Here is a 144,179-nt window from a genome sequence, read left to right as displayed (position 1 = left end):
CTCCATCTTTTCTCCGCTGGTCCAGTCTCTTCCCACCTACATCCGTGACTCTTCTGACGCCCTACGTCATTTTGACAATTTCCAGTTTCCTGGTCCCAACCGCCTCCTCTTCACTATGGACGTCCAATCGCTCTACACCTCCATCCCCCACCAGGATGGTTTGAGGGCTCTCCGCTTCTTCCTGGAACAGAGGCCCAACCAGTCCCCATCCACCAACACCCTCCTCCGCCTGGCTGAACTTGTTCTCACATTGAACAACTTCTCCTTCAACTCCATGCATTTCCTTCAAGTAAAAGGTGTCGCTATGGGTACCCGCATGGGTCCTAGTTATGCCTGTCTTTTTGTGGGATATGTCGAGCATTCTTTGTTCCAGTCCTACTCAGGCCCCCTCCCCCAACTCTTTTTCCAGTACATTGATGACTGTATCGGTGCCGTTTCCTGCTCCTGCCCCGAACTAGAAAACTTTATCAACTTTGCTTCCAATTTCCACCCTTCGCTCACCTTTACATGGTCCATCTCTGACACTTCCCTTCCCTTCCTCGACTTCTCTGTCTCCATCTCTGGGGATAGGTTGTCTACCAATATCCATTATAAGCCCACTGACTCCCACAGCTACCTCGACTACACTTCTTCACACCCTACCTCCTGTAAGGACTCCATTCCATTCTCCCAGTTTCTCCGTCTCCGACGCATCTGCTCTGATGATGCTACCTTCCATGACGGTGCTTCTGATATGACCTCCTTTTTCCTCAACCGAGGATTTCCCCCCACTGTGGTTGACAGGGCCCTCAACCGTGTCCGACCCATTCCCCGCACCTCTACCCTCACCCCTTCCCCTCCCTCCCAGAACCGTGACAGGGTTCCCCTTGTCCTCACTTTTCATCCCACCAGCCTCCATATCCAAAGGATCATCCTCCGCCATTTTCGCCACCTCCAGCGTGATGCCACGACCAGTCGCACCTTCCCCTCCCTTCCCCTGTCAGCATTCCGAAGAGATCGTTCCCTCCGCGACACCCTGGTCCACTCCTCCATTACCCCCACCACCTCGTCCCCGTCCCAGGGCACCTTCCCTTGCAATCGCAGGAGGTGTAATACCTGCCCATTTACCTCCTCTCTCCTCACTATCCCAGGCCCCAAACACTCCTTTCAGGTGAAGCAGCGATTTACTTGTACTTCTTTCAATGTAGTATACTGTATTCGCTGCTCACAGTGTGGTCTCCTCTACATTGGGGAGACCAAACACAGACTGGGTGACCGCTTTGCGGAACATCTCCACTCAGTCCGCAAGCAGGACCCTGAGCTTCCGGTTGCTTGCCATTTCAACACTCCCCCCTGCTCTCATGCTCACATCTCTGTCCTGGGATTGCTGCAGTGTTCCAGTGAACATCAACGCAAGCTCGAGGAACAGCATCTCATCTACCGATTAGGCACACTACAGCCTGCCGGACTGAACATTGAGTTCAATAATTTCAGAGCATGACAGCCCCCCATTTTACTTTCATTTTTAGTCATTTTTAGTTATTTTTTCTTCCTTTTTTTTTGCATTCCTTTTTACATTTTTTACAATCTTTTTTTGCATTTATTTCATTTCATCTTAGTTTGCTTACCCACTGTTTTTTTCAGGTTGTTTTTCTTCAGGTTTGCACTTGCTGCTGTTCAATATTCAGTATATTCACACCTAATCTGTACTAATGCTTTGTCTTTCAACATACCATTAACATATTGTTTGCCTTTTCTCCGTGACCTTTTGGTCAGCTATGCGGCCTGGTCCAATCTGCACCTTCTCCTTTGTTATCTCTTGCCCCACCCCCACCTCACTTGTTTATAATCTGTGACTTTTCTAATATTTGTCAGTTCCGAAGAAGGGTCACTGACCCGAAACGTTAACTCTGCTTCTCTTTCCACAGATGCTGCCAGACCTGCTGAGTGGTTCCAGCATTTCTTGTTTTTGCACCCAAGTACTGTCTCTCTGAGAGGACATGAACTGCTCTGTAATTGTGAGCTCAGTTTGCTTGAGCAGCTTTATTAGGGGGAAGGGTTTGGGCCCGAAGTCGGGGGATTTTAAGGATTGATAAATCGGGAGGATGCCAATCAGTTGAGCAGGACTGTAGCTGGTCGAGGGGTTAATGTCACTGGAGCATTGACCATCCTGTTGTAATCCACAGGTGACCGTCTTTAGCGTTGACCTGAACAGCACGGTGCCTGACTATCCCAAGAGGATTGTGGACGTGTTCCCGCCCGTTGTCAGGGGCAACCACCCACTGGGGAACCTGGACGTGGTTTATTACTCCTACACCCATGCAGCCGTGTTCGTCTTCAAGGATACTGTGTACTGGAGGGTCGTCAATGAACGGGATCGTGAGGGAAATGCCTCATTGCCTCTCAATGGCCTTCTGCCCCAGGGTCGCGTTGCTGAGCACTGGTATGACATCTGTGAGGTGGATGGTTCCAGAATACCGGGACGCCAGTAGGGCAGGGAAAGAGGGGACACTGCTCTCTGAAAGGGCCCACCGAATTTTACTAACTCCATTCCGCTTGTCAGCGACAAAGCAGATTGCCGTACAGAGTCTCAGCAAAATGATCAGACGGTGGAGACCTCAGACATTTCACTTCTGCTCGACCCACTTCAAATCGTTCTGTTTTATATTTTGCAGTTGTAGTTTTCTGCCACACAGTCTGTCCAACATCAGGCCAGGGACCTGCGGTGAGCTCAACATTACTGCCTGTTAGTCCTCTGTCAAAGTTCACCGAACACACCTATTTCACAGGGTTAGAGTGCAGCAGCTCAAGCATCAGTTAACAACGGGAATTACAAGGGAACTTCACTGTCATTCATTTTGAATATGAGCACCTCTATATTGGGAGCTTCACTCTGTATCTAACCCCATACCGTACCTGTCCTGGTAGTGTTTGATGGGGACAGTGTAGAGGGAGCTTTACTCTGTATCTAACCCCGTTTTTTTTTTTACAGTGTAGAGGGAGCTTTACTCTGTATCTAACCCCGTTTTTTTTTACAGCGTAGAGGGAACTTTACTCTGTATCTAACCCCTTTTTTTTTTACAGCGTAGAGGGAGCTTTACTCTGTATCTAACCCCGTACTGTACCTGCCCTGGTAGTGTTTCATGTGGACAGTGTAAAGGGAGCTTTACTCTGTATCTAACCCCGTACCGTACCTGTCCTGGTAGTGTTTCATGTGGACAGTGTAAAGGGAGCTTTACTCTGTATCTAACCCCGTTTTTTTTTACAGTGTAGAGGGAGCTTTACTCTGTATCTAACCCTTTTTTTTTACAGTGTAGAGGGAGCTTTACTCTGTATCTAACCCCGTTTTTTTTTACAGTGTAGAGGGAGCTTTACTCTGTATCTAACCCTTTTTTTCTTTACAGTGTAGAGGGAGCTTTACTCTGTATCTAACCCCGTTTTTTTTTACAGTGTAGAGGGAGCTTTACTCTGTATCTAACCCTTTTTTTTTTACAGTGTAGAGGGAGCTTTACTCTGTATCTAACCCCGTTTTTTTTTTACAGTGTAGAGGGAGCTTTACTCTGTATCTAACCCTTTTTTTTTTACAGTGTAGAGGGAGCTTTACTCTGTATCTAACCCCGTTTTTTTTTTACAGTGTAGAGGGAGCTTTACTCTGTATCTAACCCTTTTTTTTTTACAGTGTAGAGGGAGCTTTACTCTGTATCTAACCCCGTGCTGTACCTGTCCTGGGAGCGTTTGATGGGGACAGTGTAGAGGGAGCTTTACTCTGTATCTAACCAAAACTATTTTCGAAGTGAAGTGTGATGGTGATGAATTTTAAATTGTTTTTAATATTTGGGAGATCTGCTCCACGATTCTGATCAGTGATTAATTGTCAGGAGAGATGGAATGTGGTTGATGAGGAGTTCCTGTGTGTTGAGGATGGGTTGGATTTGATAAACTGTCCCAACAATTGTATCTCATTGATACCTGATTACTCCTGTATCCTATCCAGGTCTCAAATGTACGTGTAAAATTCTGCTGCACAAAGACTTTATATATTTGACAGTGGTTAGGTTTGGTGGTTTGGAAATTGTATATAATAAAACTTGGCAAATACTGCACAGGGCAATGGTGTAGTCTTGGTGAAGAGCTGGTGACTGTTCAATGGGTGCCAGAGTGCGGTCTCATGGCTGTAATGTTAGGTGTTGCAACTGGCGTTTCTCCGACTTGTCACCTGCGTCCTGTATTTCCAGAATGTTCCACAAAACCTTTAGATCTGCCAGGTGAATAGTACAGATATATTTGAGGAGAAGCGACACAAGATTATGAGGGAGAAGGGAATAGAAGGATCCGATGATAGATTTCGGGGAGGAAGGATAGAAGGAGGCTCGAGTGGAGTATAAACTCCGGAATGAATTGGTTGGGCCGAATGGCCTATTTCTGTTCTGTGTATCCGATGTAATTCTATTCACTTCAAACACTGCCTATGGTAGTGAGTCCCACATTCTCATCACTCTCTGGATAAAGAAGTTTCTTCCGAATTCCCGATTGGATTTATGGCCTCTAGTTCTGGTCTCACCTTCAAGTGGAAGCATCTTCTCTACATTTACCCTGTGTTACAACTGAGGCAGGAGGACTGCACTGTCATTTCGAGTTCCATTTCTCTACAGCTCACAACATATATTTAAATGTTTACCCAGTTACCAATTCGGTCAATCATAGAGTCTACTCTTTATCCCGGAATAAAATACACCAACCAGGTTTCTTTAATAAACAACAAAATTATTAGTTTATTATCAAAACAAGACTTATCTAGTAACAAAGCAAAGCATTAACACAGATTGAAATATGAAAGTTCCCTTTTTAAATTAGCCCCTCACACACTCACTCTGAAAAAAAATACAGAAATTCTCTCTGCAGAGGCTTGTGACAAAAGAAACAAAATGAAGAATACTTTGGCCAAATACTTTCTAATTCTTGAAGAAAAAAAGACAAAATATGGAAAGATGTCAGTTATCCTTTTTTGTTTGGCGTCCCAATTACGAGTAAACAGCTATCACTGGGATCTTCCTAGAACAGTTAGTTTCAGGGGACGTTGAGGATCAATTTTGTTTTATTCATTCATGCAATGTGGTGTCACTGGCCAGGCCAGCATTTATTGTCCATCCCTAATTGCCCTTGAGAAGGTGGTGGTGAGCTGCCTTCTTGAACCACTGCAGTCCATGTGGGGTAGGTACACCCACAGTGCTGTTAGGGAGGGAGTTCCAGGATTGTGACCCAGCGACAGTGAAGGAACGGCGATATAGTTCCAAGTCAGGATGGTGTGTGACTTGGAGAGGAACTTGCAGGTGGTGGTGTTCCCATGCATTAGCTGCCCTTGTCCTTCTAGTTGGTAGAGATCATGGGTTTGGAAGGTGCTGTCTAAGGAGCCTTGGTGCATTGCTGCAGTGCATCTTGTAGATGGTACACACTGCTGCCACTCTGCATTGGTGGTGGAGGGAGTGAATGTTTGTGGATGGGGTGCCAATCAAGCGGGCTGCTTTGTCCTGGATGGTGTCGAGCTTCTTGAGTGTTGTTGGAGCTGCACCCATCCAGACAAGTGGAGAGTATTCCATCACACTCCTGACTTGTGCCTTGTAAATGATGGACAGGCTTTGGGGAGTTAGGTGGTGAGTTACTCGCCTCAGGATTCCTATCCTCTGACCTGCTCTTGTAGCCACAGTATTTATATGGCTACTCCAGTTCAGTTTCTGGTGAATGGTAATCTCTGTTGATAGTGGGGGATTCAGCGATAGTAATGCCATTGAATGTCAAGGGGAGATGGTTAGATTCTCTCTTGTTGAAGATGATCATTGCCTGGCACTTGTGTGGCACGAATGTTACTTGCCACATATCTGCCCAAGCCTGGATATTGTCCAAGTCTTGTTGTATTTCTACACGGACTGCTTCAGTATCTGAGGAGGTGCAAATGGTGCTGAACATTGTGCAATCATCAGTGAACATCCTCACTTTTGACCTTATGATGGAGGGAAGGTAATTGATGAAGCAGCTGAAGATGGTTGGGCCGAGGACACTACCCTGAGGAACTCCTGCAGTGATGTCCTGGAACTGAGATTGACCTCCAACACCCACAACCATCTTCCTTTGCGCCAAGTACGGCTCCAACCAGCGGAGAGTTTTCCCCCGATTCTCATTGACTTCAGTTTTGCTAGGACTCCTTGATACCATACATGGTCAAATGCTGCCATGGTGTCAAGGGCAGTCACTCTCACCTCACCTCTTTGGTAGGCCTTTCAAGAGAAATGTGGCAACAGTTTCAGTCTCTTTCTTACACTTGCTTCTCAGGGCTTCTTAGAGATGGATAAGCTGGCCGGCTTTTCACAGAGATGGAACAAGTTGACTTGGGGTTTGCTCCCTTGGCAAGTTTTCTTCAACTGTGTTTTTTTAAAACTGCCCATATCACTGACTCTATCTAAAGTGAAACCAAAAACACTCTCTCCAAAAGCAAAATTCCAAACAGCAGGTCAAAAACCACCTGAGCCTCATAAATCTTGCCTTGTCACTTTTCTGTTAGACATCTCCCGAGTCCAAGATTTCTGTTGTTTATTTATCTTGAATCACATGATTTCCAGCAAAAGATTGTTTTCAATAACAACATCTCAAGTGACCCCTCGGTGAACTTTAAAAAAAACAGAAATAAAAACAGAAAGTCTTGGCTGGAGATACTCAGCAGGTCTGGCAGCATCCGTGGAGAGAGAAACAGGGTTAACGTTTCAGGTCAGTGACCCTTCTTCGGAACTCATAGGGTCTTGAGTTACAGTTACCAGATGAACCACCATCATCACCACAGAGATCTGGGGTTGAGGGACCCAGGAGTTGCCGTGATTATCAAACAGGATCCTTGTGGACAAGATCCAAACTACAATAACTTACATTTATATAGCACTTTTAACAGAGTAAAACATTCCGAGGTGCTTCACAGGAATGATTATCAAACAGCATTTGACACAAGCCACAGGAGATGTTAGTGCAGAGCTTGGTGAAAGAGGTAAGTTTTAAGGAGTGTCTTAAAAGGAGGAAAGCGAGGTGGAGAGGCAGAGAGGTGTAGGGAGGGAATTCCAGAACTTGGGGCCGAGGCAACTGAAGGCACGGCCACCAATGGTGGAGCGATTAAAATCCGGGATGTACAAGAGGTCACAATTACAGGGGCGCAGATGTCTCGGAGGGTTGTGGGGCTGGAGGAGATTACAGAGATAGGGAGGGGCGAGGCCATGGAGGGATTTGAAAACAAGGATGAGAAATGTCAAATGGAGGTGTTGTCAGACTGGGAGCCAATGTGGGACAACGAGCACAGGTTGATGGGTGAACAGGACTTGGTGCGAGTTAGGACACGAGCAGCAGAGTTTTGGATGAACTCAAGTTTACCGAGGGTGGAAGGGGGGAGATTGGCCAGGAGTTTTTTGGAATTGCAGTTAAATAGAGATGGGCAGGCCAGCTCCTGATGCTGTCAATAGACTGGCTCAGATTCAGAGAGAGTGTCTCATATCACAGTGGCCAACTCCTCCCTGCAGAAACCACTGAGTGACTGCTTATATTTTTCTTCTTTTATCATTTAGGGGATGTGGGCATCACTGGCCAAGCCAGCATTTGTTGCCCATCCTTAATTGCCCTTGAGAAGGTGGTGGTGAGCTGCCGTCTTGAACCGCTGCAGTCCATGTGCTGTTGATGGTGGACAGGCTTTGGGGAGTCAGGAGGTGAGTTACTCACCACAGGATTCCTAGCCTCTGACCTGCTCTTGTAGCCACGGTATTTATATGGCTGGTCCAGTTCAGTTTGAGGTCAATGTTGATAGTGAGGGATTCAGCGATGGTAATGCCATTGAACATCAAGGGGAGATGAGGGAGATGCTCTAGAGAAGTATATTCAAATCCCACTAACAACACTCAAGAAGCTTGACATCCAGGACAAAGCAGCCCACTTGATTTGCACCCCATCTACAAACATTCACTCCCTCCACCACCGACGCACAGTGGCAGCAGTGTGTACCATCTACAAGATGCACTGCAGGAACCCACCAAGGCTCCTCAGACAGCACCTTCCAAACCCATGACCTGTACCAACTAGAAGGACAAAGGTAGCAAATACATGGGAAAACCACCACCTACAAGTTCCCCTCCAAGTCACACACCATCCTGACTTGGAACTATACTGCCGTTCCTTCACTGTCAAAATCCTGGAACTCCCTTCCTAACAGCACTGTGGGTGTACCTACCCCAAATGGACTGCAGCGGTTCAAGAAGGCAGCTCATCACCACCTTCTCAAGGGCAATTAGGGATGGGCAATAAATGCTGGCCTGGCCAGTGACGCCCACATCCCATGAATGAATTTTAAAAAAAACCATGGCAATTGGTATTTTAAATTGATTAAATAAATCTGCAATAAGAAGCTAGTAATAGTAATGGTGACCATGAAACTACTGGATTGTTATAAAAACCCGTCTGGTTCACTAATGTCCTTTCGGGAAGGAAATCTGCTGTCCTTACCTGGTCTGGCCTACATGTGACTCCAGACCCACAGCAATGTGATCGATTCTTAATTGCCCTCTGACATGGCCCAGCAAGACACACAGTTGTAACAAACTGCTACAGAAAAGTCAAATAAGATTAATGTTGGATGGAGCAGTCGCAATGACCCAGAAACTAGACATGAGAGAGAGGCCTTTGCTGTCACTGGGTCAAAATCCTGGAACTCCCTTCCTAACAGCCGTTACAGCGGTTCAAGAAGGCAGCTCACCACCACCTGCTCAAGGGAATTAGGGATGGGCGATAAATACAGGCCTTTCCCAGCGATACCCACATTGCATGAACGAATAAATAGAAATGTGATGCTCGTACACCCACAATGCTGTTGGGAAGGGAGTTCCAGGATTCCAACCAGCAGGGAGGCACTGCTAGACCTGGTTCTTGGGAATGAGGTGGGCCAACTGGACCATGTATCAGTAGGAGAGCATTTAGGGGTCAGTGATCATTGGACCAGAAGGTTTAGGCTGACTATGGAAAAGGACAAAGAACAATCCAGGGTAAGAATAATTAACTGGGGAAGGCCAACTTCAATGGGGTAAGAATGGAGCTGAGGTGAATAAATTGGAGGCAAAGGTTGGCAGGAAAAACAGTAGCTGAACAAAGGGCTACCTTCAAAGAAGAGATAGTTCGGGCACAGTCAAGATATATTCCCTCAAAGGGGAAAGGTAGGGTAAACAAATCCCTGGATGACCAAAGAGGTAGAGATAGAGATGAAGGAGAAAAAGTGTGCTTAAAACAGATGCCAGGTAGAAAATACTGTTGAGAACCAGGCTGTATATAGGAGGTCCAGAGGGGAAGTGAAAAAACAAATAAGAGAAGCAAAGAGAGAGTGTGAAAAGAGACTGGCAGCTAACATTAAAGAAAATCCCAAAGTTTTCTATAGACATATAAATAGTAAAATGGTGGTAAAAGGAGCGGAGCCGATTAGGGACCAGAAAGGGGATTTATACATGGTGGCAGAGGGCATAGCTGATGTATTAAATGAATACTTTGCATCTGTATTTACCAAGGAAGAAGGTGCAACCCAGACAATGGTGAAAGAGAAGGTAATTCAGACACTAGAAGGGTTTAAAATTGATAAAGAGGAAGTATCAGGTAGACTGTACTTAAAGTGGATAAAACCCCAGGACCGGATAAGATGCATCCAAGGATACTGAGGGAAGAGAGAGTGGAAATCATGGAGGCACTGGCCATAATTTTCCAGTCTTCCTTAGACTCTGGGGTGGTGCCAGAGAACTGGAGAATTGCAAATGTTATACCCTTGTTCAAAAAAGGGTGTAAAGATAAGCCCAGCAACTGTAGGCCAGTCAGTTTAACTTCGGTGGTGGAGAAATTTTAGGAAACAATAATTCAGGACAAAATTAACAGGCACATGGACAATGTGGGTTAATTAAGGAAAGCCAGCATAGATTTGTTAAGGGAAAATCATGTTTAACTAACTTGCTGGAGTTTTTTGATGAGGTAACAGAGAGGATTGATGAGGACAATGATGGGCAGTTGATGTGATGTACATGGACTTTCAAAAGGTGTTTGATACAATGCCACACAACAGACATGTGCGCAAACTTGTAGCTCATGGAATAAGAGGGACGGTGGCAACATGGATACGAAACATGGCTGAGTGACAGGAAATAAAGAGTAGTGGTTAATGGATGTTTTTTGGGCTGGAGGAAGGTTTGTAGTGGAGTTCCCCAGGGATCAGTGTTGGACCCTTGCTTTTCCTGATCTATATTAATGACCTAGACCATGGTGTACAGGGCACAATTTCAACATTTGCAAATGATACAAAACTTGGAAGCATTGCGAACTGTGAGGAGGATAGTGTAGAACTTCAAAAGGACATAGACAAGTAGGTGGAATGGGCAGACAGGTGGCAGATGAAGTTCAATGCAGAGAAATGTGAAGTGATTCATTTTGGTAGGAAGGATATGGAGAGACAATATAGAATAAAGGGTACAATTCTAAAGGGGGTGCAGGAGCAGAGGGATCTAGGTGTAAATGTGCATAAATCATTGAAGGTGGCAGGACAGGTTGAGAGCGCGGTTAATAAAGCATACAGTATCCTGGGCTGTATTAATAGGGGCATAGAGTACAAGAGCGAGGAAGTTATGTTGAACTTGTATAAGACACTAGTTCAGCCTCAGCTGGAGTATTGCATCCAGTTCTGGGCACCGCACTTTAGGAAAGACTTGAGGGCATCGGAGAGATTGCAGAAAAGATACATGAGAATGGTTCCAGGGATGAGGAATTTCAGTTATGAAGATAGATTGGAGAGGTTAGGACGGTTTTCCTTGGAGAAGAGAAGGCTGAGAGGTGATTTGATAGAGGTATTCAAAATCATGAGGGGTCTGGACAGAGTAGATAGAGAGAAACTGTTCCCACTCACGAAAGGATCGAGAATGAGAGGGCACAGATTTAAAGTGATTGGCAAAAGAAGCAAAAGTGACACGAGGAAACACTTTTTCACGCAGCGAGTGGTTAAGATCTGGAATGCACTGCCTGAGAGTGTGGTGGAGGCAGGTTCAATTGTAGCATTCAAAAGGGAATTAGACAGTTATTGGCGGGTGGTGGTGTTCCCATGCATCTGCTGCCCTTGTCCTTCTGAGTGGGAGAGGTCGCAGGTTTGGAAGGTGCTGTCTAAGGAGCCCTGGTGAGTTGCTGCAGTGCATATTGTAGATGGTACACACTGCTGCCACTGTGCGGCGATGGAGGGAGTGAATGTTTGATGAGCAAATGACTCTTTGGATACTGGTTAGGTGCTGCAAGAGCACCTGTCCCAGAGATTGCAATATCGATCTGTCTCACACCCCCTCGCATCCTTTCTCCACTCCCTGGGTCTAGTTCTGCACATTAGTGTCTTGTCTCTGTGTACCAGGATTGCAATGAATTTTAAATTCACTGAGCAACATGCCAGCAACTGGATTGATCTCGATTCCCCTCCAAGCCATACACCAAACTGTATAAAGGTGACTGATCAATTCACCATTTAACCTTTGTTAAACTTCAGACATTGCTTTGTCCAACTGGACTTTTCATTTCAGGTGACGTTCCTGCGTCTGAATTTGCAGGTTTTAAAACAAAAAGTAGCAATAAAAGAGCTGCTTGGGAAGCTGCACATCAGAAACAGACAATTCTTGACACTGCAGCTGAATCGGAATCACAGAATCACAGAATAATACAGTGTAGAAGAGGCCCTTTGCCCCATCGAATCTGTACCGATGCATTAAAACACCTGACCTGTCTACCTAATCCCATTTGCCAGCACTTGGCCCATAGCCTTGAATGTTATGACGTGCCAAGTGCTCATCCAGGTACTTTTTAAAGGATGTGAGGCAACCCGCCTCGACCACCCTCCCAGGCAGTGCATTCCAGACCGTCACCACCCTCTGGGTAAAAAAGTTCTTCCTCAAATCCCCCTTAAACCTCCCGCCCCTCACCTTAAACTTGTGTCTCCTCGTAACTGACCCTTCAACTAAGGGGAACAGCTGCTCTCTATCCACCCTGTCCATGCCCCTCATAATCTTGTACACCTCGATCAGGTCACCCCTCAGTCTTCTCTGCTCCAGCGAAAACAAGCCAAGCCGATCCAACCTCTCTTCATAGCTTAAATGTTCCATCCCAGGCAACATCCTGGTGAATCGTCTCTGCACCCCCTCCAATGCAATCACATCCTTCCTATAATGTGGCGACCAGAATTGCACACAGTACTCCAGCTGTGGCCTTACCAAAGTTCTGTACAACTCCAACATGACCTCCCTGTTTTTGTAATCTATACCTCGATTGCAAGTGTCCCATATGCCTTTTTCACCACCCTATTAACCTGCCCTTCTGCCTTCAGAGATCTATGGACAAACACGCACGGTCCCTTTGTTCCTCGGAATTTCCCAGTGTCAGGCCATTCATTGAATACTTCCGTGTCACATTACTCCTTCCAAAGTGTATCACCTCACACTTTTCAGGGTTAAATTCCATCTGCCACTTTTCTGCCCATTTGACCATCCCGTCTATATCTTCCTGTAACCTAAGACACGCCACCTCGCTGTTAACCACTTGGCCAATCTTTGTGTCATCTGCAAACTTACTGGTCCTACCCCCCACATAGTCATCTATGTCGTTTATATAAATGACAAACAATAGGGGACCCAGCACAGATCCCTGTGGTACGCCACTGGACACTGGCTTCCAGTCACTAAAACAGCCGTTTGTCATCACTCTCTGTCTCCTACAGCTAAGCCAATTTTGAATCCACCTTATCAAGTTACCTGATCTCCCAGGTGCATTTGCTTTCTTGATAAGTCTCCCATGTGGGACCTTGTCAAAGGCTTTGCTGAAATCCATGTAAACTACATCAACTGCACTACCCTCATCTACACACCTGGTCACATGCTCAAAAAATTCAATCAAATATGTTAGGCATGACCTCCCTCTGACAAAGCCATGCTGACTATTCCTAATCAAATTTTGCCTCCAAGTGGAGATAGATTCTCTCATTCAGAATTTTCTCCAATAGTTTCCCTACCACTGATCTGTAGTTCCCTGGCTTATCTTTACAACCTTTCTTTAATAGTGGGACCACATTAGCTGTTCTCCAGTCCTCTGGCACCTTATCCATGGCCAGAGAGGAATTAAAAGTTAGGGTCAGAGCCCCTGCAATCTCCACCCTCGCCTCCCACAGCATCCTGGGACACAAATCGTCCGGACCTGGAGATTTATCCACTTTTAAGCCTGCCAAAACCTCCAATACCTTCTCACTCCCTATGACAATTTGCTCAAGCACCTCACAGTCTCTGTCTCTAAGTTCCATATCTACATCCTCATTCTCTTGGGTGAAGACAGATGTGAAGTATTCATTCAACACCCTACCAATGTCCTCTGTCTCCACCCACAAATTTCTCCCTTGGCCCCTAATGTGTCCTACGCTTTCCCTGGTTATCCTCTTCCCATTGATATACTTATAGAATATCTTGAGATTTTCCCTACTTTTACCAGCTAGAGCTTTCTCATATCCCCTCTTTGCTCTCCAAATTGCTTTCTTAAGCTCCATCCTACACTTTCTGTACTCCACTAATGCTTCCATTGATTTGCTCTCCTTGTATTTGCTAAAAGCCTCTCTTTTCCTTCTCATCGTACCCTGAATGTTTCTGGTCATCCATGGTTCTCTGGGCTTGTTGCTCCTACCTATTACCCTAGAGGGAACATGTTGGGCCTGTACCCACCCCATTTCCTTTTTGAATGCCCCCCCACTGCTCTTCTGTAGATTTCCCGACAAGTAACTCTTTCCAGTCTACCATCACCAGATCCTGCATTATTTTACTAAAATTCGCTCTCCCCCAATCCAAAACCTTTTTTTTTGCAACTTGTCTATTTCTTTCTCCATAACAAGCTTAAATTGTACCATAATAAAAGCAAAATACTGCGGATGCTGGAAATCTGAAATAAAAACAAGAAATGCTGGAACCACTCAGCAGGTCTGGCAGCATCTGTGGAAAGAGAAGCAGAGTTAACGTTTCGGGTCAGTGACCCTTCTTCAGAACTGACAAATATGAGAAAAGTCACAGGTTATAAGCAAGTGAGGTGGGGGTGGGGCAAGAGATAACAAAGGAGAAGGTGCAGATTGGACCAGGCCACATAGCTGACCAAAAGGTCACGGAGCAAAGGCAAACAATATGTTAATGGTGTGTTGAAAGACAAAGCATGAGTACAGATTAGCTGTTAATACACTGAATATTGAACAGCAGCAAGTGCAAACCTGAAAAAAAACAGTGGGTAAGCAAACTGAACAAACTAAGATGAAATGAAATAAATGCAAAAAAAAGATTGTAAAAAATGAATGTAAAAAAAAAAAGGAAGAAAAAATAACTAAAAATGAAAGTAAAATGGGGGGCTGACATGCTCTGAAATTATTGAACTCAATGTTCAGTCCAGCAGGCTGTAGTGTGCCCAATTGGTTGATCATCTCTCCTTACTGCAGTAACTGATTCCTTAACTAATATTGCAATGCCCCCTCCTCTTTTACCCCCTCCTCTGTCTCGCCTGAAGATTCTATATCCCAGGATATTGAGCTGCCAATCCTGCCCCTCCCTCAACCATGTCTCCGTGATGGCTACTATATCACAATTCCACGTGTCAATCCTTGCCCTTAACTCATCCGTTTTACCTGTAATACTCCTGGCATTAAAGTAGAAGCCGTCCATCCTGGTCTTACTCCCTTGAAACGTACTTCTGTATTCCCTCAGACTTGTTCACTTTCCTGTGTTTAGCTGTGTTCCTATATTCCAGGAGTCTGTGTCCCCTCCCCCTGCCGAATTAGTTTAAACTCTTCCCAACAGCACTAGCAAACCCACCAGCAAGGATGTTAGTCCCCCTCTGGTTCAGATGTAGACCGTCCCGCTTGAACAGGTCCCACCTTCCCCAAAAACGGTCCCAGTGATCCAGGAATCTAAAACCCTCCCTCCTACACAAACTCTTAAGCCACACATTCATCTGTGCTATTCTCCTATTTCTATACTCGCTAGCACGTGGCACTGGGAGTAATCCAGAGATTACAACCCGAGAGGTCCTGCTTTTTAGTCTACTGCCGAACTCCCTGAATTCTTGATGCAAGACCTCATCCCTCTTTCTACTTATGTCATTGATACCAACATGTACCATGACCTCTGCCTTATCACCCTCCCCCTTCAGGATGCCCTGCAGCAGTTCAGTGACATCCCGGACCCTGGCACCAGGGAGGCAACACATCATCCTGGAGTCACGTTGATGGTCACAGTAGTGCCTATCTGTTCCCCTGACTATAGAATCCCCTATTACTATTGCTCTTCCTCTCTTTCCCCCTTCCTGTGCAGACAGGCTGATTGTGGTGCCAGAAGTTTGGCTCTGTCCACACTCCCTGGAGGAACCAGCCTCATCAGCCTCCAAAATGGAACACCAATTTGCAAGCGGGACCCCAGGGGACTCCTGACCTACCTGCTTGTTTCTCTTGGACTGCCTGGTGGTCACCCATTCCCTTCCTTCCTCAAGTCCCTTCAGCTGCAGTGTGACTAGCTCTCTATACATGCTATCCACAATACTCTCAGACTCGTGGATGCTCCACAGTGTTTCCGTTGCAGCTCTGAAACCCGAGCTTCCAGGAGCTGCAGCTGGACACACTTCCTGCACACATGCAGGGGACTGGAAATGTTCCCGGATTCCCACATGCAGCAAGGGGACTGGAAATGTTCCCGGATTCCCACATGCAGCAAGAGGAGCAAACCACGGTTTTAAGCTCTCCTGCCATGACTAAGCCCTTTAAATTTAAAACTTTAGAAGACTATTATAATTTTTAAAAATCAACTAAGTCTTGCTAAAACAATGACTTGCAATTCAATCCAGTTTGAAAAATACCCACCAGGACTGACTCACCAGTCAGCTGTGCTCTGTGGAAACTCTCAGCTCCCCTCACGCTCTTTGAGGACAGGTAGGAAATGAAAGGAACTCCTCGCTCCCTCCTCACAGAACTTCCTCAGTCACAAAACTTCCACTTTAGCACTCTAATGCAACCCAAGTCAGCACTCGAGTGCAAACAAGGTCAGCAGTGTAAGATGGCCTACTTTTATACTGTCTGACTCTAGCTCCTGAAAACTGGTTTAAGCCAATTCTCTAATTAACAAGGTGCAGCTGCAAGCAGAGCCTGAGTGAACCCTGTTTAAAGCTGGTCTAAAACTCACCTTCCCCAATCCTAACAGAAACTGTTAAGTTAATCTGCTAAATAAAAGACAGACTAGACTTAAGATAAAATTAACCCTTAATTAACCATGGAGAGGCAAGGTGAGAATTTCCCAAAGGTCTAGCTGCTGATTCCACCATGGTGCAGCACTGAGGGAGTGCTATAGCGTCGGAGGAGCCGTCTTTCAGATGAGGTGAGACCACGTCTGCCCTGTCGGGAGGACATAAAACTATGTCCCACAACTACCATTTCAAAGAGCAGGGGAGTTCTCTCCAGTGTCCTGGGACAATGTGTATCCCTCAACCAACACCTTAAAGAAACACAGATGATCTGGTCATTATCACATTGCTGTTTGTGGGAGCTTACTGTGCACATACTGGCTGCTGCGTTTCCAACATTACAGCAGTGACTACACTTCAAAATGTACTTCATTGGCTGCAAAAGCGCTTTGGGGCGTCCTGACGTCATGAAAGGTACTATAGAAATGCAAGTCTTTCTTTCCTCAACAATTATCTTGTTGCAGTAAGAATTAGAGCCACCAGATGGTGGTGTTGCCCTGCAGTTCCCTGGCACCAGACGTCCTGGGTTATTTACACTCAACTCCCATTGTGCACCTCAGCCAGTTTCTTAGACCAAATCCTTCTTAATGCCAACATACTGATTTCTGACTGTGAGCAATAGTCGGTAACAGAGATCCTCTGAGATTCCTTCCTTATTCCAACAAACAAGCCCCAAGAATTCCAACCATGTCTTCAGAACCTGACTCTCCAACTGCTGGCCCCGTCCTATTAATCCTCACTGCCCCCTCTTCCTGGCTCCAAATGGGAGTTTCCTGTTTAGGGCCCAGTGGAGCCCTCGTGCATCGACAGAAATCCAGCACCTCTAGTATTCCTGCACCTCCAGAACGCTGACATCTCCAGAACTCTGACATCTCCAGAACTCTGACATCTCCAGAATTCCTGCACCTCCAGAATTCCTGCACCTCCAGAACTCTGACATCTCCAGAACTCTGACATCTCCAGAACTCTGACATCTCCAGAATTCCTGCACCTCCAGAATTCCTGCACCTCCAGAACTCTGACATCTCCAGAACTCTGACATCTCCAGAATTCTGACATCTCCAGAATTCCTGCACCTCCAGAATTCCTGCACCTCCAGAACTCTGACATCTCCAGAACTCTGACATCTCCAGAATTCTGACATCTCCAGAATTCCTGCACCTCCAGAATTCTTGCACCTCCAGAATTCCTGCACCTCCAGAACTCTGACATCTCCAGAACTCTGACATCTCCAGAACTCTGACATCTCCAGAATTCTGACATCTCCAGAATTCTGACATCTCCAGAATTCCTGCACCTCCAGAACTCTGACATCTCCAGAATTCTGACATCTCCAGAATTCTGACATCTCCAGAATTCCTGCACCTCCAGAATTCCTGCACCTCCAGAACTCTGACATCTCCAGAACTCTGACATCTCCAGAACTCTGACATCTCCAGAATTCCTGCACCTCCAGAACTCTGAGATCTCCAGAACTCTGACATCTCCAGAACTCTGACATCTCCAGAACTCTGACATCTCCAGAATTCCTGCACCTCCAGAACTCTGACATCTCCAGAACTCTGACATCTCCAGAACTCTGACATCTCCAGAATTCTGACATCTCCAGAATTCCTGCACCTCCAGTATTCCTGCACCACCAGAACTCTGACATCTCCAGAACTCTGACATCTCCAGAACTCTGACATCTCCAGAATTCCTGCATCTCCAGAACTCTGAGATCTCCAGAATTCTGACATCTCCAGAATTCCTGCATCTCCAGAATTCTGACATCTCCAGAATTCCTGCATCTCCAGAATTCTGACATCTCCAGAATTCTGACAACTCCAGAATTCCTGCACCTCCAGAACTCTGACATCTCCAGAATTCCTGCACCTCCAGAACTCTGACATCTCCAGAATTCCTGCACCTCCAGAACTCTGACATCTCCAGAATTCCTGCACCTCCAGAATGCTGATGTCTCCAGCATTCCTGCATCTCCAGAATTCCTGCACTTCCAGAACTCTGACATCTCCAGAATTCCTGCACCTCCAGAACTCTGACATCTCCAGAACTCTGACATCTCCAGAATTCCTGCACCTCCAGAACTCTGACATCCCCAGAATTCCTGCACCTCCAGAACTCTGACATCTCCAGAATTCCTGCATCTCCAGAACTCTGACATCTCCAGAACTCTGACATCTCCAGAACTCTGACGTCTCCAGAATTCCTGCACCTCCAGAACTCTGACATCTCCAGAATTCTTGCACCTCCAGAATTCCTGCACTTCCAGGACTCTGACATTTCCAGAATTCCTGCATCTCTGGAATTCCTGCACCTCCAGCACTCTGACATCTCCAGAATTCCTGCATCTCTGACATTTCCAGAATTCCTGCATCTCCAGAATTCCTGCACTTCCAGGACTCTGACATTTCCAGAATTCCTGCATCTCCAGAATTCCTGCACCTCCAGCACTCTGACATCTCCAGAATTCCTGCATCTCTGACATTTCCAGAATTCCTGCACTTCCAGGACTCTGACATTTCAAGAATTCCTGCATCTCAAGAATTCCTGCACCTCCAGCACTCTGACATCTCCAGAATTCCTGCATCTCTGACATCTCCAGCACTCCGGCATCTCCAGAATTCCAGCACATCCGAAACTCTGGCACATCCAGAATTCCTGCATCTCCAGGACCCACGTTAACTAACAACACCTCTCTGCTCCTCTTCCCAGTCAGTTTGCTTGGCGGGGAATGCCAAAGGGATCGGAGACCACTCGGGTCCTGATGACATTGTCAGAGTTCTTTCTGTATATTGAAAGGGCCTCACTTGCACCCACTCACTGGCTGAAAGGGCCTGGTTATTACTGAGACCCAGGGGAAGACTGGATACATCAGAGGAGGGGTGTTAGACTTGTAAATGTTGTAATCCTCATCTCTGTAATCTCCTGCAGCTCCACGACCCTCCAACATCTCTGCGCTCCTCCAATTCTGGCCTCTTGCACATTCCTAATTTTAATCACTCCACCACTGGTGGCTGTGTCTTCAGCTGCCTGGGATCTAAGCTCTGGAATTCCCTCCCTAAACCCCTCTGCCTCTCCGCCTCACTTCCCTCCTTTAAAGGCACGCATTAATACCTCCCTCTTTGACCACGCTCTATGTTACATGTTTGAATATCCCCTGTTGTGAGGTGCTGTCTAATTATATTGTCCAATTACGCTCTTGTGATGCACCTGTGTTAAAGCTGCAAATGATTGTTATTATAAGTCAAAGATGAAATTTTAGACATGGAATCAAACACTTGCTGTTTATTAAAGGTTAAATGTTCCATTTACTGACTTCCAACACCGAGATGGCAAAGAACTCTGTGCAGCAAGAGAGGGATTTTAACATTACAGCTCAAACCCACCAAAAGTCTCCCTCCTCCATCTCCCCACTGCATATTACAAAGGAATTGTTTTTAAACTCAGCTAAAAGGCTGTTTTATCTGCTCCTCCATGACCTTCACTCTTGCTTTTATATTTGGGTATCGTTAGCTCAACATTTGGAAGATTCATAAAGACTCCACAGTGCGTGGTTCTTAGGGCAAAACATAATCTGCCTTATCTCTTTAGTTATACAGAAAAGGATAAAGATAAAAATGTTAATTGAGGTGTACAAAATTATGAGGGGCCTTGATAGAGCAGGCAGGAAGGACAATGGTTTCATGGCCATGGTTGGACTGGCTTTTTAATTCCAGATTAATTATTCAAATTCAAATTTCACCATCTGCTGTGGTGAGATTTGAACCCATGCCCCCAGAGTACAAAGAACAAAGAACAGTACAGCACAGGAACAGGCCATTTGGCCCTCCAAGCCTGCGCCAATCTTGAAGCCTGCCGAAACTAAAACCTTCTGCACTTCCGGGGCCCATATCCCTCTATTCACACCCTATTCGTATATTTGCAAAGATGTCTCTTAAACGTCATTATCATATCTGCTTCCACCACCTCCCCCGGCAGCAAGTTCCAGGCACTCACCACCCTCTGTGTAAAGAACTTGCCTCGCACATCCCCTCTAAACTTTGCCCCTCGCAACTTTAACCTATGTCCCCTAGTAACTGACTCTTCCACCCTGGGAAAAAGCTTCTGACTATCCACTCTGTCCATAACTTTGTAAACCTCTATCATGTCGCCCCTCCACCTCCGTCATTCCAGTGAAAACAATCCGGGTTTATCCAACCTCTCCTCATAGCTAATGCCCTCCAGAGTAGGCAACATCCTGGTAAACCTCCTCTGTACCCTCTCCAAAGCCTCCACGTCCTTCTGGTAGTGTGGCGACCAGAATTGCATGCAATATTCCAAGTGGGGCCTAATCAAAGTTCTGTACAGCTGCAGCATGACTTGCCAATTGTTATACCCTGTGCCCCGACCGATGAAGGCAAGCATGCCGTATGCCTTCTTGACTACCTTATCCACCTGCGTTGCCACTTTCAGTGACCTGTGGACCTGTACGCCAAGATCTCTCTGCCTGTCAATACTCCTAAGGGTTCTGCCATTTACTGTATACTTCCCACCTGCATTAGACCTTCCAAAATGCATTACCTCACATTTGTCCGGATTAAACTCCATCTGCCATTTCTCCGCCCAAGTCTCCAACCGATCTATATCCTGCTGTATCCTCTGACAATCCTCATCACTATCCGCAACTCCACCAACCTTTGTGTCGTCCACAAACTTACTAATCAGACCAGCTACATTTTCCTCCAAATCATTTATATATACGACAAACAGCAAAGGTTCCAGCACTGATCCCTGCGGAACACCACTAGTCACATCCCTCCATTCAGAAAAGCACCCTTCCACTGCTACCCTCTGTCTTCTATGACTGAGCCAGTTCTGTATCCATCTTGCCAGCTCACCTCTGATCCTATGTGACTTCACCTTTTGTACCAGTCTGCCATGAGGGATCTTGTCAAAGGCTTTACTGAAGTCCATATAGATAACAACCACTGCCCTTCCTTCATCAATCATCTTCGTCACTTCCTCAAAAAACTCAATCAAGTTAGTGAGACACGACCTCCCCTTCACAAAACCATGCTGCCTCTCGCTAATAAGTTCATTTGTTTCCAAATGGGAGTAAATCCTGTCCCGAAGAATCCTCTCTAATAATTTCCCTACCAATGACGTAAGGCTCACCGGTCTATAATTTCCTGGATTATCCTTGCCACCCTTCTTAAACAAAGGAACAACATTGGCTATTCTCCAGTCCTCTGGGACCTCACCTGTAACCAATGAGGATACAAAGATTTCTGTCAAGGCCCCAGCAATTTCTTCCCTTGCCTCCCTCAGTATTCTGGGGTAGATCCCATCAGGCCCTGTTGACTTATCTACCTTAATGCTTTGCAAGACGCCCAACACCTCCTCCTTTTTGATATCGACATGACCCAGACTATCCACACTCCCTTCCCTAGATTCATCATCCACCAAGTCCTTCTCTTGGGTGAATACTGATGCAAAGTACTCATTTAGTACTTCACCCATTTCCTCTGGCTCCACGCATAGATTCCCTCCTCTGTCCTTGAGTGGGCCAACCCTTTCCCTGGTTACTCTCTTGCTCTTTATATACATATAAAAAGCCTTGGGATTATCCTTAATCCTGTTTGCCAATGACTTTTCATGACCCTTTTTAGCCCTCCTGACTCTTTGCTTAAGTCCCTTTCTACTTTCTTTATATTCCTCAAGGGTCTGTTCCTAGCCTTCTAGCCCTTACGAATGCTTCCTTTTTCTTTTTGACTAGGCTCACAATATCCCTCATTATCCAAGGTTCCCGAAACCTGCCAAACTTGTCTTTCTTCCTTACAGGAACATGCCAGTCCTGGCTTCTAATCAACTGACGTTTGAAAGACTCCCACATGTCAGATGTTGATTTACCCTCAAACAGCCGCCCCCAATCTAAATTCTTCAGTTCCTGCCTAATATTGTTATAATTAGCCTTCCCCCAATTTAGCACCTTCACCCGAGGACTACTCTTATCCTTATCCACAAGTACCTTAAAACTTATGGAATTATGGTCACTGTTCCCGAAATGCTCCCCTACTGAAACTTTGACCACCTGGCCAGGCTCATTTTCCAATGCCAGGTCTATTGCAGCCCCTTCCCTAGTTGGACTATCTACATATTGTTTCAAGAAGCCCTCCTGGATGCACCTTACAAATTCTGCCCCATCCAAGCCCCTAGCACTAAGTGAGTCTCAGTCAATATAGAGGAAGTTAAAATCACCCACCACTACAACCCTGTTACCTTTACATCTTTCCAAAATCTGTCTACATATCTGCTCCTCTACCTCCCGCTGGCTGTTGGGAGGCCTGTAGTAAACCCCCAACATCATGACTGCACCCTTCCTATTCCTGAGCTCCACCCATATTGCCTCGCTGCATGATCTCTCCGAGGTGTCCTCTCGCAGTACAGCTGTGATATTCTCCTGAACCAGTAATGCAACTCCCCCACCCCTTTTACATCCCCCTCTATCCCGCCTGAAGCTTCTAAATCCTGGAACATTTAACTGCCAATCCTGCCCTTCCCTCAACCAAGTCTCTGTAATAGCAACAACACCATATTTCCAAGTACTAATCCAAGCTCTAAGTTCATCTGCCTTACCTGTTATACTTCTCGCATTGAAACAAATGCACTTCAGACCACCAGTCCCGCTGTGCTCAGCAACATCTCCCTGCCTGCTCTTCCTCTTAGTCCTACTGGCCTTATTTACTATGTCCTCCTCATTTATTTCACTAGCTGTCCTACTGCTCTGGTTCCCACTCCCCTGCCACACTAGTTTAAACCTTCCCGAGTGACGCTAGCAAGCCTCGCAGCCAGGATATTTGTGCCCCTCCAGTTTAGATGCAACCCGTCCTTCTTGTACAGGTCCCACCTGTCCCAGCAGAGATTCCAATAGTCCAGATATCTGAAATCCTCCCTCCTACACCAGCTGTTTAGCCACATGTTTAGCTGCACTATCTTCCTATTTCTAGCCTCACTGGCACGTGGCACAGGGAGTAATCCCGAGATTACAACCCTAGAGGTCCTGTATTTTAACTTTCTACCTAACTCCCTGAACTCCCCCTGCAGGACCACGTCACTCTTCCTGCCTATGTCATTGGTACCAATGTGTACCACAACCTCTGGCTGTTCACCCTCCCCCTTCAGAATGCCCCCTGCCCATTCAGAGACATCCTTGACCCTGGCACCAGGGAGGCAACATACCATCCTGGAGTCTCTTTCATGTCCACAGAAGCACCTATCTGTGCCCCTGACTATAGAGTCTCCTATAACTATTGCTCTTCTGCGCTTTGTCCCTCCCTGCTGAACAACAGTGCCAGCCGTGGTGCCACTGCTCTGGCTGCTGCTGTTTTCCCCTGATAGGCCATCCCCCCAAACAGTATCCAAAACGGTATACTTGTTAGAGAGGGGGATAGCCACAGGGGATTCCTGCACTGACTGCCTGCCGCTTGTAGCGGTCACCGATCTATCTGCCTGCACCTTGGGTGTAACCACGTCTCTAAAACTCCTGTCTATGACGCTTTCTGCCACCTGCATGCTCCTAAGTGCATCCAGTTGCCGCTCCAACCGATCCATGCGGTCTGTGAGGAGCTGCAACTGGGTACACTTCCTGCAGATGTAGTCGTCCGGAACGCTGGAAGCGTCACGGACCTCCCACATCTCACAGGTGAAGCACTTTACCCCTCTAACTGACATTTCTATCACTGATTAGTTAATTAATTTAAAATAAATATATACTTATTAAATCCTTACTAAATTATGTTACAGTTAACTATATGGCTGTACTGGACCTGGACTGGGAGATTACTAATCTAGTGGCATTACCACTTTGCCATTGCCTCCCCTAAGGACCAGTTAATAGGCAGAAAACAGAGAGTAGGAATAAACGGGTTATTCTCAGGTTGGCAGGCTGTGACTAGTGAGGTACCGCAGTGATCAGTGCTTGGGCCCCAGCTGTTCACAATATATATCAATGATTTGGATGTGGGGACCAAATATAATATTTCCAAGTTCGCGGATGACACAAAATCAGGTGGGAATGTGTGTTGTGAGGAAGATGCAAAGCAGCTTCAAGGGGATTTAGACAGACTTAGTGAGTGGGCAAGAACGTGGCAGATGGAATATAATGTGGAAAATGTCAGGTTATCCACTTTGGTAGGAGGAATAGATGTGCAGAGTATTTCTTAAATGATAAGAGATTAGAAAGTGTAGATGTACAAAGGGACCTGGGTGTCCTCGTCAATAAGTCACTGAAAGCTAACATGCAGGTGCACCAAGTAATTAGGAAGTCTAATGGTATGTTAGCCTTTATCGCAAGAGGATTTGAGTACAGGAGTAGTGAAGTCTTGCTTCAATTGTATAGAACCTTGGTTACACTGCACCTGGAGTACTGTGTGCAGTTTTGGTCCCCTTATCTTAGGAAGGATATTATTGCCATAGAGGGAGTGCAACGAAGGTTCACCAGACTTGTTCCCGGGATGGCAGGACTGCCCTATGAAGAGAGATTGGGGAAACTGGGCCTGTATTCTCTAGCGTTTTGAAGAATGAGAGGTGATCTCACTGAAACCTACAAAATACTTAAAGGAATTAAAAGCAAAATACTGCGGATGCTGGAAATCTGAAATAAAAACAAGAAATGCTGGAACCACTCAGCAGGTCTGGCAGCATCTGTGAAAAGAGAAGCAGAGTTAACGTTTCGGGTCAGTGACCCTTCTTCGGAACTGACAAATACTTAAAGGGATAGACAGGGTAGATGCAGGTAAGATGTTTCCCCTAGTTGTGGAGTCTAGAACCAGGGGACACAATTTCAAACTAAGGGGGAAGCCACTTATGACAGAGATGAGGAGGAATTTCTTTACTCAGAGGGTTGTGAATCTTTGGAATTCTCTACCCCAGAGGGCTGTGGAAGCTCAGTCATTGAGTTTGTTGAAAGCAGAGATTGACAGATTTCTAAATACAAATGACATTAAGCGATATGGGGATAGTGTGGGAAAAAGGCATTGAAGTGGATGATCAGCCATGATCGTATTGACTGGTGGGTTAGCCTCGATGGGCTGAATGGCCTACTCCTGCTCCTATGTTCCTAGGACAGGCTTTGGGGAGACAGGAATGGAGATACTGCAGAATTCCCATCCTCGGACCTGCTCTTGTAGCCATGGCATTTATGTAGTTGGTCCAGTTCAGTTTCTGGTCAATGGTGATCCCCAGGTTGTTGATAGTGGGGGATTCAGCGATAGTAATGCCATTGAACATTAGGGAGCGATGGTTAGATTCTCTCTTGTTGGAGATGGTCATTGCCTGGCACTTGTGTGGCACGGATGTTACCTGCCACTTATCAGCCCAAGCTTGGATATTGTCCAGGTCTTGCTGTATATGGACACGGACTGTTTCAGTACCTGAGGAGTCATGAACATTATGCAATCATCAGCGAACATCCCCACTTCTGTCCTTATGATTGAAGGAAGGTCATTGATGAAGCAGCTGAAGATGGTTGGGCCTAGGACACTACCCTGAGGAACTGCAGTGATGTCCTGGGACTGAGATGATTGACCTCCAACAACCACAACCATCTTCCTTTGTGAAAGATATGACTCCAACCAGCAGAGAGCTTTCCCCGTGATTCCCATTGACTTCAATTTGTCTAGGGCTCCTTGATGTCATACTCGGTCAAATGCTGCCTTGCACACAAGAGATAGGAACCGAAGTAGACCAGATGGCCCATTAAGCCTGCTATGCCATTCAAAATGATCGTGGCTGATGCTAGGATTCAACTCCACCTTCCCACCCACTCGCCATATCCCTTGATCCCCTGAAAGCCCAAAGATCTATCTATCCCAGTCTTAAATGTATTCAACGACAAAGCATCCCCAACCCTCTGGGTAGAGAATTCCAAAGATTCACAACCCTTTGAGTGAAGTAACTTCTCCTCATCTCAGTCCTGAATGATTGGCCCCTTATCCTGAGACTGTGTCCCCGTGTTCTAGATTCCCTGACAAACGGAAATAATAACCAGCCGCTTTAGAATCTTGTTTCAATGAGATCCCCTCTCATTCTTCTAAACTCCAGAGAATATAGACCCAATTTACTCAGCCTCTCATCATAGGACAACCCCCTCATCCCAGGGACCAATTTAGTAAATCTTCACTGCACTGCCTCCTGTGCAAGTATATCCTTCCTTCAATATGGAGACCAAAACTGTACACAGTATTCCAGATGTGGTCTCACCAAAACCCTGTACAATTGTATCAATACTTCCCTATTCCTGTACTCCAATCCCCTTGCAGTAAAGGCCAACATGCCGTTTGTCTTCCTAATTGCTTGTTGTACCTGCATGTTAACTTTCTGCATTCCTGTACAAACACACACAAGTCTCTTTGAACATCAACACTTACAGGTTTCACACCTTTTAAAAAATATTATTCTATTCTTACGACCAAAGTGAATAACTTCACATTTCCCCACATTATACCCCATCTGCCATCTTGTTGCCCACTCACTAAACCTGTCTGTATCTCTGCAGCCTCTCTGTGTCCTCCCCACAGTTTACCTTTCACCCATCTGTGTACCATCAGCAAACTTAGATACATTACTCTCTGTCTCTTCATCTAAATTATTAATAGAGATTGTAAATAGCTGAGGCCCCAGCACTGAAGTGCAGAGAGTCAGAGGGACCTTGGTGTACTTGTCCATAGATCACTGAAGGCAGCAGCACAGGTAGATAAGGTGGTTAGGAAGGCATATGGGATACTTGCCTTTATTAGCCGAGGCATAGAATATAAGAGCAGGGAGGTTATGATGGAGCTGTATAAAACACTAGTTAGGCCACAGCTGGAGTACTGTGTACAGTTCTGGGCACCACACCATAGGAAGGATGTGATTGCACTGGAGAGGGTACAGAGGAGATTCACCAGGATGTTGCCTGGGCTGGAGCATTTCAGTTATGAAGAGAGACTGAAAAGGCTGGGGTTGTTTTCCTTAGAGCACAGAAGGCTGAGGAGGGGACATGTTTGAGGTATACAAAATTATGAGGGGCATAAGTAGGATAGATAGGAAGAAACATTTTCCCTTAGTGGAGGGGTCAATAACCAGGGGGCATAGATTTAAGGTAAGGGGCAGGAGGTTTAGAGGGGATTTGAGGAAAACATTTTTCACCCAGAGGGTGGTTGGAATCTGGAACACACTGCCTGAAGAGGTGGTAGAGGCAGGAACCCTCACAATATTTAAGGAGTATTTAGATGAGCACTCGAAACGCCATAGCATACAAGGCTACGGGCCAAGTGCTGGAAAATGGGATTAGAATAGTTAGGTGCTTGATGGCCGGCACAGACCCGATGATGGGCCGAAGGGCCTGTTTCTGTGTTGTATAGCTCTATGATCCTATGACTGATCACTATTTACTGCCTGCCAACCTGAAAATGCCCTATTTATGCTCACTCTCTGCTTCCTGTCTGTTAACCAATCCTCTATCCATACTAATATATTACCCCCAACACCATGAGCCCTTATCTTGCCTATTAATCTTTTGTATGGCACCTTATCAAATGCCTTTTGGAAATCCAGGTATACTACATCTACTGGTTCCCCTTTATCTACCCTCCTAGTTAGATCCTCAAAAATCTTGAATAAATTTGTCAAACAGGATTTCCCTTTGGTAAAACCATGTTGACTTGCAATAATCATACTTTGCTTTTCTAAGTGCATTGTTAAGATTTCCTTCATAACAGATTCCAGCATTTTCCCAACAACTGATGTTAGGCTAACTGGCTGGTCTTTCCCTCTTTTCTCTCTCCCTCCTTTCTTGAAAAGCGGTGTAACATTTGCCAACTTCCAATCTGATGGGATCATTCCCGAATCGAAGGAATTTTGGAAAATCATAGCTAACGCATCCACTATCTCTGCAGCTATCTCTGTTAGATCCCTCGGACATTGGCCATCTGGTCCTGGAGATTTGTCAGATTTTAGACCCTTAAGTTTCTCTAATACTTTTTCTCTGCTGATATCAATCTCCTTCATTTCCTCACTCTTTTTAGCCCCTAGGTCACTCCCTATTTCTGACACGGGACTTGTGTTTTCTACTGTGAAGACAGACGCAAAATATTTGTTCAATACCTCTGCTATTTCCTCATTTCCCATGATATTTTCTCTTGTCTCTGCTTCTAAGGGACCAACGTTTACTTTAGCTACTCTCTTCCTTTTTATATACCTATAAAAGCTCTGATAATCTGTTTTTATATTGCTGGCTAGTTTACTCTGATTCTATTTTTTCCTTTTTTAATCAACTTTTTGGTGGCCCTTTACTGATTTCTAAAACATTCCCAACCCTCAGGCTTGCTACTATTTTTTGCAATATTGTAAGCCTTTTCTTTTAATTTGATACTATCCTTAACTTCCTGAGTGAGCCATGGATGGATCTTTCTGGCTGAGTTTTTGTTTTTTCAAAGGAATGTATTTTTGTTGAACATTTTGAATTGTTTCTTTAAAGATTATTTACCATCATACTTTTTAGTCTGCTTACCCAATTTACCTTAGCTTTGTTGGCTTTGTTTAAGTTTAAGATTCTTGTTTGTGATTGGAGCAAGTCACTTGCAAACTCAACATGGAATTCAATGGTATTATGATCACTCTTTCCCACTGTTTTCAAGTCACTCTCACCTCACCTCTTGAGTTCACTTCTTTTGTTTATGTTTGGACCAAGGCTGTAATGAGGTCAGGAGTTGAGTGGCCCTGACAGCACCCAAATAAGCATCAGCAAGTAGGTTATTAGTGATGATAGCACTGTCGACAACCCCTTCCATCATTTTGCTGATGATCGAAAGGAGGCTGATGGGGCCTGAATTGGCCAGATTGAATTTTTCCTGCTCTTTGTGGACAGGGCAATTTTCCACATTGCAGGGTAGATGCCAGTGTTGTAGCTATACTGGAACAGCTTGGCTAGGGGCACGGCAAGTTCTGGAGCACAGGTCTTCAGTACTATTGCTGGAATATTGTCAGGGCCCACAGCCTTTGCAGTATCCAGTGCCTTCAGTCGTTTCTTGATATCACGTGGAGTGAATCGAATTGGCTGAAGTCTGGCATCTGTGATGCTGGGAAATTCAGGAGGAGGCCGAGATGGATCATCAACTCGGCACTTCTGGCTGAAGATTGTTGCAAATGCTTCAGCCTTATCTTTCACACTGATGTGCTGGGCTCCCCCATCATTGAGGATGGGGATATTTGTGGAGCCACCTCCTCCAGTTAGTTGTTTAATTGTCCACCACCATTCACGATTTGATGTGACAGGACTGCAGAGCTTGGATCTGATCCGTTGGTTGTGGAATGGCTCAGCTCTGTCTATCGCATGCTGCTTCCGCTGTTTGGCAGTCCTGGGTTGTAGCTTCTCCAGGTTGACACCTCATTTTGGGGTATGCCTGGTTCTGCGCCTGGCATGCCCGCCTGCACTCTTCATTGAACCAGGGTTGATCAGTATCTCTCGTGAACCTTTTATTTTTGTTTGATTTGCAAGCCGACAATTTGGGGTGGGTTTAGCTCTTGGACCCATGGAAAGCCCATCATCACCGGCAGGGCCCTCTATTACCTATGCAGCTGCAGCCTCTGTGGCCGTCCCTGTGCTCACCTTTTAAATTAATAACATACAGCCATGGGGTGAGGAGCAATCCCCAGGCCAACATGTCCATTGAGGCCTGCGTAAAGGCAATGGCCGGGGTCAGCGGCCCCTCGGCCATTGTTGCAGTCTCAAAAATGTATGGCAAGGCTGTATTTCTCCTGAAGACCGAGCCGACCGTGTCCCAGGCCCTGATTAAGGGGCTCACTGTGTGGGGGGAACCTTCCTGCTGGTGGACCCTCTGGGGGCCACTGCACAGCGGATAATGTTATCAAACGTCCCGGTCTTAATTCCCACTGAACTCCTCCTCTCCCACCTGCACCATCTGGGGGAGGTGAGATCAGGGACCACCCCAATCCCATTCGGTCTTCGGGAGAACAGCCTTTGGCATGTCTACTCCTTCCGCCGCCAGTTACTTGTGCAGCTGGCGTGGAAGAAGGTCACGGGGGGCCACTTCAATGTGTCGTCCCAGGGGGCGGGCTACCGCATCTTCTGGACCTTGGACGGGGCACGGTACCATGCCTACAAGGGCTGGGGCATATTCGTGAGAACTGCTCCAACCTCCCGGCCGCCAACTCCACCTCAGCAGCCCAGGGTGGTGCCACTGCACCTCCTCCCACACCCCCTACACCTGCAGCAGGCGATTCCAGAGGCTGTGGTGTTTACGTCCTCTGGTGGGGAGGGGGAGACCCGTCCGGGTGGAAGGAAGGCATGGCACAAAACAAAACACCTGAAGACATGGCCCCCGGGTACGATAGAATGCCCTGAGCCTGAGCTCAGCCTTAGGCTTCATCCAGGGGAGACAGCTGCCCCGCGGTTGGGCTCAGCCCCAAACAATCTGGGCAGGAGGGTGCGGAGGTAGAAGCAGAAACCGCTACTGAGATGGAGGTCTCTGAACCTCTGCGCCCCTCCCAGAATAAGAGCAGGAGGCGCCCCTCCTCTGAAGAGGGCCAGGAGTTGCGGAGTCCATCTCCTGGCATGGGTGCTCAGGCTCCCACCACCACCGGCAGCATCAGGACCTCTATGTGGGTCCTCGGGCACGCCCCCCCTCCCCCCCCCCCCACTACCACCGGCACCATCAGGACCTCTAATTGGCAGCTCTCTGTCCCTCAGGATGGAGTGGGGAAAGAAACCCCTGTTAATTTAGCAACCCCCGATGAGGAGGGAGAGGGCCCACCTGTAGTGGGGGTGCCCACGGGAGAGGTCTCTCCTTTGGTCAATGGGTCGGGTGTCCTGGGTGGGGTCGAGACCTGTGAGGGTCAATCCTCCCAGCAGCCTGATGCTGCCATCCAGGATGTGCCCAACCCAGAGGCCAATTTGCATAATTCCCCGTCTGCTGGGCCTGTGGGCACTGGCGGAGCAGGAGATGGCCTCCTCTCTCCGCCTCTGGTCCCGGCTCCAGCTAGATTTCTGGAGTCGGGAACTACCATCTCCCCTCGACCATTCATTGGCCTGGTGACGGTGGTGGAGGGGGGTCCTGAACCACTGGCGCCCATAGGCTCCAGTTCCCTAGAGGAACGCAGAGAGGACTCCTCTGCCATCGATCCTGGGGGTGGGATCGTGACGGAGGCGGGACCAGCTGGCACGTCCGGGACGTCCACCCCACAGTGTGTGGTGGGTGTGTCAGCTGCTGGCGGTGACGACCCGGAAGCGGATGGGGACTCGATGTGGAGCACAGAGGACAACCTTGATTCCATCGCCAGTGAGGTGGAGGAGTCCCTCGTGCCTCCCGCCGAGTCTCCTCTTGTCCCCACCGCGGAACTCCAGGATTTCCTCACGGCATGCAGGGGTTGCTGCAATAAAGTTCAGCTGGCCCTCGGCCGGTGGTCAGGTTTTGTGCTGATCATCCGGTCCGTCCGCGGTGCACTCCGGAAAGGGGGTGGGGGAGGGGCACGGGTCTGAAACTGGTTGCGAGGGACCGGTTTAAGGCGTTTTCTTTTTTAGAGACACAGCACTGAAACAGGCCCTTCGGCCCACCGAGTCTGTACCGACCATCAACCACCCATTTATACTAATCCTACACTAATCCCATATTCCTACCACATCCTCACCTGTCCCTATATTTCCCTACCACCTACCTCTACGAGGGGCAATTTATAATGGCCAATTTACCTATCAACTGCAAGTCTTTTGGTGGTGGGAGGAAACCGGAGCACCCGGAGGAAACCCACGCAGACACAGGGAGAACTTGCAAACTCCACACAGGCAGGACCCAGAACCAAACCCGGGTCGCTGGGGCTGTGAGGCTGCGGTGCTAACCACTGCGCCACTGTGCCGCCCAATGGGTTGCTGGGGGAGTGGAAGGCGAGGTGCACTTCTGCTCCCTCCTCACAGTGAGGTGTTGGTGACGGGTTTTAAGTACCTTTGACATGAAGATAACCATAGCCAGCCTCAACATCAACAGCAGCAGGGGGTCTCACCGCAGATTTCACAATCTCTCAGTCCTCAGGGAAGGGAGATACGCGGTGAGCTTTCTGCAGGACCCACACCGTTCCGGGGGACAAAGCCACCTGGCTCCTGGAGTGGCAGGGCGGGGTCCACACGAGTCACCTCACCCTATTTCTAGTGGGGTGGCTATCTTGTTGGCCCTGACTTTTCAGCTGGAGATCTTGGGGGTCAAGGAGCTCGTGCCAGGCCACTTGCTCCACCTCGTCATTCGCCTGGGTAGCGTGCCACTCCACTTTGTGAACATGTATGCACTCAGGCCCGGCGCATTGAAAGTGCACTTCTTTGAAGAAGTTTAGTTTAGTTTAGAGATACAGCACTGAAACAGGCCCTTCGGCCCACCGAGTCTGTGCCGACCATCAACCAACAATTTATACTAATCCTACACGAATCCCATATTCCAATAACATCCCCACCGGTCCCTATATATTTCCCGACCATCTACCTATACTAGGGGCAATTTATAATGACCAATTAACCTACCAACCTGCAAGTCTTTGGCACGTGGGAGGAAACCGGAGCACCCGGAGGAAACCCACGCAGACACAGGGAGAACTTGCAAACTCCGCACAGGCAGTACCCAGAATCGAACCCAGGTCCCTGGAGCTGTGAGGCTGCAGTGCTAACCACTGTGCCACTGTGCCGCCTATCGAAACATGACGCCTATTTTCTAAGGGTCTGTATCTCTTTGCTTCCTGCCCATTCATGTATCTGTCTAGATACATCTTAAAAGACGCTATCGTGTTCGCGTCTACCACCTCCGCTGGCAACACGTTCCAGGCACCCACCACCCTCTGCGTAAAGAACTTTCCACGCATATCCCCCCTAAACTTTTCCCCTTTCACTTTGAACTCGTGACCCCTAGTAATTGAATCCCCCACTCTGGGAAAAAGCTTCTTGCTATCCAACCTGTCTATACCTCTCATGATTTTGTACACCTCAATCAGGTCCCCCCTCAACCTCCGTCTTTCTAATGAAAATAATCCTAATCTACTCAACCTCTCTTCATAGCTAGCGCCCTCCATACCAGGCAACATCCTGGTGAACCTCCTCTGCACCCTCTCCAAAGCATCGACATCCTTTTGGTAATGTGGCGACCAGAACGGCACGCAGTATTCCAAATGTGGCCGAACCAAAATCCTATACAACTGTAACATGACCTGCCAACTCTTGTACTCAATACCCCGTCCGATGAAGGAAAGCATGCTGTATGCCTTCTTGACCACTCTATTGACCTGCGTTGCCACCTTCAGGGAACAATGGACCTGAACACCCAAATCTCTCTGGACATCAATTTTCCCCAGGACTTTTCCATTTACTGTATAGTTCACTCTTGAATTGGATCTTCCAAAATGCATCACCTCGCATTTGCCCTGATTAAACTCCATCTGCCATTTCTCTGCCCAACTCTCCAGTCTATCTATATTCTGCTGTATTCTCTGACAGTCCCCTTCACTATCTGCTACTCCACCAATCTTAGTGTCGTCTGCAAACTTGCTAATCAGTCCGCCTATACTTTCCTCCAAATCATTTATGTATATCACAAACAACAGTGGTCCCAGCACGGATCCCTGTGGAACACCACTGGTCACACGTCTCCATTTTGAGAAACTCCCTTCCACTGCTACTCTCTGTCTCCTGTTGCCCAGCCAGTTCTTTATCCATCTAGCTAGTACACCTTGGACCCCATGTGCCTTCACTTTCTCCATCAGCCTACCATGTGGAACCTTATCAAACGCCTTACTGAAGTCCATGTATATGACATCTACAGCCCTTCCCTCATCAATCAACTTTGTCACTTCCTCAAAGAATTCTATTAAGTTGGTAAGACATGACCTTCCCTGCACAAAACCATGTTGCCTATCACTGATAAGCCCATTTTCTTCCAAATGGGAATAGATCCTATCCCTCAGTATCTTCTCCAGCAGCTTCCCTACCACTGACGTCAGGCTCACCGGTCTATAATTACCTGGATTATCCCTGCTACCCTTCTTAAACAAGGGGACAACATTAGCAATTCTCCAGTCCTCCGGGACCTCACCCGTGTTTAAGGATGCTGCAAAGATATCTGTTAAGGCCCCAGCTATTTCCTCTCTCGCTTCCCACAGTAACCTGGGATAGATCCCATCCAGACCTGGGGACTTGTCCACCTTAATGCCTTTTAGAATACCCAACACTTCCTCCCTCCTTATGCCGACTTGACCTAGAGTAATCAAACATCTATCCCTAACCTCAACATCCGTCATGTCCCTCTCCTCGGTGAATACCGATGCAAAGTACTCGTTTAGAATCTCACCCATTTTCTCTGACTCCACGCATAACTTTCCTCCTTTGTCCTTGAGTGGGCCAATCCTTTCTCTAGTTACCTTCTTGCTCTTTATATATAAATAAAAGGCTTTGGGATTTTCTTTAACCCTGTTTGCTAAAGATATTTCATGACCCCTTTTAGCCCTCTTAATTCCTCGTTTCAGATTGATCCTACATTCCCGATATTCTTTCAAAGCTTCGTCTTTCTTCAGCCTCCTAGACCTTATGTATGCTTCCTTTTTCCTCTTAGCTAGTCTCACAATTTCACCTGTCATCCATGGTTCCCTAATATTGCCATTTCTATCCCTCATTTTCACAGGAACATGTCTCTCCTGCACGCTAATCAACCTCTCTTTAAAAGCCTCCCACATATCAAATGTGGATTTACCTTCAAACAGCTGCTCCCAATCTACATTCCGTCGATTCTGGGCCGATTGGAGAAGGAAGCAAGGGGGCTTCCCCTCCTTGAGGCTATAGTGGGCTGTGGGCAAGACTCACATCCGTGTCTTCTGTCAGGAGTATGGGAAGCCGAGATCAGGCGCCTAGAGAGGGAGATGCTCGATTTAGAGTCCCGCCTCGGTCATGCCGTCGCGGACCTGTGCCTCCGGCAGGCGTACAAAGAGAAGAAGGGAGTGCTGAGGAACCTGCAGCTGATAGGGTCCCGAGGCGCGTAAGTGAGGTCGCGAATCCAGATCCTGGAAGATTTGGACCGTGCCTCACCCTTCTTCTACTCGCTGGAAAAATGGCGGGGAGTCCGTGAGCAGCTCATTGAGCTGCTGGCCGGCGACGGATCCTCCAGCATGGATCCAGAGGGAATGGGCCTCCTGGTCTGTACCTATTACAGTGCGTTGTTCTCTCCGGATCCGTCCAGGGTGGATGCCCACAAAGTTTTGTGGGAGGACCTGCCACAGGTCAGCCCGGAGGGCACCAAGGAACTGGAGGCTCTGCTCACGTTGGCAGAGCTGACCAGTACTCAAGGGGTAAATCCCCGGGGCTGGACGTGCTGACCATGGAATTCCTCAGGGCGTTCTGGGACGTCCTGGGGGACGATTACGCGCGGGTCCTGGGGGAAAGCCTGGCGACCGGGGAGATGCCCCTCTCGTGGCGCAGGGCAGTCATCGTCCTGCTGCCGAAGGGGGTCGATCTCCGCCTGCTTAAGAACTGACGTCCTGTCTCCCTCCTCAGCACGGATTATAAGATCGTTGCCCGGGCTATGTCTACCCGCCTGGGCTCCGTGCTGGCCCACATGATCCACCCCGACCAGTCCTACACGGTCCCGGGCCGGTCCATCCAGGACAACATCCACCTGGTCCAGAACCTGATCCATCTTTCCCAGAGGACTGGTCTGTCGGTTGACTTTGTCTCCCTCGATCAGGAGAAGGCGTTCGACAGGGTGGATCATGAATATCTTTCGGGACTCTGCGCACATTTGGACTTGGGCCACATTTTGTAGCCCGAGTCCAGCTTTTATACGCTACCGCAGAGTGTCTGGTCAAAGTGAAGGGGTGCTTGATGGCACCCCTTCACTTTGGGAGAGCAGTAATTCAGGGATGCCCCACATCCGGCCAGTTATATACCAACTGCTTTGCAGGAGGTTGGCAGGTTTGGCTCCTCGCGGGTCGGGCATGTGGGTTGTCCACTCGGCTTAGGCCAATGACATGCTCCTCACGGTCACAGATCCCGTTGATTTACGGAGGATGCACGAGTGCCAACGGATCTTTTCTGCCGCTTCCTCTGCGTCGGTCAATTGGGAGAAATGTTCCGGACTCCTGGTGGGTCAGAGGCGGGTGGACTCCCTGCCGGAGGAGTTAGTGCCTTTTGTGTGGAGCACCATGCACCTCCTCTATCTGGGAGTCCACCTGAGCCCTCTGAGCAAGCCTGGCTGGTAGTGTCCTAGGCCCAACCATCTTCAGCTGCTTCATCAATGACCTTCCTTCAATCATAAGGTCAGAAGTGGGGATGTTCGCTGATGATTGCACAATGTTCAGCACCATTCGTGACTCCTCAGATACTGAAGCAGTCCGTGTAGAAATACAGCAAGACCTGGACAATATCCAGGCTTGGGCTGATAAGTAGCAAGTAACATTCGTACCACACAAGTGCCAGGCAATGACCATCTTCAACAAGAGAGAAACTAACCATCTCCCCTTGACATTCAATGGCATTACGATCACTGAATCCCCCACTATCAACATACTGGGGGTTACCATTGACCAGAAACTGAACTGGAGTAGTCATATAAATACCATGGCTACAGGAGCATGTCACAGGCTAGGAATCCTGCAGTGTGTAATTCACCCAAGAAGCTCGACATCATCCAGGCCAAAGTAGATGCTTAATTTGCACCCCATCCACAAACATTCACTCCCTCCACCACTGACGCACAGTAGCAGCAGTGTGTACCATCTACAAGATGCACTGCAGCAACGCACCCAAGGCTCCTTCGACAGCACCTTCCAAACCTGCGACCTCTACCGACTAGATGGACAAGGGCAGCAGATGCATGGGAACACCACCACCTCAAGTTCCACTCCAAGTCACACACCATCCTGACTTGGAACTATATCACCGTTCCTTCACTGTCGCTGGGTCAAAATCCTGGAACTCCCTTCCTAACAGCACTGTGGGTGTACCTACCTCACATGGACTGCAGCGGTTCAAGAAGGCAGCTCACCACCACCTTCTCAAGGGCAATTAGGGATGGGCAATAAATGCTGGCTCAGCCAGCGATGTCCACATCCCATGAACGAATAAAAAAAACTGACAGGAGTTGGAGGTGAAAGTCACCACTCGGCTGGGGCGCTGGACAGGACTGCTCCAAGTGCTTTCCTATAGGGGCTGAGCACTGGTCATAAACCAACTGGTGGCCTCGATGCTGTGGTACCGGTTGGTCACTTTGGTCCCACCCCCTGCATTCGCCACCAAGATCCAGAAGAAGCTCGTCGATTTCTTCTGGGGCAAGAGGAAACACTGGGTCTCTGCGGCGGTACTGTGTCTCCCGATTGAGGAGGACGGCCAGTCGCTGGTGTGCGTCCGCACACTCTCTCCACACCCACTCTCCGCCTTCGGACACTGCAGAGATACCTGTACGTCAAGCGTGCTCACAGACGGTGTGCACTGGCTACGTATTTTTTCTGCCAGGGCGCTGTCTTCAAGATGACACGCAGCTCCCGGCGGAGAATGCTAGCTGCGCCTCGCTGAGGGAGTTGGCTGTCTTTTACCGGGATCTATTCCGAGTCTGGAACATGCTCGCTTCCAGTCAGGGCGCTCCCCTGCCGGCGGAGGAGAGCGCCTTGGCTGTCTGGGCAGCCGGCACTGGGGACGGTCTGACGGGCGGAGGAGTAGCCGAAGCCCCCGGTACACCCCACACTGCGGGTGGCGAGGGAGCTCGGGAGTGCAGAGCGCTCCCGGCCGAGCTGACCCCTGCTCGGACGGAACTGCTCATCGGACCCAAACCCCGAAACCCTCTTTGGGAGCTGGTCCCGAACAACTGGAGCTGCCTCTCAGAAATGCCCTCCATTCCACACTGTGCGGAGGGGTTTCCTGTGCAGGCTGCTCCTGCACTCTCCACTTCCTCGCCCTCGTCAGCCATCCGGACACGCCCTGGCGGTCCGTGTTGCCATCTGGCAGTGAGGGGAATCCCCGGTGGAGGTCTCTCTAGTGGGAGTCCTCTCCCTTTACATCGGGGCCCTGGGGTGGAGGGTGTTGCACAGGGTAGTCCCGTGCAATTTCTGCGGCCTGGACGAGTCCGTGTTCTGCGTATATACGGAGTATGCGAAGTTGCAGCCCCCGTTTGAGTATTTGAAGGGGCTGCTCCTCAAGTCGTGATTGCACTTCAGTCCCACGCTCCTGATCTTTGGGCACCCGGTGAGGAGGGGCGTGGGCCGGGAGGAGGATCTCCTCGTGAGTCTGGCATTTCAGAGGTCCAGGCTGCGGGCCGTCGGAGGGTCCGTCCGCCCCGATTGCCTGCCCCTCTTCCGCGGTTACGTTCACGCTCGGGTGTCCCTGGAGAAGGAGCATGCGGTGTCCGCCAATTCGCTTGGGCCTTCCGCGACCGGTGGGCACCGCAGGGACTGGAGTGCATCGTCGAAGGCAAAAATGGTATTTTGATATGAGTTTTTATTTCATTTATCTGTTTTTAATAAAGTTATTTATTGAATATACATATAAAGGGGGCCTGAAGAATAAAGGACCCCCTTGACAAAAAAAGAGTTAAATCCAATGTAAAGCTCTGTTCATTCTGTGATGTGTCTCTATTCCCTGGGGTTGTGTTCCTCTCTCCTCACTGTCAGCTGCCCCCATGGTGTCTGTGCTGTGCTGTGCTGCAGGAACACAGACCTCCTGCTCTCTGCTGATTCCAATCAGCAGAATAAGACCAGCAAAAGGGAGGGTTTTTTTTTGTAATAATTTTATTGGTTGAGTATTATCCATTCAGTTCATGTAAATGATGTGACAGACTGACAGCAGAACGCGAGTTACACTAATTCTGCGTTTATCTGTTAATTTCTTATCAAACCGCACCCCCTCCCGCACAAAGCACAATGCCTGGAAGCACTGCGATGATCCCACACACACAGACACCCTGGTGGATTCATCAGTAACAACTGTACGATCGGTCGCCGAATCCACTGTGACCTACAGACAATACCCGGAACAGACAGTCACTCCCCCAACACAGACAATACCCAGTACAGACAGTCACTCCCCCCAAACAGACAATACCCAGTACAGACAGTCACTCCCCCAACACAGACAATACCCAGTACAGACAGTCACTCCCCCCAACACAGACAATACCCAGTACAGACCGTCACTCCCCCAACACAGACAATACCCAGTACAGACAGTCACTCCCACAAAAACAGACAATACCCAGTACAGACAGTCACTCCCCCAAAAACAGACAATACCCAGTACAGACAGTCACTCCCCCCAACACAGACAATACCCAGTACAGACCGTCACTCCCCCAACACAGACAATACCCAGTACAGACAGTCACTCCCCCAAAAACAGACAATACCCGGTACAGACAGTCACTCCCCCCAAACAGACAATACCCAGTACAGACAGTCACTCCCCCAAAAACAGACAATACCCAGTACAGACAGTCACTCCCCCCAAACAGACAATACCCAGTACAGACAGTCACTCCCCCCAAACAGACAATACCCGGAACAGACAGTCACTCCCCCAACACAGACAATACCCAGTACAGACAGTCACTCCCCCCAAACAGACAATTCCCAGTACAGACAGTCACTCCCCCCAAACAGACAATTCCCAGTACAGACAGTCACTCCCCCCAAACAGACAATACCCGGAACAGACAGTCACTCCCCCAACACAGACAATACCCAGTACAGACAGTCACTCCCCCCAAACAGACAATTCCCAGTACAGACAGTCACTCCCCCCAAACAGACAATTCCCAGTACAGACAGTCACTCCCCCAACACAGACAATTCCCAGTACAGTCACTCCCCCCAAACAGACAATTCCCAGTACAGACAGTCACTCCCCCCAAACAGACAGATTCCCAGTACAGACAGTCACTCCCCCAACACAGACAATACCCAGTACAGACAGTCACTCCCCCAACACAGACAATACCCGGAATAGACAGTCACTCCCCCCAACACAGACAATACCCGGAACAGACAGTCACTCCCCCAACACAGACAATACCCAGTACAGACAGTCACTCCCCCAACACAGACAATACCCGGTACAGACAGTCACTCCCCCCAAACAGACAATACCCGGTACAGACAGTCACTCCCCCCAAACAGACAATACCCAGTACAGACAGTCACTCCCCCAACACAGACAATACCCAGTACAGACAGTCACTCCCCCAACACAGACAATACCCAGTACAGACAGTCACTCCCCCAACACAGACAATACCCGGTACAGACAGTCACTCCCCCAACACAGACAATACCCAGTGCAGACAGTCACTCCCCCAACACAGACAATACCCGGTACAGACAGTCACTCCCCCCACACAGACAATACCCAGTACAGACAGTCACTCCCCCAACACAGACAATTCCCAGTACAGACAGTCACTCCCCCAACACAGACAATACCCAGTCCAGACAGTCACTCCCCCAACACAGACAATACCCGGTACAGACAGTCACTCCCCCAACACAGACAATACCCAGTACAGACAGTCACTCCCCCAACACAGACAATACCCGGTACAGACAGTCACTCCCCCCAAACAGACAATACCCAGTACAGACAGTCACTCCCCCCAAACAGACAATACCCAGTACAGACAGTCACTCCCCCAACACAGACAATACCCAGTACAGACAGTCACTCCCCCAACACAGACAATACCCAGTCCAGACAGTCACTCCCCCAACACAGACAATACCCGGTACAGACAGTCACTCCCCCACACACGGACAATACCCGGTACAGACAGTCACTCCCCCAACACAGACAATACCCAGTACAGAGAGTCACTCCCCCCCCACACAGACAATACCCAGTACAGACAGTCACTCCCCCAACACAGACAATACCCAGTACAGACAGTCACTCCCCCCACACAGACAATACCCAGTACAGAGAGTCACTCCCCCCCCACACAGACAATACCCGGTACAGACAGTCACTCCCCCCAAACAGACAATACCCGGAACAGACAGTCACTCCCCCAACACAGACAATACCCAGTACAGACAGTCACTCCCCCAACACAGACAATACCCAGTACAGACAGTCACTCCCCCAACACAGACAATACCCAGTACAGACAGTCACTCCCCCCACACAGACAATACCCAGTACAGAGAGTCACTCCCCCCCCACACAGACAATACCCAGTACAGACAGTCACTCCCCTAACACAGACAATACCCAGTACAGACAGTCACTCCCCCCACACAGACAATACCCAGTACAGAGAGTCACTCCCCCCCCACACAGACAATACCCGGTACAGACAGTCACTCCCCCAACACAGACAATTCCCGGTACAGACAGTCACTCCCCCCAAATAGACAAATTGATGTTTATGGCGAGGAGTGATTGAGGGATATGGTGAGGGGTATTTTGAGGGAGTACGGTGAGGGGGACTGAGGGATATGGTGACAAGGAGTGAGGAATATGGTGAGAAGGGAATAGGGGTTATGGTTGGGAGGGAGTGAGGAATATATTGAGGAGGGAGCGAGGATTAAAGTGAGGATGTAGTGAGGGTTAAAGTGAGGAAGTAGTGAGGGTTAAGGTGAGGAGGGAGTGGAGGGATATATTGAGGAGGGAGTGAGGGTTAAGGTGAGGAGGGAGTGAGGGATATATTGAGGAGGGAGTGAGGGTTAAGCTGAGGAGGGAATGGGGGATATATTGAGGAGGGAGTGAGGGTTAAGGTGAGGAGGGAGTGGGGGATATATTGAGGAGGGAGTGAGGGTTAAGCTGAGGAGGGAGTGGGGGATATATTGAGGAGGGAGTGAGGGTTAAGCTGAGGAGGGAGTGGGGGATATATTGAGGTGGGAGTGAGGGTTAAGGTGAGGAGGGAGTGAGGGATATATTGAGGAGGGAGTGAGGGTTAAGCTGAGGAGGGAGTGGGGGATATATTGAGGAGGGAGTGAGGGTTAAGGTGAGGAGGGAGTGAGTACTATGGTGAGGAAGTATTGCATTGTTCTGTGCCTGTTCTGAAATCACTCCATGTCCTCACAGTTTGTCCAAATCCTGATCTAGATTCCCAGCAGATATCAGTTCATTTTAGAGATGACAGTGACATTAGATCAGACTGATGAAGAGTGGAGTTCTGGAAGGTGGGGGGGGTGGAGGAGGGGGAGGGGGGTGGGGGAGGGGGAGGGGGTTTGAGGAGGGTAGGCGAGGTGGGTCTGTGTGTTGAAGCTGAGGGGGTCTCTGAGCTGGGTGTTTGTGTTAACCTGAAATATTAGGGATCGTCTCGGAATCCACACGGGCAGTGCCCTGGCGATAGTCCCATTAATGGGGTGAGCACTACTGACTGATAGTGCTCAGTTAGCACAGTGTGTATGAGTGCCCCGAAGGCAGCTGTTCACCTGGGAGAGGCTGCACACGGACATCCAAAGCTGAAGAGGGTGAGCCTGATGCTGTGGGAGGGATATATAATTAAACATTAAAGCTACCTGAAATCTCACCGGATGCTTTGAAATCTGAGAGGAAAGCTTCACCCGTCACTGGACCCTCTGCTCACAGGAGTCTTGTGTCTCTGATCCTTGTTTGTTCTCAGACTGACTGCATTTGTCTCAAACTCTATCTCCAGACTCCCAAATCACACACACATATCATGAACTCCTCACCATTGTGTTAGTGACTTCTGTACCTGTCTGAGTCTATGTCTCTGTTATCTCTACCTGTGGCCGCCTGTCTCTGTGTGTAAATGTACATCTCTGTGTCTGTCTGAGCCTGTATGTATCTCTTAAGTCTCTCTCAGTCTCTGGTGTTTTTATCTTCGTGGGTCTCTCCCATTCTGTGTGTTTGTCTGCCTCTTTCTCCTTGCATCTCTCAATCTATCTCTGTATCTGTCTCTCTCTCTGTCACCCTCTCACTATGACCCGGTGTCTGGAGTCTCCCTATGTCTCTCAGTCTGTCTTTGTGACAGTATCTGTCTCTGTGTCACTCTGCGTACCTCTCTGACTCTGTCTGTCACTCTCTGTTGTCCTGTGTCTCTTCATTTGTATCTGAGCACTGTATCTGTCTCACTATCTCTGTTTGTCACCCATCATGTCTCTCCCTGTCTTTGTCACTCTCCCTATCTCTTTCTGTCTGTTTGTGACTCTCTGTATCTTTCTCTTTGTTTGTCACTCTCTGTTTGTGTTACCCAGTCTCTCTATCTGTGTCTGTGTACTCTATCTGTCTCAATCTCTATCTCTGTTTGTCAATTTTGGTGTACTCCCTGTCTCTGTCACTCTCTGTATCTCTTTCTATCTGTTTGTTACTCTCTGTATCTCTCTCGCTGTCACTCTCTGTGTGTGTCTCTCTCTCTCTCTGTCTCTCTCTCTCTCTCTGTATGTCTCCTGTATCTGTCACTCTGTCTCTCTCTATGTATCTCTATCTCTGTTTGTCACTCTCTGTGTCTCTGTCTCTATATCTCCCTCTCTGTCCATGTTACTCTGTGTCTCTACCTGTCCCACACTTTGCCACTTTGTCTCTGCTTGTCACTCTCTGTATCTCTCTGCTGTCTGTGTCTCTGTGTCTATCGCTCTCTGTTACTCTCTGTCTGTGTTTGTCACTCTCCGTATCCCTCTGTTACTCTGTGTCTATCACTCTTTGTTACTCTCTCTCTGTGTCTTTGTTTGTCACTCTCTGTATCTCTCTGTCACTCCCTGTGTCTCTGTTTGTCTGTCACATTATGTCTCTCTCTGTGTCTATCACTCTGTCTGTTTGACACTCTATCTCTTTTACTCTCTGTGTCTCTCTTTGTCTCTGTCACATTATGTCTCTCCCTCTCTGTCTATCACTCTGTCTGTCTCTGTCGCTGTTTGTCACTCTATCTCTCTCTTTTACTCTCTGTGTCTCTTGTTTGTCGCTCTGTATCTCTTTCTGTCACTCTCTGTGTCTCTATTTGTCACTCTGTCTCTGTTTGTCACTCTCTATGTGTCTCTCTTTGTCTCTATCACTGTATATCTCTCTTTCTGTCACTCTGTGCATCTCTCTCTCTATCTCTGTGTCTCCCTCTGTCTCTATCTGTTTGTCACTCGCTGTGTCTCTTTCTCTGTCTCTCTAGCTCTGTCTCTGTCATTCTCAGTGTGTGTCTCTCTGTCACTCACTGTATCTCTATCTCTGTGTATCACCTTGTTTGTGTGTGTCTCTGTCTCTATCACTCTCTGTGTGTCTCTCTCTCTGTCTCTATCTCTATCACTCTTTCTCTCGCTCTCTGTCACTCTCTCTCTCTCTGTCTCTGTCACTCTTTGTCTCTCTGTCACTCTTTCTCTCTCTGTCACTCTTTCTCTCTCTCTGTCTCACTCTCTCTCTCTCTGTCTCACTCTCTCTCTCTCTGTCTCACTCTCTCTCTGTGTGTGTGTCTCTCTCTCTCTCACCTTGTGTCTCTCTGGTCTTTTCCAGTCTCTGACTCTGAGGCTCCAGTACACCATGGCACTGAACCCTCCTGTGAGCCTTTGGTCCCAGCTCCTTGCTGCAAGATCCCAGTCTCTGACCCCGAGGCCCACTTGTGCTCAGTTTCAACACCCCCTGCTCCACCTGCACCCGAGGTGCTTCAGCAGCATCAAAAACTCAACTCCCGCTTGATGTGAGGCATCACCAAGTGGTTCTGACCTCAAACACCTAAGGTCCTGTCAGAGAGAAGGCAAAGCAAGAACCCGATTACCTGGAGATCACAAGTCTCCAAGCAGTTGTCCCTGAGGGCACTTGAGAAAGGGATAGTTAAAGGGATAGAGACACAGGAGCCTGGAACAACACTTTCAGGGTATGAGAGGGCATGGGGACAGGAGGAAGGGGCACAGGGTCAGGGTGCGAAGGGGCATAGGGTCAGGGTGCGAAGGGGCAAAGAGTCAGGGTGCGAAGGGGCACAAGGTCAGGGTGCAAAGGGGCGCAGGGTCAGGTGCAAAGGGGCACAGGGTCAGGGTGCATTGGACACAGGGTCAGGGTGTGCAGGGACACAGGGTCAGGGTGCAAAGGGGCACAGGGTCAGGGTGTGCAGGGACACAGGGTCAGGGTGTGCAGGGACAAAGGGTCAGGGTGCAAAGGGGCACAGGATCAGGGTGCAAAGGGGCACAGGATCAGGGTGCAAAGGGGCACAGGGTCAGGGTGCAAAGGGGCACAGGGTCAGGGTGTGCAGGGACACAGGATCAGGGTGTGCAGGGACACAGGGTCAGGGTGCAAAGGGGCACAGGATCAGGGTGCAAAGGGGCACAGGATCAGGGTGCAAAGGGGCACAGGGTCAGGGTGCAAAGGGGCACGGGGTCAGGGTGCGAAGAGGCACAGGGTCAGGGTGTGCAGGGACACAGGGTCAGGGTGCAATGGACGAAGGGTCAGGGTGTGCAGGGACACAGGGTCAGGGTGTGCAGGGACACAGGGTCAGGGTGCAATGGACGAAGGGTCAGGGTGCATTGGACACAAGGTCAGGGTGCAAAGGGGCACAGGGTTAGGGTGCAATGGACACAGGGTCAGGGTGTGCAGGGACACAGGATCAGGGTGTAAAGGGGCACAGGATCAGGGTGCAAAGGGGCACAGGATCAGGGTGCAAAGGGGCACAGGATCAGGGTGCAAAGGGGCACGGGGCCAGGGTGCAAAGGGGCACGGGGTCAGGGTGCGAAGAGGCACAGGGTCAGGGTGCGAAGAGACACAGGGTCAGGGTGCAATGGACGAACGGTCAGGGTGTGCAGGGACACAGGGTCAGGGTGTGCAGGGACAAAGGGTCAGGGTGTGCAGGGACACAGGGTCAGGGTGTGCAGGGACACAGGGTCAGGATGCGAAGAGGCACAGGGTCAGGGTGCAATGGACACAGGGTCAGGGTGTGCAGGGACACAGGGTCAGGGTGCAAAGGGGCACAGGGTCAGGATGCGAAGGGACACAGGGTCAGGGTGCAAAGGGGCACAGGGTCAGGGTGCAAAGGGGCACAGGGTCAAGGTGTGCAGGGACACAGGGTCAGGGTGTGCAGGGACACAGGGTCAGGATGCGAAGAGGCACAGGGTCAGGGTGCATTGGACACAGGGTCAGGGTGTGCAGGGACACAGGGTCAGGGTGCGAAGAGGCACAGGGTCAGGGTGCATTGGACACAGGGTCAGGGTGTGCAGGGACACAGGGTCAGGATGCGAAGGGACACAAGGTCAGGATGCGAAGGGACATAGGGTCAGGATGCGAAGGGACACAGGGTCAGGATGCAAAGGGGCACAGGGTCAGGGTGCAAAGGGGCACAGGGTCAGGGTGCAAAGGGGTACAGGGTCAAGGTGTGCAGGGACACAGGGTCAGGGTGTGCAGGGACACAGGGTCAGGGTGTGCAGGGACACAGTGTCAGGATGCGAAGAGGCACAGGGTCAGGGTGCAATGGACACAGGGTCAGGGTGTGCAGGGACACAGGGTCAGGGTGCATTGGACACAGGGTCAGGGTGTGCAGGGACAAAGGGTCAGGGTGTGCAGGGACAAAGGGTCAGGGTGTGCAGGGACACAGGGTCAGGGTGTGCAGGGACACAGGGTCAGGATGCGAAGAGGCACAGGGTCAGGGTGCAATGGACACAGGGTCAGGGTGTGCATGGACACAGGGTCAGGGTGCAAAGGGGCACAGGGTCAGGGTGCAAAGGGACACAGGGTCAGGGTGTGCAGGGACACAGGGTCAGGATGCGAAGAGGCACAGGGTCAGGGTGCAATGGACACAGGGTCAGGGTGTGCAGGGACACAGGGTCAGGGTGCAAAGGGGCACAGGGTCAGGGTGCATTGGACACAGGGTCAGGGTGTGCAGGGACACAGGGTCAGGGTGCGAAGAGGCACAGGGTCAGGATGCGAAGGGACACAGGGTCAGGATGCGAAGGGACACAGGGTCAGGGTGCAAAGGGGCACAGTGTCAGGGTGCAAAGGGGCACAGGGTCAAGGTGTGCAGGGACACAGGGTCAGGGTGCAAAGGGGCACAGGGTCAGGGTGCAAAGGGGCACAGGATCAGGGTGCAAAGGGGCGCAGGGTCAGGGTGCAAAGGGGCGCAGGGTCAGGGTGCAAAGGGACACAGGGTCAGGGTGAAAAGGGGCACAGGGTCAAGGTGCAATGGACACAGGGTCAGGGTGTGCAGGGACACAGGGTCAGGGTGCGAAGGGACACAGGGTCAGGGTGCGAAGAGGCACAGGGTCAGGATGCGAAGAGGCACAGGGTCAGGGTGTGCAGGGACACAGGGTCAGGGTGCGAAGAGGCACAGGATCAGGATGCGAAGGGGTGCAGGGTCAGGGTGCAAAGGGGCACAGGGTCAGGATGCAAAGGAGCACAGGGTCAGGGTGTGAAGGGACACAGGGTCAGGGTGCGAAGAGGCACAGGGTCAGGATGCGAAGGGGCACAGGGTCAGGGTCAGGGTGCAATTGACACAGGGTCAGGGTGCAAGGGTAAGTGTAGGACACAGAGCAAGAAGGCTTTCTTCACACAGCTGGAACTGTGCACACCAGGAATGGGTAAGATCATCACCTGGACCAATATTGGCATCTAATTACATTTCGAGCTCTCACATCTGAATTGGAATTTTCTGTATCGTCCATGCATATATGTATGATTATGTATGCATGTTCACACATGTTTACATGTGTTCATGTGTAGTGGGTGTTTATACATGGGTGTGTGTCTGTACACGTGTGTTGACATGTATACATATTGTACTTTTGTTTACAGGAGGGGGTGCAGATAGTTTTACATAGCTGTACCTCAGTGTGCACATGTTTAAATGTGTGTGCACACGGATGCATTAACACTTATGTTCATATGTGTAAAGGCCTGAATGGTTTGATTTTATGAGGGTCAGTGTGTCCTTGAGCGTGGGCCATTGGTCAGGTGACTGACCATTCAGTGTTTCTCAGTAACTGTAGCTGTGTGTGGTCACTATGGAGATGGAGAGGGTTTGCAGAGGACTGGAGAGCAGCTACAGGCAATGAATTAATGGCTAGTGACTGCACTGTGTTGCTATGGAAATTACATCTTAAATCTTCAGCGAAGGGATGGTTTAACTGTAGGGTTGCAGCGAGGAGAAGCTCAGTCTAAATTCTTCACCCTCCAGAAGTTTCCTAAATAGGAGACAGAAAGAAATATGGTGGAAAAGTTAAATCGAGCACAGACAATATTCTTTCTCCATCTCTCGCATTCTCTCTCTCCCACTCACACTCTCTCTCTCTCTCAACCTCTTCTCGCACTCTCTCATCCCTTCTCACTCCCTCTCCCTCTCACACTCTCTCTCTCTCACTCTTTCTCTCCTCCTCACAATCTCACACTCTCCCCTTTTTGCACTCTCTCCTTGTCTCACTCTCTCTCTGCCTTGCTCACATTTTCTCTCTCTCCCTCACTCTCCTTTTCTCACACACCCTCTCTCCAACTCTCTCACTCTCTCCCTATCTTGCACTCTCATTTGCATTCTCACATTCTCTTTCTCGTAAAAATTGGAATTGTTTTAAACTTGTGTAAAATCTTTTGTTGTTTTAAATTATCTTATCATTCTCAATGTGGGGTTAATAGAACTAGCAAGAGAAGAATTATCTACAAAGCCAATTAGAGAGAGAGTTATGTTGCACAGGATCCCTGTTTATACATTTGAGTAGTCTAGCAGCTAAATAAATATTGTATAGAATTACTGAGCATTTCCAGCACTGAAACAGGCCATTCAGCCCAACAGACCCTTGCTGGTGTTTATGCTCCACAAGAGCCTCTTCCCACCTCTCTTCACCTAAACCCTATCACCATATCCTTCTATTCCTTTCCTCCTCATGAGTTTATCCAGCTTCCCCTTAAATGGGCAGCACAGTGGCACAGTGGTTAGCACCGCAGCCTCACAGCTCCAGTGACCCGGGTTCAATTCTGGGTACTGCCTGTGTGGAGTTTGCAAGTTCTCCCTGTGACCACGTGGGTTTTCGCCGGGTGTTCCGGTTTCCTCCCACCGTCAAAGACTTGTAGGTGATAGGTAAATTGGCCATTGTAAATTGCCCCTAGTGTAGGTACAAAGAACAAAGAACAAAGAAAATTACAGCACAGGAACAGGCCCTTCGGCCCTCCAAGCCTACGCCGATCCAAATCCTCTATCTAAACCTGTCGCCTATTTTCTAAGGGTCTGTATCTCTTTGCTTCCTGCCCATTCATGTATCTGTCTAGATACATCTTAAAAGATGCTATCGTGCCCGCGTCTACCACCTCCGCTGGCAATGCGTTCCAGGCACCCACCACCCTCTGCGTAAAGAACTTTCCACGCATATCCCCCCTAAACATTTCCCCTTTCACTTTGAACTCGTGTCCCCTTGTAATTGAATCCCCCACTCTGGGGAAAAGGTAGGTGGTAGGAATATGGGATTAGTGTAGGATTAGTATAAATGGGTGGTTCTCGGTCAGCACAGACTCGGTGGGCCGAAGGGCCTGTTTCAGTGCAGGATCTCTAAATAAAAATAAACCTAAAATGTACATGTGCTATTCACCTCAACCACATTCTCAAGTTCCACATCCTCACCTCTCTCTGGGGAAAGAAGTTTCTCCTGAATTCCCGAGTGGATTTATTAGTGACTCTTTTATATTTATGACTCTCTGGTTCTGGTCTCGCAAAAAGTGAAAACATCTTCTCTACGCCTGCCCTATCAAACCCTTACATAATTTGAAAGACCTCCATCAGGTCCCCCCTCAGTCTTCTATAGTTGTAGCCTCTCTATTCTGGGTTGTTTTGCACCTTCTCCAGTGTATATCTTTTATAATGTGGAGACCAGAACTGATCACAGTGCTCCAAAAGTGGTCTAACCCAAGTTGACGTAACTACTCTGCTTAAAGAGTCATAGAAATATAGAACTAGAGACAGACAATAGATAGAAACAGAGAGAGTGATATAGAGAGAGATTAATAGAGAAACAGAGAGAGATAAGTAGATGCAGATAGATTATACAGAGAAATTAATAGACAGTGTGGTGGAGGCAGGTTCAATTGAAGCATTCAAAAGGGAATTAGACTGTTATCTGAAAAGGAAGAATGTGCAGGGTTATGGGGAGAAGGCGAGGGAATAGCATTAGGTGAATTGTTCATTCGGAGAGCCAGTGCTGACACAATGGGCTGAATGGCCTCCTTCTGTAGTGTAACAATTCTGTGATTCTGTGATCCAGAGAAAGAGAGAAATAGAGAGTGAGCGAGTGAGTGAGAAAAATAGACAGAAGGAGAAAGAGAGACAGGGAGAAACAAAGAGAGAAACTAAGAAATGAGAGGGAAACTGAGAAAGATAAAGAGAGAGACAGAGAAAGATAGAGAGAGGGAGAAAGAGAGAAATAGATCGAGACAGATGACCATATTGAAACTGCTGGTCCCTTTAATGAACCAGGACTTCAGAGATAACAGAGAGCAAGTGATGCTCATTGCAATTTGTATTTAAGGGCTGGGTTTTCCCCAAGTCAGGAGAGTTACTTCTGGGCAGGGAGTCAGTGCAGAAGGAAAGAGTGGAAACTGGGATCTGATCTGATCTGATCTGAGGTTTGAGAATAAAACAGTTGTGGATCACAGACTGTCTCCTGCTTCCTGAATTGGTGAATGGACATCTGCTAATTGAACAGCATAGAGACAGAGAGATGGAGGAACAGCAAGAGAGAGAAAGCGATAGAGAAAGATAGGACTGTATCTGACTGTGGTGCACCCCACATTGGAATATAATTTTGGCACTCAGGACCTGGGCCCACACAGGGGTCGGCAAAGTGTCTGTAAAAATTTTGGCAGCTAGATTATTTTCAAGCACAAGTTTAAAGGCATGGAGCAAGACATTTAAAATGACCAGGAGCGAAAGTAGTTAGAAAGGATTGGGATCATCGAGCTCGATCCTAGCACACTGACAGGAAAAGCTATAGTGGGAAGTTTCCCTGAACGTCCTTCTCCAGTTTCTCCACGCTAGAAATCAATTAAACAATCAGCATTTTAAATGAATTCCGCTATCACTTTAGGTGAAAGTGCCTCGTCCCCTCTAGTGAGAGGTGATAAACAAAATCATTCCAGCACAAGTCCTGTGATCACACTACCCAGGACAACAGTTCGAGAACAATAAACCGTCAAATAAAAACACCACATTATGTATTTGAGTTTTTAAATCAACATAAACTGAAATCTTTAGATCTCTGCCTGAATACAATTGACTGTGGGGTGGGAACAGGATGGATGTGTGTGTGTGTGTGTGTTGTGCTATTTCAGAAAGGTCACAAAAATTGAAGAGAGAGAGAGGAAGGGTTCTTAAAATAGGCAGGGGAAAAAAGAGAGGGGGACGACACTTAGCAAATTGAGAAGAAGCAGCAGTCTGTAGAAATGCAAGGAAGGGTTTTGTCCAGGAGAGTTGCAGCCAGCCACAGATAGAGGGGAGACAGATTAATTTTGTCAGATGTGTATGGTGCAGCATGTTGGTGCCTATTCACCTGGCCCACATAGTGAATGAGATACTGACTAACACCCATTGCCTTGGCTCTGTTCTCCAGCTCGATCCAATTCCCTGCAGAGGGGAGGGGCAGCTGACTTACCTGTAAGCCGCAATCTCGATATCCAGAGCCATCTTGACATTCAGCAGGTCTTGATATTCCCGCAGGTAACGGGCCATCTCCTGCTTGGCATCATTGATGTCTTTCTCCAGCTCGCTGATCCTTTCCTGCATCCAAACACAGAGCGAGAGAGAGAGAGAGAGAGAGACAGTCACCCAGTGAAACCAGAATCACATACTTCCCAGCTCATTCCCTCCTCCCAGTGTTCACTCTCCTATCCCATTAACTGTGCCTTCTATCTTTCACTGTCTCCCTCTCACATTTTCATTTCTCTCCGCCTTCCCACTCCCATCTTGTGCTCTCTCCACTTCTCTCTCATTCACTCTTTATACTTTGTATTACCATACACTCTCCCTGTCTTTGTGTCTCTCTCTTTGTCTCTATATCTCTCTCTGTCCCTCTTTCTCTGTCCCTTTCTCTGTATCCCTCTGTCTCTCTCTCTGTCCACATGTCTCTTTCTCCCTCTGTCCCTCTGTCTCTCTCTAATCTCCATCTCTCTCTCTCTGTCACTCTGTTTGTCCCTTCCTCTTTGGATGACCCTGTCTGTCCCTCTCTCTTTTCTTTGTCCTGGCTCTCTCTATCCCCCTCTCTCCTCTGTCTGTCTCTTTTCTGTGTCTGGCTCTCTCTTTACCTGTTCCTCTCTCGCTCTGTCCCACTCTCTCTATCCCTCTCTCTTCTCTGTCTTACTCTTTGTTCCTCTCTCGCTCTGTCCCATTCTCTCTATCCTGCTCTCTCTGTGATATCTCTGTGTGCATTTGTCACTGGGACACTCAGATACACAAAGATACAAACTCAGTCATTTATAAAAGAAGTTGTATTGTAAACTGTTTCTAATCTATTCCTAGAAACAATTTAAACAGACCATACATTTGACCTGAATTTAATTGTTAACCTGCCCCTCCCCCACTCCTCCCCATCCCTTCCCCTCACCCTCCCCCTGCACTGACTATTTTGAAAAATTTACTGCAGTGCGTTAGCAGCAGGGGAGTGAATACACATCAATAATTCTCTTCCATCTTTGTTTTACCTTTTCCCTCCACACTCTGCCTTTTTATTTGCTTGTCTCTCTGTCTCACCTCTCATTCCACCTCTCTGTCTTTCCGTTCTCACACTCTTTCCTTCTGTCTTTCTATCCCTCTGTCTCTGTCCCTCTGTCTCTGTCCTTTCTGTCTCTGTCCTTATCTTTCTCTGTATGTGTCTCTCTATCTCTGCCCTTCTCTCTCTTTGTCTCTGTTTCTCTGCCTGAGTCCTTTTCTCTCTGTCCCTCCCTCTCTCTCTACTGCATCAAACACAGACCAAATCAGTTACATTACTGAACAAAGCAAATGGTGAAAGCAGCAGTTTAATGTCCAATAACTGTATTGAATTTAAGAACAAGCCTCTCCTGTAAATATTTTTTTAAAAGAAATAAAATTAAAAATATTGGTAAAAATTTTACCAATCACAATCTTGTTTCCCATCCCTGCCCTCTCCTTACTGTGCCTTCCTGTTGTGAAATCAAATGCAGGAATTCGGTTTTGACAATAACTTTGAGCTTTCGACAAGAGGCAGATACAGTGACCTTGTCCCAGACACGGAGCGACAATCTTGCGCACAATCACAGAATGATGCAGTACAGAAGGACGCCATTTGGCCCATCCTGCCAATGCTGGCTCTTCAGTCGTGCTATTCAATTAAAACCCTGCTCTTTGCCCTGCAAATATTTTAATTATCCCAGTATTTGCCCAATTCCCTTTTGGAAGTTACTATTGAATCTCCTTCCACTGCTCATTCAGACAGTGCATTCCAGATCACAATAACTCACTGCGTAAAAAGATTCCCCTCATCGCCCCCTTTGGATCTTTTGTCAGTTATATATCTGTGTCCCTCTGGTAACTGACCTTCCTGACAAACAGTTTATCTTTATTTACTCTATCAAAACCCCTCATGATTTTGAACATCTCTATTAAATCTCCCCTTAACCTTTTCTGCTTTAAGGAGAACAATCCCAGCTTTTCCAGTCTCTCTTCATAACTGAAGTCCCTCACCCCTGGTACCTTTCTAGCAAATCCCCTGTGCACCCTCTCTGCGACACTGACATCTTTCCTAAAGGGTGGTGCTCTGAAGTGACCACAATACTGCAGCTGAGGCCTGACCAGCTCAAGCTTCTCTCGTCCATCCCCCTGCTCACCTGGTACTTGCGAACCTCCTTGGACTGCCTGTCCTCCAGGTTCTCCAGCTGCTTCTGCAGGGAGTCAATGACACTCTTGAGGCCTTCGATCTCTGAGCCCCGGGATTGGAGGAGCCTGTGGTACTCGGCCGTCTCCTCGCGGATGGACCTGACCGCCTGGCTGTTCTTGCTGGCCATCTCACTGACGGTGGCGAACTTGGTGCGATACCAGTCCTCGGCGGCCTGCATGTTCTTGTTGGCCAGCTTCTCATACTGGCACCGGATCTCCTTCAGGGCTACCGAGAGGTCGGGCTTGGTCACCTCCACCTCGACGGTGAGGTGGGCAGCCTGGATCTGGGCAGCAAGTTCAGCATTCTCCTCGCCGTACACCTTCTTCAGGAAGGAGATCTCCTCCACCAGGGAGCTGATGTTGCCCTCGATGTCACTGTTGGCCAGCATTGCCTTGTCCGCCCCCTCCCTCACCTTCTGAAGGTTATCCTCGGCCTCCATGCGCAGACGGACCTCCTCCTCGTACTTGTCCTTCACCTGGGAGTACACCTCCCTCAGGTGGTCCCGGTCAGCCTCCATCCTCATCTTCTCATTGGTCTCCGAGTCCAGAAGGGCCCTCAAGCCCCGGATCTCTTGCTCATAGATGAGGTGAAGCCTGGAAGGGTCAGACTGCTTCTGCCTCAGGGCCTCCAGTTCCACCAGCAACACCTTGTTCTGCTGCTCCAGGTAATGGACCTTCTCGATGTAGGTGGCAAAACGGTCGTTGAGGTCCATCAGCTGCTCCCGCTCCTGGGCCCTCAGGGTCAGCAGTTCAGCATTCAGTGTGCTGACCTGGGAGAGGTCCACTCTCTCGGCATAGTCAGGCAGTGAAGAGACTGAGCTGGTCCTCACAGACCTCTTCGGGGCAGAGGTACGGTGGACCGAGTAGAGAGTGGAGGAGATGCTGGACTTGGTGGGACGGACACACCTGTAGTCATCCCAAGGCTTCCGCAAGGGGTTGAAGGGGTCGTAAGCACTCATCTCGAAGGCTGGTCCTCTCTCCCTCCGTCTCCTGTTCCGCCAACAGCTACTGCAGCAAACCTCCCTCCGCAATACAGTAATTCTGACTGGGCTCCAATTTATATCAGGAGCCCAGGCCCAGCCCCTTCCGCCTTTCCTCAGGGAGGGAGGATAGACTCCTTATTGATCCAGCAGTAAACCAATCAGATAAAACACCGCAATCTGAGGGAGCAGTTTCTTTGATCTTTAGGTTTCCCGATTCCATCCTTTAGAGATAAACTGCGAAGGAGGGTGTTTAAAAAACTGAAAATCAGGCCTCCTCATGTTCCTGTATAACAGGCTCGAGGGACAGGAAGAGGCTATTCAGCCCCTCCAGCCTGTTCCATTATCAGCTAAATGGTGACTAGCCTATACCACAGTTCCATTTATTCTGCTCCACATCCCTGGCTGCCCTGACTTTTACAGGCACTGGCGAGGAGGGGGGGGGGGTGGGTGGAGGGGGGAGTGGGGATGGGCTGTAAGTTGGGTTGGGGGATGTGACATGTGACAGCGATGGTATCTGGTGCATTGCACCCCTGAAGCTCTCGGGTCAATGACAGGCCGGAGGTCAAAGGGTAATGGATCACCCAGAAATCTGAGGCAATCGAGGGATGTACGTTCAGCCGGCCTGTAGCTGTTTCCCACTGGCGACTGCCCGGAATTCTCCAGAGCCTCCTAGTCTCAGGGGAGCAATTAAGAGGAAGCTAGATAATCACACAAGGATGAAAGGGATAGAAGGATATGCTGATAGGGTGACATGAAGAGGGGTGGGAGGAGCATATACACCAGCATAGACCAGTTGGGCCGAATGGTCTGTTTCTGTGCTGTAGACACTACGGACTGAATTTTCCCGGCCCTTTGGAGACAGGCTGGGAGGCAGGCGGATTGACAATATGGTGGGGAGGCATTGATGAAGGGAGGCTGATGTCTTCCTGCTGTCACGGCATATTGCCAGCAGCAGGAATGTGGCACAGCAGCCACCCACCGGGAGGCCTCGTGAGTGACCAATTCAGGGGCACTGCCTGCCTCTGCTGGCATTTAGCCCATGCCAGGAGGTCCCGCTACTGCAGGTGAACTCTGGCAACCTCCCAGTGGGTCCTTGATGGGGTTCCCCTGGTGGCAATGACACCCCTGTGGCAATGACATCACAGTGCACCATGATCCCTGCCCCCACCAATCACTGGGGGCTGTCTGCCTGGCCCCGGCTTTCCCCAACCTTCTCTTCAAGGGCGCCCTGCCATTGAGGTGCCCTCTCCCTTGTGATGTAGCATCACTAGCGGTGACGCTGCTGAGGCTGCTCAGCTGCCTCTGATTGGGCCGGCAGCTCTTTGGGGCGAGTCGCTTTCCTCAATTGGACGGAGGCCCCGGCAGCGGCCTCTTAATTGGCCGCTAGCAATATGCCGCCCCCAGGGGTCCCACCACCCACCGGAGCGGGGTCAGCTCCCGCTTTCAGCCCTGGTGGTGAAACATCACCATCATCGAGAAAATTCAGCCCTGTATATTTCTGTGTAATTCGGTGTGCTGATTATTCCGTCAGTCTCTACACAGCTGAGATTCCAAGCAGAGCGGGAGGGAGCTGAGAAGCAAAGTATCTTTGCTCCATTGCACACTCCTCTCCAATGCTGCATAGAGCCCTACCCCACCTCCTCCCTCTTCCTCAACTCAAACAAAAATGCTGATTCTCCCTCTTCACACTTGCTGTGCTGATCAATCCCGTTTTCCCCCTCTGTGCTATTCATTAGTAAAATGCATCATGTGCAGCAGCGTGTGCTGTCTGTCCCTCTCACTGTCCGTGCTGTTTGTAACTGCACCCCTTCAGTATTTACTGCTCACCTCACTGTATCTCTCTCTCTCTCTGTCACTGATTATCTATCAGTGCTTCACCCAGCAGAATTTCCACTTTCATTTCATCTCTTGCTATTAATCCATCTATTGTCCTCTCCTCTATTTGTCCATTTATTTAATTCCATTTCAGTTTCCAGCTTTTTATTTATCCACCCAGTTGTCAATTTCATTCATCTATCTTTCTATTCACAATCTCTCCACCCACATTCCATTGATCTCTGCACCTCTTTCCATTTGTTCCTTTGTCTATTTTTCTCGGTCATTCCTCTTTCACTCTCTATATTTCTGTCTCTCTCTTTCTCACTAGTTCATTGCCTTCATTCTCTACAGCCAGTCAGTTCAATTTTGCACTCAGATGAACAGACTGACACAGAGATCTGGATGTTGTGCAGACGCCAATCAAAAGGGAGCCATTTCCTCCCGATGTGATTTTACTAATTCATTGAGGGTCAATGGGAACAAACTGCTCTGCAGTCTTAACGGGTTGTACTTCCCACAGTTTGTGTCCATCACACATTCACATACACCATATTTATAACATCAGACTGCTCACACAGACAACAAAACATGGACACAAGCTTTATTGGCGGGAAGCAAGGCTGCTCTGGGACTGAGTCTCATAGACAGAAGGTTCCGGCATTCAGCCCTGCTCGGATGCTGACCTCTGCTGCAATCGAAGGTGATGCTGATGAGCTTAGCTAAAGAGGGGTGGGGGAGGGGTGACAAAGCTCATGTGGACCAAATTCGATGTAAGGTGGCAGGACAGGTTGAGAGAGCGGTTAATAAAGCGTACAGTATCCTGGACTTTATTAATAGGGGCACAGAGTACAAGAGCAAGGAGGTTATGTTGAACTTATAAGACACTAGTTCAGCCTCAGCTGGAGTTTTGCATCAAATTCTGGGCGCCGCACTTGAGGAAAGACGTGAGGGCATTGGAGAGAGTACAGAAAAGATTCACGAGAATGATTCCAGGGATGAGGAATTCGGTTATGAAGATAGATTGGAGAAGTTAGGACTGTTTTCCTTGGAGAAGAGAAGGCTGAGAGGAGATTTGATAGAGGTATTCAAAATCATGACGGGTCTGGACAGAGTAGATAGAGAGAAACTGTTCCCATTCATGAAAGGACCGAGAACGAGAGGGCACAGATTTAACGTATTTGGTAAGAGAAGCAAAAGTGACATGAGGAAAAACTTTTTCACGCAGCGAGTGGCTAAGGTCCGGAATGCGCTGCCTGAGAACGTGGTGGAGGCAGGTTCAGTTGAAGCATTCGAAAGGGAATTAGACAGTTATATGAAGAGGAAGAATGTGCAGGGTTACGGGGAGAAGGCAGGGGAATGGAACTGAGGGAGTTGCTCTTTCAGAGAGCCAGTGCGGACACGATGGGCCGAATGGCCTCCTTCTGCACTGTAACAATTCTGTGATTCTGTAATTGGCTGCAACATCCTGAGACAAGGGAGCCAGAACCAGCAGCGGAAGCTTCCCCAATCACACAAAAAAGGGAGATTGGGATAAAGAAAATGTCCAGGAGTGTTTGATGGGACAGTGTAGAGGGAGCTTTACTCTGTATCTAACCCCATACTGTACCTGTCCTGGGAGTGTTTGATGGGGGACAGTGTAGAGGGAGCTTTACTCTGGATCTAACCCCATACTGTACCTGTCCTGGGAGTGTTTGATGGGGGACAGTGTAGAGGGAGCTTTACTCTGGATCTAACCCCGTTTTTTTTTTTTCTTTTTTTTTTCACTCTGTATCTAACCCCCCCGTTTTTTTTCTTGTTTTTTTAAAGGTGACCTTTATACCCCAGGCCCCTTTTATATTTTCATGTTGAGGGGGCCTTTATTCCTCAGGCCCCCTTTATATGCATATTTACATTTTTTTAAAAAATAACTTTATTTAAGACCAGATAAATCAACAAAAACTCAAACTAAAATGCCATTTTCGGCGTCAATGATGCACTCCAGTCCCTGCGGTGCCCACCGATCGCGGAAGGCCTCAAGCTTACCGGCGGACACCGCATGCTCCTTCTCCAGGGACACCCGGGCGCGAACGTAACCGCGGAAGAGGGGCAGGCAATCGGGGAGGACGGAACCCCCAACGGCCCGCAACCTGGACCTGTGAATTGCCACCTTGGCCAGGCCCAGGAGCAGACCGACGAGGAGATCCTCCTCCCTGCCCAAGCCCCTCCGCACCGGGTGCCCAAAGATCAGGAGCGTGGGACTGAAGTGCAGCCAGAATTTGAGGAGCAGCCCCTTCAGATACTCAAAGAGGGGCTGCAACCTCGCACACTCCATATAAACGTGGAACACGGACTCGTCCAGGCCGCAGAAAGTACAGGCGGCCTGGGAGTCCGTGAACCTACTTAAAAGTCTATTGCACGGGACTGCTCTGTGCAGCACCCTCCACCCCAGGTCCCCGATGTAAAGGGGGAAGACTCCCGCGTAGAGAGACCTCCATCGGGGTTTCCCCTCGCTGCCAGATGGCAACGCGGACCGCCAGGGCGTGTCCGGCCGGCTGACAAGGGCGAGGAAGTGGAGAGTGTGCAGGAGCAGCCCGAACAGGAAACCCCTCCGCGCCGATTGGAATGGCACGGAGGGCATTTCCGAGAGGCGGCTCGGGTTGTGCAGGACCGGCTCCCGAGGAGGACTTCGGGGCCTGGGTCCAATGAGCAGTTCCGGCCGAGCGGGGGTCAGCTCCGCCGGGATCGCTCCGCACTCCCGAGCCCCCTCGCCACCCACAGTGAGGGGCATCCCGGGGGTTTCGGCAACTGCTCCGTCCGCCGGACCGTCCCCGGAGTCGGCCGCCCGGACAGCCGAGGGGGAGCGCCCTGACTGGAGGCGACCATGTTCCAGACTCGGAATAGATCCCGGTAAAAGACAGGCAACTCCCTCAGAGAGGCGCGGCTAACGGACTCCACCGGGAGCTGCGTGTCGTCTTGAAGGCAGTGACACTGGCGGAAAAAATACGTCGCCAGAGCACACCATCTGGGAGGACGCTCGACGTACAGGTATCTCTGCAGGGTCCGAAGGCGGAGAGTCGCAGCCTGGGTGTGGACGCACACCAGCGACTGGCCTCCCTCCTCGATCGGGAGACTCAGGACCGCAGCAGAGACCCAGTGTTTCCTCTTGCCCCAGAAGAAATCGACGAGTTTTTTCTGGATCTTGTTGGCAAATACAGGGGGCAGGGCCAAAGTGACCAACCGGTACCACAGCATGGAGGCCACCAGTTGGTTTATGACCAGCGCTCGAACCCTGTAGGAAAGCACTCGGAGCAGTCCTGTCCAGCGCCCCAGCCGAGCGGTGACTTTCGCCTCCAACTCCTGCCAGTTTGCCGGCCAGGCTTCCTCAGCGGGGCTAAGGTGGACTCCCAGATAGAGGAGCTGCGTGGTGCTCCATGCAAAAGGTGTCATCTCCTCCGGCAGGGAGTCCACCCGCCACTGACCAACCAGGAGTCCGGAACATTTCTCCCAATTGATCCTCGCGGAGGACGCGGCAGAAAAGGTCTGCTGGCAGTCGCGCATCCTCCGCAAGTCAACGGGATCTGTGATTGCGAGGAGCATGTCGTCGGCGTAAGCCGAGAGGACGGCCCGCATGGCCGGCTCGCGCAGAGCCAATCCCGTCAACCTCCTGCGAAGCAGGCACAGGAAGGGCTCCACGCAGATGGTATACAATTGGCCGGACATGGGGCAACCCTGACGCACTCCTCTCCCAAAGCGAAGGGGCGCCGTCAAGGACCCATTAACTTTGACTAGACACTCTGCGGCGGCGTATAAAAGTCGGACCCGGGCCACGAAATGCGGCCCGAGTCCGAAAGCGCGCAGAGTCCCGAAAAGGTAATCGTGATCCACCCTGTCGAACGCCTTCTCCTGATCGAGGGAGAGAAAGGCGACCGACTGACCAGTCCTCTGGGAAAGATGGATCCCAGACCAGGTGGATGTTGTCCTGGATGGACCGGCCCGGGACCGTGTAGGACTGGTCGGGGTGGATCATGTGGGCCAGCAAGGAGCCCAGGCGGGTAGACATAGCCCGGGCAAAGATCTTATAATCCGTGCTGAGGAGGGAGACCGGACGCCAGTTTTTAAGCAGGCGGAGATCGCCCCTCTTCGGCAGCAGGACGATGACCGCCCTGCGCCACGAGAGGGGCATCTCCCCGGTCGCCAGGCTTTCCCCCAGGACCCGCGCGTAATCGTCCCCCAGGACGTCCCAGAACGCCCTGAGGAACTCCACGGTCAACCCATCCAGCCCTGGGGATTTGCCCCTCGAGAGCTGGTGGAGGGCGCCAGTCAGCTCTGCCAATGTGAACGGAGCCTCCAATCCTTCTGCGCCCTCCGGGCTGACCTGCAGCAGGTCCTCCCACAAAGCTCCGCGCGCATCCTCGCTGGACGGATCCGGAGAGAACAACGCACTGTAATAAGTACAGACCAGGAGGCCCATTCCCTCCGGATCCGTGATGGAGGATCCGTCGTCGGCCAGCAGCTCGACGAGCTGCTGACGGACCCCCCGCCATTTTTCCAGCGAGTAGAAGAAGGGTGAGGCGCGGTCCAAATCTTCCAGGATCTGGATCCGCGACCTCACGTACGCGCCTCGGGACCCTATGAGCTGCAGGTCCCTCAGCGCGCCCTTCTTCTCTTTGTACGCCTGCCACAGGGCCGGGTCCACGACAGCATGACCGAGGCGGGACTCCAAGTCGAGCACCTCCCTCTCAAGGCGCCCGATCTCGGCTTCCCGCCTCTTGGTCGACCCCTTCGCGTACTCCTGACAGAAGACGCGGATGTGAGTCTTGCCCACATCCCACCATAGCCTCAAGGAGGGGAAGCCCCCCTGCTTCCTTCTCCAGTCGGCCCAGAATCGACAGAACGAGTCCCGAAATCGCTCATCCTCCAGCAGCCGGTTGTTAAAGTACCAGTACGCGGACCCCGCCCGCGTGCGTAGCGGAGTGAACTCCGCCCACACCAGGCGGTGGTCCGAGCACGGCACCAGCCGCATGGAGGCCACCGAGACGCGGGAGACGTACGCCTGCGAAAAGTAGAGGCGGTCGATTTGCGACCCTCCTCCTCCAGACCTCCACGTGAAGGCGCTGGAGTCAGGATGGAGATTCCGCCAGACGTCCACCAAGTTAAGGGAGCTGATCAGTCCCCTCAACTTCTCCACCGACGCTTGGCCGCGCTGGGGACCGCAGCGATCCCCCACCTCGAGGGTGCAGTTAAAATCCCCCCCGAGGATGATGCACTCGCCGCTATCGATGGAGCTCAAGAGAGCGGACACTTCTTCAAAGAAGCGGGCTTGCAACGCGCCGGGCCTGGGCGCGTACACGTTCACAAAGTGGAGCAGCACGCTACCCAGGCGAACGGCGAGGTGGAGCAAGCGGCCCGGCACTAGCTCCTTGACCCCCAAGATCTCCGGCTGAAAAGTCGGGGCCAACAAGATAGCCACCCCACTAGAAATAGGGGTGAGGTGACTCATGTAGACCCCACCCTGCCACTCCAGGAGCCAGGTGGCTTCGTCTCCCGGAACGGTGTGGGTTTCCTGCAGAAAGCTCACCACGTATCTCCCTTCCCTAAGGACTGAGAGATTGTGAAATCTGCGGTGAGACCCCCTGCTGCCGTTGATGTTGAGGCTGGCTATGGTTATCTTCATGTCAAAGGTACTTAAAACCCGTCACAAACACCTCACTGTGAGGAGGGAGTGGAAGTGCACCTGGCCTTCCACTCCCCCAGCAACCCATTGAGGAACACATTAAAACGGCGCCTCTCAACCAGTTTCACGCCTGCGTGCTTGCCCGTTATCTTAAGGGCGGCACGGACGGACTGTATGATCAGCGCCAGATTCGACCAACGGTCGAGAGCCAGCTGAACTTTATTGCGGCAACCCCTGCAAGCCGCGAGGAAATCCCGGAGTTCCGCCGTGGGGATGAGAGCAGATTAGGTGGGAGGCACGAGGGACTTCACCACCTCACTGGCGATGGAATCAAGATCATCCTCCGTGCCCTGCACCGAATCCCCATCCTCCTCCGGGTCATCACCGCCAGCGGCCGATACATCCACCACACACTGTGGGGCGGACGTCCCGGCCGCGCCAGCTGGTCCTGCCTCCGTCACGATCCCACTCCCAGGATCGATGGCGGAGGAGTCCTCTCTGGGTTCTATTGTGAAACTAGAGCCTGTAGGCACCAGCAGTTCAGGACCCCCCTCCACCTCCGTCCCCAGGCCAATGAGTGGTCCAGGGGAGACAGAAGTTCCGGACTCCGGGAAACCAGCCAGAGCCGAGATTGGAGGCGGAGGGAGGAGGCTATCTCCCGCTCCACCAGCACACACAGGCCCAGCAGATGGGGCAGCATTCTCAGTTATAACTGGGTCGGGTGTCTCCTGGTTGGTGGTGGACTCCGGCTGGGATGCCCGACCCTCTGGGGCCTCGCCCTCCCCTTCATTCAGGGCACCCGACCCAGTAGCTGTGGCAGAATGGGCGGCGTCCCCAGGCTCCCCCACCACAAGCAGGGCCCCACTTACTCCTTCAGGAGGGGCCTCAAGTACCGGGGCCTTCCCCTCCCCTCCATCCTGAGGAATAGAGTGCTCCTGCCCGGACTTTGCAGCCTTGGTGGTGGCGGTAGGGGAAACCTGGGAACCCGAAACAGGAGACAGCTCCCCTCCAACAGATGGGCCCTGCGCCTCAGGGCCCCTTGTTACCTCTGTGGAGGGGTGCCTTCTCCTCTTTTTCCCAGTTGTGTGCGGAGGCTCAGAGACCTCCATATCATGAGGCCTCCACCTCCACACTCTCCTTTTTTTTATTCACCCTGGGCCTGAGCCCAGCCCTGGGGCAAGTTGACTTCCCGAGATCGGGCCTTGGGCTGAGCTCAGACTCGGGTAGTGTCACGGTGTCCAGGGGACGCGCCTCTCGATGTTTATTTCTCCTCCGTGCCTTCCTTCCACTCGGACGGTCACCCCCCTCCCTGCCGGAGGCCGTGAAAACCACAGCCTCCGCTACCGACTGAATGGTATCTGGTGGAGGTGTAGGGGGGGTGGGAGGAGGTGCAGCGTCGCCACCCTGGGCCGCCGAGTTGGGGTTGGCAGCCGGGAGGTTGGGGCAGTTCTTACGAACATGCCCCACCCCCTTACAGACATGGCACCGCACCCCGTCCAAGGTCCAGAAGACGCGGTAGGCCGTCCCCTGGAATTCTACATTAAAGTGGCCCTCTGTCACCTCCTCCCGCGCCAGCTGCATGAATAACTGGCGGCGGAAGGAGTACACGTGTCGGAGGCTGTTCTCCAGAAGACCGAGCGGGACTGGGGTGAGCCCCGTCTTTACCTCCCCCAGATGGTGCAGGTGGGGAAGGAGGAGCTCACCAGGAATGAAGGGCGGGACATTGGACAGAATGAGCCTTTGCGCAGTGGCCTCCAGGGGGTCCACTGGCAGAAAGGTCCCGCCCACGGTGAGCCCCTTGCTCAGAGCCAGGGACACCGCCCGCTCGGTCCTCAGGAACAGCCTTGCCTTCCCATACATTTTAGAGGCTGCAACAATGGCCGAAGGGCCGACAACCTCGGCCATTGCTTTCACACATGCCTCGATAGTCATGTTCGGGTGGACGTAGCTCTTGACCCCATGCTTCGATGTTAATAAAGCAAACGGTGACGGGGCAACAGGTGCAGCTGCAGCAGCCGCAGCAGCATATGAACGGGAAGGCCCCGCCACCGGCGAAGAGGGGCTTGCCATGGGGTCGCAGAGCTACGCCCACCCCCAAGAAACAAAGCACACGACAGTTTTCTTTAACACAAACAATATGATGGGGGAGGTGGGGATGGGGGTAGAGGAGGATAGGGTTGAAAAGGACAAGGAGAGAGGATAGGTGGCCGAGTGATGGAAGAGAGAGAACAGCTGCGAGGATGTTACAGTTCACTTGGTGGTTGGAGCACCTTCCTGCAGAGTCTACAGTTCAATCTTCCAGTTAGGGGAGGGCTCTTCGCCCGGGTCGGCTAGAGCCGCCCGGTTCTCTCCCTTTTCTGTTGTTGTATAAAGCTAGTCTTCAGCCGGGCAGCTCCAGCCATCCCGAGCCACACAGTTGGGGGTGGGGAGGGAGCCCCTTCTGTGCAGGATGGCAGATAAACACAAGACCAAATACAAGGGCTCCCTATAGAATTTGGCAGCCCCACCCCTGGATCTTCTGGTGCCTCCTCCCTCCCCCAACAGTCCAAACAACCAACAGTTCTCTGGTGCTCCAACACCCACCTCTCCAAAATGAATTGCAGGTCTTCTTAATCGTTGAAAAGGTGCAACCGTTCCTCAGTAAATGCAGCTGTCTCCACTCTATAGTCACCTCTTTGCAGTTATTCCACTCTCCTCTCCCCAGTTGCTGCAGTCTCCACTCTGCAATTGCTGCAACACAGGTGCAGCTGCTCCCCCTGATTGCTGGCAGGAAGTGCTCCAAATTGACCAGCCAATCCCAGTGCTGTACCTGTCCTGGGAGTGTTTGATGGGACAGTGCAGAGGGAGCTTTACTCTGTATCTAACCATGTGCTGTACCTGTCCTGGGACTGTTTGATGGGACAGTGCAGAGGGAGCTTTACTCTGTATCTAACCATGTGCTGTATCTGTCCTGGGACTGTTTGATGGGACAGTGTAGAGGGAGCTTTACTCTGTATTTAACCTGTTTCCCTTGTCCTTCTAGGTGGTAGAGGTCATGGGTTTGGAAGGTGCTGTCGAAGGAGCCTTGGTGCATTGCTGCAGTGCATTTTGCAGATGGTACACACTGCTGCTACTGTGCGCATTGGTGAAGGGAGTAAATATTGAAGTTGGGGGATCAAGCAGGCTGCTTTGTCTTGGATGGTGTTGAGCTCCTTGAGTGTTGCTGGAGCTGCACTCATAGGAACATAGGAACAGGAGTAGGCCATTCAGCCCATCGAGCCTGCTCCACCATTCAATATGATCTGAGTAAAATTATTTCTCCTCATCTCTGTCCTAAGTGGCTTCCCCATTATTTTGAAATTGTGTCCCCTGGTTCTTGACACCCCAACCAGGGGAAACATCTTATCTGCATCTACCCTGTCTATTTTAAGAATTTTATACCTCTCATTCTTCAAAACTCTGGAGAGTACAGGCCCAGTTTCCCCAATTTCTCTTCATAGGACAGTCCCACCATCCCAGGAAAAAGTCTGATGAACTTTTGTTGCACTCCCTCTATGGTAATAATATCCTTCCTAAGGGAAGGGGACCAAAACTGCACACGGTATTCCAGTTGCAGTCTAATCAAGGTGCCAGGGCGCATAATTTTAAGGTGATTGGAGGAAGGTTTCGGGGAGATGTCAGAGGTAGGTTCTTTACACAGAGAGTGGTGGGTGCGTGGAATGCGCTGCCAGCGGTGGTAGTAGAAGCAGATACATTAGGGACATTTAAGCGACTCTTGGATAGGTACATGAATGATAGTAGAATGAAGGGCAGGTAGTTAGTTTGATCTTAGAGTAGGTTAAAGGTTCGGCACAACATCGTGGGCCGAAGTGCCTGTACTGTGCTGTACTGTTCTATGTTCTATGTTGAAGCAAGACTTCACTACTCCTGTACTCAAATCCTATTGCGATAAAGGCTAACATACAATTAGCCTTCTTAATTGCTTGCTGCACCTGCATGTCAGCTTTCAGTGACTTATTGACGAGGACACCCAGGTCCCTTTGTACATCTACACTTTCTAATCTCTTACCATTTAAGAAATACTCTGCACATCTATTCCTCATCCAGGCAAGTGGAGAGTATTCCATCACACTCCAGGTCTGTGCCTTGTAGATGGTGGACAGGCTTTGGGGAGTCAGGAGGTGAGTTACTCGCCCCAGAACTCCCAGCCTCTGACCTGCTCTGGTATTTATATGGCTGGTCCATTTATGTTTCTGGTCAATGATAACCTCAAGGATGTTGATAGTGGGGGATTCAGTGATGGTAATGCCATTGAATATCAAGGGGAGATGGTTAGATTCTCTCTTGTTGGAGATGGTCATTGCCTGGCACTTGTGTGGCACGAATGTTACTTGCAACTTATCAGCCTGGATATTGTCCAAGTCTTGCTCCATTTCTACACAGACTGCTTCAGTATCTGAGGAGTCGCAAATGGTGCTGAACATTGTGCAATCATCAGTGAACATCCCCACTTCTGACCTTATGTTTGATGAAGGAGCTGAAGATGAGCCTATTGACTCCAGTTTTGCTGGGGCTCCTTGTTGCCATACTCGGTCAAATGCTGCCTTGATGTCAAGGGCAGTCACTCTCACCTCACCTCTGGAGTTCAGCTTTTTTGTCCATATTTGGACCAAGGCTGTAATGAGGTCAGGAGCTGAGTGGCCCTGGCAGGCAGTGTGAACTGATTCTTGTCTTTGAGTGGAATGAAACAACAGTGGGGAGATACTGAGGCCCCCTCCCCTCTTGTCCTTGGAGTGATGAGGATTGACTCACTATCCCGAGCCTGTTAGTACTAACACTATTCTTGTACACAGGGCCCGTGCGCAATTTTGGAACCTGACTGTGCTCACTTCGCCCAGCATCAGCTGCAGGCTGTAAGTCTGCACTGAAAGCAGGAGTGGGGCACGGGTGGAGGTCTCTGCTCAGTACTCTGCTCTGTCACCACTAACATGGATAGGAGGTGGGGTGGGGGTGGGGCTATGTACTGGGGAAGGGGGGGGTGCGGTGAGAGAGAGTGAAGAGTGAGGCTGGGCTCAGTGAGGACACTGGCTGCTGGAGAGGTCAGTGAGGACTCTGGGTGCTGGGGAGGGGTCAGTGTGGACACTGGGTGCTGGGGAGGGGTCAGTGAGGACACTGGGTGTTGGAGGAGGGGTCAGTGAGAACACTGGGTGCTGAGGGGCTCAGTGAGGACTCTGGGTGATGGGGGAGGGGTCAGTGAGAACACTGGGTGCTGGGGGAGGGGTCAGTGAAGACACTGGGTGCTGGGGGAGGGGTCAGTGAAGACACTGGATGCTGGGGGAGGGGTCAGTGAGAACACTGGGTGCTGGGGGAGGGGTCAGTGAAGACACTGGGTGATGGGGGAGGGGTCAGTGAAGACACTGGGTGCTGGGGGAGGGGTCAGTGAGGACACTGGGTGCTGGGGGAGGGGTCAGCGAAGACACTGGTTCCAGGGGACTCAGTGAGGACTCTGGGTGCTGGGGGAGGGGTCAGTGAGAACACTGGGTGGTGAGGGGCTCAGTGAGGACTGGGTTCTGGGGGAGGGGTCAGTGAGGACACTGGGTGCTGAGGGACTCAGTGAGGACTCTGGGTGCTGGGGGAGGGGTCAGTGAGAACACTGGGTGGTGAGGGGCTCAGTGAGGACTGGGTTCTGGGGGAGGGGTCAGTGAGGACACTGGGTGCTGGGGAGCTCAGTGAAGACACTGGGTGTTGAGGGAGGGGTCAGTGAGAACATTGGGTGCTGAGGGGCTCAGTGAGGACTCTGGGTGCTGGGAGAGGGATCAGTGAGGACACTGGGTGCTGGGGAGCTCAGTGAAGACACTGGGTGCTGGGGGAGCAGTCAGTGAAGACACTGGATGCTGAGGAAGGGGTCAGTGAGGACACTGGGTGCTGAGGAAGGGGTCAGTGAGGACACTGGGTGCCGGGGGAGTCAGTGAGGATACTGGGTGCTGGGCGGGGGGGGGGGGGTCAGTGAGGACACAGAGTGCTGGAAGGGCCAGTGAGGACACTGGATGTTGGCGGGGGTTAGTGAGGGCATGGGGTGCTGGGGGATGGGAGAGAGATGGAGGACTGGGTGCAGTGAGAACACTGAGTGTTGGGGGAGGGGTCAGTGAGGACACTGGGGGTTTGGAGAGAGATGGGGAACTGGGTGCAGTGAGGACACTGGGTGCTGGGGGAGGGGTCAGTGAGGACATTGGGTGCTGGAGGTGTGGGAGAGAGATGGGGGACTGGGTGCAGTGAGGATACTGGGTGAGGTCAGTGAGGGAAGGTGAGAGCATGTATAAGTGTGGGCACTGGCGCTGGGATGATTTGGGAGTGTGAAGGAGGGCTAAGAGAGTTGGACAATGTCTGTGGACCTTAGTCCCAGGGTCAGCACCTTCAGGAGAGGAGGAGGTCATTTAGTAACTCGTGGGGGTCCCTTCCCTCGGTTACTCATAACCTGCTGACCCCTGACCCTATGGACCCTTGGAGATTACCATCTCCTGTCTCGGCTCTCAAAGATCTCTGTCTCTAATCCCTGACCCTCTGATATAAGAAACAGGAGCTGTGTGAGGTCACTGGTGCGTGTGGAGTCTGGGACAACACAGCATATGGTTTTTTTTACATGATCAAGCTCTGAAAATAAAGCACATGCATTTATATAGTGCCTTCCACATCCTTAAGACCCTGGAAAAAAAAGCACGGTGAGAGGTTAGGCATCAAGGCTGTGGGGAGCGGATCTGAGCAGAGGGTAGATTCTACCCTCCAAAACTGAAATTCTGTCCCGTCAGATATGAATCCTTTTAACTTGGAGGGTAGATTCACTGCTCAGCCTGGTATTGAATTATATCAGGTCTACAGCACACCAACAGGCTATTCAGCCCTGCTGCTGCAAGCCCACTGTTAATGCTCCACAGAGCCACTGCCTCCCCTTTTCATCTAACCACATCTAGTCTTGTCTTCCTAATGTACTTATCTAGCGTCCCATTCAGCTTCCCTATGGGACTGAGCCATACAGAGCAAGAAGCCCCTAACTGGGGTGGGAGTTCAAGGGATTTAGCCTCCGTTTCCCATGGTAACAGAGGAGAAAGCTCCAGAGGTGAGGTGAGAGTGACTTCCCTTGACATCAAGGCAGCATTTGACTGAGTATGGCATCAAGGAGCCCGAGCAAAACTGGAGTCAGTGGAAATCAGGGGGAAAGCACTCCACTGGTTGGAGTCATACCTAGCGCAAAGGAAGATGGTTGTGGTTGTTAGAGATCAATCATCTCAGTCCTAGGACATCACTGCAGGAGTTCCTCAGGGTAGTGTCCTAGGCCCAACCATCTTCAGCTCCTTCATCAATGACCTTCCTTCAATCATAAGGTCAGAAGTGGGGATGTTCGTTGATGATTGCACAATGTTCAGCACCATTCACAACTCCTCAGAAATTGAAGTAGCCCATGTCCAGATGCAGCAAGACCTGGACAACGTTCAGGCTTGGGCTGATAAGTGGCAAGTAACATTCGTGCCATACAAGTGCCAGTCAATGACCATCTCCAACAAGAGAGAATCTAACCACCTCCCCTTGACGTTCAATGGCATTACCATCGCCGAATCCCCCACTATCAACATCCTGAGGGTTACCAATGACCAGAAACTGAACTGCAGTAGCCACATAAATACCGTGGCTACAAGAGCAGGTCAGAAGCTGGGAATTCTACAGTGAGTAACTCACCTCCTGACTCCCCAAAGCCTGTCCACCATCTACAAGGCACAAGTCAGGAGTGTGATGGAATACCCTCCACTTGCCTGGATGTGTGCAGCTCCAACAACACTCAAGAAGCTCAACACCATCCAGGGCAAAGCAGCCCACTTGATTGGTACCCCATCTACAAACATTCACTCCCTCCACCACTGACTCACAGTGGCAGCAGTGTGTACCATCTACAAGATGCACTGCAGCAACGCACCAAGGCTCCTTAGACAGCACCTTTAAAACCTGTGACCTCAACCAACTAGAAGGACAAGGGCAGCAAATACATGGGAACACCACTACCTGCAAATTCTCCTCCAAGTCACACACCATCCTGACTTGGAACGATATCGCCGTTCCTTCACTGTCGCTGGGTCAACATCCTGGAACTCCCTTCCTAACAGCACTGTGGGTGTACTTACCTCACATGGACTGCAGCGGTTCAAGAAGGCAGCTCACCACCACCTTCTCAAGGGCAATTGGGGATGGGCAATAAATGCTGGCCTGGCCAGCGATGCCCACATCCCATGAAAGAATTTTTAAAAAGATCAGGACATGCCACATTTTTGACTTAGCTTTCATTCTTGACAGGTTGAGGACGTTTCCGTCTGATTATGTATGAAGGAGATACACTCTTTCCATGTCGTCTGGGAAAGCATCAGTCAAGAGGACAGAGAAAAATATACAAAACAGAGGAGGGGTGAAGAGGCAGCCTTGTTTCACCCTAAACTGATAGATCTCCCTCACCATAACTCCTGATCCTGTAGATCACTCTCTGACCACAACCCCTTATCCAATAGCTCTCTGCCTGACCCTAACTCCTGATCCTATAGATCACTCTGAGCATAACCCCTGATCCTACAGATCTGTCCTTGCCCGTAACCCCTGATCCTATAGATCTCTCCCTGCCCGTACCCCTGATCCTACAGATCTCTCCTGCCCGCAACCCCTGATCCTATAGATCTCGCCCTGCCCGTACCCCTGATCCTACAGATCTCTCCTGCCCGCAACCCCTGATCCTATAGATCTCTCTCTGACCCTAACACCTGATCCTATAGATCTTTCTGACCATAACTCCTGATCCAATAGATCACTCTGACCATATCCCGATCCTATAGATCTCTCCCTGCCCGTAACCCCCGATCCTATAGATCTCCCCCTGCCCATAACTCCTGATCCTATGGATCTCTCTCTGACACTAACTCCTGATCCGACAGATCTCTCTCTGACACTAACTCCTGATCCTATAGATCTGTCCCTGCCCGTAACCCCTGATCCTATAGATCTCCCCCTGCCTGTAACTCCTGATCCTACAGATCTCTCCCTAACACTAACCCCTGATCCTACAGATCTCTCTCTGACACTAACACCTGATCCTATAGATCTCTCCCTGACCCTTACTCCTGATCCTATAGATCTCTCTCTGACACGAACCCCTGATCCTACAGATCGCTCTCTGACACTAATCCCTGATCCTATAGATCTCTCTCTGACACGAACACCTGATCCTACAGATCTCTCTCTGACCCTAACTCCTGATCCTATAGATCTCTCTCTGACACTAATTCCTGATCCTATAGTTCTCTCCCTGACCCTAACTTCTGATCCTATAGATCTCTCCCTGACCCTAACTCCTGATCTAATAGATCTCTCTCTGACACAAACCCCTGGTCATATAGATCTCTCTCTGACCCTAACTCCTAATCTTATAGATCACGCTGACCATAACTCCTGATCCTATAGATCTCTCCATGACCCTAAATCCTGATCCAATAGATCTCTCTCTGATCTTAACCCCTAATCCGACAGATCTCTCTCTGACACTAACTCCTGATCCTACAGATCGCTCTCTGACGCTAACCCTGATCCTACAGATCTCTCCCTGCCCATAAGCCCCGATCCTACAGATCGCTCCCTGCCCGTAACCCCTGATCCTACAGATTTCTCTCTGACACTAACTCCTGATCCTATTGATCTCTCCCTGCCCGTAACCCCTGATCCTACAGATTTCTCTCTGATGCTAATCCTGATCCTACAGATCTGCCCTGCCCGTAACTCCTGATCCTATAGATCTCTCTCTGACACTAATTCCTGATCCTATAGATCTCTCCCTGACCCTAACTTCTGATCCTATAGATCTCTCCCTGACCCTAACTCCTGATCTAATAGATCTCTCTCTGACACAAACCCCTGGTCATATAGATCTCTCTCTGACCCTAACTCCTGATCTTATAGATCATGCTGACCATAACTCCTGATCTTATAGATCTCTCCATGACCCTAAATCCTGATCCAATAGATCTCTCTCTGATCTTAACCCCTAATCCGACAGATCTCTCCCTGCCCGTAACCCCTGATCTAATAGATCTCTCTCTGACACAAACCCCTGGTCATATAGATCTCTCTCTGACCCTAACTCCTGATCTTATAGATCACGCTGACCATAACTCCTGATCCAATAGATCTCTCCATGACCCTAAATCCTGATCCAATAGATCTCTCTCTGATCTTAACCCCTAATCCGACAGATCTCTCTCTGACACTAACTCCTGATCCTACAGATCGCTCTCTGACGCTAACCCTGATCCTACAGATCTCTCCCTGCCCATAAGCCCCGATCCTACAGATCGCTCCCTGCCCGTAACCCCTGATCCTACAGATTTCTCTCTGACACTAACTCCTGATCCTATAGATCTCTCCCTGCCCGTAACCCCTGATTCTACAGATTTCTCTCTGACACTAACCCCTGATCCAACAGATCTCTCTCTGATGCTAATCCTGATCCTACAGATCTGCCCTGCCCGTAACTCCTGATCCTATAGATCTCTCTCTGACACTAACCCCTGATCCTACAGATCACTCCCTGACGCTAACCCCTGATCCTATAGATCTCTCCCTAACACTAACCCCTGATCCTACAGATCTCTCTCTGACACTAACTCCTGATCCTATAGATCTCTCTCTGACACTAATTCCTGATCCTATAGTTCTCTCCCTGACCCTAACTTCTGATCCTATAGATCTCTCCCTGACCCTAACTCCTGATCTAATAGATCTCTCTCTGACACAAACCCCTGGTCATATAGATCTCTCTCTGACCCTAACTCCTAATCTTATAGATCACGCTGACCATAACTCCTGATCCTATAGATCTCTCCATGACCCTAAATCCTGATCCAATAGATCTCTCTCTGATCTTAACCCCTAATCCGACAGATCTCTCTCTGACACTAACTCCTGATCCTACAGATCGCTCTCTGACGCTAACCCTGATCCTACAGATCTCTCCCTGCCCATAAGCCCCGATCCTACAGATCGCTCCCTGCCCGTAACCCCTGATCCTACAGATTTCTCTCTGACACTAACTCCTGATCCTATAGATCTCTCCCTGCCCGTAACCCCTGATCCTACAGATTTCTCTCTGACACTAACCCCTGATCCAACAGATCTCTCTCTGATGCTAATCCTGATCCTACAGATCTGCCCTGCCCGTAACTCCTGATCCTATAGATCTCTCTCTGACACTAACCCCTGATCCTACAGATCACTCCCTGACGCTAACCCCTGATCCTATAGATCTCTCCCTAACACTAACCCCTGATCCTACAGATCTCTCTCTGACACTAACACCTGATCCTATAGATCTCTCCCTGACCCTTACTCCTGATCTTATAGATCTCTCCATGACCCTAAATCCTGATCCAATAGATCTCTCTCTGATCTTAACCCCTAATCCGACAGATCTCTCCCTGCCCGTAACCCCTGATCTAATAGATCTCTCTCTGACACAAACCCCTGGTCATATAGATCGCTCTCTGACACTAATCCCTGATCCTACAGATCTCTCTCTGACCCTAACTCCTGATCCTATAGATCTCTCTCTGACACCAGTTCCTGATCCTATAGTTCTCTCCCTGACCCTAACTTCTGATCCTATAGATCTCTCCCTGACCCTAACTCCTGATCTAATAGATCTCTCTCTGACACAAACCCCTGGTCATATAGATCGCTCTCTGACACTAATCCCTGATCCTACAGATCTCTCTCTGACCCTAACTCCTGATCCTATAGATCTCTCTCTGACACCAGTTCCTGATCCTATAGATCTCTCCATGACCCTAAATCCTGATCCAATAGATCTCTCTCTGATCTTAACCCCTAATCCGACAGATCTCTCTCCGACACTAACTCCTGATCCTACAGATCGCTCTCTGACGCTAACCCTGATCCTACAGATCTCTCCCTGCCCATAAGCCCCGATCCTACAGATCGCTCCCTGCCCGTAACCCCTGATCCTACAGATTTCTCTCTGACACTAACTCCTGATCCTATTGATCTCTCCCTGACCGTAACCCCTGATCCTACAGATTTCTCTCTGATGCTAATCCTGATCCTACAGATCTGCCCTGCCCGTAACTCCTGATCCTATAGATCTCTCTCTGACACTAATTCCTGATCCTATAGATCTCTCCCTGACCCTAACTTCTGATCCTATAGATCTCTCCCTGACCCTAACTCCTGATCTAATAGATCTCTCTCTGACACAAACCCCTGGTCATATAGATCTCTCTCTGACCCTAACTCCTGATCTTATAGATCATGCTGACCATAACTCCTGATCTTATAGATCTCTCCATGACCCTAAATCCTGATCCAATAGATCTCTCTCTGATCTTAACCCCTAATCCGACAGATCTCTCCCTGCCCGTAACCCCTGATCTAATAGATCTCTCTCTGACACAAACCCCTGGTCATATAGATCTCTCTCTCTGACCCTAACTCCTGATCTTATAGATCACGCTGACCATAACTCCTGATCCTATAGATCTCTCCATGACCCTAAATCCTGATCCAATAGATCTCTCTCTGATCTTAACCCCTAATCCGACAGATCTCTCTCTGACACTAACTCCTGATCCTACAGATCTCTCCCTGCCCATAAGCCCCGATCCTACAGATCGCTCCCTGCCCGTAACCCCTGATCCTACAGATTTCTCTCTGACACTAACTCCTGATCCTATAGATCTCTCCCTGCCCGTAACCCCTGATCCTACAGATTTCTCTCTGACACTAACCCCTGATCCAACAGATCTCTCTCTGATGCTAATCCTGATCCTACAGATCTGCCCTGCCCGTAACTCCTGATCCTATAGATCTCTCTCTGACACTAACCCCTGATCCTACAGATCACTCCCTGACGCTAACCCCTGATCCTATAGATCTCTCCCTAACACTAACCCCTGATCCTACAGATCTCTCTCTGACACTAACACCTGATCCTATAGATCTCTCCCTGACCCTTACTCCTGATCCTATAGATCTCTCTCTGACACGAACCCCTGATCCTACAGATCGCTCTCTGACACTAATCCCTGATCCTACAGATCTCTCCCTAACACTAACCCCTGATCCTACAGATCTCTCTCTGACACTAACACCTGATCCTATAGATCTCTCCCTGACCCTTACTCCTGATCCTATAGATCTCTCTCTGACACGAACCCCTGATCCTACAGATCGCTCTCTGACACTAATCCCTGATCCTATAGATCTCTCTCTGACACGAACACCTGATCCTACAGATCTCTCTCTGACCCTAACTCCTGATCCTATAGATCTCTCTCTGACACGAATTCCTGATCCTATAGTTCTCTCCCTGACCCTAACTTCTGATCCTATAGATCTCTCCCTGACCCTAACTCCTGATCTAATAGATCTCTCTCTGACACAAACCCCTGGTCATATAGATCTCTCTCTGACCCTAACTCCTAATCTTATAGATCACGCTGACCATAACTCCTGATCCTATAGATCTCTCCATGACCCTAAATCCTGATCCAATAGATCTCTCTCTGATCTTAACCCCTAATCCGACAGATCTCTCTCTGACACTAACTCCTGATCCTACAGATCGCTCTCTGACGCTAACCCTGATCCTACAGATCTCTCCCTGCCCATAAGCCCCGATCCTACAGATCGCTCCCTGCCCGTAACCCCTGATCCTACAGATTTCTCTCTGACACTAACTCCTGATCCTATAGATCTCTCCCTGCCCGTAACCCCTGATCCTACAGATTTCTCTCTGACACTAACCCCTGATCCAACAGATCTCTCTCTGATGCTAATCCTGATCCTACAGATCTGCCCTGCCCGTAACTCCTGATCCTATAGATCTCTCTCTGACACTAACCCCTGATCCTACAGATCACTCCCTGACGCTAACCCCTGATCCTATAGATCTCTCCCTAACACTAACCCCTGATCCTACAGATCTCTCTCTGACACTAACACCTGATCCTATAGATCTCTCCCTGACCCTTACTCCTGATCTTATAGATCTCTCCATGACCCTAAATCCTGATCCAATAGATCTCTCTCTGATCTTAACCCCTAATCCGACAGATCTCTCCCTGCCCGTAACCCCTGATCTAATAGATCTCTCTCTGACACAAACCCCTGGTCATATAGATCGCTCTCTGACACTAATCCCTGATCCTACAGATCTCTCTCTGACCCTAACTCCTGATCCTATAGATCTCTCTCTGACACCAGTTCCTGATCCTATAGTTCTCTCCCTGACCCTAACTTCTGATCCTATAGATCTCTCCCTGACCCTAACTCCTGATCTAATAGATCTCTCTCTGACACAAACCCCTGGTCATATAGATCTCTCTCTGACCCTAACTCCTAATCTTATAGATCACGCTGACCATAACTCCTGATCCTATAGATCTCTCCATGACCCTAAATCCTGATCCAATAGATCTCTCTCTGATCTTAACCCCTAATCCGACAGATCTCTCTCTGACACTAACTCCTGATCCTACAGATCGCTCTCTGACGCTAACCCTGATCCTACAGATCTCTCCCTGCCCATAAGCCCCGATCCTACAGATCGCTCCCTGCCCGTAACCCCTGATCCTACAGATTTCTCTCTGACACTAACTCCTGATCCTATTGATCTCTCCCTGCCCGTAACCCCTGATCCTACAGATTTCTCTCTGATGCTAATCCTGATCCTACAGATCTGCCCTGCCCGTAACTCCTGATCCTATAGATCTCTCTCTGACACTAATTCCTGATCCTATAGATCTCTCCCTGACCCTAACTTCTGATCCTATAGATCTCTCCCTGACCCTAACTCCTGATCTAATAGATCTCTCTCTGACACAAACCCCTGGTCATATAGATCTCTCTCTGACCCTAACTCCTGATCTTATAGATCATGCTGACCATAACTCCTGATCTTATAGATCTCTCCATGACCCTAAATCCTGATCCAATAGATCTCTCTCTGATCTTAACCCCTAATCCGACAGATCTCTCCCTGCCCGTAACCCCTGATCTAATAGATCTCTCTCTGACACAAACCCCTGGTCATATAGATCTCTCTCTCTGACCCTAACTCCTGATCTTATAGATCACGCTGACCATAACTCCTGATCCTATAGATCTCTCCATGACCCTAAATCCTGATCCAATAGATCTCTCTCTGATCTTAACCCCTAATCCGACAGATCTCTCTCTGACGCTAACCCTGATCCTAAAGATCTCTCCCTGCCCATAAGCCCCGATCCTACAGATCGCTCCCTGCCCGTAACCCCTGATCCTACAGATTTCTCTCTGACACTAACTCCTGATCCTATAGATCTCTGTCTGACACTAACCCCTGATCCTATAGATCTCTCTCTGATCCTAACCCCTGATCCAATAGATCTCTGTCTGACACTAACCCCTGATCCTATAGATCTCTCTCTGACCATAACCCCTGATCCTATAGATCTCTCTCTGACACTAACTCCTGATCCAATAGATCTCTCTCTGGCCCTAACTCCTGATCCTATAGATCGCTCGCTGATCTTAAGCCCGATCCTATAGATCTCTGTCTGACACTAAACCCTGATCCTATAGATCTCTCCCTGACCCTAACCCCTGATCCTGCAGATCTCTCTCTGACCCTAACTCCTGATCCTATAGATCTCTCTCTGACCCTAACTCCTGATCCTATAGATCTCACTCTCATCCTATGACCATATGCGATAGGAGCAGAAGTAGGCCATTCAGTCCCTCGTACCTGCTCTGCCATTCTATAAGATCATGGCTGATCTGTTTGTGTCCTGGATTCCACACTCCCATTTACTCCTGATAATCTTTGATTCCCTTGCCTATCAAAAATCTATTTACCTCCGCCTTAAAAATATTCAATGATCCCGCCTCCACCACCTTCTGAGGCAGAGAGTTCCAAAGTCACACAACCCTCTGAGAGAAAAAAATTTCTACTCATCTCTGTCCTAAAAAGGCAACCCTAATTTTAAAACAGTGCCCCCTAGTTCTGAACTCACCCACAAGAGGAAACATCCTTTCCACAACCACCTTGTCAAGACTGTGCAGGATCTTATATACTTCAATCAAGTTTCCCCTCATTCTTCTAAACTCCAATGAAAATATATGAACATATGAATTAGGAGTAGGAGTAGACCACACGGCCCTTAGAGCCTGCTAAGCCATTCAATAAGTTCATGGCTGAACTGATTTCTCCACATTTCCACCTACTCCCAATAACCTTTCACCCCCTGCTTATCATGAATCTATCTACCTCTGCCTTAAAAATATTCAAAGAATCTGCTTCCACCACCTTTTGAGGAAGAGAATTCCAAAGACTCACAACCCTCAGAGAAAAAAAATTTCTCCTCATCTCTGTCTTGAATGGGCGACCCCTTATTTTTAAACAGTGACCCCTAGTTCGAGATTCTCCCACAAGGGGAAACATCCTTTCCACATCCACCCTGTCAAGACCCCTCAGGATCTTATATGTTTCAATCAAGTTGCCTCTTACTCCTCTAAATACCAGCGCATACAAGGCTAGCTTGTCCAATCTTTCCTCGTAAGACATCCCACCCATTCCAGTATTAATCTAGTAAACCTTCTCTGTACTGCCGCCAATGCATTTGCATCCTTCCTTAATAAGGAGACCAGTACTGTACACAGTACTCTAGATGTGGTCTCACCAATGCCCTGTAAAGCTGAATCATAACCTCCCTACTTTTGTATTCCATTCACCACACGATACACGTTAGCATTCTATTAGCTTTCCAAATAACGTGCCGTACCTGCATACGAACATTTTGCGATTCATGCACTCGGACACCCAGACCCCTCTGTATCTCAGAGCTCTGCAATCTCTCACCATTTAGATGATGTGCTTCTTGTTTATCCTGCCAAAATGGACAATTTCACACTTTTCCACATTATACTCCATTTACCAGGTCTTTGCCCACTCACTTAACCTATCTATATCCCTTTGTAGCCTCCTTATGTCCTCATCACAAGTTACTTTCCTACCTATCTTAGTGTCATCAGAAAAGTTAGCAACCATACCTTCAATCCCTTCATCCAAGTCATTTATATAAATTGTAAAAAGTTGAGGCTGTGAGAATAAGAAATACTGAAATGTTGTTTCTACAGCTTGTGGAAAATTACCGAGAAGTCATTTCTACACAACATAATGAAATCACTGAACAAGGGAACTGATAAGGGTATGTAAGTAAAGACCTTGAGACAGTACAGCAGTTAAAAATTGTGCTTAGGCAGAGAAAAGAAAAACAGCAAGAGTTAGAACAAAGGATGTAGTGAATAAGAAACTGCCCCACTAAGATAAAGGCTGACAGCTGCAAGTTAAAACACACAATGGAGAGCCAAATAAGGTAAAACAAAAACAAGAGTCAGGGGCTAGAAAGTTAGAGTAGGGGGAGAAGTAAACAGAGGAGGAGACTGTAGCAACTATAGGATAGGTTAGTGTCATAATATGTTATAACCAATAATGTAAACTAAAGGCGTGGACAAATGGATTTGTATTGTATAAACATGAACTGAATATGTTGATCGGTGTGCCTGCTTGTAGGACACCCGATCTTGCAAGAACGTTAAATAAACTTACTTCTCCAGAGTTTGACTTGGTGTAAATTATTTTTAAGTGGGCTACGTTTCTCAGAAGGCCCCAGCACGGATCACTGTGGCACACCACTCATTACATCTTGCCAACCAGAAAATGATTCATTTATGCCGACTCTCTGTTTCCTTTTCTGTAACCAATCTTTTATCCATGCCAATATGTTACCCCCTACACCATGAACTTTTATTTTCTGCAATAACCTTTGATGTGGCACCTTATCAAATGCCTTCTGGAAATCTAAGTACAGTACATCCACCGGTTCCCCTTTATCCACAGCACATGGTACTCCCTCAAAGAACTCCAATAAATTGCTTAAACATGATTTCCCTTTCACAAAGCCATGGTGACTCTGCCAGTTTACCTCTCTCTGACCTCAGTGACCTTGACGTCTCTGAGAACCTCCCTCTGACCCTTGACCCTGTCCATTAAAGTCAATGTTGATAAAGTTTCTTCTTGTTTTCAAAATGGCGGCGCCCATTGCTCGCGGCCTTTGGCGGCTCCGGGCCCAAGGACTGGCCCAGGCCGGGCTCCGGGCGCTGGCAGGCGGTGGACAGACCGGGCTCCGAGCCCTCAGCAGCAGTTCGGGCCCCGGCACCAGGGGACAGGACGGGGAGGAGGCGCCGCCCGGGCCCTATGTGCTGGGGCTCGGCCTGGGCCTGGGCTCGGCGGTGGCGCTGCTGCTATGGCGGGTCTGGCAAGAACAGAAGGCGGCGCCGGGCGACCGCACCCCTGAGACACCCTCAGGCCTCCAGATCTCCGCCCTCATCCCCCAGGTCCAGGCCGCCCGGCCCATCCGGCCCGACAGTCCCCGCTTCAGGTTCAACTTCATCGCGGATGTGGTGGAGAAAACGGGGCCGGCGGTGGTTTACATCGAAATCCTGGGGAGGTAAATAGAGGGAGGGAAGAAAGGCATGAGGGAGGGAGAGGCTGAGGGAGGGAAGGGGGGAGGGAGACACTGAATGAGGGAGAATGAGGGAGGGAGAGGCTGAGGGAGGGAAGGGGGGAGGGAGAGACTGAATGAGGGAGAATGAGGGAGGGAAGAAAGGCATGAGGGAGGGAAGAGAGACGTGATTGGAAATTAAAACGGAGGAGGAATTAACTGTCAGACAGTAAAGGACAGTATCTGCAGTGAGTGACAGGGGATTAACTGTCAGACAGTAAAGGACAGTATCTGCAGTGAGTGACAGGGGATTAACTGTCAGACAGTAAAGGACAGTATCTGCAGTGAGTGACAGGGGATTAACTGTCAGACAGTAAAGGACAGTATCTGCAGTGAGTGACAGGGGATTAACTGTCAGACAGTAAAGGACAGTATCTGCAGTGAGTGACCAGGGGATTAACTGTCAGACAGTAAAGGACAGTATCTGCAGTGAGTGACAGGGGATTAACTGTCAGACAGTAAAGGACAGTATCTGCAGTGAGTGACAGGGGATTAACTGTCAGACAGTAAAGGACAGTATCTGCAGTGAGTGACCAGGGGATTAACTGTCAGACAGTAAAGGACAGTATCTGCAGTGAGTGACCAGGGGATTAACTGTCAGACAGTAAAGGACAGTATCTGCAGTGAGTGACAGGGGATTAACTGTCAGACAGTAAAGGACAGTATCTGCAGTGAGTGACAGGGGATTAACTGTCAGACAGTAAAGGACAGTATCCGCAGTGAGTGACAGGGGATTAACTGTCAGACAGTAAAGGACAGTATCTGCAGTGAGTGACAGGGGATTAACTGTCAGACAGTAAAGGACAGTATCTGCAGTGAGTGACCAGGGGATTAACTGTCAGACAGTAAAGGACAGTATCTGCAGTGAGTGACAGGGGATTAACTGTCAGACAGTAAAGGACAGTATCTGCAGTGAGTGACAGGGGATTAACTGTCAGACAGTAAAGGACAGTATCTGCAGTGAGTGACCAGGGGATTAACTGTCAGACAGTAAAGGACAGTATCTGCAGTGAGTGACCAGGGGATTAACTGTCAGACAGTAAAGGACAGTATCTGCAGTGAGTGACAGGGTATTAACTGTCAGACAGTAAAGGACAGTATCTGCAGTGAGTGACCAGGGGATTAACTGTCAGACAGTAAAGGACAGTATCTGCAGTGAGTGACCAGGGGATTAACTGTCAGACAGTAAAGGACAGTATCTGCAGTGAGTGACAGGGTATTAACTGTCAGACAGTAAAGGACAGTATCTGCAGTGAGTGACCAGGGGATTAACTGTCAGACAGTAAAGGACAGTATCTGCAGTGAGTGACAGGGGATTAACTGTCAGACAGTAAAGGACAGTATCTGCAGTGAGTGACAGGGGATTAACTGTCAGACAGTAAAGGACAGTATCTGCAGTGAGTGACCAGGGGATTAACTGTCAGACAGTAAAGGACAGTATCTGCAGTGAGTGACCAGGGGATTAACTGTCAGACAGTAAAGGACAGTATCTGCAGTGAGTGACCAGGGGATTAACTGTCAGACAGTAAAGGACAGTATCTGCAGTGAGTGACAGGGTATTAACTGTCAGACAGTAAAGGACAGTATCTGCAGTGAGTGACCAGGGGATTAACTGTCAGACAGTAAAGGACAGTATCTGCAGTGAGTGACCAGGGGATTAACTGTCAGACAGTAAAGGACAGTATCTGCAGTGAGTGACAGGGTATTAACTGTCAGACAGTAAAGGACAGTATCTGCAGTGAGTGACCAGGGGATTAACTGTCAGACAGTAAAGGACAGTATCCGCAGTGAGTGACAGGGGATTAACTGTCAGACAGTAAAGGACAGTATCCACAGTGAGTGACAGGGCATTAACTGTCAGACGGTAACAGACAGTTTCCACAGTGAGTGAACGGGTCATTAACTGTCAGACAGTAACAGACAGTATCCACAGTGAGTGACCGGGGCATTAACTGTCAGACAGTAACAGACAGTATCCACAGTGAGTGACCGGGGCATTAACTGTCAGACAGTAACAGACAGTATCCACAGTGAGTGACCGGGGCATTAACTGTCAGACAGTAACAGACAGTATCCACAGTGAGTGACAGGGCATTAACTGTCAGACAGTAACAGACAGTTTCCACAGTGAGTGACCGGGGCATTAACTGTCAGACAGTAACAGACAGTATCCACAGTGAGTGACCGGGGCATTAACTGTCAGACAGTAACAGACAGTATCCACAGTGAGTGACCGGGGCATTAACTGTCAGACAGTAACAGACAGTTTCCACAGTGAGTGACAGGGCATTAACTGTCAGACAGTAACAGACAGTATCCACAGTGAGTGACCGGGGCATTAACTGTCAGACAGTAGCAGACAGTATCCACAGTGAGTGACCGGGGCATTAACTGTCAGACAGTAACAGACAGTATCTGCAGTGAGTGACAGGGGATTAACTGTCAGACAGTAAAGGACAGTATCTGCAGTGAGTGACCAGGGGATTAACTGTCAGACAGTAAAGGACAGTATCTGCAGTGAGTGACCAGGGGATTAACTGTCAGACAGTAAAGGACAGTATCTGCAGTGAGTGACCAGGGGATTAACTGTCAGACAGTAACAGACAGTTTCCACAGTGAGTGACCGGGGCATTAACTGTCAGACAGTAACAGACAGTATCCACAGTGAGTGACCGGGGCATTAACTGTCAGACAGTAACAGACAGTTTCCACAGTGAGTGACCGGGGCATTAACTGTCAGACAGTAACAGACAGTATCCACAGTGAGTGACCGGGGCATTAACTGTCAGACAGTAACAGACAGTTTCCACAGTGAGTGACCGGGGCATTAACTGTCAGACAGTAACAGACAGTATCCACAGTGAGTGACCGGGGCATTAACTGTCAGACAGTAACAGACAGTTTCCACAGTGAGTGACCGGGGCATTAACTGTCAGACAGTAACAGACAGTATCCACTGTTGGTGACCGGGGCATTAACTGTCAGACAGTAACGGACAGTATCCACAGTGACTAACCAGCTGTGTTCCATGACTTGGTTCCCCCAGCAGTGTCACCCTGAGTGAGTAGCTCTTTCATCTCTGAATCACAAGGTTCAGGGTTCGAGCCCCACTCCTGTGACCTGAGCCCTGAAATCAAAGCTGGTTCTGCAATGCGGTACTGAGGGGAAGCTGCACTGTTGAAGGTGGCACCTTTCAGATCAGGCGCTAAACATCCCCATCTGCCTGCTTGGGTGGTTGTAAATAATCCCATGGTAATATTTCAAAGAGCAGGGGAGTTCTCCTCAGTGTCCCGGCCAATATTTCTCCCTCAATCAATGTCACAAAAATACCGATTATCTGGTCGTTATCACAGTGCTGTTTGTGGGATCTTGCTGTGTGAGAATTCGCTGCCACGTTTCCTACATTGCCTACAAAGCGCTTTGAGACTTCCAGTGGTTGTGAAAGGCGCTATACAAATGCAAGTCTTTCTTTCCTTCAGGCATCCGTTCAGTGGCCGGGAAATGCCGATCTCCAATGGCTCAGGATTTGCAGTCACCCAGGATGGGCTGATTGTCACCAATGCCCATGTTGTGGCCAATAAGAGGCGTGTGCGGGTGAAGCTGGCGAGTGGGGAGATGTACGAGGCATCGGTTCAGGCAATCGATCAGGTGGCTGATATCGCCACCATCAAAATCAACCCCAAGGTATGAGCGGGAACAGCTGGGAAAGGGTGGGGAGTCCTGGGGAGAGGAATGACAGGGGGTGGGGACTCGTGCAGGAGGGGACGGTGGGGGGGGGGATTCGGGAGAGGAATGATGGGGTGGGAACTCCAGGGCTGGGGGTGGAGACTCGAGGGGAGAGAAATTTAAAAAGTTGGAACCTACCGGAAAACCCCAAATCTATCCAAAGTACAGAATCCGCTGTTCCCAACGTCTGCAACTGTCAGCTGTGAAACTGCGGATTTTTAAAAAATGCCAGTCTGAAAGAAGAAGACAATGGAAAATTTATCATTTCTGAAATACATCGGCAGGCCGGATGGAAATCTTTGGCGGGCCAGATTTGGAAAACCCTGCTCGACACCTCAGTATCCTCCCATTTATTTGGTATTCCTTTGCCTTGTTTGACCTCCCCAAATGCATCACCTCACACTTCTCCAGGTTGAATTCCATTTGCCACTTTTTTGCCCACTTGACCAGACCATTGATATCTTCCTGCAGCCAACAGCGATCCTCCTCACTATCAACCACACGGCCAATTTTTGTGTCGTCTGCCAACTTCTTGATCATGCTCCCCACATTTACATCCAAATGGTTAATATATACCTCAAAAAGCAGGGGACCCAGTACTGAACCCTGCGGAATGCCACTGGAAACTGAAATAGCTAAAACACCCGCCAATAATCACCCTTCGTTTCCTGCCACTGAGCCAATTTTGTATCCAGCTTTATGCATTTCCCTGGATCCCATGGGCTTTTTTTTTAACCAGTCTGCCATATGGGACCTCGTCAAAAGCAGGGTGATATTCCTAGTGATCTCACGGTGATGTTCCCTGTGATCTGAGGCTGATATTCCCTGTGATCTGAGGCTGATATTCCCTGTGATCTGAGGCTGATATTCCCTGTGATGTCGGGCTGATATTCCCTGTGATGTCGGGCTGATATTCCCTGTGATGTCGGGCTGATATTCCCTGTGATGTCGGCGTCATATTCCCTGTGATGTCGGCGTCATATTCCCTGTGATGTCGGCGTCATATTCCCTGTGATGTCGGCGTCATATTCCCTGTGATCTCGGCATCATATTCCCTGTGATCTCGGGGTGATATTCCCTGTGATCTCGGGGTGATATTCCCTGTGATCTCGGGGTGATATTCCCTGTGATCTCGGGGTGATATTCCCTGTGATCTCGGGGTGATATTCCCTGTGATCTCGGGGTGATATTCCCTGTGATCTCGGGGTGATATTCCCTGTGATCTCGGGGTGATATTCCCTGTGATCTCGGGGTGATATTCCCTGTGATCTCGGGGTGATATTCCCTGTGATCTCGGGGTGATATTCCCTGTGATCTCGGGGTGATATTCCCTGTGATCTCTCGGGGTGATATTCCCTGTGCTCTCGGGGTGATATTCCCTGTGCTCTCGGGGTGATATTCCCTGTGCTCTCGGGGTGATATTCCCTGTGCTCTCGGGGTGATATTCCCTGTGCTCTCGGGGTGATATTCCCTGTGCTCTCGGGGTGATATTCCCTGTGCTCTCGGGGTGATATTCCCTGTGACCTGAGGGTGATATTCCCTGTGCTTGCTGGCTGATATTACCTATAATCTCACGGTGATATTCCTTGTGATCTCACGGTGATATTCCTTGAGATCTCGGGGTAATATTCCCTTTGATCTCGGGGTGATATTCCCTGTGCTCTCGGGGTGATATTCCCTGTGCTCTCGGGGTGATATTCCCTGTGCTCTCGGGGTGATATTCCCTGTGCTCTCGGGGTGATATTCCCTGTGCTCTCGGGGTGATATTCCCTGTGCTCTCGGGGTGATATTCCCTGTGCTCTCGGGGTGATATTCCCTGTGCTCTCGGGGTGATATTCCCTGTGCTCTCGGGGTGATATTCCCTGTGCTCTCGGGGTGATATTCCCTGTGCTCTCGGGGTGATATTCCCTGTGCTCTCGGGGTGATATTCCCTGTGCTCTCGGGGTGATATTCCCTGTGCTCTCGGGGTGATATTCCCTGTGCTCTCGGGGTGATATTCCCTGTGCTCTCGGGGTGATATTCCCTGTGCTCTCGGGGTGATATTCCCTGTGCTCTCGGGGTGATATTCCCTGTGCTCTCGGGGTGATATTCCCTGTGCTCTCGGGGTGATATTCCCTGTGCTCTCGGGGTGATATTCCCTGTGATCTCGGGTGATATTCCCTGTGACCTGAGGGTGATATTCCCTGTGCTTGCTGGCTGATATTCCCTATGATCTCACGGTGATATTCCTTGTGATCTCGGGGTAATATTCCCTTTGATCTCGGGGTAATATTCCCTTTGATCTCGGGGTGATATTCCCTGTGATCTCGAGTGATATTCCCAATGATCTCACAGTGATATTCCCTGCGATCCCAGGGTGATATTCCCTGCGATCCCAGGGTGATATTCCCTGTGATCACGGGTGATATTCCCTGTGATCACGGGTGATATTCCCTGTGATCACGGGTGATATTCCCTGTGATCACGGGTGATATTCCCTGTGATCACGGGTGATATTCCCTGTGATCACGGGTGATATTCCCTGTGATCACGGGTGATATTCCCTGTGATCACGGGTGATATTCCCTGTGATCACGGGTGATATTCCCTGAGATCTCGGGTAATATTCCCTGTGATCCCAGGGTGTTATTCCCTGTGATCTCACGGTGATATTCCCTGTGATCTCAGGTAATATTTTCTGCGATCGCTTGGTGATATTCCCTGTGATCTCAGGTGATATTCCCTGTCATCTCAGGTGATATTCCCTGTGATCTCACGTGATGTTCCCTGTGATGTCGGGCTGATATTCCCTGTGATGTCGGGCTGATATTCCCTGTGATGTCGGGCTGATATTCCCTGTGATGTCGGGCTGATACTCCCTGTGATGTCGGGCTGATACTCCCTGTGATGTCGGGGTAATAATCCCTGTGATATTGGGTGATAATCCCTGTGATATTGGGTGATATTCCCTGTGATATTGGATGATATTCCCTGTGATCTATTGGTGATATTCCCTGTGACCTGAGGGTGATATTCCCTGTGACCTGAGGGCGATATTCCCTGTGACCTGAGGGTGATATTCCCTGTGACCTGAGGGTGATATTCCCTGTGATCTCGGGGTGATATTCCCTGTGATCTCGGGGTGATATTCCCTGTGATCTCGGGGTGATATTCCCTGTGATCTCGGGGTGATATTCCCTGTGATCTCGGGGTGATATTCCCTGTGATCTCGGGGTGATATTCCCTGTGATCTCGGGGTGATATTCCCTGTGATCTCGGGGTGATATTCCCTGTGATCTCGGGGTGATATTCCCTGTGATCTCGGGGTGATATTCCCTGTGATCTCGGGGTGATATTCCCTGTGATCTCGGGGTGATATTCCCTGTGATCTCTCGGGGTGATATTCCCTGTGATCTCTCGGGGTGATATTCCCTGTGATCTCTCGGGGTGATATTCCCTGTGCTCTCGGGGTGATATTCCCTGTGCTCTCGGGGTGATATTCCCTGTGCTCTCGGGGTGATATTCCCTGTGCTCTCGGGGTGATATTCCCTGTGCTCTCGGGGTGATATTCCCTGTGCTCTCGGGGTGATATTCCCTGTGCTCTTGGGTGATATTCCCTGTGACCTGAGGGTGATATTCCCTGTGCTTGCTGGCTGATATTCCCTATAATCTCACGGTGATATTCCTTGTGATCTCACGGTGATATTCCTTGTGATCTCGGGGTAATATTCCCTTTGATCTCGGGGTGATATTCCCTGTGCTCTCGGGGTGATATTCCCTGTGCTCTCGGGGTGATATTCCCTGTGCTCTCGGGGTGATATTCCCTGTGCTCTCGGGGTGATATTCCCTGTGCTCTCGGGGTGATTATTCCCTGTGCTCTCGGGGTGATATTCCCTGTGCTCTCGGGGTGATATTCCCTGTGCTCTCGGGGTGATATTCCCTGTGCTCTCGGGGTGATATTCCCTGTCATCTCAGGTGATGTTCCCTGTCATCTCAGGTGATGTTCCCTGTGATCTCACGTGATGTTCCCTGTGATGTCGGGCTGATATTCCCTGTGATGTCGGGCTGATATTCCCTGTGATGTCGGGCTGATACTCCCTGTGATGTCGGGCTGATACTCCCTGTGATGTCGGGCTGATACTCCCTGTGATGTCGGGCTGATACTCCCTGTGATGTCGGGGTAATAATCCCTGTGATATTGGGTGATAATCCCTGTGATATTGGGTGATAATCCCTGTGATATTGGGTGATAATCCCTGTGATATTGGGTGATATTCCCTGTGATATTGGGTGATATTCCCTGTGATATTGGGTGATATTCCCTGTGATATTGGGTGATATTCCCTGTGATATTGGATGATATTCCCTGTGATCTATTGGTGATATTCCCTGTGACCTGAGGGTGATATTCCCTGTGACCTGAGGGTGATATTCCCTGTGACCTGAGGGTGATATTCCCTGTGACCTGAGGGTGATATTCCCTGTGACCTGAGGGTGATATTCCCTGTGATCTCGGGGTGATATTCCCTGTGATCTCGGGGTGATATTCCCTGTGATCTCGGGGTGATATTCCCTGTGATCTCGGGGTGATATTCCCTGTGATCTCGGGGTGATATTCCCTGTGATCTCGGGGTGATATTCCCTGTGATCTGAGGCTGATATTCCCTGTGATGTCGGGCTGATATTCCCTGTGATGTCGGGCTGATATTCCCTGTGATGTCGGGCTGATATTCCCTGTGATGTCGGGCTGATATTCCCTGTGATGTCGGGCTGATATTCCCTGTGATGTCGGGCTGATATTCCCTGTGATGTCGGGCTGATATTCCCTGTGATGTCGGGCTGATATTCCCTGTGATGTCGGGCTGATATTCCCTGTGATGTCGGGCTGATATTCCCTGTGATGTCGGGCTGATATTCCCTGTGATGTCGCGCTGATATTCCCTGTGATCTCGGGCTGATATTCCCTGTGATCTCGGGCTGATATTCCCTGTGATCTCGGGGTGATATTCCCTGTGATCTCGGGGTGATATTCCCTGTGATCTCGGGGTGATATTCCCTGTGATCTCGGGGTGATATTCCCTGTGATCTCGGGGTGATATTCCCTGTGATCTCGGGGTGATATTCCCTGTGATCTTGAGTGATATTCCCTGTGATCTCGAGTGATATTCCCTGTGCTCTCGGGGTGATATTCCCTGTGATCTCGGGGTGATATTCCCTGTGATCTCGGGGTGATATTCCCTGTGATCTCGGGGTGATATTCCCTGTGATCTCGGGGTGATATTCCCTGTGATCTCGGGGTGATATTCCCTGTGATCTCGGGGTGATATTCCCTGTGATCTCGGGGTGATATGCCCTGTGATCTGGGGGTGATATTCCCTGTGATCTCGAGTGATATTCCCAATGATGTCACAGTGATATTCCCTGTGCTCTCGGGGTGATATTCCCTGTGCTCTCGGGGTGATATTCCCTGTGCTCTCGGGGTGATATTCCCTGTGCTCTCGGGGTGATATTCCCTGTGCTCTCGGGGTGATATTCCCTGTGCTCTCGGGGTGATATTCCCTGTGCTCTCGGGGTGATATTCCCTGTGCTCTCGGGGTGATATTCCCTGTGCTCTCGGGGTGATATTCCCTGTGCTCTCGGGGTGATATTCCCTGTGCTCTCGGGGTGATATTCCCTGTGCTCTCGGGGTGATATTCCCTGTGCTCTCGGGGTGATATTCCCTGTGATCTCGGGGTGATATTCCCTGTGATCTCGGGGTGATATTCCCTGTGATCTCGGGGTGATATTCCCTGTGATCTCGGGGTGATATTCCCTGTGATCTGAGGCTGATATTCCCTGTGATCTGAGGCTGATATTCCCTGTGATGTCGGGCTGATATTCCCTGTGATGTCGGGCTGATATTCCCTGTGATGTCGGGCTGATATTCCCTGTGATGTCGGGCTGATATTCCCTGTGATGTCGGGCTGATATTCCCTGTGATGTCGGCGTGATATTCCCTGTGATGTCGGCGTGATATTCCCTGTGATGTCGGCGTGATATTCCCTGTGATCTCGGGGTGATATTCCCTGTGATCTCGGGGTGATATTCCCTGTGATCTCGGCGTGATATTCCCTGTGATCTCGGGGTGATATTCCCTGTGATCTCGGGGTGATATTCCCTGTGATCTCGGGGTGATATTCCCTGTGATCTCGGGGTGATATTCCCTGTGATCTCGGGGTGATATTCCCTGTGATCTCGGGGTGATATTCCCTGTGATCTCGGGGTGATATTCCCTGTGATCTCGGGGTGATATTCCCTGTGATCTCGGGGTGATATTCCCTGTGATCTCACGGTGATATTCCCTGTGATCTCGAGTGATATTCCCAATGATATCACAGTGATATTCCCTGTGCTCTCGGGGTGATATTACCTGTGCTCTCGGGGTGATATTCCCTGTGCTCTCGGGGTGATATTCCCTGTGATGTCGGCGTGATATTCCCTGTGATCTCGGGGTGATATTCCCTGTGATCTCGGGGTGATATTCCCTGTGATCTCGGGGTGATATTCCCTGTGATCTCGGGGTGATATTCCCTGTGATCTCGGGGTGATATTCCCTGTGATCTCGGGGTGATATTCCCTGTGATCTCGGGGTGATATTCCTTTTGATCTCGGGGTGATATTCCCTGTGATCTCGGGGTGATATTCCCTGTGATCTCGGGGTGATATTCCCTGTGATCTCGGGGTGATATTCCCTGTGATCTCGGGGTGATATTCCCTGTGATCTCGGGGTGATATTCCCTGTGATCTCGGGGTGATATTCCCTGTGATCTCGGGGTGATATTCCCTGTGATCTCGAGTGATATTCCCAATGATATCACAGTGATATTCCCTGAGATCCCGGGGTGATATTCCCTGTGATCTCGGGGTGATATTCCCTGTGATCTCGGGGTGATATTCCCTGTGATCCCAGGGTGATATTCCCTGTGATCTCACGGTGATATTCCCTGTGACCTGAGGGTGATATTCCCTGTGATCTCAGGTAATATTTCCTGCGATCTCAGGTGATATTCCCTGTCATCGCAGGTGATATTCCCTGTGATCTCACGTGATGTTCCCTGTGATGTCGGGCTGATATTCCCTGTGATGTCGGGCTGATATTCCCTGTGATGTCGGGCTGATATTCCCTGTGATGTCGGGCTGATACTCCCTGTGATGTCGGGCTGATACTCCCTGTGATGTCGGGCTGATACTCCCTGTGATGTCGGGCTGATACTCCCTGTGATGTCGGGCTGATACTCCCTGTGATGTCGGGCTGATACTCCCTGTGATGTCGGGCTGATACTCCCTGTGATGTCGGGCTGATACTCCCTGTGATGTCGGGCTGATACTCCCTGTGATGTCGGGCTGATACTCCCTGTGATGTCGGGCTGATACTCCCTGTGATGTCGGGCTGATACTCCCTGTGATGTCGGGCTGATACTCCCTGTGATGTCGGGCTGATACTCCCTGTGATGTCGGGCTGATACTCCCTGTGATGTCGGGCTGATACTCCTTGTGATGTCGGGCTGATACTCCCTGTGATGTCGGGCTGATACTCCCTGTGATGTCGGGGTAATAATCCCTGTGATATTGGATGATATTCCCTGTGATCTATTGGTGATATTCCCTGTGACCTGAGGGTGATATTCCCTGTGACCTGAGGGTGATATTCCCTGTGACCTGAGGGTGATATTCCCTGTGACCTGAGGGTGATATTCCCTGTGATCTCGGGGTGATATTCCCTGTGATCTCGGGGTGATATTCCCTGTGATCTCGGGGTGATATTCCCTGTGATCTCGGGGTGATATTCCCTGTGATCTCGGGGTGATATTCCCTGTGATCTCGGGGTGATATTCCCTGTGATCTCGGGGTGATATTCCCTGTGATCTCGGGGTGATATTCCCTGTGATCTCGGGGTGATATTCCCTGTGATCTCGGGGTGATATTCCCTGTGATCTCGGGGTGATATTCCCTGTGATCTCGGGTTGATATTCCCTGTGATCTCACGGTGATATTCCCTGTGATCTCACGGTGATATTCCCTGTGATCTCGAGTGATATTCCCAATGATATCACAGTGATATTCCCTGTGCTCTCGGGGTGATATTCCCTGTGCTCTCGGGGTGATATTCCCTGTGCTCTCGGGGTGATATTCCCTGTGATGTCGGCGTGATATTCCCTGTGATCTCGGGGTGATATTCCCTGTGATCTCGGGGTGATATTCCCTGTGATCTCGGGGTGATATTCCCTGTGATCTCGGGGTGATATTCCCTGTGATCTCGGGGTGATATTCCCTGTGATCTCGGGGTGATATTCCCTGTGATCTCGGGGTGATATTCCTTTTGATCTCGGGGTGATATTCCCTGTGATCACGGGGTGATATTCCCTGTGATCTCGGGGTGATATTCCCTGTGATCTCGGGGTGATATTCCCTGTGATCTCGGGGTGATATTCCCTGTGATCTCGGGGTGATATTCCCTGTGATCTCGGGGTGATATTCCCTGTGATCTCGGGGTGATATTCCCTGTGATCTCGAGTGATATTCCCAATGATATCACAGTGATATTCCCTGAGATCCCGGGGTGATATTCCCTGTGATCTCGGGGTGATATTCCCTGTGATCTCGGGGTGATATTCCCTGTGATCTCGGGGTGATATTCCCTGTGATCCCAGGGTGATATTCCCTGTGATCTCACGGTGATATTCCCTGTGACCTGAGGGTGATATTCCCTGTGATCTCAGGTAATATTTCCTGCGATCGCTTGGTGATATTCCCTGTGATCTCAGGTGATATTCCCTGTCATCTCAGGTGATATTCCCTGTGATCTCACGTGATGTTCCCTGTGATGTCGGGCTGATATTCCCTGTGATGTCGGGCTGATATTCCCTGTGATGTCGGGCTGATATTCCCTGTGATGTCGGGCTGATATTCCCTGTGATGTCGGGCTGATACTCCCTGTGATGTCGGGCTGATACTCCCTGTGATGTCGGGCTGATACTCCCTGTGATGTCGGGCTGATACTCCCTGTGATGTCGGGCTGATACTCCCTGTGATGTCGGGCTGATACTCCCTGTGATGTCGGGCTGATACTCCCTGTGATGTCGGGCTGATACTCCCTGTGATGTCGGGCTGATACTCCCTGTGATGTCGGGCTGATACTCCCTGTGATGTCGGGCTGATACTCCCTGTGATGTCGGGCTGATACTCCCTGTGATGTCGGGCTGATACTCCCTGTGATGTCGGGCTGATACTCCCTGTGATGTCGGGCTGATACTCCCTGTGATGTCGGGCTGATACTCCCTGTGATGTCGGGCTGATACTCCCTGTGATGTCGGGCTGATACTCCCTGTGATGTCGGGCTGATACTCCCTGTGATGTCGGGCTGATACTCCCTGTGATGTCGGGCTGATACTCCCTGTGATGTCGGGGTAATAATCCCTGTGATATTGGATGATATTCCCTGTGATCTATTGGTGATATTACCTGTGACCTGAGGGTGATATTCCCTGTGACCTGAGGGTGATATTCCCTGTGACCTGAGGGTGATATTCCCTGTGACCTGAGGGTGATATTCCCTGTGACCTGAGGGTGATATTCCCTGTGACCTGAGGGTGATATTCCCTGTGACCTGAGGGTGATATTCCCTGTGATCTCGGGGTGATATTCCCTGTGATCTCGGGGTGATATTCCCTGTGATCTCGGGGTGATATTCCCTGTGATCTCGGGGTGATATTCCCTGTGATCTCGGGGTGATATTCCCTGTGATCTCGGGGTGATATTCCCTGTGATCTCGGGGTGATATTCCCTGTGATCTCGGGGTGATATTCCCTGTGATCTCGGGGTGATATTCCCTGTGATCTCGGGGTGATATTCCCTGTGATCTCGTGGTGATATTCCCTGTGATTTCGGGGTGATATTCCCTGTGATCTCGGGGTGATATTCCCTGTGATCTCGGGGTGATATTCCCTGTGATCTCGGGGTGATATTCCCTGTGATCTCACGGTGATATTCCCTGTGATCTCACGGTGATATTCCCTGTGATCTCGGGTGATATTCCCTGTGATCTCGGGTGATATTCCCTGTGATCTCGGGTGATATTCCCTGTGATCCCGGGTGATATTCCCTGTGATCTCGAGTGATATTCCCAATGATCTCACAGTGATATTCCCTGAGATCCCAGGGTGATATTCCCTGAGATCCCAGGGTGATATTCCCTGAGATCCCAGGGTGATATTCCCTGAGATCCCAGGGTGATATTCCCTGTGATCACGGGTGATATTCCCTGTGATCACGGGTGATATTCCCTGTGATCACGGGTGATATTCCCTGTGATCACGGGTAATATTCCCTGTGATCCCAGGGTGATATTCCCTGTGATCTCAGGTAATATTTCCTGCGATCGCTTGGTGATATTCCCTGTGATCTGAGGTGATATTCCCTGTCATCTCAGGTGATATTCCCTGTGATGTCGGGCTGATATTCCCTGTGATGTCGGGCTGATATTCCCTGTGATGTCGGGCTGATATTCCCTGTGATGTCGGGCTGATATTCCCTGTGATGTCGGGCTGATATTCCCTGTGATGTCGGGCTGATATTCCCTGTGATGTCGGGCTGATATTCCCTGTGATGTCGGGCTGATATTCCCTGTGATGTCGGGCTGATATTCCCTGTGATCTCGAGGTGATATTCCCTGTGATCTCGGGGTGATATTCCCTGTGATCTCGGGGTGATATTCCCTGTGATCTCGGGGTGATATTCCCTGTGATCTCGGGGTGATATTCCCTGTGATCTCGGGGTGATATTCCCTGTGATCTCGGGGTGATATTCCCTGTGATCTCGGGGTGATATTCCCTGTGATCTCGGGGTGATATGCCCTGTGATCTGGGGGTGATATTCCCTGTGATCTCGAGTGATATTCCCAATGATGTCACAGTGATATTCCCTGTGCTCTCGGGGTGATATTCCCTGTGCTCTCGGGGTGATATTCCCTCTGCTTTCGGGGTGATATTCCCTGTGCTCTCGGGGTGATATTCCCTGTGCTCTCGGGGTGATATTCCCTGTGCTCTCGGGGTGATATTCCCTGTGCTCTCGGGGTGATATTCCCTGTGCTCTCGGGGTGATATTCCCTGTGCTCTCGGGGTGATATTCCCTGTGCTCTCGGGGTGATATTCCCTGTGCTCTCGGGGTGATATTCCCTGTGCTCTCGGGGTGATATTCCCTGTGCTCTCGGGGTGATATTCCCTGTGCTCTCGGGGTGATATTCCCTGTGCTCTCGGGGTGATATTCCCTGTGCTCTCGGGGTGATATTCCCTGTGCTCTCGGGGTGATATTCCCTGTGCTCTCGGGGTGATATTCCCTGTGCTCTCGGGGTGATATTCCCTGTGCTCTCGGGGTGATATTCCCTGTGCTCTCGGGGTGATATTCCCTGTGCTCTCGGGGTGATATTCCCTGTGCTCTCGGGGTGATATTCCCTGTGCTCTCGGGGTGATATTCCCTGTGCTCTCGGGGTGATATACCCTGTGCTCTCGGGGTGATATTCCCTGTGATCTGGGGCTGATATTCCTTGTGATCTCACGGTGATATTCCCTGTGATCTCGAGTGATATTCCCAATGATATCACAGTGATATTCCCAATGATATCACAGTGATATTCCCTGTGCTCTCGGGGTGATATTACCTGTGCTCTCGGGGTGATATTCCCTGTGCTCTCGGGGTGATATTCCCTGTGATGTCGGCGTGATATTCCCTGTGATGTCGGCGTGATATTCCCTGTGATGTCGGCGTGATATTCCCTGTGATGTCGGCGTGATATTCCCTGTGATGTCGGCGTGATATTCCCTGTGATGTCGGCGTGATATTCCCTGTGATGTCGGCGTGATATTCCCTGTGATGTCGGCGTGATATTCCCTGTGATGTCGGCGTGATATTCCCTGTGATGTCGGCGTGATATTCCCTGTGATGTCGGCGTGATATTCCCTGTGATCTCGGGGTGATATTCCCTGTGATCTCGGGGTGATATTCCCTGTGATCTCGGGGTGATATTCCCTGTGATCTCGGGGTGATATTCCCTGTGATCTCGGGGTGATATTCCCTGTGATCTCGGGGTGATATTCCCTGTGATCTCGGGGTGATATTCCCTGTGATCTCGGGGTGATATTCCCTGTGATCTCGGGGTGATATTCCCTGTGATCTCGGGGTGATATTCCCTGTGATCTCGGGGTGATATTCCCTGTGATCTCGGGGTGATATTCCCTGTGATCTCGGGGTGATATTCCCTGTGATCTCGAGTGATATTCCCAATGATATCACAGTGATATTCCCTGAGATCCCGGGGTGATATTCCCTGTGATCTCGGGGTGATATTCCCTGTGATCTCGGGGTGATATTCCCTGTGATCTCGGGGTGATATTCCCTGTGCTCTCGGGGTGATATTCCCTGTGCTCTCGGGGTGATATTCCCTGTGCTCTCGGGGTGATATTCCCTGTGCTCTCGGGGTGATATTCCCTGTGCTCTCGGGGTGATATTCCCTGTGCTCTCGGGGTGATATTCCCTGTGCTCTCGGGCTGATATTCCCTGTGATGTCGGGCTGATATTCCCTGTGATGTCGGGCTGATATTCCCTGTGATGTCGGGGTGCTAATCCCTGTGATGTTGGGGTGCTAATCCCTGTGATATTGAATGATATCCCTGTGATCTTGGGGTGATATTCCCTGTGATCTTGGGGTGATATTCCCTGTGATCCCAGGGTAATATTCCCTGGAATCCCAGGGTGATATTCCCTGTGATCTCACGGTGATATTCCCTGTGACCTGAGGGTGATATTCCCTGTGATCTCAGGTAATATTTCCTGCGATCGCTTGGTGATATTCCCTGTGATCTCAGGTGATATTCCCTGTCATCTCAGGTGATATTCCCTGTGATCTCACGTGATGTTCCCTGTGATGTCGGGCTGATATTCCCTGTGATGTCGGTGTGATATTCCCTGTGATGTCGGTGTGATATTCCCTGTGATGTCGGTGTGATATTCCCTGTGATGTCGGTGTGATATTCCCTGTGATGTCGGGCTGATATTCCCTGTGATGTCGGGCTGATACTCCCTGTGATGTCGGGCTGATACTCCCTGTGATGTCGGGCTGATACTCCCTGTGATGTCGGGATGATACTCCCTGTGATGTCGGGCTGATACTCCCTGTGATGTCGGGCTGATACTCCCTGTGATGTCGGGCTGATACTCCTTGTGATGTCGGGCTGATACTCCCTGTGATGTCGGGCTGATACTCCCTGTGATGTCGGGGTAATAATCCCTGTGATATTGGATGATATTCCCTGTGATCTATTGGTGATATTCCCTGTGACCTGAGGGTGATATTCCCTGTGACCTGAGGGTGATATTCCCTGTGACCTGAGGGTGATATTCCCTGTGACCTGAGGGTGATATTCCCTGTGACCTGAGGGTGATATTCCCTGTGATCTCGGGGTGATATTCCCTGTGATCTCGGGGTGATATTCCCTGTGATCTCGGGGTGATATTCCCTGTGATCTCGGGGTGATATTCCCTGTGATCTCGGGGTGATATTCCCTGTGATCTCGGGGTGATATTCCCTGTGATCTCGGGGTGATATTCCCTGTGATCTCGGGGTGATATTCCCTGTGATCTCGGGGTGATATTCCCTGTGATCCCGGGGTGATATTCCCTGTGATCTCGAGTGATATTCCCAATGATCTCACAGTGATATTCCCTGAGATCCCAGGGTGATATTCCCTGTGATCACGGGTGATATTCCCTGTGATCACGGGTGATATTCCCTGTGATCACGGGTGATATTCCCTGTGATCACGGGTGATATTCCCTGTGATCACGGGTAATATTCCCTGTGATCCCAGGGTGATATTCCCTGTGATCTCAGGTAATATTTCCTGCGATCGCTTGGTGATATTCCCTGTGATCTGAGGTGATATTCCCTGTCATCTCAGGTGATATTCCCTGTGATGTCGGGCTGATATTCCCTGTGATGTCGGGCTGATATTCCCTGTGATGTCGGGCTGATATTCCCTGTGATGTCGGGCTGATATTCCCTGTGATGTCGGGCTGATATTCCCTGTGATGTCGGGCTGATATTCCCTGTGATGTCGGGCTGATATTCCCTGTGATGTCGGGCTGATATTCCCTGTGATGTCGGGCTGATATTCCCTGTGATCTCGAGTGATATTCCCAATGATATCACAGTGATATTCCCTGAGATCCCGGGGTGATATTCCCTGTGATCTCGGGGTGATATTCCCTGTGATCTCGGGGTGATATTCCCTGTGATCTCGGGGTGATATTCCCTGTGATCTCGGGGTGATATTCCCTGTGATCTCGGGGTGATATTCCCTGTGATCTCGGGGTGATATTCCCTGTGATCTCGGGGTGATATTCCCTGTGCTCTCGGGGTGATATTCCCTGTGCTCTCGGGGTGATATTCCCTGTGCTCTCGGGGTGATATTCCCCGTGCTCTCGGGCTGATATTCCCTGTGCTCTCGGGCTGATATTCCCTGTGATGTCGGGCTGATATTCCCTGTGATGTCGGGCTGATATTCCCTGTGATGTCGGGCTGATATTCCCTGTGATGTCGGGCTGATATTCCCTGTGATGTCGGGCTGATATTCCCTGTGATGTCGGGGTGCTAATCCCTGTGATGTTGGGGTGCTAATCCCTGTGATATTGAATGATATCCCTGTGATCTTGGGGTGATATTCCCTGTGATCTTGGGGTGATATTCCCTGTGATCTTGGGGTGATATTCCCTGTGATGGCGGGGTGATATTCCCTGTGATGGCGGGGTGATATTCCCTGTGATGGCGGGGTGATATTCCCTGTGATGGCGGGGTGATATTCCCTGTGATGGCGGGGTGATATTCCCTGTGATGGCGGGGTGATATTCCCTGTGATGGCGGGGAGATATTCCCTGTGATGGCGGGGAGATATTCCCTGTGATGGCGGGGTGATATTCCCTGTGATGGCGGGGTGATATTCCCTGTGATGGCGGGGTGATATTCCCTGTGATGGCGGGGTGATATTCCCTGTGATGGCGGGGTGATATTCCCTGTGATGGCGGGGTGATATTCCCTGTGATGGCGGGGTGATATTCCCTGTGATGGCGGGGTGATATTCCCTGTGATGGCGGGGTGATATTCCCTGTGATCTCTTGGTGATATTCCCTGTGATCTCTTGGTGATATTCCCTGTGATCTCTTGGTGATATTCCCTGTGATCTCTTGGTGATATTCCCTGTGATCTCTTTGTGATATTCCCTGTGATCTCTTGGTGATATTCCCTGTGATCTCTTGGTGATATTCCCTGTGATCTCTTGGTGATATTCCCTGTGATCTCTTGGTGATATTCCCTGTGATCTCTTGGTGATATTCCCTATAATCGCAGGGTGATATTCCCTATGCTCTCAGGGTGATACCTCCTAGGATGTTGGGGTGATATTCCTTGTGATCCCAGGGTGATATTCCTTGTGATCCCAGGGTGATATTCCCTGTGAGCTCACGGTGATATTCCCTGTGATATTGGGTGATATTCCTTGTGATATTGGGTGATATTCACTTTGATGTCGGGCTGATATTCCCTGCGTTACGACCGAGGCAGAAAGGAGTGCACTGTTTTTTCTAGTTCCACTTCTTCACAGGTCACAACATATATTTAAATGTTTACCCAGTTACCGATACGGTCAATCATAGACTCTATTTTTATACAACCATACAAGTTAGGAGCAGAAGTAGGCCATTCGGCCCATCAGGCCTGCTCGCCATTCAATAAGATCATGGCTGACCTGTTTGTGTTTCGAATTCCACACTCCCATCTATCCTCGATAACCTTTGATTGCCTTACCTAACAGGAATCTATCTATCTCCACCTTAACCATATTCAATGACCCCGCCTCCACCACCTTCTGAGGCAGAGAATTCCAAAGTCGCACAACCCTCTGAGAGAAAATATTTCTCCTCATCTCTGTCCTAAAAAGGTGACTCCTAACTTTAAAACAGTGCCCCCTTGTTCTGGACTCCTCACAAGAGGAAACATCCTTTCCACATCCCCCTTGTCAAGACCGTTCAGGATCTTATATAATTCAATCAAGTCTCCCCTCACTCTTCTGACCTCCAGTGAAAACAAGCTCAGTCTGTCCAACCTTTCCTCATAAGACAACCCACTCATTCCAGGTATCAATCTAGTAAACCTCCTGTGAACTGCCTCCAACGCATTCACATCCTTCCTTCAATAAGGAGACCAAAACTGCACACAGTATTCGAGATGTGGTCTCACCAATGCCCTGTATAACTGAAGCTTCACATCCTTACTTCTATTTTCAATTCCTCTCATAGTAAAGGGTAGCATTCCATCAGCCTTCTTTATTACTTGCTGTACCTGTATTCTAACGTTTTGTGACTCATGCACTAGAACATCTAGATCCCTCTGCACCTTGGAGTTCTGCAGTCGATCTCCATTTAAGTAATATTGTGCTTTTTTATTCTTCCTGCCAAAGTGAACAACTTCACATTTTCCCACATTATACTCCATCTGCCAGATTTTTGCCCACTCACTCAACCTATCTACATCGGTCTGTAACCTCCTTATATCTTCTTCACAACATACTTTCCTACCTATCTTTGTGTCATCAGCAAATTTAGCTACCATGCCATCGCTCCCCTCATCTAAGTCATTGATATAAATTGTAAAAGTTGAAGCCCCAGCACAGGCCCGTGCAAGACTCCATTTGTCACATCCTGCCAATCAGAAAAGGACCCATTTATGCATACTCTGTTTTCTGCCAGCCAGCCAATCTTCTATCCATGCTAATATGTTACCCCCTACCCCATGAGCTTCTACTTTGCGCAATAACTTTTATGTGGCATCTTGTCAAATGCCTTCTGGAAATCCAAGTGCAGTACGTCAACTGTCTCTCCTTTATCCATAGCACATGTTACTCCTTCAAAGAACTCATCACTTATCCCAAAATAAAATGCATCACTCAGGTTTCTTTAATAAACAACAACATTATTAGTTCATTATAAAACGAGACTTAATCAGTAATGAAGCAAAGCATTCATACACAGATAGAAATACGAACATTCCCTTTTGACCTTAGCCCCCCCCCCTCTCTCTCTCTCTCTGTCTCTCTCTCACACACACACGCCGGTTAACTGAAAAATAAAGTTTTCTCTTTGGAGCTCTGTTACAAAAAAAAACAAAGAATATTTTGGCCAAATACTTAGTAATTATTGAAGAAAAAAAGATGCAGATAGATGTCAGTTGTCCCTTTATTCTGGCATCCCAAATATGTGTAGACAGCTATCTTTCTAGAACAGTTGATTTCAGGCAATGTTGAGGATCAGTTTGGCAGGCTTTCCAGAAGAAATGCAACATCAGTTTCTCTATTTCTTACTCTTGATTCTCAAAGAGATGGAAAAACTGACAAGCTTTTCACAGATATGGAAAAGGCTGAGCTGGTGTTCTGTCCTTGGCAGGTTAATTTTTTTTAACTCCTTTCAAAACGCTGTCCACATCCCAACTCACTGTCCAAAGTGAAACCAAATGCAATATCTCAAGAGTCAAACCTCCTGACCCCTATAATACTTGACCTGTTAGTTCTCCGTAAACATCTTCCCCAGGTCAAAAAACACCCACTGGGTACTTATCTGAAGACAGGTGACTTCCAGTAAGGGTTGTTTACAAACCATGTCCAAAATACCTTCTGATATCCACTTTAAAAAAAAACAAAGTTCGGAATCTGTGGAATCCTTTACAGTTTTAAAACCCAAGTCTTCAAAAAAATGTAACAAAAAATGGAAACACTTCCGTAACACCTGTGATGTGGGGATGATATTCCCTGTGATTTCGGGGTGAAATTCCCTGTGATCCCGTGTTAATAGTCCCTGTGATCTCATGGTGATATTCCCTGTGATCTCATGGTGATATTCCCTGTGATCCCGGGTGATATTCCCTGTGATCCCGGGTGATATTCCCTGTGATCCCGGGTGATATTCCCTGTGATCTCAGTGTAATATTCCCTGTGATCTCAGTGTAATATTCCCTGTGATCCCGGGTCCTATTCCCTGTGATCCCAGTGTGATTTTCCCTGTGATCTCCGGGTGCTGTTCCCTGTGATGTCGGTGTGATGTTCCCCGTGACGTCGACATGATATTCCCAGTGTTGTTGGTGTGATGTCGGGATATTCCCATGATATCGGTGTGATATTCCCGGTGATATCGGTGTGATGTTTACTCTGTGATTTACTCCCTCAGGAACCTCTCCCTACGCTGCCATTGGGCAGCTCCTCAGAGATCAGACACGGAGAGTTTGTGGTCGCTATGGGTAGTCCTTTCGCCCTCCAGAACACCATCACCTCTGGGATTGTCAGCTCTGTGCAGAGAGGGAGTCGGGAACTCGGGATGGCTCATTCGGATATGGAGTATATTCAGACTGATGCTTCCATTGATGTGAGTACTGAGGCTGCATAGACACAGCACAAATTACCAGCAGCTACTTGCATTCATTGATGGGATGTTGGCTTTACTGGCCAGCATTTATTGCCCATTCCTAATTGCCCTTGAGTAGGTGGTAGTGAGCTGCCTTCTTGAAGCACTTCAGTCCATGCAGTGTAGGAACACAGTGTTGTTTAATACAACTGAGTGACCACTTTGAGGGTGTTTTAAGAGTCAGCCACATTGCTGTGGGTTTGGAGTCACATGCAGGCCAGACCAGGTAAAGACAGCAGATTTCCTTCCCTAAAGGACATTAGTGAACCAAATGGGTTTTTACAACAATCGACTGGTTTCATGGTCACCATTAGACTAGCTTTTAATTCCAGATTTATTAATTGAATTCCAATTTCACCATCTGCCGTGGTGGGATTTGAACCCATGTCCCCAGAGCATTAGCATGGGTTTCTGGATTACTGGTCCAGTGACAATACCACGACATCACCGCCTTCCCCTTACTGAGAGCAGATTTTTATTTCCAGGTTTTGTTTTATAAATTTGCCAGTTGCCGTGAGATTTATATCGCGGATTGAATATAGAAGAGCTTTCCGGATACTGCACTGTCACAGAGGGGAAAACATCAATTCACTGCCCAGTGAAGACAGACTGATAGCAGATACCTGGCCTGAGCTGGCACTGGGTTGGTAATCTCGTTCGAGTCTCTGGGAGATGAAGGCTTTACCCTGGTGTAAAGGGGGCTTCTCCTCTCAATCTGAAGTATATTGGGCAATTTGACCATGGAGTGCTGCATTAACTTAAATCCCTCTCAAAAGCACAGAATCCTCATCGTTAAGAAGTGTGATTGCCCCATGCCAGTGACTCAATGAATGCAAAGCTCTGTGTGGTACTGAGGCACACAGGGAGGTTCAGGGCTTGTGCTGAATCTTAAGTGTCAAAACTGTGCCTTAGAGTCAGAAGGCTGTGGTTCAAGTCCCACTCCAGAGACTTGAGTACAGAATCTAGGCTGACACTCCCAGTGCAGTACTGAGATAGTGGGAAAGGAGGGGGAGGAATTTCTGAAATGTCTCCAAGAGAACTTCCTTGATCAGTAATAAAAACAGAAAGTGCTGGAAATACTCAGCAGGTCAGGCAGCATCTGTAGTGAGAGAAACAGAGTTAACATTTCTATCTCCACAGATGCTGCCTGACCTGCTGAGTATTTCTAACACTTCGTGTTTTTATTTCAGATTTCCAGCATCTGCAGTATTTTGCTTTTTTTCCTTGATCAGTATGTTCTCGGCCCAACTGGAAAGGAGGATCTAGTGCTGGGAAATGAGGTGGGACAAGTGGACCAAGTGTCTGTCGGGGAGCATTTGGGTAAGAATGATCATAAGGTTCAGACCAGTAATACAGAAAAGTAAGGAACAAAATGAGATAGAACAGCTAGATTGGAAAAGGGCTAATTTCAATGTAATGAGAAGGGATCTAGCCAGGGTAGAATAGAACCAAAGACTGATGGGAAGAGCTGTATCGGAACAATGGGTTATTTTTAAGGAAGAGATGCTTCGGATACAGGCTAGGTACATTCTAACAAGGATGAAAGGTTGGGGAACCAAAAACAGGGCTCCTTGGATGATGAGGGAGATAGAGATGGTGATGAAAAGAAAAGAGGGTGTATGATGCTTGTAAAGTGAATTCTTCCAGTGAGAACCGGGCCACATACAATAAGTTGAGAGGGAAGATGAAGAGGAAAATAAGTGGCAAAGAGAGAATATGAGAATAGAACGGCAGTTAACATAAAAGGGAACCCAAGAATCTTCTGGCATGTAAATAGTAAGTGGGTGCTAAGAGGTTTAGTGGGGCCTATTAGGCACAAAGAGGATAATATATGCTTAGAGGCGCAGGCTTGATTGGCATCCTTCCATCTACGAAAGATGATGGACATGCAGCAAACAGCCCATTTAGGTGGGGTGTCTTCACTTGGTGCACCTTTGCTGATGGCTGTGAAGGCCAATCCCTGAGAGGCAGGTTCTGCCGGAAGTGCTGCACGTGAAGCTGCCAAGTGACGCTGTGAGTTGTTGTTTTTGATGTCGGGGCCTGTTGCCAAGCTGCTGTATCAACTGGTCATCATGGTAGTGCACACCAGTCCACAGGATGTGTCGCCATTTCCCTCTTTCACCAGCTAGTGACTCCCTGGTGTGATAGTCAACATTTAGGGCCTTCATGTCACACTTGCAAGCATCCTTGAAGTGGAGCTTTGGGCGCTCCATTGGTTGTCTGGCCCCGTCTACCTTTAGAGGTGCAGGGCAAGGCCAATACACTAAATGAGTACTTTGCATTGCTGTTTACTAAGGAAGAGGAATCTGACAAAGTATCAGTAGAAGCGGAGAAAGGGTAAAAATCGAAAGCGTTACTGGAAAGGCTGGCTATACTTAGGGTTGATAAGTCACCTGGTCCAGATGGCTTGCATCCCAGGTTGCTAGAGGAAGTGAGGATGGAGATAGTGGAAGGGCTTGCAATAATCTTCCAATCTTCCCTGGATATGGGGGGAGGTGTCAGAGGATTGGAGAGTGGCAAATGTGACACCCTTATTCAAGAAAGGATGTATGGATAATCCTAGTAACTACAGGCCAGTTAGTTTAACATCAGTGGTGGGTAAGGGTTTAGAAACAATCAGGGAACATACTCAACAGGCACCTGGAGAGGTTTGAGTTAATTAAGAGTACTCAGCATGGATTTATAAAAGGCAGATCATGCTTGACTAATCTAATTGAATTCTTCGAAGCAACAGAGAAGACTGATGAAGGGAATATGGTGGATGTTGTTTATTTAGATTTGAAGAAAACATTTGATAAAGTACCACATAAAAGGCTGGTTAACAAAATTGAGGCTCATGAAATAGGAGGGTCAGTATCCAATTGGTTAAAAAATGGCTTAAGGACAGAAAACAGTGAGTCATGGTAAATGGTTGCTTTACAGACTGGAGGATGGTAGACAGTGGTGTTCCCCAAGGGTCAGTGCTGGGATTGCTGATTTTTTTTTGATATTTATAAATGACTTGGATCTTGGAATACAGAGTAGAATCTCAAAATTTGGCAATGATACCAAACATGAAGGTGCGGCAAACAGTGAGGTTGATATGAACTGCCTGCAACAGTACATAGATAGGCTAACAGAATGAGCAGAGAGGTGGCAGATGGAATTTAATACTGGCAAGCGTGAGGTGATGCATTTTGGCAGAAGGAATGGGGAGACGCAATGGATACAGAATGGCACAGTTCTAAAGAGTGTGCAGGAACAGAGGGACCTGGGGCACATGTGCATCGATCTTTGAAGGCGGTAGGGCATATCGAGAGAGTGGGTAGTAAAGCATGTGGAATCTTGGGCTTCATAAATAGAGGCATTGAGTACAAAAGCAGGGAAGTAATGCTGAACCTTTATAAAGTTCTGGTTAGGCCTCAACTAGAATATTGCATCCAGTTCTGGTCACCACACTTCAGGAAGGATGTGAGGGTCCTTGAGAGGGTGCAGAGGAGATTTACCAGAATGGTTCCAGTGATGGAGGATTTTAGTTACAAAGTTAGGTTGGAAAAGCTGGGATTGTTCTCCCTGGAGTAAAAGAGATTAAGGGGAGATTTAATAGAGGTGTACGAGATTATGACAAGCTTAGATAAGTTAGACAAGGAAAAGCTGTTCCCATTAACTAATGGGACAAGGACTAGGGGACACAGATTGAAGGTTTTGTGCAAATGATGCAGGGTGGGACGTGAGGAAGAACTTTTTTACGCAGTTGGTGGCAATGACCTGGAACTCACTGCCCACGAGGGGTGGTGGAAGTAGAGACGATCACTGACTTGAAGGGGAAATTGGATGGCCACTTGAGGGAAATAGACTTGCCGGGGTACAGGAATCAAGCGGGTGAGTGGGACTAACTAGATTGCTCCGCGGAGCGCTGACATGGACTTGATGGGCTGAATGGCCTCCTCCTATGATGTAAATGACTCTGACTCTATGATGCTTCTTCACACAAAGGGTAGTGGAGATGTGAAACACTCTTCCAAGAAATCTGGGGGGCAATTGGAGCGTTCCAGGCTTGGATAATTGGAGCGTTCCAGGCTTGGATATGTACCTATGAAAAGGGAACCAGGCTCGAGGGGCTGAATGGCCTCCTCTTGTTACCATGTAACAGGCTTGAGGGGCTGAATGGACTCCCATTGTTCCTATGTAGCAGAATCGAGGGGTTGATTGGCCTCCTGTTCCTGTGTAGCAGACTCGAGGGGCTGAATGGCCTCCCATTGTTCCTATGTAGCAGGCTCGAGGGGCTGAATGGCCTCCTCCTGTTCCTAGTGTTCAGTGCTGGATATTGAGAAGTTGGAATGTGGGCCAGGCTGATCAGAATGTGAGACTGTGTGGGTCAGAGACAGAGTGTGCTGCAGCCTCAGAGAGACTGTGAGCCTCCTAAATTCAAGGACAGTAAAGCAAGAAGGAAATGACTGTGTGCTGCTCCAAAATGTCAAAACAGCAGCAAAAACAAAAGAAAGAACTGGGATTAATTTAATGTCTTTATGACCTGGGGAAATCACAAAGCGCTTCAGTTCCAAGGAAGGACCAACTTTGTTGTGTTTGACCCTGATGTCTGGTATAAACTGGAGATAGACTGTCTCAGGGGCGTAGAGTAAGGAATTCATTATCAATTAAGATGAAACAGTTAGAAACCGGCCATAGTTCGAACAGCGCATGTCATTCCTGGAGGCACGTAACAAGCCCAACGAAAGGGGGCGCAATTCTAGATTTAGTCTTCGGTAATGAAGCTGGGCAAGTAGATGAAGTAACAGTGGGTGACCATTTTGGAGACAGTGATCATAATACAATTAGTTGTAGCATAATCATGGAAAAGGACAAAGATAAGACAGGAGTTAAGGTTCTAAATTGGGGGAAGGCAAATTTTACAAAACTGAGAGGTGATCTGGCGAAAGTGGACTGGATACAGCTACTGGAAGGAAAATCAGTGGCAAACCAGTGGGAGGCATTCAAAAGCGAGATTCTACAGGCACAATGTAGGCATGTCCCCACAAAGATAAAGGGTGGTACAGTCAAATCTAGAGTCCCCTGGTTATCTAGAGGCTTACAATGTATGTTGAAGCAGAAAAATAAAGCTTATGGCAATCACAAAAAACTTAATACTTTAGAAAGCCTAGAGGAGTATAGAAAGTGCAGGGATGAAGTTAAAAAATGAAATTAGAAAAGCAAAGAGAGGACATAAAGAAATATTGGCACATAAAGTAAAGGAAAACCCTTAGATGTTTTGTCAGTACATTAAGAGCAAGAGGATAACTAAGGAAAAGGTAGGGCCTATCAGAGATGTACAAGGGAGCTTATGCATGGATGCAGAAGATGTGGGCAGGGTTCTTAATGAGTTTTTTGCCTCTGTCTCCACAAAGGAGAGGGATGATGCAAACATTGTAGTTAAAGAGGAGTTTGAAATATTAGATATGATTAGCATAATGAGAGAGGAAGTACTAGAGGGTCTGACATCCCTGAAAGTGGATAAATCACCAGGGTCGGATGGATTGTATCCCAGGTTGTTAAAGGAAGCCAGGGAGGAAATAGCGGATGTGCTGAGGATCATCTTCAAATCCTCACTGGATATGGGCGAGGTGCCAGAGGATTGGAGGTCTGTCAACATAGTACCATTGTTTAAAAAGGGTGCGAGGGATAGGCCAAATAATTATAGGATGGTCAGTCTGACCTCGGTGGTGGGTAAATTATTGGAATCAATTTTGAGAGACAGGATAAATTGTCACTTAGAAAGGCACAGATTAATCAGGGATAGTCAGCATGGGTTTGTCATATCTTACTAACTTAATTGAATTCTTTGAGGCAGTAACAAGGTGGATTGATGAGGGTAGTGCAGTGGATGTGGTCTACACGGATTTTAGTAAGGCATTTGACAAGGTCCCACATGGCAGACTGGTCAGTAAAATGAAAGCCCATGGGATACAGGGGAATGTGGCAGGATGGATCCAAAATTGGCTCAGTGACAGGAAACAGAGGGTAGTAATTAACGGATGTTTTTGAGAAATGGAAAGCAGTTTCCAGTGGTGTTTCACAGGGCTCAGTGTTGGGTCCCTTGCTGTTTGTGGTATATATAAATGATTTGGACTTAAATGTGGGAGGCATGATCGGGAAATTTGCTAATGACACAAATATTGGCCATGTAGTTGATAGTGAAGAGGATAGCTATAGACTCTCGAATGATATCAATGGTTTGGTTGAGTGGGCGGAAAAGTGGCAAATGGAATTCAAGTGTGAGGTAATGCATTTGGGGAGGGCAAACAAAGCGAGGGAATACACAATAAACAGGAAGATATTGAGAGGGGTGGAAGAGGTGAGAGACCTTGGAGTGCATGTCCACAGGTCCCTGAAGGTGGCAGGACAGGTAGATAGAGTGGTGAAGAAGGCATATGGAAGCTGTCATTTATTGGCCGAGGTATAGAATTCAGAAGCATGGATGTAATGCTGGAACTGTATAAAACGCTGGTTAGGCCACAGCTGGAGTATTGTGTACAGTTCTGGTCACCACATTACAGGAAGGACAAAATTGCTCTGGAGAGAGTAGAGGAGATTTACAAGAATGTTGCCAGGGCTTGAAAAATGCAGCTATGAGGAAAGATTGGATAGGTTAGGGTTGTTTTCCTTAGAACAGAGAAGGCTGAGGGGTGATTTAATAGACGTGTACTAAATTATGAGGGGCCGAAATAGAGTAGACAGGAAGGACCTGTTTCCCCAGGTGGAGAAGGCAATTGCCAGGGGCACAGATTTAAGGTGATTGGTAGAAGGTTTAGAGGGGATATGAGGGAACACTTTTCTCGCCCAGAGGGTGGTGGGTGTCTGGAATGCACTGCCAGGATCGGTGGTGGAGGCAGAAACCCTCAACTCATTTAAAAGGTACCTGGACCTGCACCTGAAGTGCTGTAACCGGCAAGGCTACGGACCAGGTGCTGGAAGGTGGAATTAGATTGGGCGGCTAGTTTTTAGCCGGCACAGACACGATGGGCTGAATGGCCTCCTTCTGTGCCGTAATTTTTCTCTGGTTCATTGCGCGTGGAGTTACAGAATTTACAGCACTGAAATGGCCCATTGGGTCCAACATGTTTATGATGCAACTAGCCTCGTCCCACTGTACTCGATCTCACCCGAACAGCATCACCTTCTGTTCCTTTCTCCCTCATGTACTTATCTAGTTTCTCCATTGCAGAGAAGACTCTAAAGCCACAGAGAATGGACGGTGTAGATTCACCAGGAGGGAGAAAGACTCGAAATACTGGAACTATTTCCACCTGAGTAGCGAAGGTTAAGAGGAGATTTAATTCAGGTTTTTAAAATTAAGCTGGGTTTTTATCAAGTGAATAGGGAAAGACTATTTCCCCTGCTTAAGTGATTTACAATAGTCACTGAGCACAAAACAATTTGTTTTACACTTCACTCTAATGTTGTAGCTCATTCTCTTTCTCTTTCCCTTTAGTTTGGAAACTCTGGCGGTCCGCTTGTCAACTTGGTAAGTTTTCTATATTTTCTCTTGATTTTTTTTTTTCATTACCCTCTCACCCAAGGAATTCGTTTACTGACTGATCAGTTTGCGGTGCAGTGTTGTGCCAGAGACACTGTCAGTGATTTCCCATCTCTCGTCTCCGAATCAGTGGGCTCTAGCTATCTACTGCATTCAATGTGAACTGCAAACCCTTCCTGCCCCACTGCTTTGTGACCTGGAGCTGGGTTATGAAGTAGTTTCAAACAGGAATTTCATGGAGAATTTAGCCAATCAGGCACAGCCCGCCTGTCTCCTTAGGTAGATCAATCCCAACAACCCAATTTCACATTATATGCCTCAAACCTCCCTCGCCATGACCCTCTAATTCCCCACCCCCCCCCCCCCCGTCACCACGTCCCTCTATTTCCACCCCTCTCCGTGTCCCTCATTTCCCGTCCTCGCCGTGTCCCTTGTTCCCCCCCACGCCGTGTCCCTCGTTCCTCCCTCGCCGTGACCCTCATTTCACGTCCTCCCCGTATCCCTCATTCCGCCCTCGCTAGGCCCCTTGCTCCCCCCCCGTCCCTCATTCCCCCCTCTCCGTGTCCCCCGTGCTCCCCTCCCCCTGTCCCCCGTGCTCCCCTCCCCCTGTCCCCCGTGCTCCCCTCCCCCTGTCCCCCGTGCTCCCCTCCCCCTGTCCCCCGTGCTCCCCTCCCCCTGTCCCCCGTGCTCCCCTCCCCCTGTCCCCCGTGCTCCCCTCCCCCTGTCCCCCGTGCTCCCCTCCCCCTGTCCCCCGTGCTCCCCTCCCCCTGTCCCCCGTGCTCCCCTCCCCCTGTCCCCCGTGCTCCCCTCCCCCTGTCCCCCGTGCTCCCCTCCCCCTGTCCCCCGTGCTCCCCTCCCCCTGTCCCCCGTGCTCCCCTCCCCCTGTCCCCCGTGCTCCCCTCCCCCTGTCCCCCGTGCTCCCCTCCCCCTGTCCCCCGTGCTCCCCTCCCCCTGTCCCCCGTGCTCCCCTCCCCCTGTCCCCCGTGCTCCCCTCCCCCTGTCCCCCGTGCTCCCCTCCCCCTGTCCCCCGTGCTCCCCTCCCCCTGTCCCCCGTGCTCCCCTCCCCCTGTCCCCCGTGCTCCCCTCCCCCTGTCCCCCGTGCTCCCCTCCCCCTGTCCCCCGTGCTCCCCTCCCCCTGTCCCCCGTGCTCCCCTCCCCCTGTCCCCCGTGCTCCCCTCCCCCTGTCCCCCGTGCTCCCCTCCCCCTGTCCCCCGTGCTCCCCTCCCCCTGTCCCCCGTGCTCCCCTCCCCCTGTCCCCCGTGCTCCCCTCCCCCTGTCCCCCGTGCTCCCCTCCCCCTGTCCCCCGTGCTCCCCTCCCCCTGTCCCCCGTGCTCCCCTCCCCCTGTCCCCCGTGCTCCCCTCCCCCTGTCCCCCGTGCTCCCCTCCCCCTGTCCCCCGTGCTCCCCTCCCCCTGTCCCCCGTGCTCCCCTCCCCCTGTCCCCCGTGCTCCCCTCCCCCTGTCCCCCGTGCTCCCCTCCCCCTGTCCCCCGTGCTCCCCTCCCCCTGTCCCCCGTGCTCCCCTCCCCCTGTCCCCCGTGCTCCCCTCCCCCTGTCCCCCGTGCTCCCCTCCCCCTGTCCCCCGTGCTCCCCTCCCCCTGTCCCCCGTGCTCCCCTCCCCCTGTCCCCCGTGCTCCCCTCCCCCTGTCCCCCGTGCTCCCCTCCCCCTGTCCCCCGTGCTCCCCTCCCCCTGTCCCCCGTGCTCCCCTCCCCCTGTCCCCCGTGCTCCCCTCCCCCTGTCCCCCGTGCTCCCCTCCCCCTGTCCCCCGTGCTCCCCTCCCCCTGTCCCCCGTGCTCCCCTCCCCCTGTCCCCCGTGCTCCCCTCCCCCTGTCCCCCGTCCTCCCCTCCCCCTGTCCCCCGTCCTCCCCTCCCCCTGTCCCCCGTCCTCCCCTCCCCCTGTCCCCCGTCCTCCCCTCCCCCTGTCCCCCGTCCTCCCCTCCCCCTGTCCCCCGTCCTCCCCTCCCCCTGTCCCCCGTCCTCCCCTCCCCCTGTCCCCCGTCCTCCCCTCCCCCTGTCCCCCGTCCTCCCCTCCCCCTGTCCCCCGTCCTCCCCTCCCCCTGTCCCCCGTCCTCCCCTCCCCCTGTCCCCCGTCCTCCCCTCCCCCTGTCCCCCGTCCTCCCCTCCCCCTGTCCCCCGTCCTCCCCTCCCCCTGTCCCCCGTCCTCCCCTCCCCCTGTCCCCCGTCCTCCCCTCCCCCTGTCCCCCGTCCTCCCCTCCCCCTGTCCCCCGTCCTCCCCTCCCCCTGTCCCCCGTCCTCCCCTCCCCCTGTCCCCCGTGCTCCCCTCCCCCGTCCCCCGTGCTCCCCTCCCCCGTCCCCCGTGCTCCCCTCCCCCGTCCCCCGTGCTCCCCTCCCCCGTCCCCCGTGCTCCCCTCCCCCTGTCCCCCGTGCTCCCCTCCCCCTGTCCCCCGTGCTCCCCTCCCCCTGTCCCCCGTGCTCCCCTCCCCCTGTCCCCCGTGCTCCCCTCCCCCTGTCCCCCGTGCTCCCCTCCCCCTGTCCCCCGTGCTCCCCTCCCCCTGTCCCCCGTGCCCCCCTCCCCCTGTCCCCCCCTCCCCCTGTCCCCCACCGTCCCCCTCCCCCCGTCCCCCCCCTCCCCCCGTCCCCCCCCTCCTCCCGTCCCTCCCCTCCCCCCTCCCACCGTGCCCCGTGCTCCCCCCTCGCCCCGTGCTCACCCCGTGCTCCCTCCCCCCGTCCCCCGTGCTCCCCTCCCCCCGTCCCCCGTGCTCCCCTCCCCCTGTGCCCCGATCTCCCCTGTTCCTGGTTTCCCTCCTTGTTGTGTCCCTCTGGAGTGGTTGTGGGTGGGAGGCGGTGCCCTCCGCAATGGCTGGGGGAGGGAGGCGGTGCCCTCCGCGGTGGGTGTGGGAGGGAGGCGGTGCCCTCCGCGGGGGGTGGTGGTGATAGGTGGTGCCCTCCCCGGGGGAGGCTGGGCCAGTGTGACCAGGCAGGGAATGGACTGTAATCTCACTCCCTCTTCAATCAGCGTTGTTGTGTTAACAGGACGGTGAGGTGATCGGAATTAACACCATGAAGGTGACATCAGGAATCTCGTTTGCTATTCCGTCCGACCGTGTGCGCCAATTCCTCATGCAGGCAGAGCAGAGCAAAAGTGAGTTATGTTGGCACTGTGAGTGCCAGATTCACCTGCTATTGGCAGCTGTGAATAGTCAAAGAAAAAGACTTGCATTTCTATAGCTCCTTTTACCACCTCAGGACCTCCCAAAGCCCTGTACAGCCAATGAGATACTTTTTGAAATGTCGTCACTGTTATAATGCAGGGAAACAAAATTTGAACAGCAAACTCCCGTAATCAGCAATGTGATCATTTTTTTTGATTGATGGATAAATATTGGCCAGGCTCCTCTTCCAATAGTGACCATGGGATCTTTAACATCCACCTGAGAAGGAAAACGAGGGCCTCCGTTTAATGTCTCATTACTCTCATTATTGTTGTATCATACAATTACCAGGGCAGAGGTAAACTAGATGGACCCAGTCTTTTCATGTTCACTAAGTCCTCTGTTTCAATCAATCTCCGTCAATTACTCTACAACAGACCCAGACATGAGGGGAGGAAAACCCCAGTGTGGACAGCTTTTGGAATAGGTCCAAAATCACCTGTTCCTCCCAAGCACATGACACTCACTGCTAGAAACAGAGAAAATAGGAGCAGGACTAGGCCATTCGGCCCTTCGAGCCTGCTGCGCCATTCATTATGATCATGGCTGATCATCCAACTCAGTAACCTGTTCCTGCTTTCTCCCCATACCCTTTGATCCCTTTAGACCCAAGAGCTATATCTAACTCCTTCTTGAAAACATACAATGTTTTGGCCTCAACTGCTTTCTGTGGTAGTGAATTCCACAGGCTGACCACTCTCTGGGTGAAGAAATTTCTCCTCATCTCAGTCCTGAAAGGTTTACCCTGTATCCTTAGGCTATGACCCCTGGTTCTGGACTCCCCCACCATCGGGAACATCCTTCCTGCATCTACCCTGTCAAGTCCTGTTAGAATTTTATAGGTTTTTATGAGATTCCCCCCTCACTCTTCTGAACTCCAGCGAATATAATCCTAACCGACTCAATCTCTCCTCGTACGTCAGTCCCGCCATCCCAGGAATCAGTCTGGTAAACCTTCGCTGCACTCCCTCTAGCAAGAACATCCTTCCTCAGATAAGGAGACCAAAACTGCACACAATATTCCAGGTGTGGCCTCACCAAGGCCCTGTATAATTGCAGCAAGACATCCCTGCTTCTGTACTCGAATCCTCTCACTATGAAGGCCAACATACCATTTGCTTTTTTTACCGCCTGTTGCACCTGCATGTTTACCTTCAGCGACTGGTGTACGAGAACACCCAGGTCTCGCTGCATATTCCCCTCTCTCAGTTCATAGCTGTTCAGATAATAATCTGCCTTCCTGTTTTTGCTACCAAAGTGGATAACCTCACATTTATCCACATTATACTGCATCTGCCATGCATTAGCCCACTCACTCAACTTGTCCAAATCACCCTGAAGCTTCTCTGCATCTCCTCACAACTCACCCTCCCACCCAGTTTTGTGCCATCTGCAAATTTGGAGATATTACATTTAGTTCCCTCATCTAAATCATTAATGTATATTGTGAATAGCTGGGGTCCTAGCACCGATCCCTGTGGTACCTCACTAGTCACTGCCTGCCATTCAGAAACAGACCCATTTATCCCTACTCTTTGCTGTCAGCCAAGCAATTTTCTATCCATTGCAATACACTTCCCCAATCCCATGCGCTTTAATTTTACATGCTAATTTCTTATGTGGGACTTTGTCAAAAGCCTTCTGAAAGTCCAAATAAACCACATCCACTGGCTCCCCCTCATCAACTCTACTCGTTACATCCTCGAAGAATTCTCGTAGATTTGTCAAGCATGATTTCCCTTTTGTAAATCCATGCTAACTCTGCCCAATTCTACCACTGTTCTCTAAGTGCTCTGCTATAAAATCGTTGATAATGGACTCTAGAATTTTCCCCACTACCGACGTCAGGCTGACTGGTCTATAATTCCCTGCTTTCTCTCTACCTCCCTTTTTAAATAGTGGGGTTACATTAGCTACCCTCCAATCTGTAGGAACTGTTCCAGAGTCTATAGAATCTTGGAAGATGACCACCAATGCATCCACTATTTCTAGGGCCACTTCCTTAAGTACTCTGGGATGTAGATTATCAGGCCCTGGGGATTTATCGGCCCTCAATCCCATCAATTTCCCCAACACCATTTCTCTACTAATACTGATTTCTTTCAGTTCCTCTTTCTCACTAAGCCCTGTGTTCCCCAACATTTCTGGTATGATATTTGTGTCCTCCTTTGTGAAGACAGAACCAAAGTATGCATTTAGTTGGTCAGCCATTTCTTTGTTCCCCATAATAATTTCCCCTGTTTCTGACTGGAAGGGATCTACATTTGTCTTCACCAATCTTTTTCTCTTCACATACCTATAGAAACTTTTACAGTCAGTTTTTATGTTCCCTGCAAGCTTGCTCTCGTACTCTATTTTCCCCTTCTTATTTAATCCCTTGGTCCTCCTTTGCTGAATTCTAAACTGCTCCCAATCCTCAGGTCTGTTGTTTTTCCTGACAAATTTATATGCCTCTTCCTTGGATCTAATGCTATCTCTAATTTCCCTTGTAAACCATGGTTTGGCTACCTTTCCCGTTTTACTTTTGCGCCAGACAGGGATAAACAATTGTTGCAGTTCATCCATGCGCTCTTCAAATGTTTGCCATTGCCTATCCACCATCATCCCTTTAAGTAACGTTTCCCAATCTATCATAGCGAACTCGTGCCTCATACCTTTGTAGTTTCATTTATTTATTTTTATTTTTATTTAGAGATACAGCACTGAAACAGGCCCTTTGGCCCACCAAGTCTGTGCCGACCATCAACCACCCATTTATACTAATCCTACATTAATCCCATTACCCTCTCACATCCCCACCTTCCCTCAATTCCCCTACCACCTACCTATACTAGGGGCAATTTATAATGGCCAATTTACCTATCAACCTGCACGTCTTTGCTTGTGGGAGGAAACCGGAGCACCCGGCGAAAACCCACGCGGTCACAGGGAGAACTTGCAGACTCCACACAGGCAGTACCCAGAATTGAACCCGGGTCGCTGGAGCTGTGAGGTTGCGGTGCTAACAACTGCGTCACTGTGCCGCCCCTTTACTTTCCTTTACTAAGATTCAGGACCCTTATCTCAGAATCAACTACGTCAATCTCCATCTTGATGAATTCTATCATATTATGGTCACTCGTCCCCAAGGGGTCTCGCACCACTAGATTGTCAATTATTCCTCTCTCATTACACAATACCCAGTCTAGGATGGCCTGTTCTCTAGTTGGTCCCTCAACGTATTTGTCCAGAAAACCATCCCGTATGCACTACAAGAATTCCTCCTCTACGGTATTGTGACTAATTTGATTTGCCCAATCTATATGCAGATTAAAGTCACCCATAATCACAGATGTTCCTTTATCGCATGCATCTCAAACTGGTCACCCACCATGCCCAAAATTATTGTTACAGTTTGGGAGATGTGCATGCTGAGAGAGATTTGGGGGTTCAGGTTGACAAGACATTAATGGCAGCATCTCAAGTGGATAAAACTATAAAAATAGGCAATGGGTACTGGGTCTTATAGCACGAGTGTAGAATATTAGAGTGGTGATGTAGTGGTGAATCTGTCTAAAACAGCTCTCAGTTGGAAGAATGTGTGCACTGTGGGTTTCACACTCCCGGAAGGATATTGAGACTGTAGGGAGCATACAGCACAGATTCATTGGCATGCTGCTGGAGATGAGGGAATACGAATTGGGAAAAAAAGATTTGGCCAATGTGGGGCTGTTTTCATTTAAACAGAGAAGATTGAGTCGGAGTGAAAACAGAAAATGCTGGAAATACTCAACAGGTCTGGCAGCATCTGTGAAGAGAGAAACAGCATTAACGTTTCAGGTCAATGAGGTTTTATCAGAACTCCCTTTCTGTCCTCTGCCTCCTACACTGTTTCAGTGAAGCTCAACGTAACCTCGAAGACCAACACCTCGTCTTTCAATTAGGAACTTCCAGACTTGACACTGAGTTCAACAATTTCAGATCATAAACACTGCTCCCAATTCTTTTTTTTTTGTTTTTGGACAACAGCTGTTGGTAATGACTCTTTTTCCTATTCGCACCTCTTCTACCTGCATCCTTTGTCTCTTTACTTGTTCCATTATCATTTCCTCTTGCCTTGCACTGTCATCTCTTTGTTATTTTAATCTCTCCTACCCTCCACCCTATCTTAGACCTTCCCTTTTGTTCTTTCCTCCCCATCCCATTTCCCTGCCTTATACTTGCTGAAGACCTGTCACATTTCTAGCATTTCTATTCTGATGTCAGGCAGTATTTGAAGTATTGTGAATTGTGAGAAGGATAGTGATAGATTTCAAGAGGACATAAGCTGGTGGAATGGGTGGACAAGTGGCAGATTAAATTTAATGCAGAGAAGTGTGAAGTGATTCATTTTAGTAGGAAACAAACGAAGGATACAATTCTAAAGGGGGTGCAGGAGCAGAAGAACCTGGGGCCATCTGTGCACAAATCATTGATGGTGCAGGGCAGGTTGAGAAAGCGGTTAATAAAGTATATGGGAACCTGGACTTTATAAATAAAAGAATAGAAACAAGGTTGTTATGATGAATCTTTGTAAAATGTTGGTTTGGCCTCAACTGGAATATTGTGTCCAATTCTGGGTACTGCACTTTAGGAAGAATGTGAAGACTTTAGAGAGGGTGCAGAGTAGGTTTACGAGAATAGTTCCAGGGATGACGAACTTCAGTTAGATGGATAGACTGGAGAGCTGAGGCTCTTCTCCTTCAAGAAGTTTGAGAGGAGATTTGATAGAGGTGTTCAAAATCATGAGGAGTCTGGACAGAGTAGAGAGGAACTGTTCTCATTGGCAGAATGATCCCGAACCAGAGGACACAGATTTAAGGTGATTGGTAAAAGAAGCAAAAGTGACATGGGGAAAAACTTTTTTATGCAGCGAGGGTTTAGGATCTGGAATGCACTGCCTGAGAGTGTGGTGGAGGCAGGTTCACATTTATCTGGAGACAGAATTTGCAGGGCTACTTGGAAAAGGCAGGGGAGTTGGACTAGTTAAGTGGCTCTTCCAGAGAGCTGGCATGGACATACAGCATCCTTCTGTGCTATAACCATTCTATGATTCTATAGGTTATCAACCAGAAACGTTAACTCTCTCCACAGATGCTGCCTGACCTGCTGAATATTTCCAGCATATTCTGTTTTCATTTTAGATTTCCAACATCTGCAGTATTTTGCTTTTAGTTTATGTGCTGATTTGAAAAGAGGTGTTTAACATTAGGAAGGAACGGGATTGAGGGGGCCTGGAGCAAGGGGCCATGTTATGAGGATTAGGACAGAGAGCAGGAGAAACCATTTTACACAGAGGGTTGTGAGGCTGGGGGATACGCTGCTGAAATCTGCATGTTATTCAGACCCTATTGTAGGTTGGCACGTGCTGCTTCATTATGAGAGGGTGTGTTGAGTAGGATTGAACACTGGAGTCAGTGAATAGCCCAATGTTATGACCTTATGATTGATGGAAGATCATTGATGAAGAAGCTGAAGACGGTTGGGCCTAGGACACTACCCTGAGCAACTCCTGCAGTGATGTCCTGGAGCTCAGATGATTGACCTCCAACAACCACAACCATCTTCCTCTGCGCTAGGTATGACTCCAACCAGTGGAGACTTTTCCTCCTGATTCCCATTGACATCAGTTTTACTAGGGCTCCTTGATACCATACTCAGTCAAATGCTGCCTTGATGTGGACATTAACTCTCACCTTACCTCTAGCACTCGGCTTTCTATCCATATCTGGAGAGAGAAATATAACTCAAAAGTGCCAGACCCATTTGGCCTGGTTATTTGTTGACACTTATGTCCAAGGCAGGAGGAGTGCACTGTCCTTTCTAGTTCCACTTCTCCACAGGTCACAACATCTATTTAAATGTTTACCCGGTTACTGATACAGCCAATCATATACTTTTTTTATCCCAGAATAAATACACCAACCAGGTTTCTTTAATAAACCACAAAATTATCAGTTTATTATAAAACAAGACTTAACCAGTAATGAAGTAACTCTCACTCTCTTGGCATTTCTTCACGGACAAAGATTTTGGGAAGGTTGTAGTCATTGGTTGCAGGCCCACTGGTGGGCCTGGGTACAAGTGAAGGTGTAGTCGATGCTGGGGGCAATTGCATCTATCTCTTTTCTCTTTCATGCTGGTTCTTCGCTCAGTCTCAAAGGTGTCTGTAGCCCTCCTGATTGAGCATCTCCAGGCATCACGATCTATGGCCTGTGCTTCCCACTGGCGATGGTCGATGTGGCACACAGAGAGGGGCTTCTTCAGGGAGTCCTTGAAACGTTTGCATGGGGCCCCTCTGTTCCTTTTACTAATGGTCAGCTCTCCATACAACACGATCTTGGGCAGGCGACTGTCGTCCATCTGGGCAACATAACCCGCCCAACGCAGTTGGCTTTGCAGGAGGATGGCCTCAATGCTGGTGATGTTGGCTGTTTCCAGGACTTCAATGTGATGCGGTCCTGTCAGCGGATCTTGAGGATGCTGCGGAGGGAGTGCTGATGGAAGCACTCTAGAAGGCGTACAAGATGGCGGTATAGGACCCATGGCTCGGCACCATACAGAAGGATAGTGAGGACTATGACTTTGTACACTTTGAGTTTGATCTGTGCTCTGAGGCTGTGGTTGCTCCACACTCGTTTGTAGAGTCTGCCGAATGTACTGTTTGCTTTTGAGAGCCTATTGTCCACTTCCTTGTCTATGGTGGCATCAAACGAGATGACGCGCCTCAAATAAGTTAAATTGCTTGACGGCATTCAGCTCAGTTCCCTTGATGACAATGCTTGGTGGTCTATATTCTTTTTGGGGTGCAGGCTGATGCAGGACTTCAGTTTTCTTTAAACTGATTTTTAGTGTGAAGATTTGTGCCGCCTCGGAAAAACGTGTTGTTATACATTGCAGGTCTGACTGTCTGTGGGTCAGGAGAGCACAGTCATCAGCAAAAAGAAGTTCATGGATGAGTTTTTCTTGTGTCTTTGTGTGAGCCTGAGGATGGAAAGGCCTCCCTCAGTCCGGAAGCGTACATAAACTCCCTCTTCCGTTGCCCACTGCAGCATCATGCTGAAAAAGATGGTGAATAAGGTTGGGGCCAGCATACGTCCCTGCTTCACCCCATTGGAGATACGGAAGGGACTCGAGACGTCACTGTTTTTCTTGACTTGTCCGTACTTATTTTCATGAAACTGCTTCACCATGGCCAGGGACCTGGGTGGACATCCAATTTTTTCAAGGATTTTCCAAAGTCCATCTCTGCTCACAGTGTCGAATGCCTGGGTGAGGTCTACGAAAGTGACGACACTTTTCTTGTAATTGTCTGAGTGCAAATACCATGTCTGTGATGCCTCTGTTTGCTCTGAAACCGCACTGGCTCTCTGGGAGGTTTTTTCCCGCAATGGTTGGCACAAGCCTGTTCAGAAGTATTCTAGCCAGGATCTTCCCAGCAATAAAAAGGAGGGTGATCCCACGGTAGGTGGACCAGTCTGATTTTTCTCCTTTGTTTTTGTACAAGGTGATGATAACGGCATCATAAAGATCCCATGGAATCTTGCCCTGTTACCTGCAGGCTCTGAAAAACTCATGGAGCTTGTTGTGTATGGCAGGGCCACCATGCTTCAAGGCTTCAGGTGGAATTCCATTGGCGCCGGGGGCTTCGTTGTTGTTCTTCTGGTTGATGACGGTTACAGTTTCCTCCAGAGTTGGGCTGTCATCTAGTTCTTCTTTGACAGGCTGTTGTTGGATGCGATTGATGGCAGTATCATACACTGTGCACTTGGTGCTGAAGAGAGTTGCAAAGTGCTCCGACCAGCAATCCAGGACTGACTCCTTGTTGGTATGTGAGGTCTTGCCATTGGTGCTCCTCCAGGGGTTTTTGCTTTGATATGCTGGTCCATAGACAGAGTTTAGTGCTTCATAGAAACTTTTTATGTTGCCAGTGTCAGCGTACAGTTGAGGTTTTTCCACAAGTGCCATCCGCCAGTCATTTTGGATGTTCCGCAGTTTACATTGAGGGGAGGCTGTCTTTTTCTCTTGGCTGGCCGGCTGAGCCAGGTGAGCCTGAAAAGCTGACCTTTTTATTTTTAGCAGATCTTGAATATCCTTGTCATTTTCAGAAAACCAGTTCCTATTCTTCTTGATGCTGGGTTCGATGACCTCGTTGGAAGTATCCAGTACTGCAGCCTCGATGTGTTCCCAGAGTTCTTCTGGACTGGAATCAGGATGTTCCAGTCTAGTCTGTAAGGTTGCTTGATATCTATTTCTGAGGTTTGCAGGTTGCTGACTTGAAATTCCTTTGATGGGTTGTCTCTAGGCCTGTTCTTGGGCTTAGGCTTGAAGTGTGTATGGCCGGTGGTCTGTATGACAGTAAGCACTATGCAGGAGGTCCTTTAGGTCACACTGGTGCACCAAGATGTAATCTATCAGGTCCTAGTGTTTAGAGCTGGGATGCATCCATGTGGACTTGAAATGATCTTTTTGTTGAAAGAATGTGTTGGTTATGGACAGCTGCTTTTCTGCACAGAGTTCCAAGAGTAAACATCCGTTTTCATTACAGTTTCCAGCTCCGTGGTTTCTGAGCACTCCCTTCCATGCTAGGCTGTCACGGCCCACTCTGGCATTGAAATCGCTAAGGACGACAGTTTTGTCCTTGGGAGGGGTATTCTGGATGAGTTCACAGAGATCTGTGTAGAACTTGTCTTTGTCAGCTGGGTTAGCCTTCAGGGTTGGAGCATAAACGCAGATGAGAATTACATGCTCTGCTTTTGGAGGGGGAGGTGCAGGGACATGATGCGTTCAGAATGGCCGATTGGCCGGCTTGAAGGTTTAGTGGCGATGGTGAAGAAGACTATGAAGATGACACCGAAGAGGCGTCGTTTACCTTGTGGTCTACCTGACCAATAGAGGGTGTAGCCAACATTGCGTTCTGTCAGGCTGTCTTGCTCCAAAAAGCGGATCTCACTCAGGGCCACTATATCAATGTCCAGTCTGGCTAGCTCATGGGCCACCAGGGCTGAACGTCATTGGGGACGGCTGTTGTCACTAGAGTCGAGCATTGTTCTCACATTCCACCAGGTGAGTTTCAGAATTTTTTCTCCTTGGATTTCCTTCCTGCCTGCACAGTGGTGCTTTCAGGTGGAGTACAGCTTGCGCTGACTGACCCCCACCCTTTAAGCCTGGAGCTCATCAGTCATGGCCCAGTGAACTGGGACGGCAGCAGCAAGGTCTTCAAGCCATAGGTTTGGATTCAGAGTTTCCCTCTCCTAGGTGGGTTGCCAACTAAGGCTTGAAGCGACCCTCCTTCCCTTGCTATTTTATCCATAGCTGGTATACCAACAATCGTAGTCCACGCAACATGGTGTGGTACGCCTTTGGCCCAGAACCTGATGGTCACTTGGAATCCTTCTGCCCTGGCCGTTAACTTCATCAAGAAAGACATCCGCCCAGATGGTGTCATGTTCATCATTTCTCCCCTCGCTACGTTTCGCCCGTCAGCTGAGACGGTGTACCGGGGTGTGGCACTTGGAGCCAGCAGTGAGAGCTGGGTATGTATGGGGTGTTCAGATAGAGGTAGTACCCTTGTATTTTCAGTCAGCTGCATCCAATTTGTAGGACAGACTGGAATCACTGGTCTTCATCTACACTCACACACGCACACTCTCTCTAGAAAAAATACAGAAATTCACTCTGCAGAGGTCAGTTACAAAAAAAAAGAGACCAAAAATTCTTTGGCCAAATACTTGCAAATTCTTGATGAAAAAAGAAGATATGGAAGGAAGTCAGTTGTCCCTTCTTTGGTCTGGCGTCTGGGTATACGGAGATGGGTCACTGGGATTATTTCAGAAGCAGTCCGTTCTGGAGCTGTCGAGAATTATTCTATTAGATTTTCTAGGAGCAACGTGGCATCTAGGATTTTGCGCCAGCACACACTTGAATCACAGGTTTATTTTAGCTCCTGTGGAGCGAAACGGCACCAGAGATTTTTTTTTATTCACACTGGATGTTGGCGATTTCTTCTTCAGAAGGGTAGAGAAGGAGGGGAGATGAGTGGTTTTCCTTGGCAGGAAAACACCAACTGTCTTCAAACAGTTCACACCACAACTAAAACTGAAAACAATGTTCAAACCCCAGAGAGTCGACCTCCTGACCGCCGTAAACCTTGACACGTGGCTTCTCTGTAACCGTTTATTTCTCCGGAAATCCAAGGGTTCTGCTGTTTTCTGAGCCCAAATCACAGGTGGCTTTCAAACAACATCTTGTCCTGTTGGTGAACTTGTCAACAAAACACATCCATGAAATCTTTTCAGTTTTAACACAAGTTCTCAAGAAAAATTATTAAAAATAATGGAACACTTTATTAACAGTTGGGAAATGTGAGTGCAAAGATTCAATGACAGTGTGTGACCCACTGTCCCAGAGTGTGAGAGGACAGTACATGACCCACTGTCCCAGAGTGTGAGAGGACAGTGCGTGACCCACTGTCCCAGAGTGTGAGAGGATAGTGCGTGACCCACTGTCCCAGAGTGTGAGAGGACAGTGCGTGACCCACTGTCCCAGAGTGTGAGAGGATAGTGCGTGACCCACTGTCCCAGAGTGTGAGAGGACAGTGCGTGACCCACTGTCCCAGAGTGTGAGAGGACAGTGCGTGACCCACTGTCCCAGAGTGTGAGAGGACAGTGCGTGACCCACTGTCCCAGAGTGTGAGAGGACAGTGCGTGACCCACTGTCCCAGAGTGTGAGAGGACAGTGCGTGACCCACTGTCCCAGAGTGAGAGAGGACAGTGCGTGACCCACTGTCCCAGAGTGTGAGAGGACAGTGCGTGACCCACTGTCCCAGAGTGTGAGAGGACAGTGCGTGACCCACTGTCCCAGAGTGTGAGAGGACAGTGCGTGACCCACTGTCCCAGAGTGTGAGAGGACAGTGCGTGACCCACTGTCCCAGAGTGTGAGAGGACAGTGCGTGACCCACTGTCCCAGAGTGTGAGAGGACAGTGCGTGACCCACTGTCCCAGAGTGTGAGAGGACAGTGCGTGACCCACTGTCCCAGAGTGTGAGAGGACAGTGCGTGACCCACTGTCCCAGAGTGTGAGAGGACAGTGCGTGACCCACTGTCCCAGAGTGTGAGAGGACAGTGCGTGACCCACTGGTGATTAGAGGTCCAGAAGAATGAACTCAGGTGATGGAGTGAGAGTCTGTGATTGGACAGTTGTGGCTCACTGACACAGCCCGGTGCCTCTTCTCTGTTCTTATAGCTTATTATTAGTTTACTATTTCTAATAGTTTATTTGATTATTTGCAGAATCCTGGTTTGGGTCTGACACAAAACATCGTTACATTGGAGTTCTGATGCTCACCCTCACCCCTCAGTAAGTTCCCAGTAGACATGCATCTGTCAAAGAGTCTCATAAAACCTCATCTCTCAGTCTCAGACAGACCCTCCTCACTCCCTCAATGTCTCAGACCCTCCTCACTCCCTCAGTGTCTGACAGACCCTCCTCACTCCCTCAATGTCTGACAGACCCTCCTCACTCTCTGTGTCTGACAGACCCTCCTCACTCTCTCAATGTCTGACAGACCCTCCTCACTCTCTGTGTCTGACAGACCCTCCTCACTCTTTGTGTCTGACAGACCCACCTCATTCCCTCAGTGACTGACACACCCTCCTCACTCCCTCAGTGTCTGACAGATCCTCCTCATTCCCTCAGTGACTGATACACCCTCCTCATTCCCTCAGTGTCTGACAGACCCTTCTCGTTCCCTCAGTGTCTGACAGACCCTCCTCATTCCCTCAGTGACTGATACACCCTCCTCATTCCCTCAGTGTCTGACAGACCCTTCTCGTTCCCTCAGTGTCTGACAGACCCTCCTCACTCCCTCAGTGACTGGCAGACCCGCCTAGCTCCATGTCTGACAGACACTCCTCATTCCCTCAGCGTCTGACAGACCCTCCTCAATCCCTCAGCGTCTGACAGACCCTCCTCATTCCGTCAGCGTCTGACAGACCCTCCTCATTCCCTCTGTGTCTGACAGACCCTCCTCATTCCCTCAGTGTCTGACAGACCCTCCGCACTCTTTCAGTGTCTGACAGACCCACCTCATTCCCTCAGTGACTGACACATCCTCCTCACTCCCTCAGTGTCTGACAGACCCTCCTCACTCCCTCAGTGTCTGACAGACCCTCCTCACTCCCTCGGTGTCTGACAGACCTTCCTCACTCCCTCAGCGTCTGACAGACCCTCCTCATTCCCTCAGCGTCTGACAGACCCTCCTCATTCCCTCAGCGTCTGACAGACCCTCCTCATTCCCTCAGCGTCTGACAGACCCTCCTCATTCCCTCAGCGTCTGACAGACCCGCCTCACTCTCTGTGTCTGACAGACCCGCCTCTCTCTCTCTCAGCATCTGACAGACCCTCCTCATTCCCTCAGCGTCTGACAGACCCTCCTCATTCCCTCAGCGTCTGACAGACCCTCCTCATTCCGTCAGCGTCTGACAGACCCTCCTCATTCCCTCAGTGTCTGACAGACCCTCCTCATTCCCTCAGTGTCTGACAGACTCTCCGCACTCTTTCAGTGTCTGACAGACCCACCTCATTCCCTCAGTGACTGACACATCCTCCTCACTCCCTCAGTGTCTGACAGACCCTTCTCATTCCCTCAGTGTCTGACAGAATCTCCTCACTCCCTCAGTGACTGGCAGACCCGCCTAGCTCTCGCATGTCTGACAGACCCTCCTCATTCCCTCAGTGTCTGACAGACCCTCCTCATTCCCTCACTGTCTGACAGACCCTCCTCATTCCCTCAGTGTCTAACAGACCTTCTTCATTCCCTCAGTGTCTGTCAGACCCTCCTCACACTCTGTGTCTGTCAGACCCTCCTCACACTCTGTGTCTGTCAGACCCTCCTCACACTCTGTGTCTGTCAGACCCTCCTCACACTCTGTGTCTGTCAGACCCTCCTCACACTCTGTGTCTGACAGACCCTCCTCACACTCTGTGTCTGACAGACCCTCCTCACACTCTGTGTCTGACAGACCCTCCTCACACTCTGTGTCTGACAGACCCTCCTCACACTCTGTGTCTGACAGACCCTCCTCACACTCTGTGTCTGACAGACCCTCCTCACACTCTGTGTCTGACAGACCCTCCTCACACTCTGTGTCTGACAGACCCTCCTCACACTCTGTGTCTGACAGACCCTCCTCACACTCTGTGTCTGACAGACCCTCCTCACACTCTGTGTCTGACAGACCCTCCTCACACTCTGTGTCTGACAGACCCTCCTCACACTCTGTGTCTGACAGACCCTCCTCACACTCTGTGTCTGACAGACCCTCCTCACACTCTGTGTCTGACAGACCCTCCTCACACTCTGTGTCTGACAGACCCTCCTCACACTCTGTGTCTGACAGACCCTCCTCACACTCTGTGTCTGACAGACCCTCCTCACACTCTGTGTCTGACAGACCCTCCTCACACTCTGTGTCTGACAGACCCTCCTCACACTCTGTGTCTGACAGACCCTCCTCACACTCTGTGTCTGACAGACCCTCCTCACACTCTGTGTCTGACAGACCCTCCTCACACTCTGTGTCTGACAGACCCTCCTCACACTCTGTGTCTGACAGACCCTCCTCACACTCTGTGTCTGACAGACCCTCCTCACACTCTGTGTCTGACAGACCCTCCTCACACTCTGTGTCTGACAGACCCTCCTCACACTCTGTGTCTGACAGACCCTCCTCACACTCTGTGTCTGACAGACCCTCCTCACACTCTGTGTCTGACAGACCCTCCTCACACTCTGTGTCTGACAGACCCTCCTCACACTCTGTGTCTGACAGACCCTCCTCACACTCTGTGTCTGACAGACCCTCCTCACACTCTGTGTCTGACAGACCCTCCTCACACTCTGTGTCTGACAGACCCTCCTCACACTCTGTGTCTGACAGACCCTCCTCACACTCTGTGTCTGACAGACCCTCCTCACACTCTGTGTCTGACAGACCCTCCTCACACTCTGTGTCTGACAGACCCTCCTCACACTCTGTGTCTGACAGACCCTCCTCACACTCTGTGTCTGACAGACCCTCCTCACACTCTGTGTCTGACAGACCCTCCTCACACTCTGTGTCTGACAGACCCTCCTCACTCTCTGTGTCTGACAGACCCTCCTCACTCTCTGTGTCTGACACACCTGCCTCTCTCTCTCTCAGCGTCTGACAGACCCTCCTCATTCCGTCAGCGTCTGACAGACCCTCCTCATTCCCTCAGCGTCTGACAGACCCTCCTCATTCCCTCAGCGTCTGACAGACCCTCCTCATTCCCTCTGTGTCTGACAGACCCTCCGCACTCTTTCAGTGTCTGACAGACCCACCTCATTCCCTCAGTGACTGACACATCCTCCTCACTCCCTCAGTGTCTGACAGACCCTTCTCATTCCCTCAGTGTCTGACAGAATCTCCTCACTCCCTCAGTGACTGGCAGACCCGCCTAGCTCTCGCATGTCTGGCAGACCCTCCTCATTCCCTCAGTGTCTGGCAGACCCTCCTCATTCCCTCAGTGTCTGACAGACCCTCCTCATTCCCTCAGTGTCTAACAGACCTTCATTCCCTCAGTGTCTGTCAGACCCTCCTCACACTCTGTGTCTGACAGACCCTCCTCACTCTCTGTGTCTGACACACCCTCCTCACCCCCTCAGTGTCTGACAGACCCTCCTCACTCCCTCTTTGCCCCTGTGTAATGGAAATGGGATGAAGGGGTTCAGTATTTCCTGAGCTACTAGCACCTCTGCTGAAAAATTCTAAAATCCGTATGTAATAGTTATTGCCATTTTCTGTATTTAGGATGCTGAGCTGTTGTAAGCGTAATTATGGTCATGGGGCTGTTGGGGTAATTATGGTCATGGGGCTGTTGGGGTAAATATGGTCATGGGGCTGTTGGGGTAATTATGGTCATGGGGCTGTTGGGGTAAATATGGTCATGGGGCTGTTGGGGTAATTATGGTCAGGGGGCTGTTGGGGTAATTATGGTCAGGGGGCTGTTGGGGTAATTATGGTCATGGGGCTGTTGGGGTAATTATGGTCATGGGGCTGTTGGGGTAATTATGGTCATGGGGCTGTTGGGGTAATTATGGTCATGGGGCTGTTGGGGTAATTATGGTCTGGAGGCTGTTGGGGTAATTATGGTCATGGGGCTGTTGGGGTAATTATGGTCAGGGGGCTGTTGGAGTAAATATGGTCATGGGGCTGTTGGGGTAATTATGGTCAGGGGGCTGTTGGAGTAAATATGGTCATGGGGCTGTTGGGGTAATTATGGTCAGGGGGCTGTTGGAGTAATTATGGTCAGGGGGCTGGGGGTAATTATGGTCTGGAGGCTGTTGGGGTAATTATGGTCATGGGGCTGTTGGAGTAAATATGCTCAGGGGGCTGTTGGGGTAATTATAGTCTGGAGGCTGTTGGGGTAATTATAGTCTGGAGGCTGTTGGGGTAATTATAGTCTGGAGGCTGTTGGGGTAATTATGGTCAGGGGGGTGTTGGGGTAATTATGATCAGGGGGCTGTTGGGGTAATTATGGTCTGGAGGCTGTTGGGGTAATTATGGTCAGGGGGGTGTTGGGGTAATTATGGTCATGGAGCTGTTGGGGTAATTATGGTCAGGGGGCTGTTGGGGTAATTATGGTCATGGGGCTGTTGGGGTAATTATGGTCGGGGCTGTTGGGGTAATTATGGTCAGGGGGCTGTTGGGGTAATTATGGTCATGGGGCTGTTGGGGTAATTATGGTCGGGGGTGTTGGGGTAATTATGGTCAGGGGGCTGTTGGGGTAATTATGGTCAGGGGGCTGTTGGGGTAATTATGGTCAGGGGGCTGTTGGGGTAATTATGGTCAGGGGGCTGTTGGGGTAATTATGGTCAGGGGGCTGTTGGGGTAATTATGGTCAGGGGGCTGTTGGGGTAATTATGGTCAGGGGGCTGTTGGGGTAATTATGGTCAGGGGGCTGTTGGGGTAATTATGGTCAGGGGGCTGTTGGGGTAATTATGCTCAGGGGGCTGTTGGGGTAATTATGGTCAGGGGGCTGTTGGGGTAATTATGGTCAGGGGGCTGTTGGGGTAATTATGGTCAGGGGGGTGTTGGGGTAATTATGGTCAGGGGGCTGTTGGGGTAATTATGGTCAGGGGGCTGTTGGGGTAATTATGGTCTGGAGGCTGTTGGGGTAATTATGGTCAGGGGGCTGTTGGGGTAATTATGGTCTGGAGGCTGTTGGGGTAATTATGGTCTGGAGGCTGTTGGGGTAATTATGGTCAGGGGGCTGTTGGGGTAATTATGGTCTGGAGGCTGTTGGGGTAATTATGGTCTGGAGGCTGTTGGGGTAATTATGGTCAGGGGGGTGTTGGGGTAATTATGGTCATGGAGCTGTTGGGGTAATTATGGTCAGGGGGGTGTTGGGGTAATTATGGTCATGGAGCTGTTGGGGTAATTATGGTCAGGGGGCTGTTGGGGTAATTATGGTCTGGAGGCTGTTGGGGTAATTATGGTCAGGGGGCTGTTGGGGTAATTATGGTCATGGGGCTGTTGGGGTAATTATGGTCGGGGGTGTTGGGGTAATTATGGTCATGGGGCTGTTGGGGTAATTATGGTCAGGGGGCTGTTGGGGTAATTATGGTCAGGGGCTGTTGGGGTAATTATGGTCAGGGGGCTGTTGGAGTAATTATGGTCATGGGGCTGTTGGGGTAATTATGGTCATGGGGCTGTTGGGGTAATTATGGTCATGGGGCTGTTGGGGTAATTATGGTCCGGGGGCTGTTGGGGTAATTATGGTCAGGGGGCTGTTGGGGTAAATATGGTCATGGGGCTGTTGGGGTAATTATGGTCATGGGCTGTTGGGGTAATTATGGTCATGGGGCTGTTGGGGTAATTATGGTCATGGGGCTGTTGGGGTAATTATGGTCATGGGGCTGTTGGGGTAATTATGGTCATGGGGCTGTTGGGGTAATTATGGTCAGGGGGCTGTTGGAGTAATTATGGTCTGGAGGCTGTTGGGGTAATTATGCTCATGGGGCTGTTGGGGTAATTATGCTCATGGGGCTGTTGAGGTAATTATGGTCATGGGGCTGTGGGGGTAATTATGGTCATGGGGCTGTTGAGGTAATTATGGTCATGGGGCTGTGGGGGTAATTATGGTCAGGGGGCTGTTTGGGTAATTATGGTCAGGAGGCTGTTGGGGTAATTATGGTCATGGGGCTGTTGGGGTAATTATGCTCATGGGGCTGTTGAGGTAATTATGGTCATGGGGCTGTGGGGGTAATTATGGTCATGGGGCTGTTGAGGTAATTATGGTCATGGGGCTGTTGAGGTAATTATGGTCATGGGGCTGTGGGGGTAATTATGGTCAGGGGGCTGTTTGGGTAATTATGGTCAGGAGGCTGTTGGGGTAATTATGGTCATGGGGCTGTTGGGGTAATTATGGTCTGGAGGCTGTTGGGGTAATTATGGTCTGGAGGCTGTTGGGGTAATTATGGTCAGGGGCTGTTGGGGTAATTATAGTCTGGAGGCTGTTGGGGTAATTATGGTCATGGGGCTGTTGGGGTAATTATGGTCATGGGGCTGTTGGGGTAATTATGGTCAGGGGCTGTTGGGGTAATTATAGTCTGGAGGCTGTTGGGGTAATTATGGTCATGGGGCTGTTGGGGTAATTATGGTCATGGGGCTGTTGGGGTAATTATGGTCTGGAGGCTGTTGGGGTAATTATGGTCAGGGGGCTGTTGGAGTAAATATGGTCGGGGGCTGTTGGGGTAATTATGGTCAGGGGGCTGTTGGGGTAATTATGGTCAGGGGGCTGTTGGGGTAATTATGGTCAGGGGGCTGTTGGGGTAATTATGGTCAGGGGGCTGTTGGGGTAATTATGGTCAGGGGGCTGTTGGGGTAATTATGGCCAGGGGGCTGTTGGGGTAATTATGGTCAGGGGGCTGTTGGAGTAAATATGGTCGGGGGCTGTTGGGGTAATTATGGTCAGGGGGCTGTTGGGGTAATTATGGTCAGGGGGCTGTTGGGGTAATTATGGTCAGGGGGCTGTTGGAGTAATTATGGTCAGGGGGCTGTTGGAGTAAATATGGTCTGGAGGCTGTTGGGGTAAATATGGTCTGGAGGCTGTTGGGGTAAATATGGTCTGGAGGCTGTTGGAGTAAATATGGTCTGGAGGCTGTTGGGGTAAATATGGTCAGGAGGATGTTGGGGTAAATATGGTCAGGAGGATGTGGGGGTAAATATGGTGGGGGCTGTTTGGTAATTATGGTCGGACGCTGTTGGGGTAATTATGGTCTGGAGGCTGTTGGGGTAATTATGGTCTGGAGGCTGTTGGGGTAAATATGGTGTGGAGGTGGAGTAAATATGGTGTGGAGGCTGTGGGGGTAAATATGGTGGGGGCTGTTGGGGTAATTATGGTCTGGGGGCTCTTGGGTAAATATGGTGGGGGCTGTTGGGGTAATTATGGTGTGGAGGCGGAGTAAATATGGTGTGGAGGCTGTGGGGGTAAATATGGTGGGGGCTGTTGGGGTAATTATGGTCAGGGGGCTCTTGGGTAATTATGGTGGGGGCTGTTGGGGTAATTATGGTCTGGAGGCTGTTGGGGTAAATATGGTCTGGGGGCTCTTGGGGTAAATATGGTCTGGAGGCTGTTGGGGTAATTATGGTCAGGGGGCTGTTGGGGTAATTATGGTCTGGAGGCTGTTGGGGTAATTATGGTCAGGGGGCTGCTTGGGTAATTATGGTCAGCGTGCTGTTGGGGTAATTATGGACCGGGGGCTGTTGGGGTAATTATGGTCAGGGGGCTGCTGGGATAATTATGGTCAGGGAGCTGCTGGGGTAATTATGGTCAGGGGGCTGCTGGGGTAATTATGGTCAGGGGGCTGCTGGGGTAATTTTGGTCAGGGGACTGTTGGGTAATTACGGTCAGGGGACTGTTGGGTAATTACGGTCAGGGGACTGTTGGGTAATTACGGTCAGGGGACTGTTGGGTAATTACGGTCAGGGGACTGTTGGGTAATTACGGTCAGGGGGCTGCTGGGGAAATTACGGTCAGGGGTCTGCTGGGGTAATTTTGGTCGGGGACTTGGGTAATTATGGTCAGGGGGCTGCTGGGGTAATTTTGGTCGGGGGACTTGGGTAATTTTGGTCAGGGGACTGTTGGGTAATTATGGTCATGGGGCTGTTGGGGTAAATATGGTCTGGAGGCTGTTGGGGTAATTATGGTCAGGGGGCTGTTGGGGTAATTATGGACCGGGGGCTGTTGGGATAATTATGGTCATGGGGCTGTTGGGGTAATTATGGTCATGGGTCTGTTGGGGTAAATATGGTCTGGAGGCTGTTGGGGTAATTATGGTCAGGGGGCTGCTGGGGTAATTATGGTCAGGGGGCTGCTGGGGTAATTATGGACCGGGGGCTGTTGGGGTAATTATGGTCAGGGGGCTGCTGGGGTAATTATGGTCAGGGGGCTGCTGGGAAATTATGGTCAGGGTGCTGTTGGGGTAATTATGGACCGGGGGCTGTTGGGGTAATTATGGTCAAGGGGCTGCTGGGGTAATTATGGTCAGGGGGCTGCTGGTGAATTATGGTCAGGGTGCTGTTGGGGTAATTATGGACCGGGGGCTGTTGGGGTAATTATGGTCAAGGGGCTGCTGGGGTAATTATGGTCAGGGGGCTGCTGGGGAATTATGGTCAGGGTGCTGTTGGGGTAATTATGGTCAGGGGGCTGCTGGGGAATTATGGTCATGGGGCTGTTGGGGTAATTATGGTCATGGGGCTGTTGGGGTAATTATGGTCATGGGGCTACTGGGGTAATTATGTTCATGGGGCTGTTGGGTAATTATGGTCAGGGTGCTGTTGGGGTAATTATGGTCAGGGGGCTGTTGGGCTAATTATGGTGGGGCTGTTGTAATTATGGTCATGGGGCTGTTGGGGTAATTATGGTCTGGAGGCTGTTGGGGTATTTATGGTCTGGAGGCTGTTGGGGTAATTATGGTCAGGGGCTGTTGGGGTAATTATGGTCATGGGGCTGTTGGGGTAATTATAGTCTGGAGGCTGTTGGGGTAATTATGGTCATGGGGCTGTTGGGGTAATTATGGTCATGGGGCTGTTGGGGTAATTATGGTCTGGAGGCTGTTGGGGTAATTATGGTCAGGGGGCTGTTGGAGTAAATATGGTCGGGGGCTGTTGGGGTAATTATGGTCAGGGGGCTGTTGGGGTAATTATGGTCAGGGGGCTGTTGGGGTAATTATGGTCAGGGGGCTGTTGGGGTAATTATGGTCAGGGGGCTGTTGGGGTAATTATGGTCAGGGGGCTGTTGGGGTAATTATGGTCAGGGGGCTGTTGGGGTAATTATGGTCAGGGGGCTGTTGGGGTAATTATGGTCAGGGGGCTGTTGGGGTAATTATGGCCAGGGGGCTGTTGGGGTAATTATGGTCAGGGGGCTGTTGGGGTAATTATGGTCAGGGGGCTGTTGGAGTAAATATGGTCGGGGGCTGTTGGGGTAATTATGGTCAGGGGGCTGTTGGGGTAATTATGGTCAGGGGGCTGTTGGGGTAATTATGGTCAGGGGGCTGTTGGGGTAATTATAGTCAGGGGGCTGTTGGAGTAAATATGGTCGGGGGCTGTTGGGGTAATTATGGTCAGGGGGCTGTTGGAGTAAATATGGTCTGGAGGCTGTTGGGGTAAATATGGTCTGGAGGCTGTTGGGGTAAATATGGTCTGGAGGCTGTTGGAGTAAATATTGTCTGGAGGCTGTTTGGGTAAATATGGTCAGGAGGATGTTGGGGTAAATATGGTCAGGAGGATGTGGGGGTAAATATGGTGGGGGCTGTTTGGTAATTATGGTCGGACGCTGTTGGGGTAATTATGGTCTGGAGGCTGTTGGGGTAATTATGGTCTGGAGGCTGTTGGGGTAAATATGGTGTGGAGGCGGAGTAAATATGGTGTGGAGGCTGTGGGGGTAAATATGGTGGGGGCTGTTGGGGTAATTATGGTCTGGGGGCTCTTGGGTAATTATGGTGGGGGCTGTTGGGGTAATTATGGTCTGGAGGCTGTTGGGGTAAATATGGTCTGGGGGCTCTTGGGGTAAATATGGTCTGGAGGCTGTTGGGGTAATTATGGTCAGGGGGCTGTTGGGGTAATTATGGTCTGGAGGCTGTTGGGGTAATTATGGTCAGGGGGCTGCTTGGGTAATTATGGTCAGCGTGCTGTTGGGGTAATTATGGACCGGGGGCTGTTGGGGTAAATATGGTCTGGGGGCTCTTGGGGTAAATATGGTCTGGAGGCTGTTGGGGTAATTATGGTCTGGAGGCTGTCGGGGTAATTATGGTCAGGGGGCTGCTGGGGTAATTATGGTCAGGGGACTGTTGGGTAATTACGGTCAGGGGACTGTTGGGTAATTACGGTCAGGGGACTGTTGGGTAATTACGGTCAGGGGGCTGCTGGGGAAATTACGGTCAGGGGTCTGCTGGGGTAATTTTGGTCGGGGACTTGGGTAATTATGGTCAGGGGGCTGCTGGGGTAATTTTGGTCAGGGGACTGTTGGGTAATTACGGTCAGGGGACTGTTGGGTAATTACGGTCAGGGGACTGTTGGGTAATTACGGTCAGGGGACTGTTGGGTAATTACGGTCAGGGGGCTGCTGGGGAAATTACGGTCAGGGGTCTGCTGGGGTAATTTTGGTCGGGGGACTTGGGTAATTTTGGTCAGGGGACTGTTGGGTAATTATGGTCATGGGGCTGTTGGGGTAATTATGGTCAGGGGGCTGCTGGGGTAATTATGGTCAGGGGGCTGCTGGGGTAATTATGGTCATGGGGCTGTTGGGGTAATTATGGTCATGGGGCTGTTGGGGTAATTATGGTCTGGAGGCTGTTGGGGTAATTATGGTCAGGGGGCTGTTGGAGTAAATATGGTCGGGGGCTGTTGGGGTAATTATGGTCAGGGGGCTGTTGGGGTAATTATGGTCAGGGGGCTGTTGGGGTAATTATGGTCAGGGGGCTGTTGGGGTAATTATGGTCAGGGGGCTGTTGGGGTAATTATGGTCAGGGGGCTGTTGGGGTAATTATGGCCAGGGGGCTGTTGGGGTAATTATGGTCAGGGGGCTGTTGGAGTAAATATGGTCGGGGGCTGTTGGGGTAATTATGGTCAGGGGGCTGTTGGGGTAATTATGGTCAGGGGGCTGTTGGGGTAATTATGGTCAGGGGGCTGTTGGAGTAATTATGGTCAGGGGGCTGTTGGAGTAAATATGGTCTGGAGGCTGTTGGGGTAAATATGGTCTGGAGGCTGTTGGGGTAAATATGGTCTGGAGGCTGTTGGAGTAAATATGGTCTGGAGGCTGTTGGGGTAAATATGGTCAGGAGGATGTTGGGGTAAATATGGTCAGGAGGATGTGGGGGTAAATATGGTGGGGGCTGTTTGGTAATTATGGTCGGACGCTGTTGGGGTAATTATGGTCTGGAGGCTGTTGGGGTAATTATGGTCTGGAGGCTGTTGGGGTAAATATGGTGTGGAGGTGGAGTAAATATGGTGTGGAGGCTGTGGGGGTAAATATGGTGGGGGCTGTTGGGGTAATTATGGTCTGGGGGCTCTTGGGTAAATATGGTGGGGGCTGTTGGGGTAATTATGGTGTGGAGGCGGAGTAAATATGGTGTGGAGGCTGTGGGGGTAAATATGGTGGGGGCTGTTGGGGTAATTATGGTCAGGGGGCTCTTGGGTAATTATGGTGGGGGCTGTTGGGGTAATTATGGTCTGGAGGCTGTTGGGGTAAATATGGTCTGGGGGCTCTTGGGGTAAATATGGTCTGGAGGCTGTTGGGGTAATTATGGTCAGGGGGCTGTTGGGGTAATTATGGTCTGGAGGCTGTTGGGGTAATTATGGTCAGGGGGCTGCTTGGGTAATTATGGTCAGCGTGCTGTTGGGGTAATTATGGACCGGGGGCTGTTGGGGTAATTATGGTCAGGGGGCTGCTGGGATAATTATGGTCAGGGAGCTGCTGGGGTAATTATGGTCAGGGGGCTGCTGGGGTAATTATGGTCAGGGGGCTGCTGGGGTAATTTTGGTCAGGGGACTGTTGGGTAATTACGGTCAGGGGACTGTTGGGTAATTACGGTCAGGGGACTGTTGGGTAATTACGGTCAGGGGACTGTTGGGTAATTACGGTCAGGGGACTGTTGGGTAATTACGGTCAGGGGGCTGCTGGGGAAATTACGGTCAGGGGTCTGCTGGGGTAATTTTGGTCGGGGACTTGGGTAATTATGGTCAGGGGGCTGCTGGGGTAATTTTGGTCGGGGGACTTGGGTAATTTTGGTCAGGGGACTGTTGGGTAATTATGGTCATGGGGCTGTTGGGGTAAATATGGTCTGGAGGCTGTTGGGGTAATTATGGTCAGGGGGCTGTTGGGGTAATTATGGACCGGGGGCTGTTGGGATAATTATGGTCATGGGGCTGTTGGGGTAATTATGGTCATGGGTCTGTTGGGGTAAATATGGTCTGGAGGCTGTTGGGGTAATTATGGTCAGGGGGCTGCTGGGGTAATTATGGTCAGGGGGCTGCTGGGGTAATTATGGACCGGGGGCTGTTGGGGTAATTATGGTCAGGGGGCTGCTGGGGTAATTATGGTCAGGGGGCTGCTGGGAAATTATGGTCAGGGTGCTGTTGGGGTAATTATGGACCGGGGGCTGTTGGGGTAATTATGGTCAAGGGGCTGCTGGGGTAATTATGGTCAGGGGGCTGCTGGTGAATTATGGTCAGGGTGCTGTTGGGGTAATTATGGACCGGGGGCTGTTGGGGTAATTATGGTCAAGGGGCTGCTGGGGTAATTATGGTCAGGGGGCTGCTGGGGAATTATGGTCAGGGTGCTGTTGGGGTAATTATGGTCAGGGGGCTGCTGGGGAATTATGGTCATGGGGCTGTTGGGGTAATTATGGTCATGGGGCTGTTGGGGTAATTATGGTCATGGGGCTACTGGGGTAATTATGTTCATGGGGCTGTTGGGTAATTATGGTCAGGGTGCTGTTGGGGTAATTATGGTCAGGGGGCTGTTGGGCTAATTATGGTGGGGCTGTTGTAATTATGGTCATGGGGCTGTTGGGGTAATTATGGTCTGGAGGCTGTTGGGGTATTTATGGTCTGGAGGCTGTTGGGGTAATTATGGTCAGGGGCTGTTGGGGTAATTATGGTCATGGGGCTGTTGGGGTAATTATAGTCTGGAGGCTGTTGGGGTAATTATGGTCATGGGGCTGTTGGGGTAATTATGGTCATGGGGCTGTTGGGGTAATTATGGTCTGGAGGCTGTTGGGGTAATTATGGTCAGGGGGCTGTTGGAGTAAATATGGTCGGGGGCTGTTGGGGTAATTATGGTCAGGGGGCTGTTGGGGTAATTATGGTCAGGGGGCTGTTGGGGTAATTATGGTCAGGGGGCTGTTGGGGTAATTATGGTCAGGGGGCTGTTGGGGTAATTATGGTCAGGGGGCTGTTGGGGTAATTATGGTCAGGGGGCTGTTGGGGTAATTATGGTCAGGGGGCTGTTGGGGTAATTATGGTCAGGGGGCTGTTGGGGTAATTATGGCCAGGGGGCTGTTGGGGTAATTATGGTCAGGGGGCTGTTGGGGTAATTATGGTCAGGGGGCTGTTGGAGTAAATATGGTCGGGGGCTGTTGGGGTAATTATGGTCAGGGGGCTGTTGGGGTAATTATGGTCAGGGGGCTGTTGGGGTAATTATGGTCAGGGGGCTGTTGGGGTAATTATAGTCAGGGGGCTGTTGGAGTAAATATGGTCGGGGGCTGTTGGGGTAATTATGGTCAGGGGGCTGTTGGAGTAAATATGGTCTGGAGGCTGTTGGGGTAAATATGGTCTGGAGGCTGTTGGGGTAAATATGGTCTGGAGGCTGTTGGAGTAAATATTGTCTGGAGGCTGTTTGGGTAAATATGGTCAGGAGGATGTTGGGGTAAATATGGTCAGGAGGATGTGGGGGTAAATATGGTGGGGGCTGTTTGGTAATTATGGTCGGACGCTGTTGGGGTAATTATGGTCTGGAGGCTGTTGGGGTAATTATGGTCTGGAGGCTGTTGGGGTAAATATGGTGTGGAGGCGGAGTAAATATGGTGTGGAGGCTGTGGGGGTAAATATGGTGGGGGCTGTTGGGGTAATTATGGTCTGGGGGCTCTTGGGTAATTATGGTGGGGGCTGTTGGGGTAATTATGGTCTGGAGGCTGTTGGGGTAAATATGGTCTGGGGGCTCTTGGGGTAAATATGGTCTGGAGGCTGTTGGGGTAATTATGGTCAGGGGGCTGTTGGGGTAATTATGGTCTGGAGGCTGTTGGGGTAATTATGGTCAGGGGGCTGCTTGGGTAATTATGGTCAGCGTGCTGTTGGGGTAATTATGGACCGGGGGCTGTTGGGGTAAATATGGTCTGGGGGCTCTTGGGGTAAATATGGTCTGGAGGCTGTTGGGGTAATTATGGTCTGGAGGCTGTCGGGGTAATTATGGTCAGGGGGCTGCTGGGGTAATTATGGTCAGGGGACTGTTGGGTAATTACGGTCAGGGGACTGTTGGGTAATTACGGTCAGGGGACTGTTGGGTAATTACGGTCAGGGGGCTGCTGGGGAAATTACGGTCAGGGGTCTGCTGGGGTAATTTTGGTCGGGGACTTGGGTAATTATGGTCAGGGGGCTGCTGGGGTAATTTTGGTCAGGGGACTGTTGGGTAATTACGGTCAGGGGACTGTTGGGTAATTACGGTCAGGGGACTGTTGGGTAATTACGGTCAGGGGACTGTTGGGTAATTACGGTCAGGGGGCTGCTGGGGAAATTACGGTCAGGGGTCTGCTGGGGTAATTTTGGTCGGGGGACTTGGGTAATTTTGGTCAGGGGACTGTTGGGTAATTATGGTCATGGGGCTGTTGGGGTAATTATGGTCAGGGGGCTGCTGGGGTAATTATGGTCAGGGGGCTGCTGGGGTAATTATGGACCGGGGGATGTTGGGGTAATTATGGTCAGGGGGCTGCTGGGGTAATTATGGTCAGGGGGCTGCTGGGAAATTATGGTCAGGGTGCTGTTGGGGTAATTATGGACCGGGGGCTGTTGGGGTAATTATGGTCAAGGGGCTGCTGGGGTAATTATGGTCAGGGGGCTGCTGGGGAATTATGGTCAGGGTGCTGTTGGGGTAATTATGGACCGGGGGCTGTTGGGGTAATTATGGTCAAGGGGCTGCTGGGGTAATTATGGTCAGGGGGCTGCTGGGGAATTATGGTCAGGGTGCTGTTGGGGTAATTATGGTCAGGGGGCTGCTGGGGAATTATGGTCAGGGTGCTGTTGGGGTAATTATGGTCATGGGGCTGTTGGGGTAATTATGGTCATGGGGCTGTTGGGGTAATTATGGTCATGGGGCTACTGGGGTAATTATGTTCATGGGGCTGTTGGGTAATTATGGTCAGGGTGCTGTTGGGGTAATTATGGTCAGGGGGCTGCTGGGGTAATTATGGTCATGGGGCTGTTGGGGTAATTATGGTCATGGGGCTGTTGGGGTAATTATGGTCATGGGGCTACTGGGGTAATTATGTTCATGGGGCTGTTGGGTAATTATGGTCAGGGTGCTGTTGGGGTAATTATGGTCATGGGGCTGTTGGGGTAATTATGGTCATGGGGCTACTGGGGTAATTATGTTCATGGGGCTGTTGGGTAATTATGGTCAGGGTGCTGTTGGGGTAATTATGGTCAGGGGGCTGCTGGGGTAATTATGGTCATGGGGCTGTTGGGGTAATTATGGTCATGGGGCTGTTGGGGTAATTATGGTCATGGGGCTACTGGGGTAATTATGTTCATGGGGCTGTTGGGTAATTATGGTCAGGGTGCTGTTGGGGTAATTATGGTCAGGGGGCTGCTGGGGTAATTATGGTCAGGGGGCTGCTGGGGTAATTATGGTCAGGGGGCTGTTGGGCTAATTATGGTGGGGGCTGTTGTGGTAATTATGGTCAGAGGGCTCTTGGTGTAATTATGGTCATGGGCTGTTGGGGTAATTATGGTCAGGGGGCTGTTTTGGGGGTAAATGCATTCAAGGCGTTGTTTTGGGGGTAATTACGGTCATGGGGCTGTTGTGCTTCAGATGTTCTGACTCTTTGTTCTGATCTTCCTCCTTTCCAGAATCCTCAGTGAGCTGAAACTGCGAGATCCCAGATTTCCGAATGTTTCCTATGGAGTTTTAATCCACAAAGTCATTACAGGATCTCCAGCCTATCTGTAAGGAGCAGAGTGAGGGTGGGAAATTGGGAGATGGGGTAAATGGGATAGGGGCAAGGGGTGAGGGAGTGAATGTGGGGAGGGAGGTGGGGTGCAAGGGCCAGTGGGGGAGAGGGGGTGAATGAGTTTGGGGGGGCTGAATGGGCGGGGTGTGTGAATGGGATGGGGCGGGAGAGGGAGTAAATGCGATGGGGAAGGAGTGAATGGGATGGGGAGAAGAGGGGGTGACGGGGAGGGGTGAATGGGATGGGGGAGGAGAGGGGATGACGGGGTAGGGGATGAATAGGATGGGGGAGGAGAGGGAGTGACGGGGTGAATGGAATGGGGGAGGGGGTGAATGGAATAGGGGAGGAGAGGGGATGACGGGAAGGTGGTGAATGGGATGGGGGGGAGGGGGTGAATGGGATGGGGGTGGAGAGGGGATGACGGGGGAGGGGGTGAATGGGATGGGGGAGGAGAGGGGGTGAAGGGGAGGGGTGAATGGGATGGGGGTGGAGAGGGGATGACGGGGGAGGGGTGAATGGGATGGGGGGGAGGGGTGAATGGGATGGGGTGTGGACTGATTTGTTTAACAGTTTAACTCGGGTCTATCTCTGTTTTTCTGAGGTCACTGTGATTGGGGCCTGGGCGATGATCATCTTTCCCTCGCTCCGCCTGGTGGTACTCGCCCCACCCTGAGCCCTCCCCAGGACTTCCCCCTCCTGCTCTGCTCTCTGACTTTTTTCCCCCCCCCCCCGCCGCCCCAAATTCTCCCCCCCAACCCTCTGCTCATTACTGTCTCTCGCTCTGACCTGTTTGCTCTGCTGATTTCCTCTGTTATCCGAAACAGAGCTGGTGTGAGACCAGGAGACATTGTCGTGGAGATAAATGGACGAGTGGTGAAGACGGCGGAGGATGTTTACCGGGCGGTTCACCAGGAGAACTCACTGACTGTGATTGCACGGAGAGGCAGTGAGGAGCTGATGATTAACATTGTCCCCGAGACCCCCGAGTGATGGAGTGAGGGAAACAGTGACAGGGTGAATTGTGCAGCAACGAGTCAGCCCAGGCAAACGAGGAAATGACAGAACTCAGCCTGCACCTCAACTTGGACAGTTTTTATTTTGTAATCCATAGCGCTGAGATCAGGAGCAGGAGGTCGGTTTATGTTCAGATATAATTTTCATTTACTATAAATCTTGCCTGTTGGAGAGGAGAGGGAAGGGATGGGAAGATGGGGAGTGTTCACTGTGATCATGGCCTGGGTCTCATTCTACACTACAGTCTGGTGATTAAAGCAAGGCCTGCAGGGCTATTTAACCTGCCGGGGAGGGTACACTGGCCCCCTGCCAGGGCGGAAACATTGTTATTTCCCAGTGTAAGTGGATCATGTTTTTTAATAAAATTAGATCTGTCACTATGTGCATCTGTTTAATATTCCAGTCCTAGGGGATTACAGCGAGGTTCGATGGGCCTCCAGATCTTCCTCACCCCTCCAGCGCCTGCTCCCCTGCTGGCCCCCCCCCCCCTCCACTTCCCCCCTCCGCCCCCCCTGCTCCCCCTCTCCACCCCCTGCTCCCCCTCTCCGCCCCCTGGTCCCCGTCTCCGCTCCCCCTGCTCCCCCTACTCCTGCCCCCTGCTCCCCCACCCCCCCTGCTCCCCCATTTGCATGAACTTTCCACTCACATTGTGGAAGGTGAAGACTGAGAAAACTCAATTTTGTTAACAGACTGGGGAAGCTGGGATTATTCTCCCTGGTGCAGAGCAGGTTGGGATGAGATTTAATCGAGGCGTTCAAAACCATGAAGGATTTTACTGCAGTAAATAAGGAGAAACAGTTTCCACTGGTGGGAGGGCCGGTAACCAGAGGGGCTCGATTTGAGGTGATTGGAAAAAGAACCGGGGCCTCATGAGGAAACCTCTTTTTCTCCAGTGAGTGGCTGTGATCTGGAACGCGCTGCCTGAGACAGTGACGGACAGTTTCAGCAGAAACTGCCAAAGGGAATTGGATAAATACCTGAAGGGGGAGAAATTATAGAGCTATAAGAACAAAGAACAAAGATAATTACAGCACAGGAACAGGCCCTTCGGCCCTCCAAGCCTGCGCCGATCCAGATCCTCTCTCTAAACATGTCGCCTATTTTCTAAGGTTCTGTATCTCTTTTCTTCCTGCCCATTCATGTATCTGTCTAGATACATCTTAAAAGACTCCATCGTGCCCGCATCTACCACCTCCGCTGGCAATGCGTTCCAGGTGCCCACCACCCTCTGCGTAAAGAACTTTCCACGCATATCCCCCCTAAACTTTTCCCCTTTCACTTTGAACTCGTGTCCTCTAGTAATTGAAACCCCCACTCTGGGAAAAAGCCTCTTGCTATCCACCCTGTCTATACCTCTCATGATTTTGTACACCTCAATCAGGTCCCCCCTCAACCTCCGTCTTTCTAATGAAAATAATCCTAATCTGCTCAACCTCTCTTCATAGCTAGCGCCCTCCATACCAGGCAACATCCTGGTGAACCTCCTCTGCACCCTCTCCAGAACATCCACATCCTTTTGATAATGTGGCGACCAGAACTGTACGCAGTATTCCAAATGTGGCCGAACCAAAGTCCTATACAACTGTAACATGACCTGCCAACTCTTGTACTCAATGCCCCGTCCGATGAAGGAAAGCATGCCGTATGCCTTCTTGACCACTCTATTTACCTGCGTTGCCACCTTCAGGGAACAGTGGACCTGAACACCCAAATCTCTCTGGACATCAATTTTCCCCAGGACTTTTCCATTTACTGTATAGTTCACTCTTGAATTGGATCTTCCAAAATGCATCACCTCGCATTTGCCCTGATTGAACT

General features: G+C 49.9%; 4 protein-coding genes across 8 annotated transcripts in view; 3 read left to right on the top strand and 1 right to left on the bottom strand.

Annotated features, from left to right (window-relative positions):
- Positions 1-4,035, top strand: part of LOC137367544 (matrix metalloproteinase-21-like) — an 86,467-nt gene extending 82,432 nt beyond the window's left edge. For 3 of the 4 annotated variants that reach the window (XM_068028654.1, XM_068028655.1, XM_068028656.1), the window contains exon 8: positions 2,166-4,035. In XM_068028654.1, coding sequence (XP_067884755.1) covers positions 2,166-2,471 — 306 coding nt within the window. In that variant the 3' untranslated portion in view covers positions 2,472-4,035. The remainder of the gene's footprint in view (positions 1-2,165) is intronic. The other variant, XM_068028658.1, reaches the window with a different exon arrangement.
- Positions 4,036-41,361: 37,326 nt separating this feature from the next.
- Positions 41,362-55,120, bottom strand: neff2 (neuronal intermediate filament family member 2). Its single transcript, XM_068028653.1, has 3 exons — positions 54,032-55,120; positions 51,844-51,968; positions 41,362-48,396 (listed from the first exon to the last, which is right to left on the bottom strand). The coding sequence occupies exons 1-3, from the start codon at positions 55,037-55,039 to the stop codon at positions 48,336-48,338; spliced, it is 1,194 nt and encodes a 397-aa protein (XP_067884754.1). The 5' UTR covers positions 55,040-55,120; the 3' UTR covers positions 41,362-48,335.
- LOC137377679 (spidroin-1-like) lies at positions 45,732-47,828 on the top strand. Its single transcript, XM_068047598.1, has one exon. It carries the CDS (start codon positions 45,732-45,734, stop codon positions 47,826-47,828), a length of 2,097 nt encoding a protein of 698 aa, XP_067903699.1.
- Positions 55,121-80,644: 25,524 nt separating the features above from the next.
- On the top strand, positions 80,645-142,738 carry LOC137367502 (serine protease HTRA2, mitochondrial-like). Of its 2 annotated transcripts, XM_068028650.1 has the most exons (8): positions 80,645-81,100; positions 84,634-84,838; positions 103,163-103,357; positions 110,865-110,897; positions 113,902-114,010; positions 125,389-125,455; positions 141,247-141,342; positions 142,172-142,738. In XM_068028650.1, exons 1-8 carry the CDS (start codon positions 80,649-80,651, stop codon positions 142,335-142,337), a joined length of 1,323 nt encoding a protein of 440 aa, XP_067884751.1. In that variant the 5' UTR covers positions 80,645-80,648; the 3' UTR covers positions 142,338-142,738. The 2 variants fall into 2 exon arrangements, with proteins under 2 accessions (XP_067884751.1, XP_067884753.1); XM_068028652.1 differs by lacking the exons at positions 125,389-125,455; positions 141,247-141,342; positions 142,172-142,738 and adding exons at positions 104,587-104,716; positions 110,598-110,692 and having other exon boundaries at positions 113,902-113,936.
- Positions 142,739-144,179: the final 1,441 nt, after the last annotated feature.

The sequence above is a fragment of the Heterodontus francisci genome, chromosome 1 (genome assembly GCF_036365525.1).
Source record: "Heterodontus francisci isolate sHetFra1 chromosome 1, sHetFra1.hap1, whole genome shotgun sequence".
In the NCBI taxonomy this organism is placed as follows: domain Eukaryota; kingdom Metazoa; phylum Chordata; class Chondrichthyes; order Heterodontiformes; family Heterodontidae; genus Heterodontus; species Heterodontus francisci.
The sequence above is the reverse complement of the archived record's forward strand: the minus strand, read 5'-3'. Positions and strand labels throughout refer to the sequence as shown.

What these genes read in the sequence shown, in the direction of transcription:
- LOC137377679 (XM_068047598.1), top strand. Translation starts at nt 45,732, where the DNA reads ATGGACGAAGGGTCAGGGTGCATTGGACACAAGGTCAGGGTGCAAAGG.
- neff2 (XM_068028653.1), bottom strand. Translation starts at nt 55,039, where the DNA reads ATGAGTGCTTACGACCCCTTCAACCCCTTGCGGAAGCCTTGGGATGAC. An exon ending in AGGAGGTTCGCAAGTACCAG is followed by an intron (nt 51,969 to 54,031) that starts GTGAGCAGGGGG and finishes GTTTGGATGCAG; the next exon opens with GAAAGGATCAGCGAGCTGGA. An exon ending in ATCGAGATTGCGGCTTACAG is followed by an intron (nt 48,397 to 51,843) that starts GTAAGTCAGCTG and finishes TCTCCTATTTAG; the next exon opens with GAAACTTCTGGAGGGTGAAG.
- LOC137367502 (XM_068028650.1), top strand. Translation starts at nt 80,649, where the DNA reads ATGTTGATAAAGTTTCTTCTTGTTTTCAAAATGGCGGCGCCCATTGCT. An exon ending in GCGGTCCGCTTGTCAACTTG is followed by an intron (nt 110,898 to 113,901) that starts GTAAGTTTTCTA and finishes TTGTGTTAACAG; the next exon opens with GACGGTGAGGTGATCGGAAT. An exon ending in GCAGGCAGAGCAGAGCAAAA is followed by an intron (nt 114,011 to 125,388) that starts GTGAGTTATGTT and finishes GATTATTTGCAG; the next exon opens with AATCCTGGTTTGGGTCTGAC.